Source organism: Rattus norvegicus, chromosome X (assembly GCF_036323735.1).
Source record: "Rattus norvegicus strain BN/NHsdMcwi chromosome X, GRCr8, whole genome shotgun sequence".
Lineage (NCBI taxonomy): Eukaryota > Metazoa > Chordata > Mammalia > Rodentia > Muridae > Rattus > Rattus norvegicus.
The window spans coordinates 101746795-101868690 of NC_086039.1; the positions used below are offsets into that span (position 1 = coordinate 101746795).

At 41.1% G+C, this 121896-nt stretch overlaps 3 protein-coding genes across 7 annotated transcripts in view; 2 read left to right on the top strand and 1 right to left on the bottom strand.

Annotated features, from left to right (window-relative positions):
- The window catches only part of Trmt2b (tRNA methyltransferase 2 homolog B), a 60450-nt gene extending 30139 nt beyond the window's left edge, over nt 1–30311 (bottom strand). Inside the window, 7 exon segments of the mRNA XM_017602352.3 lie at nt 15845–15915; nt 16899–16998; nt 17850–17984; nt 20489–20543; nt 21540–21559; nt 21562–21779; nt 30177–30311. Of these exon segments, the coding sequence (XP_017457841.1) occupies nt 15845–15915; nt 16899–16998; nt 17850–17984; nt 20489–20543; nt 21540–21559; nt 21562–21759 (579 nt within the window). The 5' untranslated portion in view covers nt 21760–21779; nt 30177–30311.
- A 19517-nt stretch (nt 30312–49828) lies between these two features.
- Nucleotides 49829–60677, top strand: Tmem35a (transmembrane protein 35A). Its single transcript, NM_001001799.1, has 2 exons — nt 49829–50227; nt 59132–60677. The coding sequence occupies exons 1-2, from the start codon at nt 50108–50110 to the stop codon at nt 59513–59515; spliced, it is 504 nt and encodes a 167-aa protein (NP_001001799.1). The 5' UTR covers nt 49829–50107; the 3' UTR covers nt 59516–60677.
- Nucleotides 60678–62397: 1720 nt separating this feature from the next.
- Nucleotides 62398–114141, top strand: Cenpi (centromere protein I). 5 transcript variants are annotated; one of them, XM_006257215.5, is made up of 22 exons: nt 62416–62594; nt 63020–63145; nt 64657–64888; nt 66356–66493; nt 71738–71856; nt 72129–72236; nt 80099–80147; nt 80437–80483; nt 90201–90290; nt 90626–90754; nt 91128–91286; nt 91508–91628; nt 92677–92768; nt 93737–93854; nt 94426–94490; nt 97325–97419; nt 99607–99742; nt 101483–101607; nt 103815–103863; nt 103993–104211; nt 112693–112734; nt 113371–114141. In XM_006257215.5, exons 3-22 carry the CDS (start codon nt 64672–64674, stop codon nt 113488–113490), a joined length of 2238 nt encoding a protein of 745 aa, XP_006257277.1. In that variant the 5' UTR covers nt 62416–62594; nt 63020–63145; nt 64657–64671; the 3' UTR covers nt 113491–114141.
- Nucleotides 114142–121896: the final 7755 nt, after the last annotated feature.

A 121896-nucleotide genomic window follows, 5' to 3' on the forward strand; every position in this document is an offset into this window, starting at 1 on the left:
GTGTTATGCCCCCCCAAAACACACACACACACACACACACACACAGAGAGAGAGAGAGAGAGAGAGAGAGAGAGAGAGAGAGAGTTAAGAGAAAATAGTTCCAGGACAATGGTTATGCTGAAGGTCTAATGAGACCAGGAAGGCAGATTTCAGAGAGAAGGTCTTTGGGGAAAACAAATGGAAACTGTTGAGCAGATGGAAAACACTAATGGATGCTTCACAATGCTTTTAAGGCATCTGGGAAAAATTAGCAAAATGTTCACAGAAAATTAAGCAAGCATGGAAAGGAGGAAATTGTCCATATGAATAAAAACAAAAACTTAGAATGTGTCTACACTACATAGTGCTGTGCAACTGAAGAAAGGAAGTGGAGAGGACTTGAAGTTTGAAGAGAGATGTAGGGAAGGGGTCTGGGAGGAATTAAGGAGAGTAAAGGGTAAAGATGATCAAAGACATTGTATAAATTAACTCTCGAGTATATATATATATATATATATATATATATATATATATATATATATATATATATATATATAATATTCTTAATGGAAATACAAGCCAGCTGTGACATAAGCTTGTAATCTCAGCACTTTGGACAGAGAAGCAAACTTTCAGGAGAGGTCAAAGTCCTCTTCAGGTACATAGTAAGTTCAAGGCTGGGCTACATGAGACATTCTCTCATATGTATGGTGCAAAACAGTGTTTGTGGTTAGCCAAATTAAAATACAAACTGAGAGATTTAAAATATATAATTCCACATAACCAAAAATGAAAAGAAAAGTTCCCATAAAAGGAGGGAAAAGTCTGGGAGAAGGGTCAAAAATAAATATTTGACATTTCTATTTGTTTGAGGCAGGGTCTCTTGGTACAGTCCTGACTATATCCTGGAATCTGCTATTTAGATCAGTCTAGCCCTCAAACTCACAGAGATGGCCCTGCCTTTCCCTCCTAGGATGCCCCCTTCCAGACCCAGGAAAATCTAACCTCTCTGAATGCAACTTTGTTTTTTAGATCTGTCTCTAGACTCATGTAGCTATCTCAAAAAATTATAAAATGAAATCAAACAAAGAAACAATTAAAATAATCTACCAAGATGAGGATATAGCTCATTGGAAATATGCTTCCTAGCATGTACAAGACCCTGGGTTCAATCCCTCAGATAAACCAAGTGTGGTACATGCCTGTAACTACAGTAGTAACTGTAAGTGGAAGTAGATACAAGAGGATAAGCAGTTCAAGGCCACCCTGGCGTAGAGGGACCCTAGCATTCGGGAGAGAGAGGCAGTCAGATCCCTGTGAGTTCTAGGACAGCCAGGGATACATGAAGAAATACTGACTCAAAAAGAAAAGTTCAAGGTAATCCTACTACCTCGTAAGCTTAAGGCCAGTGTGGGCTACATGGAGGAAACCCTATCTCACATAAGGGAGTAGATAAACCTATGAAATCTGAAAGCCAAATAGAAAAAAAGTGAGCGTGTGTCAAGCATCATTTGTAATTATCAACACAGAGATGAATTATTTCAAAGGCATAATTTTTTTTGACAAAAGTACCAGAAAGAAAACCTCAGCTTTTTTCAATAATCATTTCTTTGTAATCCAATTGATACTACTATGAAATTATTAAAATGCACAGCAGTATCAAACAGATGCATAATTATGTTACTCCTGTGCTCAGAAGGTAACGTTTTTACTAAGGAACAAATAATACAAATACAAGAAAATCAAAGAACTTGAATTAAAACTTCAATTCTAAAATTTTAATTTTCATGAATCATTATGACTGTATGAAATATTTTTCTTTAAAAAAATACATGGGAGGGGTCTGGAAAAATGGTTCCCTCAGTAAAGTGTTTACAAAAAAGCATCAGGAATAATTGCTTTTTGTTTTATTATTTTATGTGTATGGATGTTTTGTCTGCACAAAGCCTATGTACCATGCGTGTGTTAGTACCTATGGAGGCCAAAAGAGGGCACTGGAATCCCCAGAACTGGGAAACAAAGTTGTGAGTTACCATGTAAGTGAACAACTAAGGATAACACTGAAGGTTGATCTTTGACCTCCACACTCGTGCGCGCGCACACACACATGATCAGATATCCACACTTGTGTTCATGCATCTACACACACACACACACACACACACACACACACACACACACACACACACACACACGAAAACGTACTTGGGCTAGAAAGACAATTGAGTGGGTAAGGTGCTTGTCTTCAAAGAACTTAACTTCAAGCCCCAGAACACAAGTAAAAGAGCAGGCCATGATGCTTCATGCTCTTCATCCTGAACCGGAATACAGAGAAAGGGAGCCCATTTAGAAATCATTGGCCAGCCCATCTTCCTACTCTACAAGTACCGACCACTGTGGTGTGTGTGTGTGTGTGTGTGTGTGTGTGTGTGTGTGTGTGTGTGTGTGTATGTGTGTGTGTGTTTAAGGTGCTGTCCACATTTTTTAAACTTTGGCGCGCGCACACACACACACACACACACACACAATTCATGGTGCCCTATACCTGTATTTCTAGCACTTGGGAAGTAGAAGTGGAAGAATCAGGAATTTGGGATCACCCTTGGATACATAGCAAGTTTCAGGCCAGCCTGGGTTACACAACCCTGTCTTTAGAAAATAAAAAATAAAAATAAGTTTTCATTCCTTACCTGAGAAACTTCTTTGTACAGTAGCTGACAGTGACAAAAATTGTAAGAGCCAGAGTTAGAAAGGACCGCTGTGAACCATTGTCTCTTGGGTATGACAGACCAAGGCGCTTATGAACTCATAGAAGCAAGGTTATCTACACAGAACCTGCAAAAGATCAAACCACTCAAGAAACCAGCATTGAAGGGAAAAGGGCTGACAAGTGTAGCCCATAGCTGAGGATCTACTGACAACTGGTGGCTGCTGGGGAAGAAGACAGAGCTTTCAACAGGAAGGTGGCAACTGATAGGTTGCCTATGCTCCCGTGGTTGGCCCTTCCACCATGCACATACTGGCTGCATTAATTGGTACTCAATAGGCTATAAAAGCAAATAATTAATGGGGATGGGGAGATGGGTCAGAGGTTAGCAGCTCTACTTGCCATCTCCCACGGGATAACTCACAACCATCCGTAAGCCCCGTTCCAGGAAAGACGATGCCTTCTTCTGACTTCTGTAGATACCATGGTATGTATGTGTGTGTATATATACAAATGAAACACTCATGTGTATAAAATACAACAAATCTTATTTTTAAGCTAATTTAAAATAAGAAATTAAATGGGGACATAACAATACACACTGAGGAAATGTAGAGAGAGACTCATAAGGACACAATTTGATAAACCCGTATTCCACAAAATTGGAAAAGCTAAAAGAAAAGGATAATTTTTCCCATGCATACCATTTACCTAATTTAAATCAAGATCAGACAAGCAATTTAAACAGACCTATAAACCCTAGTGAAATAGAAGCAGTAACTAAAATTCCGCCAGCCAAAAACATCCCAAGACCAGAATATTTTAGTGCAGAATTCTAACAGACTTCCAAAGAAGAGTTAATCCCAACACTCCTCAAATTACTCCATAAAATAGAACCAGAAGGAACAGTACCTGGTTTGTTTTATGATGCCTCCTTCTGACCTATGTAAATACCATGGTATGTATGTATGTATGCATGTATGTATGTATGTATGTATGTATGTACCCAAACTGATACCCAAACCACATAAAGATCCAACAAAGAAAGAAAATTACAGACCAATTTCCCTTAAGAGAATAGATGCAAAAATACTCAATAAAATACATATAATCCAAATCCAAGAACACGTCAAAAAATCATCAACCATGATGAAGGGATGGTTCACCAGATAGATAGATAGATAGATAGATAGATAGATAGATAGATAGATAGATAGATAGATAGATATAGATAAATGTAAACCCCCCCTATGAACAAACTGAAAGATGAAAATAACATGATCACCTCATTAGATGGAGAAAAGGCTTCATGATAAAAGTCCTGGAGATATTAGGGATACAAGGAACGTACCTCAATATAATAAAAGGAATTTACAGTAAGCCAACATCAAATTAAATGGAGAGAAACTCAAAGCAATCCTACCAAAATCAGGAATAAGACAAGGCTTTCCACTCTCTATTTATTCAATATAGTGCTTGAAGTTCTTGCTAGAACAATAAGCCAACAAAAGGAGATCAAGGGGATACAAATTGAAAAGGAAGAAGTCAAGGTATTACTATTGACAGATGATATGTTAACATCCATGAGTGACCTTAAAAATTCCACCAAGAAGCTCCTAAAGCTGATAAACATTTTAGTAAAATAGCTGGATATAAAATTAACACACAAAATTCAGTAGCTTCCTATATGCAGATGACAAATGAACTGAGAGAGGAATTAGCGAAGACAACAGCCTTCACAACAGCCTCACATAATATAAAATACCTTGTGGGAACTCTGACCAAGGAAGTAAAAGCTTGTGTGATAAAACCTTTAAGACACTAAAGAAACTGAAGATATCAGAAGATGGAAAGATCTCTCACGCTCATGGATCAATAGAATTAATACAGTAAAAATGGCCATTCTACTGAAAGTAATCTACCGATTCAATAAAATACAATTCCCATCAAAATTCTGACACAATTCTTCACAGATCTTGAAAGAGGACAATTTTCAGCTTCCTACAGAAACACACACACACACACACACACACACACACACACACACACACACACACACACCAACAACAACAACAACAATGACAACAACAACAGCAGCAGCAAAAACAACAACAACCCAGGATAGCTAAAAGAATCACGAATAATAAAATAACTTCTATAGGTATCACTAACCCTGATTTCAAGCTTTACTACATAGCTACAGTCATATAAACTGCATGGTATTGGTCTAAACACAGGCACATTGCTCAGTGAAATAAATTGAAGACCCAGACATAAATCTATATACCTATAAGACACCTGATTTTTATAAAGAAGTCAGAAATATACACTGAATAAACAAAAGCATCTTCCACAAATGATGCTGGTCAAAAACTAGATAGCTATATGTAGAAGAATCCAAAGTGACCCATACTTATCACCCTGCACAAAACTCAACTTCAAAGGGATCAAATATTTCAACATAAAATCAGACACAGTGAGCCTTGTAGAAGAGCAAATGAAGAATAGCCTTGAATTCATTGGGAAAGATTTTGCATAGGCGCTAAGAGCAACAGCTAATAAATGGGACCACATGGAACTGGGACGCTTCTGCACAGCAAAGGACACCATTATTTGGATAAAGTTGCAGCCTAGGGGATAGGAAAAGTTTTTTTTTCTTTTTTTAACAACTGTATATCCCATAGAGGACTAATATTTAAAATCTATAACAAATTCAAAACTCGGTGTGTCAAGAAAACAAATGACTCAATTTGAAAATGGGATACAGATCTAAGCAGAGAATTGTCAAAAGAGGAAATTCAAATGTCTGAGAAACACTAAATATTTAACATCCTCAGTCACCAGGGAAATGCAGATCAAAACTACTTTGAGATTTCATTTTCCACCTGTCAGAATGGCTAAGATAATAAAACAAGTGACAGCTCGTGATGGCAAGATATGGAGTAAGGGGAACCCTCATCCATTGCTGGTGGCCATGCAAACCCTTACAGCTACTATGGAAATCAGTGTGGTGGTTCCCCAGGAAGTTGGAAATCAACCTATCTTAAGATTCAGCATATTACTCCTAGGCATAAACCCAAAGGATGCCTCAACTTACCACAGAGACACCTGCCTAACCATGGTATTGCCACTCTTCATAATAACCAGAAACTGGAAACAACCTGGATGTCTCTCAACAAAAGAATGGATAAAGCAATGGGCTACATTTATACAATGGAGTATTATTGAGCTGTTAAAAACGACTTCATGAAATTTACAGACAAATAAGTAGAACAAGAAAAATATCACTGAGTGACGTTACACAGACCTAGAAAGAAAAATGTGGTATATATTCACTTAGATGTGGAAATTAGCTGTTAAGTCAATGACAACCAAGCTTTATCTGTAGAACTGCAGAGGTGAGGTATAGAGTAAGGGTCAGGGAGGGGGACAGATAAGTCTCTCTAGAAAAGGGATATAAATAGAAAGTTATCTTATGGATGAACAGAGAGGAGCTGGAACAGGAAGATCAAGTGAGGATGGTGAGAAGAGAAAGGGATGAAGGGGAGTATGGGAAGAGACAGCTAAAATTAAGGACCATTTGAGGGGTAATATGAAAACCTAATACAGTAGATGCTTCCTAAAATATACACATACATGAAAGTGATCTAAGGGAAAATGCCAAGTAATGGGGAAGACAGAGTCCCAATGGGACAGCTCTTATCATGAAATAAAGTTCCCAGTACCTGGACTGGGGTCCATCTAATTGAGTTGTTGGCCAAAGGAGTCCCATGGGAACCCCCAAATAACCCAGGCTGTTGCCAAGACAATAAGTTATTCTTCACAAACTGATGGTAAGGCCCATTACTGAGAACAACACCTATACAAGTCAGTGAACAGAGAAGTCAAGTGTACATAGAGCCTGTACCCCTACATCCTAGCATCTTTAGTACATGTCTTAGTTAGGTCTGTGAAGAGACACCACAACCAAGGCAAGTCTTATAAGGACAATATTTAATTATGGCTGGCTTACGGGTTCAGAGGTTCAGTCCAGTATCATCAAGGCAGGAGCATGGTTGTGTCCAGACAGGCATAGTGCAGGAGGAGCTGAAAGTTCTACATCTTCATCTGAAGGCTGCTAGGAAAAGACTGGTTTCTAGGCAGCTAGGGTGAGGGTCTCACAGTGACACACCTACCCCAACAAGGCCACACTCACTCTCCTTGGGCCAAACATATACAACCATTACAGTTCAGGAAAGTATTCTGTGTGCTAGCAAAGGAGAAAGGTAAACACCAACCAGCTACAACCCTTTGGTCTGCAAAGGTGTCCATCCTGCAAGATATGCTAATGAAATGGTAGCATAAAATTTGTGGGAGTAGACCAAGCAGTGGTGGAGCACACCTTAAATCCCAGCCCTCAGGAGGCAGAGGCAGGTGGGTCTCTGAGTTCAAGCCAGCTTGGTCTACACAGATCAGTTAGGAATACACAGAGAAAGCCCTGTCTCAAAAACAAACAACAAAACAAAACAAAGCAAACCTTGTAGGTGTAACCAGCTAATATCCAACTTGACTTCAGGCTCACTCCATAAGATAGAACCCATACCTGACACTGCTTGGATGACCAAAAACTCAAGACTAGATAGCCCAGGGAACATTTAGCCAAACAAATACTGCTGGCTTGAAAAAAAAACAACTCAATGATAAAATGACTCCTAGTGTCATTCTGCTGTACTCATAGATCAGTGTCTTGTTCAGCCATCATGAGAGAAGCTTCTTCCCGCAGAAGATGGGGACAGATACAGAGACCCACAGCCACACATTATGCAGAGAGCCTTGAAACACTTAGCACTAAATGAGATGTCTCCATCAAATTCTTTCCCTCAGGTCTCGGGGAACCCCATGGAGAAGGCACAAAGAATATAAGAGTCGGAGAGAACAGAGGACACTAAGAAAGCAAGGCCTTCTTAGTCAACATGACTGAAGTCACATATGAACTCACAGAGACTGAGGCAGCATGCGCAGGGTCTGCCTCACCATCTGAGTCTGCACCAGATGGGGCCCTAAAGCTGAAAGAAAGGAGAAGTGAACACATATTCCCATCCCTAACTCAGAATCAATATTCAATCACACATTCAATCCAAGCAGTCAGGAGGCAGAGACAGGTGGATCTCTTTGAGTTAGAGGCCAGACTGATCTATAAAGTAAGTTCCAGGACAGCCAGGAAACACAGAAGCCCTGTCTCAAAAACCAAAACCAAAAATCCAAGTGATAGCCACTTGGCAATGGAAAGCTACTCTCCTCCAAGGGAGGAGAAACAAAGTACTCTTGATGGTAGGGGCTGTATGTCCAGCAGTAGAGCCAACAGAAAACAAACTTGGTGGCATCTTTGGACGTTCCCTCTCTCGTAATGTCCTCTTGGGGCTTTTCCTTTTCTTCTCTTTTAATTTTATCTTATTTATTTTTTATATTCTTTTTCTTGTCTATTTTTGCCTTACAGGTCCTCTGTGTATGTGCTATGCTTTCCAGTTTTGTAGGTCAAATTCAGTTTACAGGATTCCTGGGTGTGAGAACAAGAGGATCTCTGTGTTTGCTACTTGTGCCTTCTCCTGGGCAATTTTTCCATCTGTTTGTTTTGTCCAATTCAGTGTGTTACTTTTTGTTTTCTCTTGTTATAAAAAAACAAAAAAGAGTAAGAAATATTGCTTGACATGCAAGAAATGTGCATTCGTTCTTCATGCTTGCATAGTTTTGTGAATAAAATACTACAAGGGGTAGAGATGGTTCTGGAGTCTTTAATTTGGTATTTAAAGCTCAGTTCATGTTGTGCTTGGCAGTGACAACTCAGTTCCCTTGGACAAAAAAAAATGCATCAATTCGTCTTTCTGTTTATATGCATCTGAACCTTCACATTTGGGATATTATTAAACGTCCTTTTGTGACCATCTTCGACATGTTTGATGTTCTAACTCTGTGACTCTTCTGTGTACCCACATAGGATTGAAACTGCTTAATAGGATATGCAGTTGCTCTAAGTTAATACTAGTTAATGATCTTCAAGTCGCTTACAGTATTGAATATTTTACAGAAAAGAAAATAAATAATGAAGAACCCAGCCTCTCCAGTGAGTTGAAACAACAACAACAAGTGTTAAGAATCCATGATCTCTCGGGCTGGAGAGATGGTTCATCAGTTAAGAGTATATACTGCCTTTGCACAAGAACTGAGTTCAGTTCCCACCACCCACATCAGGTAGTTCACAACGACAGGTAATTCAGGTTCTAAGAGATTGGGCACCCTCTTCTAGACTCCGTGGGCACTGTACAAATACTGTGCATATAAATGAACAAAGGTATATACACATACACATTAATTTTTAAAAATAAATCTTTTAAAAAATATAGTAGCTCATAATAATATCAAAACAAACTGATCACCTTTCCATGAATGTGAAAGATTCAATCAGTTCCTTAGATTTTTCCTATATCAGTACCATCTATAACTATACAGTGGACAAGGAAAAGTCAGCTTTAGAAAAAAAATAGGACTAGAGATACAGTTTAGGGGTAAATGCGGTTGCCTACCATGGATGAGATTCAGTGCCATCAAAAAGAAACAGGAAAAGGAAGAGGTACAGGAGGCAGGAGTAGAGGAACAGGAGAAGAAAGAAGAGGAAGAAGGAGAAGGAGAAGGAAGAAGGAAGAGGGAGAGAAGAAGAGAAAGGAGAAGGAGGAAGGAGGAGGAAGAAAGATAGGAGGAACAGAAAAGGAAGAGGAAGAGGAGGAGAAGGAAGATAAGGAAGACGAGGAGAAGTCGGATAATTGTAACTAATACAGGAAGAGGACATGATATACGTGTGGTCATCTCCACATAGCAGGAGATGACAGACATAGGCAAAGATCAACTGCTAAAAACACTCAATGAATATTGATGGCAGCTGGGAGCAAGAGCATGAATGCTTGGGACTCTGAGAGAAGAGGATCCAGGGATATACGGTGTGACCATGGCTCAACACAAATTGAATGGGAAAGTTTTTAATGAGTTCATACAGCATATAGATCCACTGTTCGGTTTTATGATATTTTATGATATTATATGATAGCCTGTTTATATCACTGAAAAAAAAGCCTATATATATATGTGTATATATATATATATATATATATATATATATATATATATAAAATCAAAATCTGGGGCTGGCAAGAAGGTTCAGCAAGTAAAAACACTTGCCTAGTAATTTTGATGGCCGGAATTCTATCCCTGGAACAAGCTTAAAAAATAGATGTGGTGGTTCCAGTCTGAAATTCCAGCCCAAGTACTCCTATGGCAAGATGGAAGGGAAGACAGTCAGCCAGAAGTGTGTACAGGAGGCTGTGCAGTAACAGAAAAGACAAGAAAGAGCTCTTCCCTTAAAAACAGGGTGGAAAGAGACAACTCCCTCTTAAAAACGTATCCTCTGACCTCCACACACTCACTCTATGGCAGACATGCACCCCTTCACTCCCCAACACACACACACACACACACACACACACACACACACACACACACACACGCTACTATATAAATAAATAACATCTTTTAAATTTTAAAATCTTGGTCTGGAAGGAGCACTTGTATAAGCACAAAGACCTTAGTTTGGGTCCCAGCACCCACATTAAACAAACAAACAAACAACACTGGGCATGGTGGCATACATCCCTAATCCCAGCAACGGAGGATCACAGGGAAAACCACGAGGGTCTTTGGAGCTTGCTGGCATCCAGTCTTGCCAAAAGATTCAAAAGCACCAGATTCAAGTAAGGGCCCTGTCTCAAAAGAATATGGCAGACACCCAAGGCCCTTCCGTGGACTCTGCAAGCAGACACAAGTGCACAACCCCGCAAACCCTGTCTGCATACAAAATTAAAACATCAAGAATTTTTCAATCTGAAAAAGTCAATCTTAATGGCCCCCACCTCTAATCCCAGCTGTCAGAAGCAGAGGCAGGGAAATTACTGTAGGTCTGAGGACACCATGATCTACACATGAATTCCAGGTTGTCCTGGTCTTCAGAGAAACATCCTTACTAAAAAAGACAAAATGTGGTTGGGGATTTAGCTCAGTGGTAGAGCACTTGCCTAGCAAGCGCAAGGCCCTGGGTTCGGTCCCCAGCTCCGAAAAAAAGAAAAAGGAAAAAAAAAAAGACAAAATGTGTGGCAAAATGTCTCAGAGGTAAAATTGCTTGCCACTTAAACCTGAAAACCTGAGTTTAATCCCCAGAACCCACATGGTAAAAAGCGAAAACCAAATTCTCCACATTTCCCTCTGACCTCCACAGTCACACTATGGCACACATACCCCTGCACCCCCATACAAAAAAAACAAATGTTTAAAAACTGTTTTTAAAAGGTGTCTGCACTGAACATCCACAGATAGTTCTTTCTTTTGTCCCCAAGCAATACAGTGTAACAACTATTTACATAGCTGTTGGCTTACTATTTACATAACATTTACATTGTATTAAGAATTACAAGTAATCCAGAGATCATCTAGGAGTACAGAAAGATGAGTGTAAGTGATATAATGTCACCACACCATTTCCTATAGAAGGAACTTGGGCATCCATGGGTTTGGTTATCTATGGGGAGCCTGGACCCAAAGACCAAGGATACCAAAAACAAATCTTAAGATGCTGATTTGAGAAAATTATTAAATAAATAAATAAATAAATAAATAAATAAATAAATAAATATACTGGGAACTGGGGAGATGGCTCCCTTTCCTACAGGTCCTGAGTTCAATTCCCAGCAGCTGCATGGTGGCTCACAACCATCTGTAAAGAGATCTGATGCCCCCTTCTGGTGTGTCTGAAAACAGAGCACTCACATCCATAAAGAAACAAACACATCCTTTAAAAAATACCGGATAATGGGGCTGAGGATTTAGCTCAGTGGTAGAGCGCTTACCTAGGAAGCGCAAGGCCCTGGGTTCGGTCCCCAGCTCCGAAAAAAAAAAAAGAACCAAAAAAAAAATACCGGATAAATTAGGGTCAAAATCTAAACACCAGCTATTTCATATTATGGGTAGATGTCTATATTTAGATGTGATGGTGGTATAAGGTTATATTTTAAAATTAATTTTCTTTTTCTAGAATCCATATCAAAATGTGCTTCAAAATATCTAAAAGAAATAAATGGAAAGTATTTGAGGATACCAAACATGCTCTAAACTTACACACATTATGTGTGATTCGGTACTGGGTGCTATACGAAGTTAGGTAATGCATAGCTGCTATCTCCATAGGCTAGTGTAGGAAGCTCCCACAGACAATGAAATATGCTGTACCAGGTGCTGTACAAGAGATGCACAGTAGAGATACCCACATACAGACGACAGGGACTCTTAATCAGACTGAGGAGATAGGTATGGTTTTCTACAGATCTGGTGCTTGAATGGAGAATAAAGAGTCATGTCGGTGGTGGGGGTAGGTTGCAAACTGAAGACATTCTAGAAAGAGAGGGCAGGCAGGCAGAAATGAGATAACACAGTAGTGTCACGCCAGTTCAGTACAAATGGAAAGAAGAAAGCAGGGAGTCATAGGGCAGAAGATAAGGCTGGTCTCCTTCTTAGGAGGACCCTAAAATGAAATGTTAAAAATGTAACCTTGCAATCCAAAAGATACTGGGCAGGGCTGGCAAAATGCCTCTGTGGATAAAGGTGCTCGGCTGCTAACCCTAGCAACATGAGCTTGATCCCTGGGCCCCACGTGGTGGAAGGAGAGAATTACCTCTAGCAAGCTGTCCTCTGATTTCTCCATGTGTGCAGTGGCCTGTGTTCTCATGCACACACAAACACATACAAACACAAATACACGCATAATTTTTTCAAAGACTTCAAATTTACTGGGCAACTCCTGTGGAACATTCGGCAGGGGAATGGCACCGCCTTCAGTTTACAGACAGCGGGGGCTCCTGAGCGGAGAATGCTCAGAAAGAAAGGCTGGAAGCATGGAAGTCCAGGCAGACACATGTCGGTATTCCGGACTACAGAGAATGGTCATTTGAACTCAAGTGCTGACAGTGTAGAACTGAGTGGACTCAAGATAGTTCTAGAATAATAAAACTGACAAGGACTTGGAGATGGATTAGATGCCAAGGAGGAAGGGGGAATTTTGTGTGACAGGAGCTAAGATGACATAAGTCGACTATAATGCCAATAGCTAAGTATGGAGGAAACATTTGGGGAAATAAGAGGATAAGCTTAGTTCAGGGCTGTGGTTACTAGCATGGGGAGACTGTGTTCACCAGGGGACGTGTAGAAGCAATTTTGCTTATTACAAACGAATGGTGCCTAGTAGCCAGCCACCACAGCTGCTGCTAATCAGGATACAATGGACCCAGTAGCCCCTCACAAGAGAAAACAATACGACACAAAACAGCAACAGGGCAGAAGTCGAGAAGACCTGATGGGGACAACATTGATTTTAAGATCTCCAGAAGAGAGGGGTTGGGGATTTAGCTCAGCGGTAGAGTGCTTGCCTATCTCCGAGGGGAAAAAAAAAAAAAAGATCTCCAGAAGATAGCTTTCTCAGGATGCTCATTGGCCTCTGGAAACCTCCTCCTTAAGCTCTAGCACACAGTAGAATGGAAATACATGGTAAAAAGCTGTCAGCATACTAGCTATTCAGGGCACCAGCTAATCTTGGGTGCTGTCTCCCAAGAGTACGTTCAGAGATAAGAAGGCCTGGGACAGAGTCCTCAGGGACACCAACCTTGATAGTGGGAAAGGAGAATTAATTTAAAAAAAAAATCCCAGGTGAAAGACTGAAAAAGAGTCAACAAGATCAGAGGAAAGTTGGGGCTAGAGAGATGGCTCAAAGGTTGGAGAGCTCGCTGCTCCTCCAGAGGACCCAAGTTCAGCTTCAAGCACCCAGGTTAGGTAGCTGACAGCTAGCAGACTCTAGCTCCAGGAGCTCTGGCACTCTTAGCTTGGCAAGCACCTGAACACACATGGCGCTCGCGCGCGCGCGCGTGCACACACACACACACACACACACACACACACACATCTTTAGAAGAAAGATAGGAGGAAAGCTGTCAGACAATGGTACCACAAACCAAATGAAGAAAGAAAGAAAAAGAAGAGAGTTGCAGGGGGAGAAAACGAGATGAAGCTAGAGGCAGAAAGCTTCTACGGGCTTTGACAAAAGCAGATCACTGATGGCTTCAAAAAGATCAATTTTAGTCAAGTGTTTGGGACATATGGAAGACCCATTAGAATGTCTTAAGGATGGTAAATACTAGTCATAGTATTAATTTAAAAGAGCTATGAGAGGCTGGAGAGATGGCTCAGTGGTTAAGAGCACTGACTGCTCTTCCAGAGGTCCTGAGTTCAAATCCCAGCAACCACATGGTGGCTCACAACCATCTGTAATGGGATCTGATGCCCTCTTCTGGAATGGAGGTGTACATACAAATACAGCACTCATATACATTAAATAAATAAATCTTTAAAATAAAAAGATATAAGGTGGGTGTAGGCAAAGAAACAGGAGGAGGAGTACGTGATGAAGGACAGGGAACCTAAGAAACAGGAAGTGAGTCTAAAGAGAAGCTTACGGTCTGGTGGGAACAAGGAAGCAAGTACCTCTTTCACTTAGATGGAAGTAAAGAGTGGATGGATTTCAGTGACATTTGTAGATGGACAAACAGCCAAAGGAGCTTCCTTCTGAGAGCTGGAACTTCTTAAGTCAATGTTCTAAAACCAAAGGTCAAAGGTAATAAGTTGAAAAAAAAAGAAGGGTAAGAGTTTTAGCATAATTACTAACAGAGGTTAGAGACACGGCTCAGTGAAAGGGTACTTGCCACCAGGACTGACAACATGAGTGTGATGCCTGAGACTATTGTCCTCTGACCTCCCCAAGTACACCACAGCACACATAGTTATGTGGACACACACAGGCCATTCAGAGGGGGGCGGGGGGAGAGAGAGAGAGAGGGAGAGAGAGAGAGAGAGAGAGAGAGAGAGAGAGAGAGAGAGAGAGAGAGAGAGGCGCTGTAGAGGTGGCTCAGAGGTTAAGAGCACCGACTGCTCTTGCACAGGACCCAGGCTCAAGTCCCAGCAACCACATGCTGGCTCACAGTCACCTGTAACGCCTGTTCCGGGGGGATCTGACGCCCTCTTCTGACCTCCACAGGGAGCAGGCACATCCATGTAGAACAGAGACACATGCAGGCAAAACATTCATACAATAAAAATGAAGAGATTGTTTTAAAATAATAAGCAAATAGATAAATAAATGTGATAAAATTTAAAAAAAAACTCAGAAAAAAATAGGACAAGGTGGTGATGAAGAGCATGGGGATTCTAGAAAGTGAGCCTACAAAAACAGCTGTGGAAAGTTCTGGAACTTATCGCTGTGTTTCATTAGCATGCTTTACTAGCATGCTAAATAAAGCAGCACCCAGTGTCAGAAGCAAACATCATTAAAAGGGTAGGTGCTGGTAAGAATGAAGGGGAGGAAGAGGATCATTTGACATCTTGTTCAATCATCAGTAAGGCTTCCGCCTTCTGTTGTTCAGGGCTGAGCACAGGCATCATTTTTAATGACAAACTGAGTCACCCCTGCGGCCCCACTCCAGGTGCAGTGCCTGAAAGACGGCAGGCACTCAGTAGTGGCCCCATACACCAGACAAATTCTAAGTGTCTGAGGGGTCATCCCATGAGAAGCTTCTTTTTTGTGTGTGGGACCAGGAATCAAACCAAGGTCTTCATGCATGAAGCATTCTACTGCTGAGCTGTGTGCCGGCTCACTCTCATGATGCCTTACTGCCTTGCCTACAGCTCTCAGGGTACTTCTTTGTTCTGCTGAAAGCATTAACCTTTCAAATGTTTGGAACACCTGACGCATCACAGTGGTCTCAGCAGTACCTCTTATCCTAATTATTCCTTATTATCAACCTCCTTGGACCCCTTGACATTTGCAGCAACAATAGCACTTCTGCCTCCCACTCTACACCATCCCTGGAAGAAAACCAGAGCAATGTTCTAGCCACGTTAAAAGGTAGACTGTCAGTACACAGCCCCCCCTTTCCTCCAGCAATCACGGCAGGCACCCATATTAAAATGTCAGGGACACTGCAGTTAAGAGAGTACAATGCCCCAGGTCATCTTCAACCAGCCCTCGCTCAATTTTACCTAAGCCACTTGACTGTGTTTGTCTGGGATGTTTTTCAGATGATTACATGGTACACAGATGGCATTTCCATCTACGTGAACAAAAATGATTTTATTTATGATGTTCCTCCTAACCCGGCAGCTGAAATTTCCTCCTTTCGGAGGCAGATGTTAATACAAAGAAGCAAAAGCATATAGTTATTTTTTTTTTCAGAGAAAGCCTAATTGTTTGCTGGTTTAGGCATTCATCAGCTAATTCTTAATGGAGCTAGTCCTAAACACTTCCTCCTATGCCACAAGTGTGCCATGTGAAGATATGGCATGGATTTTAAGAGGGAAATAAAATGTAATGGGCTTTGTTTTTCTACTACCGAATAACAGAACCCTGAAATCATAAAGTCATTTAACTCAGCACATGAAGGGAAAAGCTAAATGCATTGCTTGTCTGAATGAACTGTAGTTCAAGGTGTATGGATATTAAACAGTGTAGGTAATATGAAATGATGGGGTTTCAAGTAGATTTACTGAAAATAGGCAGATAAAAAGCTCGGGGATGGAATCTGGGAATGGATGCAGGCAGTAAGTTTCAGAAAATGCCCCTGTGATTTCCCTCACGAGTACCCCCCACTTTCCCTTCCAGTTCTTCTAAGGCAGATTCAGCAACCACGGAGAGCTCCAGTTTTTAGGTCTATGACGATGGAAAATTGATAGTGACTCACTAACAATGAGGGCACTGCTCCCAATATGGACAGGAGCAAAAATAACGATTACGACGACAACGAGGAGACAGCAGCAGTGACAACAGGAGCATTTACTCGAGGCCTACGCTGGCTTAGCTGGTAAATTGCATTTAGAGGAAGAATAGGCCAGGGCAGTAATGTCTATCCTGGTTATAGTCAGTAGAAATTAACCCAGATCAACCTTGTGAGCCTGAGCTGTGCCAAAGCCGTCAGCCTTCTTTATGATCACAGTGTGGTCCACTCCTGTTGACACTGCTACGCTTGTTTCCTTTCCTTCTCCATCATTGTTTTGCTTTTTTTGTTTCTTTGTTTGTTTAGTTTTGCTTTGAACTGACCTCTCCAGGTTCCTAGGTAATAGCCCACGGTCTTTGGATTGCCATCTGGGCTCTGGTTCACAGAAAAGGTGGACTTGTTCTAGTAGCCAGTGGTGGTAGGCTAGAGGGGACAGAAGGAAAGAAGGCCAGGAGAACAGATGAAATGAAAGAGGACAACAAGAAAGGGGATGGATGGGGAGTGATGATGCTGACTTAGAAGATATGGTACATGTGAAAGCCAATGGCTGGAATGATCCACGTGGTCCACAGCAGTTAGGGTTGCCAAGCCTACGAGAACTCTGTCACATGATGTGCTGTCGTCCTTGACAGCGTATTTCTGATCTGCGCTGTTGCTTTGCTTTTGAATAGAATTTCCTTGCTATTTGAAAAAGCAAAAGAAATCTCCAGTCTCCCCATTAAAGCAGGAGCTAGTGAACCTGACCCGTCAAGAGCTGGAATCAATAAACTTGGCAGGACATATGGCACCTGTCATAACTACTTGAGAGTGACACTGGAGCCCCGAAAGCAGCCACAGACACAAACAGGTTGAGTTCAGCTGTAATACAAAACAGACAGATTTGGTCTTAAGGGCCACGGTCTGCCGACTTCTGCCGTGAATGAAATATTGCTATTTGGAAGTGCTGGTAGGAAGGGTTTTTAAAGCCTGGAATCTGCCTGAGGAGGTAAGAGTGGCCTGATGAAGTGGGCTCTGTATCAGACAGTGCAGCGTATATGTAAACATTGTTCCGACACTTTCTAGGTGTGTGCTCTAGGTAAATTGCTTCTTCTCTGTATTCTCTGAAAGCTCCGTTTACAAAAAAAAGAGGACCTATCCCTCCCTCGGGGCCATTGTAAATAGAAGAATGGGCAAGTGATGCGTGATAATCATCTGACCTGAGCAAGTGCCCAGAGAATATTGCTGATATCATTTCAGGGCCACAGAAGGTAAGAACGAGGGAGGCAGGGACTTACGGAGGGCATAATGGGATGGAGGAGACAGCAGAGCCCCTCAGACTGGGATACAGCCACTGTGGCACTGACTCCATGGAGTACTTGTAGGTAAGACTCCAGGCTTTGTAAAATTTTCTTCTGAGCTTCAAATTTCACCTGCAACAGAGAGAATACAAGCAACGAAGCAAATGTAGTTTCACTGCAAAGACTAGAAAAGATGACAAAAGAGGTCTCTCCGAGATTCATGGGTTATGCTCTTAGCAGATAACAGAAGCAAGAAATCCAGCACAGGCAAGGACTTAATAAGATGCTAAGGAAAGGTCAAGAGGGAGTTCTGCCTGAGCTCATCTTTTTATCTGACCTTTAAGATTAAACACTTAAAGTATATGTCATTGCTGCCCGGTAGAGTGTCCCATAATGGAGATGCTCTGTCTGTGCTACGTTCTTCACACAGAGTAGCCACTAGTCATGTGTAGCTAGAGCACTTGAAATGGCCCCAGTCAAAGGAAGAGCTCCTGGAGAAATAGAGCTAGGCATACAACATTCTACGATGAGTCAGTAATCCACCCAGGTAAACTGCTTTCAGAGAAGAAAGCAGAAGGAGAGGTAGGAATCTATTACAATGCTGTAATGGCCCCTCTTCAGAAAGTATTTGTACTCAATCTTGTGCACTCAGGTTTGCACCACAGTCTGAATTCCACTTTCCTTAGAGCCACTATATATTCTGCTTCTGCTAGTCCCATTCCCCATGCCCTTCCCTGCCTCTCGGCCCTTCTGTCCTTATTTCTACTTGTCACAGCCTTCACGTGACTTCTCTAGAATACCCACAGTATATGGATCGTCATCTGAGCCTTGGATCCTTTCCTGCCTTTTTCCCATCATTCTTTGTTTTGGGTTCTTTGGGATTTTAAATTTCTCTTGTTTTTATTTTTTCCTGTCTGGGTGTTTGCCTGCATATATGACTATGCACCAGGTGTGTTTCTGGTACCCATGGAGGTCAGAAGACGGTGTCACATCCCCTGGAACTGCGGTTACAGATGGTTGTGTGCTGCCATGGGGATGCTGGGGAATCAACTGAGGTTCTAAAAGAACGGTGAGTGCTCTTAAGCAGACTCATCTCTCCAGCCCCTTGCTCTTTGTTTCCTCCTGGCTGGCCTGGAACTCATTATGTAGACTGGGCTCACTTCCAACTCAAGAGCCAGCTATCTCTGCCTGCCAAGTGCTGGGATTAAAGGTGTCTACCACCATGGCAAGGTTTTTATTATCTTTCTTACAACTGATTGTGTGTGTGTGTGTGTGTGTGTGTGTGTGTGTGTGTGTGTACATGTAGGAACACTCTTGTACTTTCCAATATGTTAAATGGCTAAAAAAAAATAAAATTAGAGTATGGGGCTGGAGAGTTGGCTCATCAGTCACGAACACTTATTCTTGCAGAGTACCCAGGTTCAATTCCCAGCACCCTTATGATGGCTCACAACTGTCTGTAACATCAATCTCAGGGGATCTGATGCCTCCTGACCTCTGATAGAACTAAGCATGCATCTGGTACATACTGAGACATGTAAGCAAAAACAATCATACATACAAAAGAATACATAAAGCTAACAATTTTGTGAAAAGAAAGAAAGAAGGATAAATGACAACAAGGCTTGAACTCTACCCCCTTCCACAAAGACCTAAGATTTGTTTGTAGAAGTGGGTGCCAAAGGGGAATAGCATGAGAAACTAAAAGTATATCGGGTGTATATTCGATCTCCAGTACTGAATGGGTGTGGTCCATAATATCAGAGAACCGAGATTGCCAGAAGATAGCTGACATATATGCATGTGCTTTTTATGCATTCTTTTTTTTTTTTGGTTCTTTTTTTCGGAGTTGGGGACCCCGAACCCAGGGCCTTGCGCTTCCTAGGTAAGCGCTGTACCACTGAGCTAAATCCCCAACCCCCTTTTTATGCATTCTTATACAGTGCGCTTCAACTGGGTAGTTTCTTCCTTTCACCTAGCACTTCTCATGAAATAAATTGCTCCTGGTAAACATGAAATCTACATTATGCTCAAATTGTTTCCTAATACATCAATCCATTGAAACAAATTTGTTTTCAAAGCAAGCATTATGGCAAAATTGACTATACTTAAATTTAAACAGACACATGTGGCTGGTGGCTTCTATGTTGAGAAGTTCAACTGTTCGATCACTCATACACACAAGACAAGGACAGCAAAGAAAGGACATCAACACTTGGATCTACAAATCTAGAGTTCAGAAGCTATAAGGAGCCCTAAGTTCAAACATCAGAGTCATTACAAACCAAATGTAAAGACCTGTGGGGTAGGCTGGGAACATGGATTCCTCAACACAATGCCTGTCTGGCATGCACAAAACCCTGGGTTTAAGCCCAGAGACTGCATAAAGTAAGTGTGATAGTCCGCTCCTGTAATTCAGGAGGCAGGAAGACCAACAGGTTCAAGGTCATCCCTAGTTACTTAGTGAATTGGAACCAACCTAGGACTTTGCTTCAAAAACAAAATACAACAACAACAACAACAACAAAGAAAGAAACTATGGGACAAGTGGACTGAACTCTCTAATCAGGCTTCGCATGCCTCTAGTGCCGTTGTGCTGGAGTAGTTGGGGGAGAAGTTTCAAGCTAGACACCTACCTTGAGTTGTTCTTCATATCTCAGCCTCCAGAATGGAGTCACAGCATCAGCCAGCCTTGAATAAAATAATTCAGATACACTGTTAATTATCTAAATATGTACTGAGCACCTACTATGCATAAGGACCTCCTGTCACCAGTCTCTGAGGTTTTACTTAAATTCAGAAGCTACAACTGACTCTCATTCCCCTCAGGAGATGGGAGTCTGGGAGAAGAGCCCATTTTGGTGATGTCTGGTACTTAACAAAGCAGAACAGATGGGCAAATTCAATATAATGACATTTCAGATTTATCAGGTGGTAATTAGTCATATTAAAAAAAGCTTTACTCCTGAGTTCCTCTCAAAAGCTCACCTCCTTAATGCTTTTAAAATGTAATTTGACCTTAAAAATACCTTTGTCACATAAAATGAGGTATATTGTGTTTGGCTAGAAAGAGACTATTCATCTCCAATCCATGTAACTTTGTTTGCTTGTTTTGAAACAGGGTCTATGCAGCCCTGGCTGGTCTATAACTCTAATGTAGACCAGGCTGGCCTTGAACTCATTCATCTGCTTCTGCCTCCAAAGGGCTGATATTAAAGGCATTCACCACCATGCCTGAATAGTATTTTGATTTTGATTTTCCTAGTTTTTAAATTATTTTAATTTATTTTTACTTTACTTTGGTTTTAGACCCAGGGCCTCACGTAGCCCAAGCTAGCCTCAAACTTGCTGATGGTAACACCAGATAGTCCTGTCTCCATCTCCTGATTGTTGCAGTAGCAAATGTGCACCACCACACCCAGCTCCATAGACCTTCTTTAGAAGCAAGATGGCAGTTTAAGATCTCCTTTCTGACAAAGATGCACCCTAAGACAAAAATATTTCCTACAATCCTGAAGTAGTTCTATTACTATCCTGCACAAGTCATCAAGACTGCCCTGATCACATTGCTCCAAGCAACCTCAGGAATCTTCGCAGTTCTAAGTCAGTCAGATTAGCACAACAGAATGTCAGTGGACCCATAGATTCTGATCTGCAGCAAACAACAGACATCAGCTTAGGTCTTACCTCTCCTGCCAGGAGTCATCTGTGGTCTACAATGCCTTTGTTTCTTCTGATATTTTTGTCCGATTGGGTGTTTCTTAGCTATCACGCTAGTGAAACACCCCTTATGTGCTGTGCCCAAAAAGGACTGTAACAAATCTGGTGGTCTCGCAGTATCCCAGGGAAGCAGTCCTGGTTTGGAGAAGAAACTCACCCTGGAAAGGAATAATCTTGGGTTGTACATTAGGACTCTTTTCTTGATGCCTGCCAATCAAAGACACACATTGTAATTCACCCACTGAAAGGTGGCTGTAGGGGCAGAACTCCTAAAGCCTTTGGCCATTTATAAACCCTTATGGAACTGCAGCACCAAGCACAGTACTAGCAGCGAACATTCAGTAAAACATACCTATTGAATACAACTTAGGGCATGCAAGACAAAGCTTTAAGCCAAACTTGATGGTTTAGGCCTAAAACTTCCCAGCGATTCAGAAGCCTAAGGTAGAAAGATGAGGCCAAGGCCCATCCAGGCTACACAGGTGAGTTCAAGGTTAGCCTGGCTAATAACAGTAGTAGTAGTAGTAGTAGTAGTAGTAGTAGTAGTAGTAGTAGTAAATGAGCTAGGGAAGTAGCTCAGTTGGCAGGATGCTTGCTTAGTATGCACAAAGCCATGGGTTTAATTCCCAGCACTCAGGAAGTAAAAGCAAGAATATCAGAAGTTCGAGGTCATCATTGACTATCTATATATTGCTTTTTGAGACCAGCCTAGGCTATATGAGAACCTGTCTCCAAAAAAAGAGACAGAAAAGATTGAGTATAGTAGTGTACACCTTGCATAAGAGCACTTGGGAGACAGACAAGCAGATCTCTGTGTGTAGGCAGCCAACCTCAACTACATAGTAATTTTCAGGTCAACTGGAGCTATATAATGAGACTCTGTCTCAAAATAATAAGGTCAGGGATAGAATGCCTTCCTAGAAGGTGTGAGGCCATTGGTTTAATCTCTAATACCACAAACATAAATAAATAAATAACCAGCTCCCAAAATAAAGAGATGAAGAAAATAAGATTCTGTCCCCCAGGATACATTTCTTCAGTCAATCCCTTCTCTCCTACCCTCCTACCCAATGGCCAATCAATCGATGGATATTTAGTAAGTGCTTACTATGTACAAGGCAACAGGTCACAGCAGTGCAGAATGAATTATACCTTAACAGTCTAATTGAGAAGATCAAGCTCAAGAACGGCTTCGTAGAGCAGACAGCTCTAGTACGGAGAAGTAAAGATCTGTCTCCGCAGTCCTGTAAGCACCAGTTAGTGTACAAAACAAGAAGGTTGACTATAGAGAAGAACGAAAGGCCAGTGACTCCACCTAGAAGAGAAAAAGAAGAGGTGCTGCTGACTTAAAAGAGGACCAAGAATGCTTCACTCCTTCTTTAAAAGGGGAACAAGAATACCATTGGCAGGGAAGAGAGAGGTAAAGATTAAAACAGACACAGAAGGAACACCCATTCAGAGCCTGCCCCACATGTGGCCCATACATATACAGCCATCCAATTAGACAAGATGGATGAAGCAAAGATGTGCAGGCCGACAGGAGCTGGAGGTAGATCGCTCCTGAGAGACACAGCCAGAATACAGCAAATACAGAGGCGAATGCCAGCAGCAAACCACTGAACTGAGAATGGAACCCCCATTGAAGGAATCAGAGAAAGAACTGGAAGAGCTTGAAGGGGCTCGAGACCCCATATGAACAACAATGCCAAGCAACCAGAGCTTCCAGGGACTAAGCCACTACCTAAAGACTATACATGGACTGACCCTGGACTCTGACATCATAGGTAGCAATGAATAGCCTAGTAAGAGCACCAGTGGAAGGGGAAGCCCTGGGTCCTGCTAAGACTGAACCCCCAGTGAACGTGATTGTTGGGGGGAGGGCGTTAATGAGGGGAGGATGGGGAGGGGAACACACATATAGAAGGGGAGGGGGGAGGGGAATGTTTGCCCGGAAACCGGGAAAGGGAATAACACTCGAAATGTATACAAGAAATACTCAAGTTAATTAAAAAAAACAAAAAACAAAAAACAAAAAACAAAAATAAATAAATAAAAGAGGACCAAGCAGTAAGAGCAGGCATGATGGCATACCTGTAATCCCAGCGCTAAGGAGGCAGGGGCTTGGCCTAGATGGTGAGTGAGTTCTAGATAGCCAGGGCTACATAATCAGACCCTAACAAAGAAGGAAACGGAGAGGGTGGAGTGGGAGAGAGAGCAAGAAAGGAAGAGAGGGACAATGGAGGAAAGGTTGGTTTACAAAGGAAAAGAATAATCAGGAAGAAGAAGCCCAATACATGGAGCTAGAGAAGTCAAGAGAGATAGATATCTTTGATGCAGGCATTGACGCAGCCAGGACAACAATGTCTGACGCAAAAAAGGGAAAGAAGACAATAGGTGGAGCCAGACAGCAAGGATAAGTGAATGCTTTGGCCTTTCAGGAAGTAGTGCAGGCCCTAGAATCAGGAGAATGATAGAATGAGCTTGGGCTGTCTTCTGACTCTAACACTTACTAGCCAGATGGCTTCTAGCAGGTTAGTCATTCCTCTGACATTTCTTTCATCTGTTAAACAGAGAAAATCCTAATGATACCTACCTCATAAGAGCAGCTATAAGAGCTAAATAAAGATGATTAATAAAAATAAAATGTACTGCCAGGGGACAAGATCAATGATGCAGCTCTTGACTAGCAGCTACAAGGCCCGAAACCCAACCCCCACACTACATAAAAAAAAGTCCTCAACTGAAGATTAAAGACACATGACATCTGTAAGGCTGTAAGCGCAGTGCCCAGCACCTAGCAGAAGCGTTTCTGTGTTATCACTGTCACAATGCATTTAAGGCTATCATGGAACTGAATGGGGGAGGCCATACAGATGGAGCGCACAAGAAAGGAATTATATGAATAACTCCAAGGACAAGTCTGACACACTTGCTGCAAGAGTTAAGAAATGTGACTCTCCAAATACAGTGGCAGGCACTGTGTCTGTCAGTGCCTTTATCAGAGTGTTCTAATAGGGAACCCCTCCTCCTCCATTACAGGACGTCCCTTCTGCTTGTTTACCTTAGGGTATATGCTACTTAGGGTCGTTTGTTTGTTGTGTCAATTTGAAACAAACACTAGGTATTCTGGGAAGAGGACTCAATTGAGAAAAGGCCTCCATTCAGACTGATCTGTTGTAAAGCCCATTGTGCTTTTTCTTGATTGGTGCAGGAGAGTCCAGATAACTGTAAGCAGTGCCACCCAAGGGCTAGTGTTCCTGGGTAACATAAGAAAGCAGGCTGAACAGGCCATGAGGAGAAAGCCAGTGAGCAGCATCCCTCATCTGATAGAGAGCTAATATCCAAAATACGTAAAGAACTCAAGAAGTTAAGATCCAAAAAAACCCAAATAACCCAATTTAAAAATAGGGTACAGAGCTAAACAGAGAATTCACAACAGAGTAATCTCGAATATCTGAGAAGCACCTCAAGAAATGTTCAACAGCCTTAGTCATCAGGGAAATGCAAATCAAAACAACACTGAGATTCCACCTCACACCAGTCAGAATGGCTAAGATCAAAAACTCAGGTGACAGCAGATGCTGGCGAGGATGTGGAGAAAGAGGAATACTCCTCCATTGTTGGTGGAATTGCAAACAGGTATAAGCACTCTGGAAATCAGTCTGGACGTTCCTCAGAAAATTGGACATTGAACTACCTGAGGACCCAGCTATACCTCTCTTAGGCATATACCCAAAAGATGCTCCAAGATACAACAAAGACATGTGCTCCACTATGTTCATAGCAGCCTTATTTATAATAGCCAGAAGCTGGAAAGAACCCAGATGCCCTTCAACAGAGGAATGGATACAGAAAATGTGGTACATCTACACAATGGAGTACTACTCAGCTATTAAGAACAAGGATGCGCTCTCCTCCAGCCGAGCAAGATGTCCAAAGGAAAGAAGGTCAAGGGGAAGAAGGTGGCCCCGGACCCCGCCGTGGTCAAGAAACAGGAGGCCAAAAAGGTGGTCAATCCTTTGTTTGAGAAAAGCCCTAAGAACTTCGGCATTGGGCAGGACATCCAGCCCAAAAGAGATCTCACACTTCGTCAAATGGCCCCACTACATTGGGCTGCAGCGGCAAAGGGCCATCCTCTATAAGCGGCTCAAAGTACCTCCTGCCATCAACCAGTTCCCCCAGGCCCTTCGCAGGCAAACAGCGACTCAGCTGCTTAAGCTTGCCCACAAGTACAGGCCAGAGACAGAGCAGGAGAAGAAGCAGAGGCTGCTGGCCTGCACTGAGAAGAAAGCTGCTGGCAAAGGGGACTTCCCAACTGAGAGACCGCCTGTCCTCTGAGTCCTCCGAGCAGGGGTCAATACAGTCACCACCTTGGTGGGGAACAAGAAGGCTCAAGTGGTGGTGATTGCCCATAATGTAGACCCCACTGAGCTGGTGGTTTTCCTGCTTGCTCTTTGTCGAAAGATGGGGGTGCCCTACTGCATCACCAAGGGAAAGGCCAGGCTGGGGCGCCTGGTCCACAGGAAGACAAGCACCACTGTTGCCTTCACACAGGTTAACTCAGAAGACAAGGGGGCTCTGGCTAAGCTGGTGGGAGCTATTAGAACCAATTATAATGACAGATAAGACAAGATCCTCCGCCACTGGGGAGGCAACGTCCTAAGTCTGTGGCTCGCATTGCCAAGCTGGAAAAGGCAAAGGCTAATGAACTCGCCACTAAGCTGGATTAAATGTACACTTAAGTTTTCTGTACATAAATATAATTACAAAATTTAAAAAAAAGGAAAAAGGATATCCTGAGTTTTGCAGGCAAATGGATAGAACTAGAAAATATCATCCTGAGTGAGGTAACCCAGACCCAAAAGGACATGCATGTACTCACTGATAAGTGGGTATTAGCCAAAAAGTACAGAATATCTAGGATACAATCCATATACAAAGCAGTGTAACAAGCAGATAGGCCCAAGTGAGGATGCCTTGATCCCACTTAGAATCAGGAAGGTAATAATCACAGAAGCAGAGGGAGGGAAGGCTCTGGGTGGGATAGGGAGGGGAAAGGGGGATCAGGTACGGGGAAGGAACAGGAGAGAAGCCCAGAGGGACAAGAGAATGAATGGAAATATGCAGCCTCGGAAGTGGGAAGTAAGGAGGCCCTCTAGATAATGCCAGAGACCTGAAATGTAAGAACCTCTCAGGACTCATTGAGGGTGAACTTGGCCAAAATGCCCAACACTGGGGAGAGGGAACTCAAATAGTCTACCTCCTATAGATAGACAGGGTTACTAATTCACAGTCAAATTTTCTGACCAGAATTGCTCCTGTCTAAAAGAACTGCAGGGACAAAAATGGAGAAGAGTCTGAGGGAAAGGAGGTCCCATGACCTGGGCAACCGGGGATACAGCTCATAGGGAGCCTCCAAGGCCTGACACTGTTATTGATGCTATGGTGTGCTTACAGAGAGGAGCCTAGCATGGCTGTCCTGAGAGGCCCAACAAGCAGCTGACCAAGACAGAGGCAGATACTTACACCCAACCATTGAACAGAGGTAGGGGACCCCTATGGTTGAATTAGGGGAAGCACTGAAGAAGCTGAAGGGGAGGGCAACCCCATAGAAAGACTAGCAGTCTCAACTAACCCAGACCCCTGGGAGCTCCCAACCAGGCAGCATACATGGCCTGGTCCGAGGTCCCTTGCACATATGTAGCAGAGGTCTACCTGGTCTAGTCTCAGCAGGAGAAGATGTGCTTAATCCTCAAGAGACTTAAGGCCCCAGGGAATTGGGAGGCCTGGTGGAAGGAGTGCCCTCTCAGAAGCAAGGGAGAGGAAGAATGAAATAAGGAACTGTGGGAGGGGGGAACAGGAAAGGGAGGGCAACAGATGGAATGTAAATAAATAAAATAAAATTTAAAAGGCAAATTGTTAGCATTTTGGTGTGCTTACTTATAAAAATAACAGTATTCTTTGTTGTCTTATTTAAGATATTTCCATTCAATGAATTATAATTTGATTGAAATGGGAAAAGTTATTCATTTTAATGACCAGCCCTCATTTCACTCTTAATTTTGAGACAGGGTCTAACTATGGTGTCCAAGGTGGCCTTAGAACTCCTTGTGCAGTTCAGATAGGAGTGGAACTCATGATCCTCCTGCCTTAGCCTCTTGAGTAGCTAAGACTACAGGTCTTCACCACCAGGAATGGGTGAGAACTGTTCTTAAGTGTCACCAAACCTTTGAATGAACTCGGCTTGATAACCTACTGATCTGCTCTAAAAAATACCCCCAGCTACCAAACTCAAGTGTCAGGATGACATTATTTGGAGTTGGAAGGAAATTTTCAAATGTCTAAGAGGGCACGTTTAAGCTATTCTATAGTTCAAATGTTAATAATAGCATTCTCCATCTACTGACGCAATTAAGAGGCAATAAGTTGTCATATTTAAGAACATAGGCTTTGGGACTGGAGAGATAGCTCAGTGGTTAAAAGCACCCTCTGCGCTTCCAAAGGACCCATGTTTGATTCCCAGCGCCCACTTAGTATCTTACAAGCATCTGAAACTTCAGTTCCAGAGGATTCAATGTTCTCTTCTTACTTCCATGGGCATCTGGCATTGCTGTGGTACACAGATATAGATGCAGCCAAAATGGTTATACACATAAATTAAAACAAATCCAAATTTTACAAAAATAGCATAGGCTCCGAAGGTGGGATGGCATTAGCTAAAGGTAGAGAAAAAAAAATTCAAGAAAAAAAATAAGCAGCTACAAGAGAAAACTATAAAAACCTGCCTGAGGTCAGAACTTTCTGCACAGGACACTAGTTACTCAGGAAATATGAACAATGGTTGATGAACTGAGGCTCATGAAACTAAAAAGCTTACATACATACATACATACACACACACACACACACACACACACACACATATATCAAAAGCAAAATGGAGAGGCAGCCTACAGATAGTGAGATAAACTTTGTTAAACATACATTTGATAGGGGTTTGATACCTAGAATACAGAGAACTAAAATAAACAAATAAACAAACAAGGAAACCAATGTGGATTAAAACTACTTTGTTGCCAGGCCGTGGTGGCACACGCCTTTAATCCAAGTTCTCAAGAGGCAGAGGCATGTGCATCTCTGTGAGTTCAAGGCCAGCCTGGTCTATAAAGTTCCAGGACAGCCAGGGGTACTGAAAGAAACCCTGTCTCCAAAAAACAAAAAACCTCCCCTGGTCAGAATGGCTGTCTGTCATCAAGAAAACAAATGAGAGAGAGAGAGAGAGAGAGAGAGAGAGAGAGAGAGAGAGAGAGAGAGAGAGAGAGAGAGAGAGAGAGAGAGAGAGAAAGAGAGAACATGCTCTAGTCCTGCCTCAGGATTAATCAGTGACTAGAAAGTCCAAGAGTGTACAGCAACCACCTACAGTTAACGTTTACTGAGCTTCAGTGGATAATCTGCCTCCAGTGCTCAGAGGTTCAAGTCAGAGACAATCTGAAAGCTCTAAGCTTCAGAGAGCTAAACATTCCAAAATATTCAGCAACCTCTAGGTAGGTGCCTAATTACCTGCCTTTCCACTGGCTGGATCCCAGCCAGGATTACTGACTAAAGCTGAGAGGAAACTGAATTTGCTAACGTGTCCCACTGCAAACCCCATGCAGTGATGTCTGTTCTTCCCCCAGAGAGGCCTGCAATCCCGTCTTTGAACATGTTTGTTGCCCAAGCATCTATAAGGTGGGTGTTGTGATGGTTGTTTCCATTGTCAAGGTCATAGCTGGAGGCGGGGTGAGTAGGTAGGGATAGATAGCTGAAGAGGAATAGTCTAGATCAGTGATTCTCAACCTTCTATTGCTGTCACCCGTTAGCACAATTCCCCATGTTCTGGTGATTCCCAACCATAAAATTATTTTTGTTGCTATTTCATAACTGTAATGTTGCTACTGTTAGAAATCTGAACGTAAATATCTGATATTCAGGATGATCTTAGGCAACCCTTGTGAAAGGGTCGTTTGACTCCCAAAGGGGTTGCTACACTTACACGTTGAGGATCACTGGTTTAGATCAAGTTTGCCTGTATAGAACGTGGGAGGCGTTTGTCTTGGTTAAATTAATTGTGGTGGAAAGGCCTGGCCTGTGGGTACTATCTCTGAGTTTCAGTCTTGAACTGCAGAGCACTGCAGGAACTGCCTGGGAGGAAATCTTACGTTCATTCTCCCTGTACTGTTGGCTGTAGGTGTGGCTAGCTGCTTCAAATTCCTGGCTAGACTTTTTCGTGACTAATTGCTGGGAGCTGCAATTTGAAACCTAATAAACCCTTTCTCCCTTAAAGCTGCTTTTGCTAGGGAATTGTACCACAGCAATAGGAACGGTCACTAAGTTAGTTAGCAAACGGATGCTAGGACAAGCCACCAAAACGCCACAAACCATAGGCAGGTGGCAGGGCTGACCTAGGGCAGACAGCAGGAGGGGGATTGCGATGGCTGGCTACAACCTTCAAAGCCACCAAGGGTGACATCCCCCCTCCGCCCCCGTGTGCCTGGCTCCTCCCAGTCCCAAACACTTGGGCGCAGGGAACAGTACTCCCTACTCAGGGTTTTCCAGTCTACTTACCCAGGACTCCTTCCTTTGGAGCCACTAAGGCCTTGGACCGTGCAATGGTAAACTAAAAAACCAGCGGACGGTGCTAAGGGGTCGCAGGGGCCAGTCACTTCCTGGTGCGCGGCGCTCCAGCCCGCCTGCTCTGGCTCCGCCCTGTGCTGCGGGGCTCCTCCTCCCTCAGACATGCAGCAGAATCTGGCAGACTCTAACCCGAGACTTTCCCAGGAAGTACTCCTGTCTCAGCCGCCTGCTGAACTTTTATTTCCAAGTTCCTTTTTAAGATCCTGTCAACCAGCGCTCTTTTCTCCTCATCAAATAGGGATCTGCATAAGCCAAGGAAGAAAATCCTGAAGAAATTTATATCCCAGCATGCAACCCAAAAATGTGTTTCTGTTCTTAAGTTTTAACTTACACCTATTTATGTAGCTCACAATGTGCTATCACCTGAGTGTGGAGGTCAGCGGACAACTTGCTAAAATCATTTCTCTACCGTGTATGTCTCTGGGATCGAACTCAGTTCATTGAGTTTGACCGCAAGCCCTTTTACCAGCTCATCCTTTTCACTTGCTCTGCACAAAAGGCACTTGCTGCCAAACCTGACAAACTGAATTCCATCCCCCTGACCCACATGGTGGAAGAGTGGACTGCGTGCAAGCTGTCCTCTGATCTCCCAACACATCCACACATGTGAAACCCCTGCTCCCCATTCACAATGATCAATTAATTAATTAACTAACTAAAATGTGATTAAAAATTTTTCTTGGGTCATGAGTTCAATTCCCAGCAACCACATGGTGGCTCACAACCATCTGTAAAGAGATCTGATGCCCTCTTCTGGTGTATCTGAAGACAGCTACAGTGTACTTATATATAATAAATGAGTAAATAAAAAAAATTTAAAAAAATTTTTTTCTTGAAGCAGGGTCTCAGTATGCAGCCCTGGCTGACCTGTAACTCACTATGTAAGCTTCCAAGTGCTGGGACCACATGCCCCGCATAAAGCATTTTCAGAAAACTCTCTAGCATCCACGGGAGATTTGGACAAAGGGAGAAAAGTGGTATGAAGGTCTGTCTAATGGTAAAAGCCCTATTGTAAGCCAGAGACGTTTTCCGACATTCCTTTCCCCTCTATTTTCTGTAGCAATGGGAAAATGTTTTGTCTTGTTTGGGTTCGGGTGGTTTTGTTTGCTTGCTCTTTGTTGCTGGGGTTTTTTGTTTAGTTTTGTTTGGGTTTCGTGCAGCATAAGCTGGACTTGAACTCTTGGAGGGGGGTGTTTTTCCCTTTTCGTTTATTTTTTGACAAATGGAAATGTTTATTTTGTATTCTTCTCTCATATCGTACATCTGAACCACAATTTCTGTTTCCTCTCCCTCCAATGTGAGATAGCACATTGAATAAAGGCACTGGCCTCTGAGCCTGCTGAACTGGAATTCAATCCCTAAAGCCCACATGGGGAAGGAGAGAACTAACTGCCAAAAGCCGTCTTCTGACTTATATACAAGCCCAGGGGCATGAATGCCCACCCCATACACATGCAGAGTAAATAAGTATAAAAAATAAATTGTAAATAATGCTTTACATAGCAAACATTCAATAAAGATTATCTATAAAAATAAAAATAAAAGGACTGCATTGATACTGCAAAGCTATGTGCACTTCAGCTGCTCCATACACAATCTGCATCATAGTTGTGTCTGCCTCGTGTGATTATGAGGGAGATTACATAAGTTAATACTGGGAAAGTGAAAGTGCTTCAAACACAACAAGCACACACTAAATGCCAGCCATTATCATTGAAAAAAGTTTCGAAAGCTGGAGAGGTGTCTGAGTGACTAAGAGCACTGCCTGCTCTTCCAGAGGACCTGCGTTCTGTTCCCAGCAACACAGTGGATCACAACTGTCCGGTTCCAGATCCAATGACCTTTTCTGAACTTTGAGGGCTCTGAGCACACCTATTATGCACATATATACATATAGGAAAAACCACTTATACACATAAATAAGTAAATATTTTTTTTGGTTCTTTTTTTTTTTTCAGAGCTGGGGACCGAACCCAGGGCCTTGCGCTTCCTAGGCAAGCGCTCTACCACTGAGCTAAATCCCCAACCCCATAAGTAAATATTTTTAAAAAATACAAACAGAAGCTGGAGAGATGGCTCAGTGGTTAAAAAGACTTGTTACTCTTGCAGACAACCTGGGTTCCATTCCCGACATCTACATAGTGGCTCACAACTTTCCGTAACTCACATAGAGTACATTTATACAATACCAAATAAGTCTACCGCCTCCCAAAATAAAACAATAGCCAGGTATGGTAGCCTACTCCTTTAGTCCCAGCACCCAGGAGGCAGAAGCAGGCAGATCTCTGTGAGTGTGAGGCCAGCATGGTCTACATAGTCAGTTCCAAGACAGCCAGAGCTACACAGTGAGACCTTGTTTCAAAACAAAAGAAGACAAAACACAAACAAAAGATTAGGGACTAAGGATTTAACTCAGAGGAAGATTGTTTTGATTTGATACTCAGCATAATATTAGTAATAATGTACAGATAGTGTACATTATCAGTACATATAGTGCCCATACGTATACAATAATGTACGAGTACACACAAACACATTTATAGCTACTTTATTGAAAGACATCTTTGACTTCTTATTAAGCCTCAAACAGTAAATCTGACTGAAATTGTGACCACCCTAACAGCTCTAAAGACTCTCAATTTCCAAGCTCAAACCACTGCTGCCGTGGTTCTTGAGCCGTCCTTCCACTCACTCATCCCTCTCCATTCTGGTGTTCTCTGGAGTGCTATGCACAGAGCTAGGTGCCCAGAAGAGCTCAATAAATATTTGATGAGCCAAAGCTCACCACCTTGCCTACTGCAAGAGAAAGGGCATTTCTTTCTGTATCCCCACCTACTCTGCACATCCAGGCAAACTCATTTAAAGCACTTCTGTTCTTCAGGGAGACAGAACCCTGAAGGGTAAAGAGAGAAAGGAGATTAAGGAAGCCCAAATGAAATTATTTAGCCATTAACCCCTTTGTATTTATTTAATCCAATAAAACATGCTCTTCTAGAAAAAGAGAAACCATTACATTTGTAGGAGAAAAAGAAATATCTCATATTACAGTAAAGGTTAGACTCTTCAAGCAGAAAATCTGTAAGTGGACCTGTCATAGGTGATAAGCAGGTTGGTTGAATTAGATAAACACTGGAACCAGATAACCTTTTTTTTTTTTTTTTTTTTTTTTTTTTTTTGCTTAACCTTGTTATCAGCAAACAAAATCACGACGAAGTGAAATGTCTAGAAATCTGTCAAGCCTTCTCAATTTGGTGCAAGGAAAGATGTGTGAGAGGCTACAGAATTCCTTCTTAGAATGACCACGTATTGGGGGGCTGGAGAGACAGCTCAGTGGTTAAGAGCGCTTACTGCTCTTGGAGAAGATTCCAGTTCAGATTCCAGCACTCACACCTGGCAGGCTCACAACTGCCTGCAACTCCAGTTCCAGAGGTTCTGATGTCCTGTGGCCTCCATGGGCACCTGTGTGCCCATGGTACACATAAATTCACATGGACACATATGTATACACATACATTTAATATATTTTCATTTAAGAATATGTATTAAAACAATTAGACACAACTGGCTTAGTTCTATTCAACCGCGCTTCCTCATGCCTAGAGTTATGATAGAGGCCTTGGGGGGCAAGATATACATACCATGTCCCTGAAGATTGATTCTGAGAGGAAGACAAGCTTCACTGAGTTAAAATCCATAGCAGTCAGAGCATCGCATCGCTATTCTAGGAAGACAACTATCATTTTAGAAGTCAGGAAAGGAAATGGATGTGAGAACTGGAATGACTGCCCAGGCTCTGTATCCTTTGGGGGTGTTCAAGGCTTCAGCAGGACAACTCATTACTATGCAGGCCTGGATAGATGGGAAAGCGCTGAGACAGCCATGGCCTTCTGGCTCATCAGATTGATCCCAGAAGATAACTGAGGGTCTAAGAATGCTGCCTTGGGGAGTTTGAGATGATCCTGTAACAACAGGAAGCTAACTTAGAGAGTTCTCCTGAAATGAGTCCACAAGAGAACTCCAGTGGCCTTCCACAGGATGGATTGTAGCATGTAGAAGCTGAGGGAAATTGCCACAGCCATTAAGCAGACTATATTACACACTGTATAGTTGCTAGAAATACTATCAGGGCCATTATGCACCACAATTAGCTGGAGTGGTTGAAACAAATGTGGATTTCTGATCCCTATCCATATTTACCAAAGTGAAACCTCAAGAAGGGGAGGAATCAGGGACTCCTGGGTTTCTAACAAGTACCTCACATGATGCACATATTAAAATAAGATCTCAGTAGTCAAGGGAGAGGGATGAGTGGACAAAGGGTTTGCCGTGCAAGTATGAATACTGAAATTTGAATACCAGATCTCATGTAAAAAGAAATTATTCAGGTGAGTGTGATAGCAGCACTTGGGAGACAGAGACAGGAGATCCCCAAAGCAAACTGGGTGGTTATACTAGCAGAAAGGATAAGAAATCCTTCTACAGGAAGAGCAACCTAGCCTCCACACACATGCATACATACATAGGTGAGCACACATACATACAAAAATGGATACACACTTTTGCTCACACAACATAATCTACACAATTAAGGGGAAAATTTTTAAAAAGGAGCCCCAGTATATACCAGATAAAATTTCATATGAATGTGTTGAACTCAAAAAAAAAAATTAAACCAGTCAAGCATAATAGCTTGCAATTCCAATACTTGGAGGCTGAGACAAGAAAGTTCAAGGGCATTCTTGGCTACGTAGAGAGTTGCAGACCACCCTAGACTACATGAGACCATTTATGATTTTATATACTCTTTCCCAGGTACTGGGAAGTTGGCCCAGTGGGTACACGCACTAACCATCAAGGATTACAACCTGAGTTCGAGCCATAGGAGCCACCTAGTGAAGAAAGAGATCTATCTCACTTCTACAAGTTGTCTTCTGACTCGCACACGTGTGCTGTTGAACACACAAAGAAAGACGCAACATAAGTAAATGTAATCAAAACAAAGAAATCAAGGAGCTGGGGATGGGGCCCAGTGATCTAAGAGCAACGACTGATCTGAGAACCTGGATTCAATCCTTAGCACCAGCATGCTCCAGTTCGAGGGGATCTAATGCCCTCCTATGACCTCAGTGTGCACTTGGTACACACTCGTACATGCAAGCATGGTACACACTCGTACATGCAGGCAAAACATTCACACACATAAAAGACGATAAAGAGTATGCACTGGAAGGAGCTAAAGAGATGACTCCATGGTTAAGAGCACTTGCTGAAACTGAACCTGAATTTAGTTCTCAGCACTCTTACTAGGACATCCACAACCATCTGTATTCCAGCTACTGGGATGTGATGTCCTCTTCTGGCTTCAGTTGACATCCACACTCACCTGGCATTCACACTGATCATACTAATACATATAAATTCAAAAACTAGAATAAATGTCTTAAAATATACTAGAACAAAGACACAAGAAATGTTCACAGTGGCACCTCTGGATAGTGGACTTGGGGTTGTGGTTGTCTGAATAGGAATGCCCCCCCCAGGCTTAGTCATCAGGGAGTGGAACTATCTGAGAATGATTAGGATGTATGGCTTTGTTGGATAAATTGTATCACTGGAGATGTGGGCTTTGAGGTTTGAAAAGCCCATGCCAGGCCCAGTGTCTGCCTGTTTCTAAACTCTCTCTGTTTCCCTCCCCCTCCCCCTTTCTCTTTTGATCAGGGTGTAACTCTCAGCTACTGATCCAGTACCTACCCGAATACCACCATGTTCCCCACTAAGATGATAATTGGCTAAACTTCTGAAACTGTGTCTTAAGTTAGGGACTTATTGCTGTGAACAGACACCATGACCAATTTAAGTTTTATAAAGGACAACATTTAACTGAGGCTGGTTTCCAGGTTCAGAGGTTCAGTCCATTATCATCAAGGTGGAAACATGGCAGCATGACAGCATCCAGACAGGCATGGTGCAGGAGGAGCTGAGTTCTACATCTTCACCCAAAGGAAGCCAGAAACAGACTGAGCATCCCCAGGCAGCTAGGAGGAGGGTCTCCAAACCGACCCCACAGTGACACACTTCCTCCAACAAGGCCACACCTTCTAACAGTGCCACTCCTTGGGCCAAGCATCTGCAAACCATCACAAACTGTAAGTAAGCCTCCAATTAAATGTGTTCTCTTATATAGTTACCTTGGTCATGGTGTCTCTTCACAGCAACAGAAGAGTGACTAAGATGGGGGTTAAATGGGGGTTAGGTTAGTTACTTTTCTAGTGCTATGATGAAACATCATGACTAAGGGGACCTAAAGAAGAAAGCTTTCATTTGACCTTATCGTTCCAAAGGGTTAGAGGATCCATAATGGCAGGAACAGCATAGCAGCAGGTGACAGATATGGCAATCGGTGACAGACATGGCAATCAGTGGTAGGTACGGCAGCTGGAACTGGGAGTTCACATCTCAAAGCACAAGCTGGAAGCAGAGAAAGAAAACTGGAAATAACACGTAGCTTTTGAAACATCAAATTTTGCCCCAGTGACACACTTCTACCACAAAGGTGATACTTCCTAAACCAAACAGTGCGCCAACTGGGACCAAGGATTCAAATGCTTGAGACTATAGATGATATCTCACTTAAATTGCCTATAAATTGTCTCCTATTAATTGCCTTGGTCATTGTATTTTATCTTAGCCATAGAAAAGGAACTAACATGGGTCTCATGTATTTGTTTACTGCATTTCCATTTCTGCACATCCCACTTTTTCTACAGTGGACATGGATTACATGGACAATGAAGAAAAATATAGTTGTCAAATCTTGGTGAAGCTCCTTGAGAACAAAATGTTATCAGTAAATGTAGAAAAGAGTAGACTCTGGAGAACCAACTTGTTAAGCAAATTTATAAGAGGCTGGCTTGCGAGCCAGATCTCAGTGAGGAATACCACTCCTAGTAACAGAAATACTCTTATTAATTAGCGCCATCCCTATTGCTATTAATGCACCAGGGAGACTAAACCAGGAATCAGAAAGTTAACCATCACTTGAACAGATAGAGCACAATATTTTTTTAATTATTTATTTTTATTTATTCACTTTACATCCTGATCATTGCCCCACCTCCCAGCCACCCACTCCCCTTCTCTGAAAAAGTAGAGCCCTTGCCCCAGGTATCCCTTCACCCTGGCACTTCAAGTCTGTGCCAGACAAGGCAGCCCAGCTAGAAGAATGTATCCTTTGGACAGGCCACAGCTTTTAGAATAGCTCCCGCTCCAAGCTCCATTTGTTTGGGACCCACCTGAAAACCAAGCTGCACATAGGAGCAGAGAGGCTTAGGTCCAGCCAGTATATGTTCTTTGGTTGGTGGTTTGGTCTCTGAGAGCCCCCAATGGTCCAGGTTAGTTGACTGTTTTCCTGTGGAGTCCCTGTCCTCTTTGGGGTCCCTCAATCCTTCACCCAGCTCTTCTATAAGAGACCCCAGGGAGCTCTTGCACAAGGTTATTTGCAATGAGTTGAGCAGCCTGGTATTCCTGTGACTTTAAAAGTTCCTCAGAAACACTGACTGTCCAGTGTTCTCTTTTTTTTCTGCCACCTCTAACTAGTTACTAGAATCGCCTGTCATTACAATATTACCTACCTCCTAGCCTCATTATGCATCACTGTTTCCAAGGTAACAGCTCATCTTACATGAATTACATTGTAGGCTGGTAGCTCCCAGGTGAGATATTGGGAAGCATCTTAATCTCATCTTCAGTCTATCTACAAATTATATTTACCAGCAGTCGCTCCTGGAAAGAGTCACAGATGGCTGGTTTCATCCACTTATAAGCTACCTTAAAAATTTTTTTTCAGTGGAGTCTATCATTTCCTGATTTCTTTGTCTAATCTTTTATTTTTCTAAAGTGTATTTCCTGGGTTTAGAGATACACGTTAAAGTGGGGTCCCTTTGGCTCTCTGAATAAATATCAAGAGGTTTTAGTGCGAGCACTTGGCAGGATGGTACTACCCCTTAACAAAATAAAGAATTTGGAAAGGGAATCTTTAAGAGAGAAAAAGGAGAGTGGGGATATGGAGAGAGGGGCTAGTGGACATGTATACAAGTCAGTACAAAAGCTCTTACATTTTGTGTGGGAGGAATTACCCTGGAAACTGTCACCCAACTAACTAGCTCCTTTATACTTTTAGTTTCTAAGGCAACACAGATATTTACTATATTACATTTACATGGCTGGTGCTAATGCTCATTTTCTCACCTCCTAGGGTCTCCATGCTTTGCTTTTTTTATCGTGCTAAAATTTGCAATTCAATGTACCCAGCATTCCAGCACTGACAGCTCATCCCTCACAGCTAGATGGAGAGAAATGACCTAGGGATATCAATCCCACGCTCTGCTCCACACCGGCACACTATCAGTACAAGAATCTCAGTCTTAGGCCTGGGACTTAGCAACAAAGGCACAAATCCCCCACCTGCCCCCGAGGCTGTAATTTTTGTCCTCTCCAAATCACTGTCCTCAGCAAACCCGTAATAAAGACACAAGCTTCTCTTCTCTTTCCTGATGATGTGTTCCTCGATTTCTTTCAAGTGTCATCATTGTTAGGTTGCTAGGGATGTCAGGACTAGCTTGCTTTAGTCCCTCCGTGCTTGTATGTCCCCCAATTGTGTGAAGATTCTGGTAAGCTGGAAAAAATGGTCTCACTCTTCCAGCTGAGTTATTAAAGTGTGCCATGTAGCTTCTAAACTTTGGGAGGACACTGGGAAAAATTGCTAGGGTTTCAGGTAGCCCAGACTGACTTTAAATTCCTCATGTAGTTGAGGATGACCATGACCTCTCAAGCTCTCTTCTTCCATTTTCCAAGTATTGCGGTTAAAGGTGTACATGGCCACACCTAGCTGCTTCTTAGTTTTACTTACTTATTTTTGAGATGAGGTCTTACCATTGCTGATGCGGTTGGCCTGGTACTCACAATGTACACCAGGCCAGACTTAAACTCACAGATATCTGCCTGTCTCTGCCTTCTAAGTGTGGATGCTCTGTCCCATCACGCCCAGTTTTTAAGCATGTTTCTTGGTTTCCTAGATTTCTAATTTGGACATTTTGTACCCTATAAGAACCCAATCCTGTTGGACATGAAAATGATCATCCCAGACAGCCCTTGTAATGGGATAGCCAGCATTTATTACTGAACACTTACTTTGTGCCACACAGTATCCTAAGTGCCCAGTGAGAAGCTGCCCAATTTACAGGGCAGAACATTGATAGCTGCACTTTATGTACAAAGTAACTGAGATATACAGAGCAATAAATAACAAATCCAAGTTCACACGTAAGTGACAGGAGTAGACCTTAGAGTCAGCTGTCAGATACCCATTTTCCCACTTCGATTCTTGAAATTTTAACCAGTGATCCTCAAACTCTGGTTTCCATCAGCATTCCCTGAAAGGTTTTGTAAAATTCATCCACTACTGCCTGTCTATGATCCCAGCACTTATGAAGTAGGACAATCACCAAAAATTTTCAATTGAAGGTCATGGTAGGCCATATATATCCAGTACTAGATAGATACAGACATCAGAAAAGTGCTTATCTTGCAAGCGTGAAGTCCTGTGTTTGACATCCAGAACTCATTTTTTTTTAAAGCCAGGCATAATGATGGCCTCGGTAGTACACATCTTCAGTCCTAGCATTCAAGAGGCAGAGGCAGAGGCAGAGGCAGAGGCAGAGGCAGAGGCAGAGGCAGAGGCAGAGGCAGAGGCAGAGGCAGAGGCAGAGGCAGAGGCAGAGGCAGAGGCAGAGGCAGAGGCAGAGGCAGAGGCAGAGGCAGAGGCAGAGGCAGAGGCAGAGGCAGAGGCAGAGGCAGAGGCAGAGGCAGAGCAGATAGATCTCTGTGAGTTTAAGGCTAACCTGGTCTACAGAGCAAGTCCCACATAGTGGAACACATAGGGAGACCTTGTCTCCAAAAAAAAAAATAGGAATGGTTATGCCCACCTGCAATCCTGTACTGGGTATGTAGATCCCTGGTACTGTCATGCTTGCCTAGACCATGTGTCAAGTTCCAGGCCAATGACAGACCCTGTATAATATAATATAATATAATATAATATAATATAATATAATATAATATATATCATATATAAATTAATAAAACAGTAATATGTGGATGGTACCTGAGAAACAACAGTTGAGATTGACTTCAACTTCTGACTCTCACATACATGTGCACATGCAGTGCATGCATGAACACACACACACAACAATAACAACAACAACAACAAACAAACAAACAAACAAACAAACCCTGCTACTTAAGTGGTGAGGTCCCATCTCCAAACTAAGTCAGCCTAAGAATTTGCATTTCAAGCAAGTTTCCAAGTGATGTGGAAGTAGCTGGACATGAGGATCACATTTGGAAGGCCTCTGTTTTGTAGGCCATGGTTGCCCATGAAGGGCAAGTGAACCTATCATTATATGGCATATGATGCTGAGACACTCATGTGACTTTTCTTTGTGCTCTATGCCCAGTGCTCAGGGGTCACGGAGAACTAATCTATCTTTCTCTCTCTCTCTCTCTCTCTCTCTCTCTCTCTCTCTCTCTCTCTCTCTCTCTCTCTCTCTTCCAAACAACTAGAAATTGGCTAGCTATCCCACCCTCAGAGGAAACACAGTGCATAGCCTGTGCCACAGAATACAACATTTGAGAAAAGAGCTGGCCATATGCTGGGGTAGGCTCAGCTCAGTTTCTGACCTACTCCTTACTGCTACTAAATGCTGCTATCTAGACAGTATAATCTTTATCCTCTTTTTGAAGACACTGAAAGAGTTAACACTGAAGAGCAGTATTTGCCAAGCATAGCTACCTGTCAGCTTAGGATTTAATACAGCTGACACATCAGTCTGATTCTGTGGAGGGTCTCGATTAGCACTACCTTGGGAAGCTGAGGAAAGAGCCATTACTGTGCAAGCTCTCCTTGGAGCTGTTGTTCACACCTACCTTGTAAAGAATATACATCGCCTACAGCAGACAGGCAGAAGAAGCATGAGTTAAATATTTCACTGAGACACAGCTGAGTTTTCAGGCAACAAAGCAAGCCACAGTTGGCTGCACATTAAGACACTTGGTAAGTTCTTGAAAACTACCAATATTCAATTACAACCATATCTCTCTGTGGATGTGGGGTGTGTGTGTGTGTGTGTGTGTGCGCGTGTGTGTGTGTGTGTGTGTCTGTGTGTGTGTGTGCGTGTGTGTGTGCGCGCATGCACGCTTCACTCACACACACACACACACACACACACACACACACACACACAAAATGCTAATGCTAATCAACATAGTTAAGAGCTAACAGTGGGCAAGGAAATAGATTCTACAGCTAGGTGTGGCAATGGATACCTGTAATTCCAGTGTTTGAGAGGAGGCAGGAGATCACAAATTTAAGGGCTGTCTCAAAATAAAACCCAAAATACCAGTAGTACAAGATAAGGTTGGGGTTGGGGATTTAGCTCAGTGGTAGAGCGCTTGCCTAGGAAGCGCAAGGCCCTGGGTTCGGTCCCCAGCTCCGGAAAAAAGAACCAAAAAAAAAAAAAAAAAGATAAGGTTGGAGCTCTATTACTTAGGATAATATGACCTGGGATAAATGACTTAAAACTCTTTGAGTCCCAAATTTTCCCATTTTAAAAAGTTAGTATAGGGGTGGAGAGATGGTTCCCAAGTTAAACTTGCAGATGGTGACATATGGTCTGTATCCATACATATGGGCAAAACACAGCAAAAAGAGTCAGCACAATGATAGAGCTCAAGGGACTTCTTTCAGAGCCTATTTTGGCAGTGCTGGAAATGAAAGTCAGGGCCTTCAGCACAAGTACCCTACCACTGAGCTGCCCACCCTGGCCTCTTATGTTTAATGCACTGTAGTTACACAGTACTTAGCACAGAAGGATCTCCCTGGAGATAGTGATAAAATTAAAGCATGCCCCTTCAGATAAAAGAGCAAACCATGAATGCGTGTTGTCATGTGAGATATGGAATTGTACCTGCTCTGCTGTGGATCTTATGGTCTTTCTATTAAGATTTGTTGTGTGGGAAAATGCACAGAGAGATGGAAGAGAAAGCATGGAGACTGTGTCACATAGCATCCACTTGGGGGTGGGAGAGCTGGTGCAGACACAACCTTAAATATCTGCTCTCACTATCAGTACCATTCACACTTCGAGATAATCCTTCCCGGCTCCTCTCCCTTGAAACAAAAGGCAAATACACATCTAGATGGCAGGAAGGTCTGTCTTTCCGTGAGTTATGCTGCTGCTGTCAGAAGTTGGTTGAAAATGCAGGAAGACCGACCAGACAGCATGCAGGGGTTGGACCTAGGTCCCTCACACATTTGCAGAAGATGTGCAGCTTGGTCTTCTTGTGGGTCTCCTAACAATTGGAATAAGGACTATATTTGACTCTGTTGTCTGCCATCAGATCCCCTTCTTCTTGGACTGCCTGGTTGGGCCTCAGTGGGAGAGGATGTGCTTAGTCCTGCTGGGACTAGAAGCCCCAGTGTGGGCTGACACCCAAATGGGGGGTTTCCCTTCTCAGAGGAGGAGAGGAGAGGGGGTCATGGGGGAAGGAATTTGTAAGGGCTGGACTGGGGGCAGAGGAGGGAGGGGCTGTGAATGGGAAGTACTGTGAGGAAAAAAGTAAATTATGGAAAGAAAAAAGTACAGGAAGAATGTGGGTAGCAGAAGTGCCTATGAAAAGAAAAGACAAATTAGCTTGTCATCTCTTTCCTTTCCTGATACCAGTAGAGTTCACAGCAATGATTACTTCCAAAGCGTAATAACCATTGTTTCCTTGTTTGTCTTGGTGCTCCGTTTCATGGTTCCTTTGACAAGTGGCAAGTAGAATTCCATTGGTTGCTGCAGGGCAGGCAAATGTTAAAAAGTGTGTTTTTAACAGAGTAAGATATAAGAAAAGAAATGAGGTGTAGGTATTAGAAGGGAGACAAAAATCATTGTTTGCAGTTGATTTGGTTGTCTACCCAGACAATACCTAGGGGGAGTCAATTGAAGTATGAATAGATTAAAGGAGAGTGTTCAGAAGAGACAACAGGTTTCCTGTAAGTCAGCCACAGACAGCGGATAAAGTGGGTGGATGTATTCATGATGATGACTCAAGGATAAAATCCCTAATAATAAGATTTCTAGTCTCGGCTAGATGTGTTGTAAACTTTTAGGTACAGCTAGTGGGGAGGATGATTTGAGCTCCAAAGTTTCTCGCTATTCTGGGTAATAATGGGCTCTGTTAAGACTTTTCACCTCCGTGATAAAATGTGTGGCAACAAACAACTTATATAGGAGGAGGAACTTTTTTTGGCTCAGTTTCTGCCCATGTCCAGCCGGTTCCACTGTTGTGAGTTTGATGAGAGATTATGGTGAGAGCATACAATGAAACCCAAAGCTCCCCGACCCCTGATGTGGAAAGGAAGCTCAGACAAACTGAAAGGAACATCTAGACTCCACAAGGCCATTTCTTCTGTGACCTGATTTCTCTAATTGGGCCCTACTTCTCAAAGCTTCCATCACCTCCCAAAATAAGGCCGCCACCACCAGTTGCAAAACAAGCTAACACATGAGCTTGTGAGGAACTTTTCATATTTTATAAACAAACTAACAGCACTATATGAAGAAAACAAGGGAGCTGGGCATATAGCTCAGTTGGTAGGTAGAATACTGACCTAGCTTGGACAAAGTCTTCCATTGACCAATGGTGCTACATAAATCGGGCATGGTAGCACACACCTATAATCCCAGCACTCAGGAGGTAGAGGTGGGAACATTAGAACTGCAAGTTTGAGGTCAACCTGTGCTTTCCAGGAGACCCAGGAAGGAAGGAAGGAAGGAAGGAAGGAAGTAAGGGAGGGAGGGAGGAAGGAAGGAAGGAAAGAAGAAGAGAAAGGCAGCATGTTATATGTATTACTTAAAATGATTTATAGATTCTTCACATAAATCCTAAAATTCATATGGAACGAATATGTTGGGGCAATTTCTCATTTGAGGTTCCCTTTTCCCAGGTAACTCTAGCTTGTGTCAAATTGAAAACAAAACAAAAAAAACCAGCACAGAATAGACAGAATAGTTATTGTTTTGCATACTAATTGTTATGGAGACATACCTCAGATTTCACTTGCTCGGAAGTGGAGTGATGGCTTCCTACTCAGGATTAGAGGAGGGTCCTGCTACTAGCCCAGTGGACTCTATTTTCTTAGGGACTACATCTTTCTTTGATTCCCATCTTTTTAAGTTATTTTGAGTCTTTTTCTGATACATCTAACTAGGATCCCACTGATGCCCAAACTTCTATCTAAGCAAGAGAGAACATTGTACTGCATGACTGATCTTGAGTGAGTTACCCAAGATAATTATTAATCAGACAGTGGGCAGGCCATGATAGTATGGACTATTCCAAATGTGAGGGTTTGAACAAGAATGGTCTCACTAGACTCAGTAGGTGGAACTGTTTGGGAAAGCTTAGAAGGTATGGCTTTGTTAGATGAGGTGTGCCAAAAGACTCGCATGGCTCCCTCTTCCTTCTGCTTGCCCAATATACGAGCTCGCCATTGCTCTTGCTGCGATCTATGCCTTTGCTTGTTCATCGAGTACTCTAACCCCCTGAAATTGAAAGTCTAATTAAACACCTTCTCTTTTATAAGTTGCCTTATTAATAGTGTTTTATCACAGCAATAGAAAAGTTACAGCCACCTGGCAACCCCCAATTCTTGCCTCTGCTGCTCTTTCTGATATAACATTAACACTGTTGTTATAGGCACTTTGAAGATGTAATCCTAGCATTGGTGGCAAACATTTTACAAGTTCAATGCTGCCCTGGGCTACATAGCAAGAGTTTGCCTCAAAAGCAAGACAAAACAACAAAAACATCCACCACAAAAACCCCAGGGAAGACAGATTTTAGATAATCAGGCTCCTGTTATTACCAGTGCAATGATACTGTTGATAGAGTTCTTGCCTACCTTTGTGCCTTAGTGTGCAATCCTTTGATTGGCTCTGTGAGGAAGTAACTGACCAGATCCTATTGAGATTCCTTGAAGGTAGAATTTTTGCCTTAACTCAGGAATATAGCAACAATGCTAACAAGTTCATAAAATGTGGGTATAAAATGTACTAAAGTGGTCAAATTCTGAAAAACGAATAATTTATATATGTCTTTTTCATGACGAGGCAGTTAAGGAAAAGGTCAATTTGAATACTGACCAATAAAAACACCAACAATAATATCTCTTCATAGTGGAATCATGAGTTATTTTCCCTTATATCCTTTTTCATTTTAAATATTTTTGAGTATGTTATTATTCCCGTTATTATTTCACTTGACATGAAAATACACTATATATAATCAGTCACATAAGTAAGAAACATATTTTTCCAAGAGTACTCATTTTACTGCCATATTCAATGTAGCATGATGTTTGAAAAATAAATTACAAAGATTAACATTTCATACTTTGATACATTCTTTTCCAGTCATTTATTGTGTGTATGAAAATAAACAAATTCTACTGTCTGCTGTGTAATAACAAGCTCATTGTTAGCAGGATCTGTATCTCACTTTCTGTGTACGCCTACAGTGCCTAAGTCACAAGGCTTGAAGCAGTGGGGATGGGTTCGTGACTCTTCTCTCCCAGATTTATCCAGGGGATGGAACAACAATAACAACAAAAGGACTCATTCTGGTACCCTATGCTTATGATGTGGATTTAGGTTGAGGAGGGGTCTTTTGTGACCCACCACCCCTAACCCTAGGTGCCAAACTTAGCATGAGTACCAGCATCTTCAGTCGAGATCCTTTCATAGACTCAGCATTCAAATCAGTGGTAACAATGAGTACCTTAATCGTTTTTCTAAGCTCAGACCCGCCTGGAAAATGGGGATAAACATCTCCAGAATGTTAGTGGCAGGGTGGGAACCTGCCCTAGAGGGACAGCCTGGAAAACCCAATGCCCTTGGAGTTGCAACTCTACTGGAGTAACCTCTGGTATTTAGGGTGCCATGATGAGGTTGGCTTGTGGCAGTATCAGGACCTAGCACACCAGCATGCTGGCTTCAGGAAGATGTGGGGGTATAGAGAGCACTTGTTACTGCCACACTACACATCTAAAGATGATGGGAGATGGGAGGCTTCTAGGCCATGGCTGTCTAATCCAAGAAAACTGAATTGAAGAACGTTTTCAGCTTCTTTTGCCTAGTAATAAAAAGATAAGAGCTGGTTTATAAAGGAGGGAGTCCTTGGGCAGCATGCTTTGGATTTATTTTATACGGGTGTTTCTTGTCTTTTAGTCACCAAGGAAAGTCACCAAGAGCCTCATCATAAAGGGCAGAGGGACCAATTTTCCTTGATGGAATTGATTATGGCAACATATTTGGAATATAAATCATGCTGATCAGGATGGGGGCATCTATTTCAGAGGGCTCAGTGTACCTGTTGCGATGGTTAAACTTCATTATTAACTTGATGGAATTTAGAATCACCATAGAAACACGCCTCTAGGTGTATCTATGGGGCTGTTTCTAATGTTCTTCTTTTCATTTTCTGCTGCATGCATGCGTGTGTGTGTGTGTGTGTGTGTGTGTGTGTGTGTGTGTGTGTGTGTATGCGTGAGCGTGTTATATGTACCTTTGTGAGTATACTTGGAGGCTAGAGGATGATGTCAGAATATATTTCTCAGCTGCCTTTTCACCTTATATTTGGAAATAGTCTTTACTGCACCTGGAACTACCATTTTATCTAGGCGGACAAACAGCAATCGCTTCAGAATTTACCTGTCTCCAATTATCCTGGCTTTTCTTATCCCATCATCCTCCTGTGCTCTCCACAGCATGATGGGGTTACAAGTGTGTGCTGTCATGCTTGGCTTTTGTTTCTTTTTGCTGGTTTGTTCGTTTTTGTTTTGTTTTGTTTTTCTTGTTTTATTAAATCCACTGTCGCTGTCTTCAGACACACCAGAAGAGGGCATCAGATCTCATTATAGATGGTTATGAGCCACCATATGGTTGCTGGGATTTGAACTCGGGACCTCTGGAAGAGCAGTCGGTGCTCTTAACCACTGAGCCATCTCTCCAGCCCATGCTCGGCTTTTGTCTATGTGCCCAGGAACTGAACTCAAGTCTTCTTGCATGTACAGCAAGTGCTTTACCCACTGAGTTATCTATCTCCACAGCCCCGAGAAAGGTTTAACTGAGGACAGAAGACACAACTGAAGTATGTGAAACTATTCCATGCACCAGGAAGCAGAGATGGATGAAGAGGATGCTTCCTGACTTTAAACATAATGTGACTTCACAGTCCTGCCCAGGACCTTAAGTTGTTTTTCTCCAGGATTTTATCACAGTAATGAATAAGGGAATCATAACACCTGCGGATGGAAAGGAGGAATGTCTGGGCAATAGGGAAGATGCTTTGAAGAGAATTTGTACTGATTCTGTAGTATTTACTCTTTCCTTTCTCCCTCCTTCCTTCTTTCCTTCCTCTCTTCTTTCTCCTCCTCTTCCTCTTCTTCTTTAAAATGCATTTTGTTTGTCTTTTTTTGAGGCAGAATCTTATACTATAGCTCAGGCAGGTCTGAAATGTACTATGTAGCTTAGGATGGCTTTGAACATAGAAATCCTCTGAAGTCAGCTTCCTGGTGATTGCTGGGGTTAGAGACAGGAACCATGAAACCCAGCTTGGATTGGCTAGGTAGGAGGAGTATTATAGCTTGGCGACTAGGATAGAAAGAGACCTTTAAGTCATAGTGAGAGTTGAGACTTGTGGAGGCTTATCTTGGATGTCAACTTGACACATCTGGAAAGAAGGAACCTTGGTTTAAGTATTGTCTCAGGCATATTGTCCTGTGGGGACATCTGTAAAGCCTTTTCTATATTGTACATTGATAGAGGAGGACCTGGCCCACTGCAGGCAGTGCCACCCATGAGCAGGTGATCCTGGGTTGTACAAGGAAGGTCGTCCAGTAAGCCAGGGGAGTCAGCTAGTAATAAGCTTTTCTCCACGGTCCCTGCTTCAGTTCCTAGCAGTAGGCTCCTGCCTTAGTTTCCACCCTGGCATCCCTCTATGACAGCCTATAAAGTACAAGCTGAAATAAATTCTGTCCTCCCCAAGTCACTTTTGAGCTCAATGCTTTGCATAGTAACAGAAAGCAAACTACAAGACTCAAGATTTCCAACTCCTTGCTTGAGCAGTGTATTGCTTATCTCTCTGGGGTGAGCTCCAGTCAGACCTGGATTGGTCACCACTCAGCTTGCCCAATGTCCCTCTGCTCTAACAAAGAGATACAGCACCCTCTGACCACTGATCATCCTTGTGCAGTCTATAAGGCTTCTCACGATCCTGGTGTGTCATCTCCCCATTCATTTTCAGTGTGAGTTCTACACTGGCTGTGTACTACCTGTATAAGACCTCTGAACACACTTTTGGGCAATAGAGCAGCAAATCTTATTAGAAGCCCTGGTGCTCATTTTACCCCTTCCTAGAATAAACAAAGGCTTCATGTGTTTAACAAAATTAGTGGAGCCTGGCCTCGAGACATAGCTGTCTAGTCATTTGAATCCTGGCATCAATGTTCCCATTCATAAATGGGGAGTCATACCTAGCTCACAGTATTGCTATACATGTTAAGTGAATTAATACAAGCGCAGTTTCTTGCCCCTATGAACCACTCAATAAACATTGGTTTTTGTAATAGAACATTGAAGGAAGAAAAAAAAAGGGGCTTATCCAGCTGGGCATCTGCCAGGAACGGCTTTATGGAGGAGATGATGGCAATGCAAAGTTTGAAAGTCAGTGATGAGTAAGGTGAAGGAGAAGGAGTGATTGAAAGCATGAGGAGTGGGGAGGCTCTAGTAGAATGGGGCAGTGAGTGGGTAGGAAATGGAAGGCACCTGGCAGTGGGACCTACTGAAAGATAAATCTTTGAGAAATCTCTTTTCAAAATGAAAAGAGGAGGGGAGGTTAAGATAGCAGGTACTCTACAAACTGAGCTAGGTCTCCAGCCCCATGCAAATTTTTTGAATACTAAATGCAAAACCTAAGGATTAAACACTGAGCAATGGGAACCATAAGGAGATGACAAAGCCTTCTTCGGTTACTGTCAATCCTGAGAATTTTATGGTTTTACAATTTTTCTTTTTTCGTGTGTGTGTGTGTGTGTGTGTGTGTGTGTGTGTGTGTGTGTGTGTGTTTTCAGAAGGGCTTTTGGAAAGTAGTCCAGGATAGCCTTGAATTAACTGTGTAGCCCAGGCTGGACCAGGATTCACATCCTCCTGCCCTAGTCATGAGAATACTGGGATTCCAGGCTTGAACCACCAGGTAGGACTTGCAGTTTTCTCCTTGCGTGTTGACACCAGTGACTTCGGGAACACAGGCTGTTTGATTGATGGAAATGATGAGGGTAGAAAGGGGGAGTGAATAACGGAAGGGTAGGTGTGAGGGGGATTAAAACTGCACCCGGGGAAATAATAGAAAGGACATCTTTCTTAACTCCTCATTCCTGGGGCCGAACTCCAGACATACATTGCCTTCTTTGCACTTAGGAATTGGGAGTTCCCGTCTCAGTTCAGGGCTTCTTTTAACTTCTGCACGATCCTTTACACAGGGAGGTGCACGCGTAGGGCATTAGGACCCAGCGATTGTTGTAGTGAGAGTGGTTGAATCTCGATCTCTCAATTTTTCTCTCCAGCTCCCTCCTCTCCCTTTGTCATTCTCTCTGCTGCCTCCGCGGCGTGCCTCTAGCTCTCCCTGTGCTAACTGCCCGCGCCTTGACAGCCGGGCTGCGCAAAGCAGAGGGATTAGTTGGGACCTGCCTTGGTGACCCCATGGCATCCCCACGAACCATAACTATTGTGGCCCTCTCTGTGGCCCTGGGACTCTTCTTTGTTTTCATGGGGACTATCAAGTTGACCCCCAGGCTCAGCAAGGATGCCTACAGTGAGATGGTGAGTGATATAAAGGAGCATTGAGGAGCGCTCCACTGTGGGATTGTGACAACCTCTCCTTTCTTTCTCCGCTCCGGTGCCTTTCCCTTAACCTCTCCCCCAACCCCGGACCCTCCTCCCTAACAACTTTGCAGCTCTGAAGGAACAGCTGGACCAAGAGCGATTTCTTTGTGGGTTATGCCGGGAGCAACTGTTTTGGTGCCACTGCATGCCAGCTGGGGGAGGGGCTGCCCAGGGAAGACCCCCAATTTCAAGTCAAACAGGAGGCTGAGACCTGCGTAGCACCTGTCATCCGCGAGCCTGTCCTTCTTCCCAGCACACACCCAAAGTCCCAGGCACAACCAGCCTGCAAGTCCAAGTCCTTCCCTCTAAGCTAAGAGTTTAGGGAGCCAGAGTTTATCTATTTTAGGGAGGAACAAAGGGGAAAGAGAGGAAGAGCTGGGGGTGGGGTGGGGAGACGGGCTCCTAAAGCTAGCAGTTTGTAGGGGCTGACTAGGTATTCTTCGTCATCCCATGTGCAGAGCTAACAATATTCCTTTAGGCACCGGGTACGATCTGGAGCTTGGAGACAAAGCAGTCTTGCCCCAAATAAAGGTCACTGAGCATCTTCTGCCTCTGCCCCATTCCCTGGAGAGAGCGAGAGAGCTGGATGTTTTATTTTATCTTGTGTGTGGGCTAATTTACAGAATCTATCAAGTCTGTTCGTACCGTCTGGAATCCTTACCATACCTCCCTCCGGTGGCTTCCCAGAGCCGGGCCCTCTGCAGGTTTCCTCTCTGCAGAGTTGGAATGCCCGAAGGTGACTGGCCAAAACAGCTCTGCAAACTGGGGGCTGGGCTACCTTACCCAGTTGGGTGCGATGAGGACTTATGTAGTGGAGTACTAGGAGATAGCTAGAGATGTTTCCAGCACTTTCGGTCTCTCACCTCCGCCCCTGTCACTTTGCCCATTCCCCCGCCTGGGCGGGCTATAGGGAACCTTTGCCAGGGTACCAGTAATGGGAGCAAGCACATAAAACTGGGCTCTCAAGGTCAAGATGGAAATGAGCTTAGGGGAGGAACAGAAGAGAGAAAAGAAGCAAGAGAATCTCTGTTCTTTAGGGCTGAGGCAGGAAGGAATAGCCTCAGACACTGAGAGGAATTCACCACGCTCCAAGAGCCCACTGCAGAGCCTTCCAGGGCCCCTCAACATGAGCTGCAAAAGGATGAAGTCTGGCAAATTGTAGATGTCCAGAAAATACTTGCACACAGCTCTGGCTTGAGCGTTCTGCTTCTTCCTTACCACGGGATTACTCTGGGGTGGGGGAGGGTGGCTTAGGTCTAGCCCCAGTGGCAAATCCATGCTTCTCCTTCTCATCTCCCCTCCTCCCAGTATGTTAGAGCAGATGGAATTGAAAGCAGGTCAAAATAAGTAGCCAAGGCTGCCTGCATTGGGGAAGGGGGTAGGGAGAGGGAGCAGAAGCCACCAAAGGGCTCCAAGAGGTTGAAGTACAGGGAAGGGGCGGTGAAGAAATGCTTTTATGCTTTTGTCTTGCCTGGACTAGTTTAAGTGTTTCATGTTAAATACACGAATGTGCTCTCGCTTTACTTTTCACATGTACGTTTATTTATACTTTTGGGCTTGTGCACCAGAGGTATTTTAAGCCTTCCCTTTCTTTAGGAACATAGCTTTCTCCACTATGCTTCCTGCACTCTGAACCTTGCCCAGCTGCTTTAAAGGACCCCCAAGCTGCACCCTAAGTACAGTATTAGGCTCTGCAGGCAATTCCACTAAAATGGAGTCACCACCGGGAAGCTTCCTACCAGCCTGGCAGGAGCTCATGAGGAGGACTGGGCACAAATGGGTTTAAAGTGAGCTTCTTCCTAGGGAGTGGAGCTGTCTATTGCAGCCGAATGAAAGCAAGAGAAAACAAGCCTGAAGATCTCCTGGCATAAACAGAGAAAAGATTTAAATTGGTATACTCTAACAGAGCAGTAGGGAGTGTGTGTGTGTGTGTGTGTGTGTGTGTGTGTGTGTGTGTGTGTGTGTGTGAGCTGGCTTCTGTGTTTCTGTACTATGAGGTTTTTGGAAGGGTGGAAATACTATGTAACTGGAAGGTAGATATCACAGTGATTTAAACCTTATAGAGGATTTCCAGACTGCTCTTTTCCAGGGTCTCCTCCTACACTGAGTGCCAGGCTGTGGCTGGTGACAGCTTTCTGACATAAGGCCCACTGCATAGTGTCCAGGCTTGTCCCAGCTTTCATCTGGAGCCCACATGAAAGGGATGCAGTTTTCAGTTCGTGAACAAAATGTGCTTAATATATATTGTGCACACCACTCAGCATGCTAAGGCTGGAGTCTTAGAAGTTTCCAGTTTGCTTGAGGTACATAGCCTGAGGCACAAATGTATGCTTTTGGAGACTATATATAGTCTCCAAAATAGTATCTATTAGCCAAAAGGAATATATATATATATATGTATATATATATATATATATATATATATATATATATATATATTTGTGGGATGGATAGGTGAATGAATGAGTCAAATGAGTCATTTGTAGCATTGCCTCATCGCTATCCTTTGGTCTTCTCTGGTTTATTCTTGATTAAGCAGTTCATGAGCCCTCTCTTCTTTCTGAGAGGGGGTCAATAGTCATTCAGAACAACAAATTTAGGACAGATGGGATGATTATCTACACTTTTCTATTTCCCATTTTGGAGCCATTTCTCTGTATTAGTGGAGTTAGTCACATATTGGTTGCAGTGGTATTTCTCATAAGACATCAAGGTGGTGGGGGGTGGGGGTGGTGTAGTTCTAAGATTATTTATTTAGAATATATCTGTGAGGTAGATTCATCTTATTAGACCTTTCTATTTTACTAATGGGTAATTGGAGCACAGCAGGTTTAAGGATTTATCCAAAATCATAGGAAAAGCTCTTGTTAGACAAGAGATTGGAAACCATGTGCATAAAACGTCACTGAATTGTTTTGGTTGGTAGAACATAGGACTGACTCTGTAAAATATGTGACACATTCCTCTTCCCTTTTCTTTTGCCTGAGCTAATTCCTCAATCTATATTTTGGGACTTTATTTTTAAGCCAATTTTTAAAATTTATATTTTTGCATTTCTTTTTTTTTGTCTACTTTTTAATCTCTATTTTAAAGCCATTATGTGCTAGGCCTGTGGTACACACCTTAAATCCCAGCTTTTAAGAAGCAACTGAATCACTGTGAAGCCAGGCTGGGCTACAATAGTAGGTTCCAAGACAGCTAGGGCTAGCCCATCTCAATAAATAAATAAGTAAATAAATAGAGGATAGATGGATAGTAGATAGATAGATAGATAGATAGATAGATAGATAGATAGATAGATAAAGGTATTATGTTATCCTAGATAATTTTCTCTATGAAGAATAACTGGAGAAAGTGCTAAAAACCAAACAAAATAATATGAATTTTTCTCCTGGCTCCACTGGAGAATACAGGAAGTATTAGTAGGAGGAGTTTGGATTCATACAAGCCACAGTTAGAATTCTGGCACTCTTGGCATCTCAGTTTCCTTATTTGTAACATGGAAATAAGAATTCCTACCTCAAAGGGCTATAAACACTAGCCGAGCCAGCATTTTTATAATGTCTGGTACAGTGTTTGCTACAGTAGGTGTTTAAGGAAAGTGTTGGGTGAGGTGATGGTGATAATTGATTCTATTTTATGCAGTGGTTTTCAAGCTAATTTGAATAGTCACTTAAGGGGCTAGAATCAAGTGTGCAGAAGAACGAAATGTACTTTCATGTGCCCTTGTGAACAGACCTTTATGCAATCAGATAATATTGAAGAATCTACTTGCTGCTGTGTGATGCACACTGACTCTTCTACAGATTTAACATGTGTATCTCTGAATAATCCATTTGGTATGTGTTGTCTCATACCTCCCCCAGATTAAGGAAGTCTTATTATACAGTCTTCTATATCCCAAGTGACTCCTGCGTGATTGGAGACTCCCTCGACTGAATGCCTCATTAGTTCCCTTGAATTGGGAGACAATATTTACAGATGCTGCTAAGCAGTTTCCTGTGCAGTGACTGGGGGTAAATGGATGGATAACTTGAGTGCAATTTGTATTCGGCTTTCTGTAGTGGTGGTTCTATCCAGAAGACCACATATATATTAGTAAGAAAACAACAAAATCCAGTCACAAAGAAGCCAAAGGATTTGGACCCTGGGGACCATGGGACAGACAAGTCTCTGTTTCTTTCCATCCCCTCATAAAAAAGAATTGTTGATTCTATTATTTTGGTTGTCTGTAGTTAGTTAAATGCTCCCCTGTTTGTGCAGCCCTAGTGAGACATTCCCAACATGTTTGTGCAGTTTATTTAATGTCCATGGGCGATCTTTTATGCTTCCAATCAGTGCCATTAATTGCTTTCCAACTAGGTAATAGGGTAGTAATTCACTGATGCTTAGCCTTCCTGGAGGTGGTGTAGTATATCTATTCCCTTAGAGGGAAAAAAGACCCTGAGATGTGATGTGACTTGCTTAGTTCACCCAGCCACGCAAGCTGAACCATACACATCACATCAAAGCTGCAACTGGGATCTTGTAGACTCTTAGTTGGCCAACATCTGACTTTGTTTCAGTGTAGTTTTGACTTAGCAGTAGAGGACAGGCTCATTTGTTCTAAGGAGCAACTGTAGACGGGATCCCCTTTGCTTAATAGGATCAGGTTTGTGAAGAGTCCTCTTTAGAGAGATATTAATGACAATGGCAAGTGGTATCACTGAAAAGGTACTTATCATTCATGGGAACAGTTAGCAATTAAACGTGATGAGTTTTTTGTTGCCTTCAGATAATGCTCTATGATTCACGGGTAGCTTTTTTTTTCCTACAAAAATTCATGAAAATCATACGTGAGTCAGCAAATTTTGCAGCTTGTGTAGGTTTTATGTGGTCTAAGATAGTAACTAGGCTGAGACTTTTAGGCAAAATATATTTTTATCAGTGTACTCTTCCACGTTCATACAATTCTCCCTGTAAATTGTATTGGAGTATAACACACACACACACACACACACACACACACACACACACACACACCCCACTGTGTAACCGTACAGTCCTAGAAAAGTTCAGAATATTCCCATGTAAGTATGTATCCATCAGCACTCTGGTGCTTTTCAGTTACTACCCTCCCAGGGGTATTTTATTGTCCTGATTTCTAACAATATAAGACAGTTGTATCTGTTTTCTTGATTTTAAATGTGGCTATTATACATTCTATTAGCCTATTTTTTCTTTCAACTAGTTGGCGTAAGTGAACTAAAGAGGATCAAACTACTTACCCTGTATTCCTGTTTTGTCTCATTAGCTGACTTAGGTCGGCTATAATTGTGATTGTTATTTGACATTCTTTAGCTAGCTGTTCAAGTTTAATGTCACTAATATGAGATCATGGCCCTGGCGTGTTATGAAGAATAAGTGAACAGAGAGCAAAAGGGGGTGAGTAAAGAAAATCACGATGTGCTTTTTGAAAAAACTCTTTTCTCAATCATACATTTTCATACCAAAAGGATGGACCTGCTCGATTCATCCACATTATTACAATAGGTATGGTGACTTTCGAAAGTAATGATTTCTCAGTGTGTGTGTGTGTGTGTGTGTGTGTGTGTGTGTGTGTGTGTGTGTTTTACTTTCAGTTGAAGCTATGGTACTGTGAATCTTTTATTAAATTTCCAGAATACTCATTTAACATAAAAGGGGAAACTGAGGCAATACCCTACCTGTCATTTTCTCCAAGCAACAAAACAAATAGAGGCCCAAGGACACTGATGCCTGATAGTATTTGAAGAGATTTGAAGCATTCGGCTGAACACTTTTGGTTCCCATTTCTTTGCCCCTTCAAGGAAACTATGGATTCAGAGTCTGTTTCATTTGAGGGAAAAATAAAACCAAACATAAAAAGTGAATTGTGACAGATGTGAGGAAAGTGAGTCAGTCAGCTCTCTTTACATGTGCCTTCAGAACCATTAATGCCTTTAGAGATCAGTTACTACAGAATCAAGATACATGACTGTTCATTTGTTACAAATGAGGTAGCCTGCACCACATATGAAGAAAGGAGCTGGCAGTGGTAGGAGTCTTTTGATATCCGTCTTCTTCTCCACAACAGAAAGGATGCAAGGTTCTCTATAATACCCATATTTATCCCATCTCTAATAAATCATAAAGTTGTCAGTTGGAGTCATGGGTAATCAATAGCTCTGATGTGTGTCTGCTCAGCTTAGAACTAAAGCTTCTGTGAAATGCCCTGCCCACACTCAGTTTTCTCTTGAAAAAAAAAAAAAAAACAAGGAAAGAAAGAGGCAATAGGGTTCACTAGTGGAGCATTTACCAAGCTGCATGTATCAGGCCCCAGGTTGGATTATCAATGCTGAAAATCAGGTTCGTTCTGGGTATGGTTACAGGGAGAGGAGGATGGCTGCTGACAGATTTCACGAAATCGTAGATAAGAATCTATTCTTTTGGTTTTGGTTTGTTTTGTCTTATTGAGACCAGGTTGGCCTTGAGTTTATAGAGATCTACCTGCCTCTGCCTCCCAAATGCTGGGATTAAAGATGTGTACCACCTCTGCCCAGCTAACAATCTATTCTTGAATATTAAGTGATTGATGCTGGAGAGAGTGGAGAAGCTAGGCAGTGCTATTCTGGAAGTCACAGGACCTGAAGAGACTGTAGAATCTCTAAGAAAAGTACTTTGTTCCCTTTGTGCATCCTTCAGAAGCTCCAACTTTAGGATTTAGGAATTTCTTCTTTGAAAAACTTTGTACTGTTAATTAGAAATGAAAGTGAACATGGTGGGCTTTGTGACTCACTCCAGTTATCCAGTACTAACGAGGTCCAAGTGCACGGCTCAGGAGTTCAAAGGCATCCTCAGCTACTTATTGTGACCAGCTGGTTACAGGGGATGAGAGAGAGAGAGAGAGAGAGAGAGAGAGAGAGAGAGAGAGAGAGAGAGAGAGAGAGAGAGAGAGAGAGACCCCTTGGAAGCTAGAGATCTTAGATCCACGATCCACTGCAGCTGTAGTCACAGGTAGTGGTGAGCCACCCTACATGGGTGCTGGGAATTGAACTTGGGGTCCTCTTAACTACTGAGCCTTCACTCTGCTCCCTACTAGTTTCTTCTTACAGTCAGAGTTTTATTGAGTCATAAACGAGAATAAATGTGTCATTTTCTGGAAAATGGATGCAACTGGAGATCATATTAAGTTAAATAAATCAGATACATAAAGAAAAATTCACTTGTTTTCTCTTATTTGAGAGTTCTAGAATCATCCTCCTCCTCCTCTTCCTCCTCCTCCTCCTCTTCTTCCTCTTCTTCTTCCTCCTCCTCCTCCTCCTCCTCCTCTTCCTCCTCCTAAGGTCTCACAATCCCAGTCTGGCTCAAACTCACTCTGTGGTTGAGGATGACCACGATCTTCAGGTCCCCCTGCCTCATCCTTCCAAGCTAGGATTACAGGTATGTCTTAACATGCCCAAGTCATTCTCCTGCATACTAGGATAGCACTCGACCAACTGAGCTATACTTCTAGCCCTAGAATTGTTTTTAAATTTATTTGTTTGGAATGTGTGTGTGTGTGTTTTATTGCTAGTCTAAGCATCTCACCCGATATCCTTGTTAGCAAGTATACCTGTTCAATACATCCCCATGGTTTCCAATAAGACATTCCTTAAAATCAAATTATGTTGCTCCCACTGGATATAGGCCCAAGTCCAAAGCTCAATAGCACAATAACATTTTCCACGATGCGGTTGTATGTTTTGCTTCTCTTTTATGTCTAGTCTTTCCTCCCCATGGTAACGTGAGGTAATATTTCAATACATTTCTCTGCTTTATGCTTCAGGGTCTTTCCTCTCTTCCAGTGCCTTCTGTCTGCCAAGCCCTTATTGTTCTTATAAACACCAGATTTCTTTTAAGATTGCACTCTCACTGTCAGCATCTGAGGAGATCTGAGGATATGCCCCAGCTATAACCTCTATATTATTTCATGCAACACTCAACATTTTATCACATTCACACATTTCAGTATCTACCTTTCTCTTTTAAACTTCAAGCTTCAAGAAGGTAAGGCCTTGTGACAGATTCACATGTGCATTTGGAATAGTACAATGTCTATCATACGGGAAGAATAAATACTGAATCAGTGAAGGGAGCTAGGGTTCGTTTGTTCTTCAAGACTGGGCCTCATGTATAGCAGGCTGGCCGCTAACTTTCTATGTAGCTGAAGATGATCTTCAACTTTTGATTCTCTTGCCTTTACTATGGGAGTGCTGGGCTTACAGGCAAGTGCCCACATGCCTGACTTATGCAGCCTGACGATTGAACCCAAGGCGCCATGCATACTAGGCAAGTACTGTCAACTGTAGCCCCGTTTAAAAAAAAAATAATCAGAATGTTTGGTAGATTCAACAAATATATACTCCAACTCTGCTTTAAAAAACCTACCATACATTCCAATAAAGGATGTTCAAAGTAATGAGGTTTCCCTGTTCTTTGTCTTACACCGGGGTTTGGACAAAGCAGCAACTAGAACGTGTGGATATGGATTACATGGGTTCAGTGAAGTTCTTTTAATTTCTTAGTGATTTACAAGCAGCAACTTTTAAAGGTACTATGAAACCAGATTTGCCATAAACAAAATGTTACAGACTAGCAGTTTGTGAACAACACACATTTGCTTTTTCACAACTCAGGAGGCTAAATTCAATGTCAAGGTGCTAGCAGGTTTGGGTCAGCTGAGGGCCTTTGTGGTTTGTGGTTCCTTTTAAAGGTAGGAAAAGACCCTTGCAGGTGTGTTCTTTATTCTAATGTTAAAATTGTGGTTAATGCATTGATATCCTTATGATATCCCCATTCTAGAAACGTGCTTACAAGAGCTATGTTCGAGCCCTTCCTCTGCTGAAGAAAATGGGCATTAATTCCATTCTCCTTCGGAAAAGCATTGGTGCGCTTGAAGTAGCCTGTGGCATTGTCATGACCCTGGTACCCGGTCGTCCCAAAGATGTGGCCAACTTCTTCCTGCTCTTGCTGGTGTTGGCTGTGCTTTTCTTCCACCAGCTGGTTGGCGATCCTCTCAAACGTTATGCCCATGCTCTGGTGTTTGGAATCCTGCTCACCTGCCGCCTGCTGATTGCCCGCAAGCCTGAAGACCGGTCTTCTGAGAAGAAGGCTTTGCCTGAGAGTGCAGAAGAGCAACCGTCCTTATATGAGAAGGCCCCACAGGGCAAAGTGAAGGTGTCATAAAAATTGGAAGAGCAAAGAATGGACCTTCTAGGCAGTTGCTTCTTTGACACCCAAGATGACATTAGTGTGTATGTGTGTGTGTGTTTTCCTTTGATTTATTTATCTTGGGAGTAAAGAGAAAAATACAATCTGTAAGTTACTTGGCTTGTGTACATCTATACCCTAAAATGACCTCCCCACATTGACATCCGTGTGCCACCTTTAATCACTCTGGAGCAACATTCATCTTGCTGCATGTATATGTGTATGAATATAATTGAGGTGTATTTGTGAGATGGACTCCAGCAAGCATGTGACTGAGATTATGTGTGGGGGAACGTATATAACTGCCATGTGTGTGGGTATACACACACATATAGAGGAGGTTCAGATCTTGAACTAATCCTGCACAAGTATCCTTCCCTCTATAAATTAATTCCAGCAAAGACAGAATAAAAGAACCATCCCGTAAAGAGAGTTGTTTCTGGTGGAAAACAAATAACCTAGTTTGATTCTTCAAGCAATGCAGTAGGAGGGGTCTCCTTGCCTTTGTCCGAGCCCAAGCAACTGAGCTCTTTAGTGGTTTCACATTCGATTCGTGACCTTTTACTAGACACCTTCAACTTTTGTTGTAAGCACAAAGCTGCCCCACTTTACCATTATCAGCAGCCAACCAGGATCTGAAGCTTCCCCATCGTTTCCATTGAGGGACCAGAGATTGGTCCTGGTACAAGTTTCAATCTCCAGCCCTAGTGGTTTTCTGAAAGCTGTAATTGGATGGAGAAGCTATAGCCACTGTTTATCTGTAGGAAGAGTTCTCTACTGCTATTGATTCCCCACTGAACTTTGCTAAAGTTAACAAAGACCAAAACACCCCCTAGAAATGTCTATTTTACACCTCTTCAGCATTCCAGAGGGTGGAGTTTAGCTGGGGGAGGACATTTGACATGGGTTAGTCAGATTGACCAGTATGGAAATTTGCTTTTGTAGTTAGTTACACACTGCTGTTTCTCTTGGTTAAATGTGCTTTGATGGTTTTAATATTGTGCCAGGGATGGGAAACGGGGTGGGGTTGTGTGTGGGGAGAGTACTTCCTGTATTTTCTTCAGTGCCATTGTTCTTGGTAATTGATACTTGTCTTCTTTCGCTCATTCTTTCCAAATAAAGAGTTTTGAAATTTGGAGGACATGGTATGGATATGGACTACAAATATGGAAAGAAAATTCCCAAAATTAAGGGACTCAGATTCTTCTGTCTGTGTGAATTTCTGGAGGATTTTGTGCTGTTGTTATTTAAGACAGGATCTCATTCTGTAGCCTAAACCAGCCTCAACGTGGAGATTTTCTTGCCCCTTCTCTCTCACTATGTAGCCCTGGCTGGCCTGCAACACAGAACAATCCACCTGCCTCTGCCTTCTGAGTGCTGGGTTAAGGTATGTGCCACCATATCTCACTCCTGGCTTACAAACAAACGTCTAGATGAAGAAGAAGAGAAGGGTATATTAGTTTCAATATACAAATGAGGTTGCTAACTTGCTCTTCCTTATAAGTTTCTTTATGCTTTTTTTTTTTATATTACCATGTAAGAGGGAAAGCCTTAGAGTCAGGAACCTAATATCATCTCCAGGTTTAGGAAGGTCTTTATTGAGTGAATCAAAGGAAAAGATGAAAAATTATTTCAGGAAAAAAAACCCCAAGGGTTCATTAAATAAATATGAAACAGTGTTTCTCACCACAGTGTGTCCACAAAGTGATAAGTTGTACTGGCACAAATTTGTCATGTTAAGTAAGCTATTTCATCACTTAGGGTACCATTTCATCTGTGAGAAGGAGGGTGAAGCTTTCAATCCTGTTCAGTTTACACTTCTTTGAGTCTATTAAATCATTAAAAGCATGAAAAATGGCTCAATAAAAATTTCAATTTTACTAAAGAGCAGCTATCAGGAAAAAATGGACAGTCTCAATTTTCATGCATGAGTAAATGAGTTTGTCAAACTACTCTGAAAGCCATGTTAGATGTGGTAGTCATTTCTGCTGTAGTCTATCTCAGATACTTCAAACTTAATCCTCGATTATGCTTATCTGACATGACAATTTTTTCTTTACAATTTTGCATAACATTCATAATAATATTATGCCCTCAAGTCGCTGGGAAGCATTAAATTCATCTTATTCCTAGGCTTTTTCTTCTTTTAAAGACAAGAGTCACACTGTAGCCCGGGGAGTCCTTGAACCTTGGTGATCCCTCTCCATCTCTCCTGTCCTGGAATTATAGGCTCCCACTCTGGGCTTTACTTCTAGTTTAAATATTAAATTCGGAGCTAAAGTTAGACCCTGGCCTAACTTCTTGTTTCTGGTTTAGCTAGTTTAAGGCCAGTTAGTTCTTCAAAGTTAGGAATATTTTTTTTACATGTTGATAGCCTTCCAAGTATATTAACCTCTGACCTAGAATAAGTTTTTTAGTAAGTTTAAGTTACTTGTACCCCATTGTTTGTCAAAATCAGGCAGACCTTGTGGTTTCCTCTGCTCCGCTGTCCCAACTTTACAGTTAAGAAACACCGCATAGAGGAAAATCCACCTTTATTGTCGAATTTTTAGTTTCGCATTTTTTCCTCAGATTCAAAGCCCCAACATTTGAGGGTTCGTGCGGACAAAATGAATGCACTTGACTGCATTAAACTCAAAGTCTAGCCACTTAGCACTGTTTCACTCAGACTGACTAATGCAAGCCTTTTCAAGACACACAGAACACCACGCACCAAGGGGCTCCAGGAGCAACAGCCGGCAGGGGCGCGCCGCAGGCCTACGTGGGTGGGGCCAGCCGCACTGCGTCATCGATCCGCGTCACTTTCTGCTCGCTCGCGCGCCACCTCCCGCCCTAGAGCCGTACTCGAGCCAATTAGTTTTTGGCTGAACTAACTCCTCCGCAGCCGCGGTCTCTTAGGAGGCGCATGCGCGGGGCGGGTCCCGCGCCTTTGAATCTCAGAGGCGGCTTTTGGGCTTCGGAGGCTGTGTAGTAGCAGAGGTTCTCTAGGTAAATTGCCCAGCGGCTGGTGTTGAGGTGGAGACTCAGAGATCTTCTGGAATCCTGTTACTCAGGGGTAAGACTAATCTTGGAAAGGATGTTAGGGATCGGGTTTTCTTCTGTGGCCCCAGGAATCGGCCTAGTCGGGAGTGGTTTGCCGATTTCCCTGTTGGGTGGGGAGGGGAAGGGAATTGTGAATTGACCCCCAAGAGGTGCTGGAACAGTTCGTCCAGTGGGGTCATAAACCGTTCCTGGCCCCTCTTCTATAGGATGTCATGGGACCCCTTCTCCCTCAGATTTGAATTTACTTGCTCTCTTGCTCTGGTCTCATCTGTTCTAGGGTGAAGAGATTAACGTCATTCCATCTGACCCCGTAGATTTTTTTCCCACTTGAAGCTAAAACCTGAGAAGTCAGTTTTGGTTGCTGATTGGTCCTTCTTGGCTTCCATCATTCATATGTCTAATTGTTTTTTGTTGTTGTTTGTTTCCCCAATTTAACAGTCTGCCCAAGTACATATGCTGCTGAATGGAGCTTCCAGTCTGCCTCTAAATGAGTATCTTTTTTTACACTTTTACACAGCATAGGCCTACTGTAGGCCAGTTATCTGTTTTCTTTGCCAACACCTGGTAAGTTTTCTTGACACTTCTGGACACTAGCCTACTCAACAGAAACATATGGTCTTAAGTCTTCTATCTCCTGCGGTTTCCTATAACACTGAAAGGTTAGAGTCCCTACTGTTTGCTTATAAGACCCAATATGATCCCCCTGTTTACCTCTCTGACTTCATTTCTAGCTTTCCCCTTCTGTCACTCCACTCTATTCACACTGGTGTTGACATGTTTTGTTTAACACACAAAGTACTTTCTTGCTTGAAAGATCTTACGTTTTCCTTTCCCTTGTCATAAAATACTCTTCCACCCCATCTTTCACCCTCCTCCAGTGGCACTCAGATTTCACCTTAAAGGTCACTTAAGAGAGGTGTCTTAATTACTTTCCTATTGGCAACTTACAAAAGAAAGCATTTAGCTTGAGGAGGTTTACTATTCCAGAGAGTAGTAGAGTCCGAGACTATCATGAAGGCAGGCAGACAGGCATGGCACTTGGCACAGTAACTGAGAGCTTATCTGTGATTCACATGCACAAGGCAGAGAGCTGAATGAGTCCAATAAGGCCACACCTCTTAATTCTTCCCAAACAGTTCCACTATCTGTGGACTAAGTATTCAAATATATGGGCCTATGGGGGGCTTTCTCACTCCACAAGAGGCTATCACTGAATGCCTACTTCAAATTAGATTCCTATTCTACCCTGTTTCTGTCATTTCACTGCACTAGTCCCATGTTGATTCATTGGCTTATAACCCTTGTGCCCCAGTATAGGGTTCATGAATTCAGGTACTGTGATGTTTTATTTTATTTTTGCATCCCTAGTAAATAGACTTGTGTTTGGCATAATGATGACGCACGGTAATTATTTATTAGATATATGAATAGTTAATTCATACATTAACCCATTAATAAATGGATAACATCACTACCCTGAGCGCTAGTTAGCTTTCTATACTGTGGGGTGGTTTTAACATAGTACTGACACAAAAGGAATATAAAGAATAAAGGTAAAATCAAGGAGGGATAGAGAAAAAAGGGAGGAGTAGGTGTGGAAGAAGATTGGAATTATGAAATGGAATGGTTTTATACTTATAGGATGTAGCCATTTTTTAAAATATTTTATTTATTTATTATATATTATGATTACATTGTCGCTATCTTCAGACACACAAGAAGAGGGCATCAGATCTCATTTCAGATGGTTGTGAGCCACCATGTGGTTGCTGGGATTTGAACTCAGGACCTCCGGAAGAGCAGTCGGTGCTCTTAACCACTGAGCCATCTCTCCAGCCCGGATGTAGCCATTTTTAAAAGGGAACATATGTTGTCAGAGTTTAGCTGATATTATTTACATTGGCAACTTATTAATCTGTTTCTGTTTGGGTCAAGGGCTTTAAAAAAAAAAACTAGCCTGCAGGTTATGTCTCCTGAGTTCTTTGTCATTGAATACCTGTTGCATATCGGAATTCCAGCAAATATGGTCATATCTCTAGCTGATTAATACTAACATGGTACTTGTTTCTGTCTAGAACATTAATACAGGGATGGCAACTCCAAGGCTTACTAGAAACTCCCAACAACAAAACAGAATTTCTCAAGGCAGTAATAGTCGTCAGACCACTCTCTTAGACTGGAAGGTGAAAGACAAAGCAGGCAACTCCAAGAGTGTCTTGGAAGAAAGTAGTTCCCTGGAAGATTCTAACCACGCTGACGATCAAACTGAAGACGCTCTGCAGACAGCAGTAGAATACTTCCAGAAAGGTAAAGGCAGGCTGTTTGCCTTGTGAATGTGCAGGGCTTTTGTTTTGTATTGTTTTTATTTACTTGTTTTTTATTGAGACTGAGTCTTTGTACCTCAGGCTGGCTTTGAATTCCCTTTGTAGCCGAGGGTTGCCTGCAGCTCCCATTCTGCCTGCTTCTAAGGTTCCAAGTGTGCATTACCGTGTCTGGTTTATGTGGAGCTGTGGATAGAGCCCAGAGCTCTAGCAGCTCAGCCCCAGCCCCAGCCCCCAGTCCTATTTCTCTCTAAGAATATTGCAGTTATAATTGCTGGATGTAGTGGCAGGCACACTCAGAGTCCCAAGCACTGGAGGTAAGGATTACATAAGAGGAACATAAATTCAAGGCTACATGAGGCTATATAGTGGGAACCTGTCTAAAAATAATTGTCTTTTTCATTAAGATTTTTTTTTTTGGAGACAGTGTCTCACTGTATAGCCCTCGCTGGGCTGGAAGCTAGCTGGCCTCGGATCACACAGATCCACTTGCCTCTTTCTCCTAAATGCTATGATTCAAGGCACCATCAAGTCTACCCTTAAGATGCTTTTAAAGGAAACATGCTTTCATTTATTCAAATTTTTATCTAATAGTCATTTATAGAAAATTTACTATATAATAGTATATTATATAATATAGAGAAAGCAAGACATCCTCCCATCAGAGTTTGCAGACACTGCGATCGCCTGAGAATCTTCAAAACATACGAATGTTTGGTATCTACTCTTAGCCATCTGACTCTTAGTATGGGATGTAACCTGGCACTGTGAATTTTAAAAGGTTTTGAGTAGGCTGGGGAGATGGCCCAGTTGATGAGTGTGCATGTAAAACTCTTGGCATGGTGTATGTGCTTATACTGGAAGTACTAGGGCAGCAGAGAAGCTTACTGGCCAGAAGTCTAGCTGAATTGGGGAGCTCCCAGCTCAGTGAGAAGCCTTATCTCAAAAAAAGATGGAGAGTTAGCAGCATCACCATTCTCTCTCTCTCTCTCTCTCTCTCTCTCTCTCTCTCTCTCTCACACACACACACACACACACACACACACACACACACACACACACACGGCTACACATGCACAGGAATGGGCACATGCACACCTATATACACAAATAAAGATTATTTCTAGGTAATTCATTGCACTGCAGAATTTGGGAATTGTCCTAATTTCTAATTTGAAAATAGTTTTAATTTAAGTTGAATTATATATAATATTTATTATTAAATAATAAATATAACAATGTAATAAAGTTATGTATATATATGTATATATATATATGAGATGTCAGTGCATGATGAAAATATTGAGTAATAAAGGCTCTCAAGGTTTTTTTTGTGTTTAAGGAAGACATTCATAGCATAAATCTGTTCCTTTAACAAGGTTGTACTTGTTGAGGATGGAGCACTGAAAGAATTTTCAAGGTCTCATTGTTTAATATTTTTTTCTTTTTCTAGGCCCTAAGAAAGCTTCACTGAGTAAAGATTCGGTCTTGGAAAAACACTTGAAAACTGTGGAAAATGTGGCTTGGAACAATGGCTTAGCCCCAGAAGCAATTGATATTTTATTGAATGTGGCACTCAGTGGCAAGTTCGGTATGTTCCATTTGTCCTCAGTTTCCTGTTAGTTTCACCTTTCCTCATGGTTTGTGGGCTTTTGTTGTTTGTTTGTTTGTTTTTTCCTTTCGAAAGGAAATGTACTGTGTCTCTTGGGTTTTGTTGAAGCTAGGGTTTTTTTTTTCTAGAATATATTCTGATCATGGCTTCTCCTTTATCATATCCTCCCAGATCAGCTCCACCTCCTGACCCATCCCACTCCATGTTTGCTTTCTCTCTCTTTAGAAAAAATAAAACAGGCAAACAAACAAAGGAGAATAGAAGAAACCCAACAGGCCAACAAAACTCACGAGCAGTGTGTACACACAAAGAGACACAGTGAGATAACTGAAGTAGTCTTAGAGTTTGCTACGTAAACTAGTCTGGTCTTGGATTGGCATTGACCCTTCTGCCTCTGCCTGCCAAGTACTGGGAATACAGATGTGAACCACCACAGCTAGGCTTTTTTTTTAAAGATTTGTTTATTCTGTTTTATGTATATGAGAGGTTTTGCTTGTATGTCTGTATGTAAGCCTTGTGTGTGTGTCTGGTGTCTTCGGAGGTCAGAAGAATGTTGTGGAGTCCTCTGGTGCTGGTGGTAGTGAGCCACCATGTGGGTCTTAGGAACCAAATCCAGTTCTCTGCTGGAGCATCAAGTTTTCCTAACTTCTAAGCTCCGAAGCCATTAAGATTTTTTGAATTAAGTTGTGTTGAAATCAGTCGTCCTAGTCTGTCCGTAAGATCAATCTGGTAAGATGACAAGGTGGGCTTTTCTATGTTTAGCTTCCTGAGCCAAGGGTATTTGTGTGCTTATTGCTGGAAGTGACCAGTTACCACATCTTTATAAAGAAAATGCACGTGGGACTCTGTCACCAGATGCAGGGAACCATTTTCAGCATTTTTCAGACCCATAGATTGAATACTGTTCCCAAAGATGGTCTTTAAAAGATCACTTAGTCTATTTCATTGCTTTGGGTTTATTTATCTGACAATTTTCTATTTATACTGTCTTCAGTTCAGTGTCCCTGACCCTGGCAGTCAGAATGCTTTTCTCTCCTGTTTCTTGTCTTAAGTTCATTGGTTAGGGTGAGAGGTAGGAGAGAGACTAAGAAATACCGCCTGATCAGTGTCTTTTTACTTTTAGTTTTCTCTCACCTGAATTCACGCATTCAGCATAGCTCTTCATTTTACTGTGCATGGGCCAACACGTGGTTCATCAGGCCTCCATGCAAGCCTAAGGACTTGAGCTCAGTCCCGGGACCCACATAGTGGACCAAGAGGACCAATCCCCACTCCCACTAGTAGTCCTCTGACCTTCACATGTATGACATAGTAAAGGGACACAAATGTAAATACACAAAACACACACACACACACACACACACACACACACACACACACACACACACACACACACAGATAAATGTAGAAGGTAAAACAAAGATGTGAAGACAGGTCCAGACTGGTTAAAGAGACTTAATGTCAAAGCTAGAATCAGGAAAATCCGCACCTCCTATCATTCTAGTGTCTATGCTTACATTGTCACCATTTTTTTTTTTTTACTAACCTATGATTTAACACAAACTGTTTTCTTGTTTTGCATATTGATGTATAACCTTCCATTCTGTTTATAGAAGTGGGTGTAAGTGCGGTTATATGTGCTTTCACATTAAAGGTAACATACTGGCTGATTTCAAGTATCTTACTTCTGTCCTTTACCTGATTAGATCTATGTGTTCCTAGTTAAGCTAGACTTAATAATGGATTTCTGTTCTTGAAGGTGGTGGTTTCAGATATTTGGTTCTCATACGTTTTCAGGAATTTGTGTCTCATTAGTTTCCATTGAAATCAATTTTACATTTTTGTCTTCCTTTAAAAATACGTAGACTGGACAGCTTTTTCAAATTTTTCCTTTTTGATACATAAATATCTGATATTCAACCATAAATTGATGGTAGGAAGCTTTTCCTGATGTATGCCAGATAGGGAGTGTTGTAAAATGTTTCAGGCTCTGGAAATTTGTTTATAATATTTGAAAGGGTAATCTCTGAGCTAAGTCATTGTGGTGGTGCACATAGGTAAATTGTAATACTAGAGAAACTGAGGCCGAGGATTGCTTTGTCTTTATTTGCTGGGCCATATAATGGGACTATCTTTAAAAAACTGTAAAGGAAAGAAAATAATCTCTTGCTTTTGTTACATTTATTTATTTTTATTTTTCTGACCTAAAACTTGATCTGTAGACAGGACTGCCCTTGAACTCCGAGACATCTGCATGGGTCTGCCTCCTGAGTGCTAAGAAAAAGGTGTACACCACCATACCTGCCTGTTACTTTTTTATTTTTATGTTAATTTGAAATTTGCTGAGATCAACCGTTACCATGAGAATTCCTCTTTTCTCTATTAGGTATTTCTGTATTGTTCTCCATATTAGATCATCACATTTATCTCTGGAACGTTGAAATGAATATTTTAGGACTAGGTATGCTAGAAATGGCACCAGGCATGCATAGAGACTTTAGATCTACGGTTCTCAGTCTTCCTAATACTGTGAGTCTTTATTATTTGTATTCATGTTGTGGTGTTCCCCCAACCCTAAAATTATTTTCATTGCTACCTCATAACTATAATTGTGGCACTGGTGTGAATCGTAATGTAAATATCTGTTATGTAATCCCCAAAGGCTTTGCAGCCGGCAGTTTGAGACCCACTGCTTTAGTGGTTAACTAATTTTAGAAGTTACTGAGGAAAACAGAGTAAGTGTAGGGTCTCTACTTTGAGCTTGTTACCTGGCAAGTGGGGAAGCTGTTTGAAAGTTTACCATGGTCCGTGGATAGCAATGGGAGATAATAGAGCCTAGAATTGTCAAGAAAATCATTTTTATTAAGATTTTATATTCTTAGTTTTGTCGTTGTTTGTTTTGCTTTTTTTCTAACACTGCCATCATTGCATTGCTTCTCTACAGAATGACGGTGTGGACATTGTTGGTAAATACTTGGAACCATAATGATTAGAGCTTGATTAAAAACCACATAGAAAGGAAGCACTGTGCAGGATAGAGAACAAGATGGAGTGATTAGACTAGTACAGAATGCTGCACCTCAGCATTCTGCAACTTTCCCAGCTTTTAGGGAAAGTTGGGTTTGCCAACATATTTTTTTCATTTTTCTTCTAAAAGATTTAATTTTAATTGTCTTTGTGTCTGTGAAGGGGTATAAGCATATGGATGCTGGTACCCAGAGAGCTAAGAGGCATGGTATCCATTAAACCTACAGTTGAAGGTGATTCTGAGCTACTCATATGGGCCCTGGGCACTGAACTCTGATCCTTCACAAGAATAGTATACACTCATAACTGCTGAGCCATCTCTCCAGCCCTCCCCCTGCCTTTTTTAAAATTCAAGACAGGGTTTCTCAGGGCCTGGAGAGATGGCTCGGCAGTTAAGATTCAAATCTTAGCACCCACATGGCAGCTCACAACTATCTGTAATTCCCACACCTGACACCCTCACAGAGAAAGGTTTGTCTGTAGCCCTGACTGTCCTGGAACTAACTCTATAGACCAAGTTGGTCTGAAACTTAAAAGATCCAGCTGCCTCTGCTTTTCAAGTTCCAGGAATAGTGGTATGAGTTACTGTACCCAGCCCTTTAAAATAATTCTTTAATGCAACAACTCAGGAAGATACCTGTTAGTAGGTAATAATAATAATAAGACCATTAATAATAGTCTATTGTGCCGTTACAAAATTAAAGTTAAAAACACTTTGAAATTTTCTTGTGATTAAAAGGCTTTTTAGTGTTGAGATTAATGATATAATACTAAAATGTATAGTGCTTTAAGAATCGAATGTATTGGAATGAGAATATGGCACAGTGATAAGAGTACTTGCCTAATATGCTTGAACCTAAATTTAAGCCTTAGGGCTGAAAAACATACACATTGTATCGTTTGCAAATTTACTGAGTCCTGCAATCATCAAAATGATTGAATTGCTAAATATTTTAATAAAGGAAACACTTTTCTCATTTCCCCTTTTTGAAACACGGTAATGCTATGTAGCTCAGGCTGACCTCAAACTTAAGATCCTCTTGCTTCAGCCTCTTGAGTGCTAGGATTACAGGCCTGTACCTCCATAGTCAGCTCTTAACATCTCCCCACCTTTTCCATACAGGATTTCCTTGTGTAAGAGCCCTGTCTGTCCTGGAATTCATTCTGTAGGCCAGATTGACCTTGAATTCAGAAATCCACCTACCTTTGCCTCCCAAGTACTGGGATTAAAGGCATGAGCCACCAGGTCTGGTCCCTAAACCTACTTTTTAAAAAAAATAGATGTATTTGGGTCACATAATTTATTTAAGAGCTAGGAGATATCTCAGTTGGCAAAGTGCTTGCCATATAAGAATGAGAACCCATGTTTAGATTCCCAGCACTCACCTAAAAGTCAAGGGCAAGGGGCTAGATAGATGGCTCAGTGGTTAAGAGCACTAGCTGCATTTCTAAATGACATGGGTTTATTGCCTAGCACTTATATGGTGCCTCACACTTTTCTGTAACTGTAGTCCCAGGGATCCAACACACTCCGTTAAATGCATGTGTGACGCATGTACATGTATGCAAACAAGAACTCATATAAATGTAAAGTGAAAAAAAGAAAACTGGGCAGAAGCATGTTTCATGTACCTGTAATCCCAGTGCTACGGAGATGGAGACCAGAGGATCCATGTGGCTTGCAAAGCAGCCGATCGAGCTGCGTCTGTGAGCTCCAGCTCGACTGACAAACCATGTCTCAAAAAGTAAGGTGGATGGGGCTAGAAAGATGGCTCAGTGCTTAAGACTATTGGCTGCTCTTCCAGAGGACCCAGCTTTGATTCCCAGCACCCAGTGAAAGCTTACAGCTGCCTCTAACTCCAGTTCTAGGGGATCCAGTCCCCTCTTCTGACCTCAGTGGGTCCTGCATGCACATGGTACACAAACATACATGCAGGCAAAATACCCATACATATAAAATAATACAAAAGATTTTTGAGAAGCAAGATGGAGAATTAAGGAAGCTACCTAACACTGAGCTTTGTCCTCCACAATTGCATGCATACATGCACACACAGGGACATGTACACACCCAAGATAATTTGCTTTTTAGTTTGTTTTAGAAGTTTTAGAGAGTTATGTCCTATAGTGGATACTAGTAAAGGAACAATTGAGACCCTGAAATCCAATTTAATTTAGAGTTGGTCTGTCTTCCAGGGAATGCTCTAAGCACACGGATTTTAAAGTGCATGATTCCAGAAACTCACATATCAGAAGATTCTGTGGTTAAGGCAGTATCCTGGCTCTGTGTTGGGAAGTGTTCTGGTAATACCAAGGTAATCTTTTTGAATACTTTGATGATAAGTCCTTCAGAACCCACTTAAGGGCTATCAGAGAAGAGCCACTTACACAGTAATGGCAGTGGCCTTTTGTATAGAACCTGTGGTTTCAGGAATTGATAAAAGGACCCTCTTCAAAAATTTTTACAACAAATATAAAAATCTTTTATCCTACTTAGTCCTTTCAAAATATCAGTGTAGGGGGGATTAACATTCTGTGACACTTAGTTACATTTCTCTAAGGACAGTGTTTTTTCTCTATCAAACAGGTACTTTTTTATCGTTGGTTGGTTGCGATGTTTGATTTTATTGATCATAAGAAGCAAATTAATTCGCTGTATGGCTTCTTTTTTGTTTCATTGCAAGATGATACTCTGGTAAGTAAATATCGACCAGCATTGAGCTTCAGTCAAATACCTGTCGACAGGCCACCTAATGTGTGTTCTATACTTAAAGATATTTTAAGAATACAGAAGATATTACACAGCAGACCTCATTGCTGCACTGTCTCACAGATTAATGAATCTGTGGTATTTGCTATATATCTTTTAACAAAATAATGTTAGAGTTTTGTAGATGTAGCCCAGTGATTGTAATTTTCCCTTTTAAACCACACCTTTGGGTGACTTGGTTTGAATTTTCTCAACACAGCAAAAACTACATCAAAACCAATAAGAAGGAAAATAATATATTTCACAAGTTGCAAATGGACCAATTTTTATTATATAGCATAGTTATCCCTATTAATGTATTAACAATGCTAAGAAATGAACCGACTAGCCACCTAGAAGATTTTCAAGGACAGTCACTAGTTTACAGACCATGTGAGGCACATACATAGTCAAATTCCTCTTGGCTTTGGGAATGGAATTCATGCCTTTGTTTTATTTATGAAAATTCATGTTGCCATCCTATTTCTTTCCTTGTATTGATAGGCATAAATTTATTTTTTATTAAAGATTTACTTATATGCATGAGTGTTTTGCTTACATTCATGCTTGTGTACTGCCTGCGGGCTTAGTGCCCATGGGGGTTCAGAAAAATGTGTGGATTCCCTGGAACTAGAATGATAAACAGTTGTAAGTTGACATATGTGTGCTGGAAATTGATCCCATGTCCTCTGCAAGAGCAGTAAGTGCTCTTAACCACTGAGCCATCTTTCTGGTCCCTAGATTAAAAAGATTTAGCTTTTGTAGTTCAGTAGTATAAAAATGTAGCAAAGGAATTAAATTACATGAAGGAAACAACTCAAGAGTTGAATTATGAATTTAGACAGATGGCTCAGTGACTAAGAGCAGTGGCTGCTCTTTCAGAGGGCCTGGGTTTCAATTCCTAGCACTTACAGGGTGGATCAAAACTATCTTTAGTTTTATCTTCTGTAAATTCAGTTTTAGGGGATCAGGTGCCCTCTTCTGGCCTCTGCAGGCACAGCATACATGTAGCACATAGATACACAATGCAAACAAAGCACCCTACACATTTTTTTAAAAGTTGAATTATAACAGATGGCAAAATAAAAACATGAAGATAGTAATTGCTATACTAGATTAGAAAATGAAACCATACAAATCAGTGATTAGTAAAGGCATAAAAGATAAGCATTGTGCTAGGCCTTGGGAGGATGAATCGAATTTGGGATTTCTAAAAGATAGTTTTACTATGAAACTCTGGCTAGTTTGGAACTTCTATGTAGATTAGACTGCCCTTGAGTTTAGAGATTTGCCTGCTTCTGTCTACTGAGTACTGGAGTGCCACCATGTTCTGTGATTTAGGGCTTTGACAGAAGTAAATAGTGTTAGTTCTGAGGGCAAGATTTCAGGCAAAGCTGTGAGATGTAGAGGTTGTATTTAGGAGAATACAAATAGACAGCCTGACTTAGCTGAAGTTGGTATTGGGTGATAGTGGTTGGTAAGACTGAGAAACATGACCTTTTAAATAAGGGGAGATAGTATCTTTAAAGTCAGTGTCTAGCCAAGAGCTTAGCTAATGAAGAATTACACTGCACTGTTGACCGGTGCATTCTGTACATACGTCTTAACGCCTGGGGTGAGAGGGGCCTTAAGAAGGACAGGTCATTGTAGGAAAGCAATTCTGTACATGAGTTAAGCATACTTGTTGCATTGTCTCTGCAGATTCTATTTTTGTTTACAGTATTAAAATGTATGTTAGCAAATGGGTGGATTTTCAAATAAAATGCAGCTTCCACAAAAAAAAAAAAAGACTGAGAAACATGGGTTGGGAATAAACTGTGGAGGGTTTCTTTTTATTAGAAGTTGAACTTTGTTTTATTTTGAGACAGGGCCTCACTGCATACAGAATATAACTAAGATGGACAGCAAAACAATGTTTCAAACATACTCAAAACTTACAAGATAATGTATATAACTTTGATTTTTGTGTAGTCATAGATAAGATCAGCATAGCCAATTTTAGAACATGATCAATACTTAATTTTCTATAAAAATTAAAGAACCATATACAATGTGGTCTTTTATACCTGACTTGTTTTTTGTTAATTTTGTTAAGATTTATATTATAATTTTTACTTAAGTGTATGTATCAATGTGGGAGCCCTCAAAGGCCAGAACAGGATGGATGCTGATGTCCTGGAGCTGGAATTGTAGGAGTGTGAGCTGCCTGATGTGGGTGCTGAGACTAGAACTCCCTCCAGAAGAGCAGGGAGTGCACTTGACCACAGAGCCCTTTCGTCAGCCTTCTTTTTAAGTGAAGCGCCTTTTTTTTACCACTTTAAAGAATACATGTTTGTTTAGTGTGTGCACACATACATATGCGGAGGTCAGAGGACAGCTTGAGGGAGTTGGGCTACTATTTACACCATGTGGCTTCTGGGACTTGTACTCCTCTTGTCAGGCTTGGCAGCAGACACCATTTTTACCCATGGAGCCATTTTGCCAGCCCTTACATTTTATCTATTTTGTGTGGACATGTGGGTGTGCATTCTACAACATAGATGATGAAGTTGGAGGACAGCTTGCTGGACTTAGTTGCATCTGTGGGTCCAGTGTCTTGAACTCAGCTTATCAGATTTGCCAATAGGTAACTTGAGCTGCTGAGCTGTCTTGCTTGACCATGACTGGCTTTTTAAAATGAGAACTATATTTCTAAGGTTTTCAAAGGATTTATTTGTTTTTTCTGTGTGAATGTTTTGTCTGTCCATATGTACATGCTTCATGTGTATGCCTGATGCCCTTGGAGGTCAGGAAAGGACCTTAGTTCCCATGGTCCTGGAGTTACAGTTTTGATTCGCCATGTTGGTGGTAGGAATCGAACCCAGATCCTCTGTAAGAGTAGTAAGTGTTCTTAACCACTGAGCCCACTCATCAGCCCCTCTAATTTTTTCTAAGTGACTTCGTTTGTGCAAATATCAACAAATGGAAAACAACTCTTTTTTTTAATATGAAAAAAATACATTGTGTTCATAACTAATGTATGTGAGTGGGTACGTATCTGCCATGGTGGATTCTGTGTGAGTGTGGGAAGACTGTGAATATAGGTATGTATCTGCCATGGTAGACATGTGAATATCAGAGAAAAACTTTCAGGATTTGGTTCTTTCCTTCCAATACGGGTTCCAGGGATCAGCCTGGGGTCATCAGACTTATGCTGCAAGCGCTTTTTACCTGCTTAGCCATCTCAATGGTGCTATTTTCGCGTTTGTATGTTTGAGACGGAGTGTCTTGTATAGTTCAGGATAACCTTGGATTCACTATCTTTCTGCCTTCCCGAAGTGTGGGGGCTGTAGGTGTGAGTCAGTCACCATGGCTAGCAGCAGGGTTTAGCTTTTAAAAGTCATATTTCTTAAAAGTCATGTTCATAGACTTTGATCAGATTCTGACTGTGCAGTGACTCAGATGTGGCAGTTAAATATTTGCCATCAAGGCAACTACAACGTATGAGATGCATATGGATTTTTTCTTTCTAGATGTGATTAAAGGAGAATGTCAGATTCCCCATAATACCAGCTGGAGCCTCAGGCCAGCAATTGGATGGCATTCATTTTGTATTCAACATGATGAATAGTGTTGTTAATGGCTCATATCCTAGGGGTGTGAGGTAATGAATTTGTACCGAAATCTAAATTCTTTCTTCTTAAAATTATGTTTAGAGTCTTATCTGAATCCATTTCTAAGTGCAGAAAAAACACTTTAGAATATTCTATCCTTCAAAGTATAGGGTAATGACTACTAGTATGCAAATTCATTTAGAGACTAGCATTGTGTTGTTTTTGAAAACTAGTGTATTTATTATTTGTCTGTATGTGTGTACATGTGCGTGCATGTGGGTATGACTTGAATGTGTAAGTGTGGCTGTGCACTCATCACTGCAAGCATATAAAAACCAAAGGAACTTCTGGAAGTTGGTTCATTCCTTCCAGTGTTCAGTTCAGGGATCAGGTTTGCACAGGCTGAGCTTTTATCTGCCAGGCCTTCTTTTCTGTTTCCACTAAATAGTTGACTTTTTTTCTTTTTTGAGATAAGCTCTGGCTATCCTGGAACTCGATACATAGACCAGGGTGGTCTTGAACTCACAGAGATCTGCCTGTTTCTGCTTCCCAAGTCTTGGGATTAAAGTGAGCCACTGACCAGCTATAATACACTTTTTGGCTTTTGTTCATTGACAGGAAGTATTTACAAAATTTCCTTAAAGGTTCAGGAGTAAATGTTTTTATATGTGATGACCATACTATTTTAGTTACAACAGGTATAATTTCAAACTAGCTATTGGCAATACAGGAATGAATGGGAGTGACATCTGTCCCCCTGCCAGCCTGCCCATCCATGTATCCATCTACCTATCCATCATCTATCCATGCACCCATCTACCTATCCATCATCTATCCATGCACCCATCTACCTATCCATCATCTATCCATGCACCCATCTACCTATCCATCATCTATCCATGCATCCATCTATCCATCCATCTGTCTGTGACAGGGTCTCAAGCATCTCGGACTGGCTTTCTAACTCACTATATAGCTGAGGACTATCCTAAACTTCTGATCTTATTTCTACCACCAGAGTGCCAGGATTATAGATCTGGACCAGCAGACCTGTATGTAAACCCAGGGCTTTATGCATGCTAGGTAAAACTTCTATCAAGTGAAGTACGCCTTCAGCAGACGGACACTTAAAATGAAGAAGAGTGGTCATCATCCAGTAACTTAATAAAATAATGTAGTGAGTGTGTCCTATTTGCCAGACTATAGACAAGTTGTTGCTTAAATTATGATATAATTGGCTGGAGTTAGAACTCAAGAGACAGCATCTACTTAACATGTGCCGAGCCCTGCACACAAAAGAATTCTATCCCATGGAAAATGAGGCACCACTCAAAATGATCTTTTAAATAGTATATATCAAAATGCTTTAAAGTGGGAAACCAGGATAAAGGTTTCAGAATGTACTCCTGTGTATTTCTGTGCACCTGAGTGTGTACATCTGTACCTTGTGTAGACAGGAAGCCAAGGAAGTAGAATGGGCATTAGGTCCCCTGAAACTAGAGTTACAGATGATTTTGAATCACTTTGTTGTGTGCTGGAAATCAATTCGGGGTCCTCTGGAAGAACAAGTGTTTAGACCGGTGAGCTATCACTCTAGGCCCAAGGATAAAAGTTTGAATTTTGTATCTTAGTGTCTTAGTTAGGTTTTCCATTGCTGTGAAGGGACACCATGACCAAGGCAACTCTTTTTTTGTAATAGCGTTTTATATATTTAAACAACAATTTATAATTTATAATTCCTTAGTATTTTTCTACACTATTATTTAAATTTCTCTATCTTGGAAGGAACATTAAAATATTTTAATGTACTTTTAAAAAAAGATTTATTTATTTATTATATATAGGTACACTGTAGCTGTCTTCAGAAGCATGAGAAGTGGGCATCAGATCTCATTACAGATGGTTATGAGCTACAGTGTGGTTGCTGGGAATTGAACTCAGGACCTCTGGAAGAGCTGTCAGTGCTCTTAACCATTGAGCCATCTCTCCAGCCCTTTAATGTGCTTTTATATGTAATTTTGTTTTCAATTACCAGAGTACTCTTTGTTTCTTATATATAGCTTTTATTTTATTTTATTATTGTTTTACTTACTCACTTTACATCCCACTCTTTGCCCCCCTCCCTGTCTTCCCCTTCCACAATCCTTCTTCCTTCTCCCTCCCCTTCTCTTCTGAGGGGGTGATGCCCCCTGGGTAGTCCCCAGCCCTGCCCTGGCACTTCAAGTCTCTGCAAAGCTAAGCACATCCTCTCCTACTGAGTCTAGACAAGGCAGCCTAGCTAGAAGAACATATCCCAGGCTTAGGAAACAACTTTTGAGATAGCCCCTGCTCCAGTTGTTTCTGTGACCCACATGAAGGGCAAGTTACACATCTTGTACCTATATGCAGGGAAGCCTAGGTTCAGCCCATGTATGTTCTTTGATTGGCAGTTCAGTCTCTGAGAGCCCCAAGAGCCCAGGTTAGTTGACTCTGTTGGTCTTCATGTGGAGTTCCTATCCCCTTTGGGGCCAGCAATCCTTCCTTCTATTCTTCCATAAGAGTCCCTAACTTCCATCCACTCTTTGTCTCTGGGCATTTGCATCTGTTTCAGTCAGCTGCTGGGTAGACCCTCTCAGAAGACAGCATACTAGACTCCTGTCTGCAAGTATAGCAGAAATTCATTAATAGTGTCAGGTATTGGTGCTTCCAAGGCCACTCTTATAAAGGATAGCATTTAATTAGGGCTGTTTTGCAGTTTCAGAAGTTTAGTCCCATATCATCATGGTAGGAAACAGCAGCATCCAGGCAGGCATGGTCCTAGAGGAGCTGAGAGTTCTACATCTTGTAGTACTGAAGGCAAACAGTAGACTGGAAAAGTCCACCCCTACAGTGACATCCTTCTTCCAACATGGCCACACCTACTCCAACAAGAACGCACCTCATAGTATCACTTCCTGTGGGCCAAGCATTGAAACATGAATCTATGGTGGTCATTCCTATTCAAACCATTATACTTATTAAGCAATAACTAGTATTGAAAGGAATGTGTAATTTTTAAAGATCTTTTGAAGTTTTCATTGTATGTGTTCATTGCTCCTGATGCTGTATTACATAAGGACATTGTCATACAAGTCTATTATGTATTGAGAATATTCCCTCACACTTTCCTACCTTACCCTTTCTTACCCTCCTACTCATTAATCAATTCCCTTTGTTCCCCTAGACAGTTTGACAGTTTGGCTTCTATTTTCAAGTTATATATATATATATATATATATATATATATATATGATTTTTATATATCTATGTAAAATAATCTGAGGCACATATAAGAGAAAAAACAATAGTTGTCTTTCTGAAAGTGGCTTAATTCTCTCAATATAATTCTCTTCTATTTTCTGGCAAATGACATAAAACATTCCATTCTTTATAAACATCACATTTTTTTCTAAGCAATTTTTCTTAAAATTTTGTTCAAAATTGTCCACATTGCCTTTTGATTTTAGAGCAGAAATGTTAGGCTGGAGGAGGGTTGCCTCAGCGTTTAAGAGCATTCCTTGCTCAGGGCCTGGGGTCTGTTCCCAGCACCCACATGATGACTCACAGCTACCTGTAACTCCATTTCCAGAGGACCAACGCCCTCTTCTGGCCTCCATTGGCACCAGGTGGACATGTGGTATACATACATATATGTAGGCAAAATTAAGCAAAAGGCAAAACAAGAATTCTCACTTATCTTGTCACCATTGAAGCAATTTTCTAAAAAATCACTATCACATACAGGTTTGAGCACAGCTAGTCAGAAAATCTGAGACTGAAAGCATTCAACAATTCAAATCTGATCTCTAAGTGTGCACATGTCAAGGATGCGTGCATTCATGCACAGATGCCAGCATATAACTCACCAAGAGGAAAAGTGGAAAATGTCTTGCTTCACGCCACAAGCCATAGTCAAGCAGACACATTAAAATCAACGTGGGAATTTACCTTAAACTTTCTGTAAACAGTAGATATAACTCACCAGGGAATTTTGTGTTTAGACTTCGGTGCTTTTTCATTAAGTGCCTGGAAAATCTCAGTTCATGTAATCACTTGTATCCAGCATTTTAGATGAGGAAATTATTGTTCAGTGAAGCCCTGAAATTCTTTTACTTAGCAGATGATTGACATTTGAGGAGGCTATGGTGTTATTTTACTCAAAATCACATTGTCAATTTTCATTTTTTTATTTAACAGTGCCCTTATGTTTGCCATTTGTTATATTTACTGACCAAAAAGGAAAATGGTAAGTGTTTTCACCCCAGTTACATTACTCCCACTCTATAGGCCCAGCATTTGTTTCATCCTTTATGAACGTCAATAACTGTTAGCACTAGTTGCATGACAGCACTCATTTTCTGAAAATTGCCTTTTTAGTACTTCTATCTAAGAGTATCTGCATAGTGGCTTAACTGAAGAGGTATTTATATTTTGAAAGTGTTGTGAGAAATTGTATGACTCACATGGTGATTAAGTATAACTGACTTCTTTTGCCGAAGCAGATGCTGAGAACCACTTTTCTCTCTGTTTTCTAGTCAAACCATTTCGTGCGAGAAAATTGCTTGATCTCCAGGCCAAAATGGTGAGTGCAGAAAAGACCCTGGAGAATCCATTTGCACTTTGAGCTAGGAATTGAGCTAGGCTTTGAAGACACAAAGCCAAGTGAGTCATTAGCTTGAAGGAACTCACTTCCTGGAGAACTCAGTCAACAAATTGAAAAATCAAACTCAAAGCTGAGAGTAAAGATCGGTGGTTAGAGTCCTTGCCTACCATGCATGAAGCCTTGGTTCAACCTCCAGTACAGTATGTTAATTTTTACCAAAGTGATGAGTTCAGTTAGTCATACAGTAAATCCTAAAGGTGTCTGCAGTATGTGTTCTTTAAAAGTATACATGCATATTATTATGTCTGTGTGTATATATGGGTGTGTGTTTGGTTTTATTTTTTATTACTTTTATTTCTTTACAATCCAGTCGTTCCCCCTTCCTGGTCCACCCTCTCATAGTTCCTCACCCCATTCCAACCCCCCTCCCCTGCATTAAAAAGGATGTTCCCCATCCTATTCCCTTCCAGGCCTCCCCACTCCCGGGGGCTTCAAGGTACATCTTCTCCCACTGAGGCCAGACCAGGCAGTCCCCTGTTGTATATGTGTAAGGCCCTGGACCAGCTCCTGTATGCTGCCTGGTTGGTGACTCAATGTCTGAGAGATCTCAGGGGTCTGGGTTTGTTGAAACTGCTGGTTTTCCTGTGGGGTCGTCTTCCTCCTCAGCTTCTTCCAGCTTTTCCCTAATTCAACCATAGGGGTCCTCAACTTCAGTCCATTGATTGGGTGTAAATATCTGCTTCTGTCTCAGTCAGCTGCTTGTTGGGCCTCTCAGAGGACAGCCATGCCAGGCTCCTGTCTATAAGCACACCATAGCATCAATAATAGTGTCAGGCCTTGGACCCTCCCCTTGAGATGGATCCCAGTTTGGGCCTGTTGCTGGACCTCCTTTCCCTCAGTCTCTTCTCCCTTTTTGCCCCTGCAGTTCTTTTAGATGGGAACAGTTCTGGGTCAGAGTTTTTGACTGTGGGATGGCAACCCCATCCCTCCATTTGATGCCCTGTCTTTCTACTGGAGATGAACTCTATGATTTCCCTCTCCCCACTGTAGGGCATTTCGTCTAAGGTCCCTCCGTTTGAGTCCTAAGAGTCTCTCACCTCTAAGGTCTCTGGAACATTCTAGAGTGAAGGTCTCTGGAACACTCTAGAGTGCCCCCCCACTTCCATCCTGTCCCTTCCCCATACCTGATCTTGTTCGCCTTTCTCCTCCTCCTCCTCCTCCTCCTCCTCTCTTCCACCCAGGTCCCTCCCTCCCCCTGCCTCCCATGATTGTTTTCTTCTTCCTTACAAGTGGGATTGAGGCATCCTCACTTGGGCCCTTCTGCTTGTTAACCTTCTTAAATTCCATGGATTATATTCTGGGTAGTCTGTAATTTTTTGAGCTAATATGGACTTATTAGTGAGTACATACCATGCATGTCCTTTTGTGAGTTACATAACTCAGTATGCTATTTTCTCGTTCCATCCATTTGACTGCAAAACTCAGGATGTCATTGTTCTTAATAGTTGAGTAGTACTCCATTGTGTAAATGAACCACATTTTCTGTATCCATTCCTCCATTGTGGGTCATCTGGGTTTTTTCCAGGTTCTGGCTATCACAGATAAGGCCACTAGGAACATATTGGAGCACATCCCTGTTGTATGTTGGGGCATCTTTTGGGTATATGCCCAAGAGTAATATAGCTGTGTCTTTAGGTAGACCTACTTCCAATTTTCTGAGGAACCTCGAGACTGATTTCCAGAGTGGTTTACCAGTTTGCAATCCCACCAGTAACGGAAATGTGTTCCTATTTCTCCACATCCTCACTAGCAATGTGCTGTAACCTGAGATTTTGATCTTAGCCATTCTGATTGGTGTGAGGTGGTTGTGGTGGTAATTTCCTAAACAGAACTCCAAAGGCTCAGATTCTAAGGTCAAGAATTGATAAATGGGACCTCATGAAAGTGGAAAGCTTCTGTAAGACGAGATATCTTGCTTTTTCTAGGGTATAGCTTGCCTCCTTATGTTGGAATTTACCATTTATTATCCTTTGTAGCGCTGGATTTGTAGAAAGATATTGTGTAAATTTGGTTTTGTCATGGAATATCTTGGTTTCTCCATCTATGTTATTCAAGAGTTTTGCAGGATACAGTAACCTGGGCTGGCATTTGTGCTCTCTTAGGGTCTGTATGACATCTGTCCAGGATCTTCTGGCTTTCATAGTCTCTGGCGAAAAGTCTGGTGTGATTCTGATAGGTCTGCCTTTATGTCACTTGACCTTTTTCCCTTACTGCTTTTAATATTCTTTCTTTATTTTGTGCATTTGATGTTTTGACTATTCTATGACGGGAGGATTTTCTTTTCTGGTCCAATCTATTTGGAGTTCTGCAGGATTCTTGTATGTTTATGGGCATCTCTTTCTTTAGGTTGGGGGGGTTTCTTCTATGATTTTGTTGAAGATATTTCCTGGTCCTTTGAGCTGGGAATCTTCACTCTCTTCTATTTCTATTATCCTTAGGTTTGATCTTCTCATTGAGTCCTGGATTTCCTGGATGTTTTGGTTTAGGAGGCTTTTTATGTTTTGTATTTTCTTTGACTGTTGTGTCAATATCTTCTAAGGTATCTTCTACACCTGAGATTCTCTCTTCTATCTATTATATTCCGTTGGTGATGCTTGCATCTGTAATTCCTGATCTCTTTCTTGGCTTTTCCATTTCCAGGATTGCTTCTATTTGTGTTTTTTTTTTATTATTTCTCCTTCCACTTGTATGTCTTGGGCTGCTTTGTTCAGTTCCTTCACCTGTTTGGTTTTGTTTTCCTATATTTCTTTAAGGGATTTATTTGTTTCCTCTTTAAGGGCTTCTAACTGTTTACCTGTGTTTTCCTGTATTTCTTTTTTTTTTTTCCTTTTTCTTTTTTTTTGGAGCTGGGAACCAAACCCAGGGCCTTGCGCTTCCTAGGCAAGCGTTCTACCACTGAGCTAAATCCCCAACCCCTCCTGTATTTCTTTCAGTGAGTTATTTATGTCCTCCTTAAAGGACTCTATTATCTTCATGAGATAGGATTTTAGGTCAGCTTCCTCATTTTCAGGTGAGATGGTGTATTCAGGGCTTGCTGTGGTGGGAGAACTGGGTTCTGATGATGTCCATGTACATTGACTCCTGTTGTTTAAAGTCTTGTGCTTCCCTCTCACCATCTGGTTATCTCTGGTGTTAACTGTCCTGGGTGTCTCTGTCTTGAGCCTGCCTCCTGCGGCCCTGGCTGCAGCAGATGTCCTGGGAGGCCTTCAGACTGGGGAGTCTTCAGATGGGCAGACAAGCTGATGATCAGCCTTGGTGGAAGCCGCAGGCTGGAAGGGCTGTATGTTTGTCTGTGTATGTGTGTTATAGATGGTGGTATATGTACAGTACAGAAGATAACAATGTGTCATTTTCAAATGCTGTCTGCGGTTTTTTGTTGTTGTTATTGTTGTCGTTTTGTTTGAGACAGGCTCTCATTGTCCTAAAATTTACCACATAGGCTATGCTGGTTTGCCAGAGATGGCAGGAATCTACCTGTCTCTGCCTCTCCCACATGGTGATTTCCAGCATATGCACCCCCCCCATCCACGGCTTTGTAATGTAGCTTCTGAGATTGAACTCAGATCATACATGCTTATAAGGCTGTCCCTATACCGAATTTCATCTAATTCCCTAAATACATTTTCTGACAGAACATTGCATTTCATGCCTGTTTTCCCAACACATAGGAAGCAGAGGGCAGAAGGATTACTTGGAGTACATAATGAGCTTCTGTGTAAACTAAAACAAGCCCAGTTCAAATACTTTAATGAGTTTACAGGTATCAGAAGATGTTTTCAGCATTGACTGCACTGGACCATTTTTGTTTTATAAACAGTTTAGTTTTAGTTATAAATACTCAACAAATATATGAAAAAATGTCCACTATCATTAGCCACAGGGAAATTCATATCACTACTAAAAGGTACTGTATCATCAAAGTTGGAATGGCTATTATCAACCCTTCCCACCCTCAAATCAATTGCTAGTGTGAATAAAGGGACTGGTTTTGCTCATGTCTGAAAGTCTTTAAAAATCACATTTATTTGTTTTTTTATTTATTTGTATAGGCTGGGTGTGGATGTATACATGTGGGTACTACATGCCATAGCTCACATGTGGACGTCAGAGGAGAGTTAGGGAGAGCCATTTCTCTCAGTTCTCTCCTTCCACCATGTGGGTCTGAAGTGCAAACTCAGGTTTTCAGGCTTTGCAGGAAATACTTTATCTGTTCTCTTGCCAGCCTGTTTAAAACTTTTACATTTACCTTTTAAAGTGACAGTACACAATAAGGAGTTTGGGGATGGTATTTTACTATATCACTGTGCCATTGCTCTCTTCTTTTATTTTCTCCATCACTGGTGATTTCATGTCGCATATATACGTATATACATATATGTCCACGTATTGAGACTTCTACCCAAATTCTACATATTAGAGAAGCATGGGATATTTTGTTTGTCCTCTTCCTCAAATCAACTCTCCTTTCCCCTCATTTCACACCTTTGTCTCCTTCATAGGCTTAATTTTAATTTTGTGTCATACATAATATGACATTTAATGTGTACATATATATGTACACATACACAGGCATGCATTCAATCACATCTATATCTTTTTGAGACTCAGTTTTCCCATGTAGCCCTAGATCTGTTGAAATGTGCTCTGTAGACCTAGCTTGGCATAACTTATGCCAGTTTTCCTGCCTCTGCCTCCCCAGTGCTGGGATTACAGGCATATGCCTATTGTGGCTGGCCAATATATTTATATTTAATTCTAGATTCCTCATAGAAGCAAAACCATGACATTTCTCTTAGTCTGGCTTATTTCATTCATCATGATCTTTAGTTTATCCATTTTCAAATGATAAAATTTTTCTTCTTTATGGGTGAGTAAAGCTCCATTGTGCCAGTTTGTTACATTTTCTGTATCAATTGACTTTGATTGACATCTTAGTTCCGTATTTTAAAAAATGTATAATTCATTTATTTTATGTATGTGTTTTCCTGTGCACAAGTGTGCATGCCTGAGCGCATGCGCGGGCGTGCGCGCCCGTGTGTGCGCCCGTGTGTGTGTGCGTGTGTGTGCGTGTGTATGTGTGCGCGCGTGTGTGTGTGTGTGTGTGCGTGCGTGTGTATGTGTGCGTGTGTGTATGTGTGTGTGTGTGTGTGTGTATACACCACATGCATGCAGTGCCCACAGAGGCCAGAAGAGGGCAGCAGATCCCTAGAATTGAGTTAACAAACAGCTTTTAACTTCCATGTGGGTACTGGGAACTGAAACCCAGCCCGCTGAAACAGCAGCTAGTGCTCTTAGCTCCCAAGTGTCTCTCTAGCCCCGTGGTTGCATATTTTTGCTATTGTGAATAGTGCAGCAATAAACATGTACCCATAAGTGTGTCTCTGAAACCTGATTTAACTTCCTTCACAGTCAGTTCTATTTTTAGTTGAAAAAAAAAAAGGAACTCACTTACTATTGCTGGGAAATTATATTAGTACAGTCGTTATGGAGAGCACATGTCATCCTCCCCAACTCCCAAATACCACTAAAGATGGAGCTGCCGTGCGATGTAGTTAGTGTTCTGGGTTCACACAGAAGCAGACAAAGTGAGCATAGCACAGTGGTACTTGTATTCCTCCACTTATCGGGACACTTAGAGTGTGCATTAGGTAAGAAAGAATCAGCTGAGCTGCTTGTCTGGAAATGACTGAGTGAAAGGGACATTTTAAATATGTAAAATACAATATGTTCAGCCATGAAAAAAAATGAAGTCTTCTTGCAGCAATTGGATGGAACTAGAAGACACTAAGGATGGATAAAAGGAGCCAGACACAAGGACTAGTATCACATGGAGTTGTTCAAAAGTGTCACTGTTGACATGGAGTATTAATATCAATTGAAGGAATATGTTAGGGGAAGACAGGGAGGTAGGACTATTGCAGTAGTCAACAATGCAGTGAACAATGCAAGCTGTATTAAACTGTTGCACTGAACAACAGCATTGAATCCAATTAATGTGTGTGTGTGTGTGTCTGTGTGTGTAAAATGTTAATAAAAATAAAAGGTTAAAAATAAAAATTTAGGTCTGGAGAGATGGCTCAGCTGTTAAGGACACTGACTGCTCTTCCAGAGGTCCTGAGTTCAATTCCCAGCAACCACATGGTGACTCATAACCATCTGTAATGAGATCTGATGCCCTCTTCTGGTGTGTCTAAAGACAGCTACAGTGTACTTATATATAATAAATGAATAAATCTTTAAAAAAATTATTAAGTTTTGGGGAGGGGGTGTGGCTTAGTTGGTAGAGTGCTTACTTAGCAGGCACAAAGCTCAGTTCAAGTCCTAGAACCATTAAAATTGGACATTATGGCCTATACCTGTAATCCTAGCATTTGGGAAGTGGAGATAGGCAAATCAGTTTAAGGTCATTTTCAGCTACATAGCAAGTTTCGAGGCCAGCCTGGGCTACATGAGTGTCCGTGAGTGGAATACAATCATGTTCCCTGTAATGTTTTATTTAACAATTGACCACATATGCAGTGGTGCGTACAGAGCCTAATTATTTAACAATAGGCCATACCCATATGAGGTTAAGTAGATTCTATGATTATTCCTAGTTTGCCTTCTATTGCTGTGATAAAACACCAGGACCAAAAACAACCTTCTGAGGAAAGAGTTTATTAGCTTATAGTTTATATAGTCTATGTTGTGGGGAAATTAGGGCAGGAACTGAAGCAGAGACCAAGGAGGAATATGGCATACTGGCTTGTTCCCATGGCCTGCTTTCTTATACAACCATGGGATGCCTCTGCCCATAGTGTGGTGGGCTTTCGAACATCAATCATTCTTCAAGAAAATGCCCTACACACTTGCCTACAGGCAATCTGACAGACATTTTCTTTAAAAACTTATTTAAATAATTTATGTGTATAGGTGTTCTGCCAGTATGTATATCTGTGCACAATGCTCATAGAGTGCCCGTGGAGACCTGAAAAGGTGTCAGCGTCCCCCAACTGGAGTTACAGATGGTTGTGCGCTGTCGTGGAGGTGCTGGAAATTAAACTTGGGTCCTCTGGAAGAACAATCTGCCATTTAGCCCTGGAGGCGTTTGCCGCAATTGAGGTTTTCTCTTCACAGACAACTCTAAATTATTAAATTGATGGTATTAAATTGTCTAAAGAACTAACCAGGAGAAGATGTTCATGCAATAATGAACTCACTAACAATGCATTTCTCGTAATACATCCCCATGGTTGTTATGACTGTTGTGCTTCTAAGTGGCATTTGCTGCCTTATTTTGTATAGTATTCAATTCAGCAAAATTTTAATGTCATAAAAAGATTTGGTTACTTATTTCGATTTGGAATGATACTCTTTTTTTTTCAGTAACCAAGTGTATTAAATGTAGACATCCAGCATCAATGACTGTTTTCATTGTGAAGTCAGTCAATCCCTCTCTCTGTCTCTCTGTCTGTCTCTGTCTCTGTCTCTCTCTCTCCGCTTATGTGTGCGTGCACTGGTGCGCGCATGTCGTATTATAGACGTTGTCTCTTTCTGTCTCTCTGTCTCTCTGTCTCTCTGTCTCTCTCTCTCTCTCTGCTTATGTGTGTGTGCACTGGTGTGCGCATGTTGTATTATAGATGTGTGGGTGTGCATGTGCCGTGGAGTGCTTATGGAGGTCATAGGACAAGTTGCCATAGTTGGTTTTCTCCTTTTACCATTCAGGTCCCAGGAGTGAGCTCATGGCATCAGGTCTGGGTACAGGTGCCTATACCTACTGAGCCATCTTATCAGTTCCTATCCACCTTTCCTGAGCAGGGCCTCTTCATAGTCTGAAGCTTGTCAAGTAGTCTAGGCTGGCTGGCAAGTGAACGGCTGGGGCAAGCCAACCCTAGGATCTACCTGACTGCCTCTGCAGCACTGGGGTTCCAAATGCATACCATTACACATGACAAGTTTAAAAACTTGGGTTCTTGGGAAGGAACTCAGACCTTCATGTTTGCCAGACATGTACTTTGTTGACAGCCATTTGATCGGGTGCTAAGTTAGTATTTTTGAAGATTTATTTTGGTCTTATCAAGCTCTTTGACTGTTGTCCAGTAGGGAGGTAGGGAGGGCTGTTGTAAAGATGGGGCAATCAGCAGCAGCCAGTACATGAAAAGTGGGTTGCTGTGCGCATTACGGCGTCAACAGCCTTCCTAATGCGTTTGCTGGGATACGATGATCAAGTATTCTTGTTAAATTAACATCTCTTTGGTTCTGTTTTTCTTGACTTTTACTCTAGATCCTACTGCCTTGATGTCTAATTCAAAGATGACCATATTCCTTCCTTCCTTTCTTTCTTTCTTTCTATCTATCTATCTATCTATCTATCTATCTATCTATCTATCTATGGTTTGAGACAGTATCCTGCTGTATAGCACACGTTGTCCTAGAACTAGCCATGCCAACCATGCTAGCCTCAAATTCACAGAGGTCTTTCTGCCTCTGCTCCCCCTTGTTGAGTGCTGGGATTAAAGGTATATGCCACCACACCCTTGCTACTATTTTTAAAAACTTTGTTTTATACGTATGGGTATTTTGTCTGTGGCTATGTATGTGTGCAGTACCTAAGTAGGCCAGAAGTAGGTGACAGAACTCATGGAAGTAGCATTATGGACCCGGTGAGCTGCTGTGTGGGTGCTGGGACTGGAACCTGGGTCCTTGCAAGAGTATTGGGTGCTTTTGTTTAGCTATCTCTCAGCTCCAAAGATTAATAAACATGGAAGCTCAAGTAAGTTGCCATTCTGAGTAAGCCATGCCTGTGCTAGCAAGGATGAGTTGTAAGACTAAAATACAGGGAGAAACATTGAGAAAATCCATGGAAGAAGTGATAAGGAAATACTTAACCAACGAGGAGATCATCCAGTGGGGAAATTGGATTTTAAGATTGTTGATATAAATTATCTGGTTACTCATTTCCTCCCTCCTTCCTTCCCTCTCTGCCTGCCTACCTGCCTGCCTGTCTGCCTTCTGTTCACTCTTTCTTACACAGTGTCTTAGTGAGGGTTTATGCAGTTACGAAAAGCACACTTGGGAGGAAAGGGTTTATTTTATTTTTTTTACAATATAGACAGGGACGTCTGGAGCTGATACAGAAGCCATAGAGGATCCTTGCCTGCTGGCTTGCTCCTTATGGCTTGGATAGCCTATTTTCTCTTGTACCACGGTACCACCTACCCAAGGGTGGCTCCACTCACAATGGGCTAAGCCCTGAACATCAACCATCAATCATGAAAATGTCCTCCACATTCACCTACAGAACAATCCTATCGGGGCATCTCTCAATAAAGATTATTTCTTCCAAATGGCTCTCCATTGTGTCATGCTGATATGAGAACTACCCAACACAGACAGTTTGCTTTCTCTATTTAGCCCTGCCTGGCCTGGCACACTGTCTATGTAGACCAGGCTGGTTCTGAGCTCACAGAGTTTCCACTTGTTTCTACTTCTGCACCTGATTGTTGGGAGCTGTTTGCCACCATGCCTGGATGGCTACATTGTGAAATTAGAGTCTAAAGATTTAGACTTGGGTTATTATTACCTTTTGTTAATATTAGTTTGCATTTGGCCACTGAGTTGAACAATGAAAACTGACAAATTCTCACTTTATTTCAGGGAATGCAGCCTCATCTCCAGGCTTTGCTGTCACTGTATAAGTTCTTCGCTCCTACCCTGATTTCTGTATCTTTGCCTGTAAGGAAGAAGGTAAGGGATTACCAAGGGAGAAGTCCTACAGAGATGGAATCCATTTTGTTTATTTGGTTTTGTTTGGGAAAGGGTTGTGCTGTGGTGGCTCAGGCTGGCCTGTAACTCATCTTCCTCCCTTGGCTTCCCAAGTGCTGAGACTGCAAGTTTGCACCACAGCCTTGGCAAAATACATTGTTCTTCATGAAGTTAATTTAAAGATTTGAACTAAAGTATTAAATGGATTTATAAGAATGTAAATATTTCATGATTAATATGCATTCAGTTAATAATTTTGGACTCAATTGCTCTGATTCCTGAGTACCTAATCCTCTTTGCTTTACCTAAATTTATAGATCTTTTTTAATAATTCAAAAAATCTATGGACTCCAGCTCTCCTTGCTGTGAAGCTAAGGAATCAAGGAATTTTTCCAGAACCTCTAAAGCTTCAATTAGGTCCCACTTCCGGCCGTTCTCTAAAAAGAGTAAGTAATGTAAGGTACCAAAGGACTTGTGGCTTTGAAATAGTAACTATTCAGATGGTGGTGAGAGACATTTACTTAGATTTTGACAATCTAGTATTCTATGAAAGCCACATCCAGTCTCCCATTAAGTGAAACATCTTAACAATTGACTTTACAGATTTATTTACTTTTTATCTATTATTTTTGAGATTGTATATTTCTAAAATGTAGTCTGGATGGCCTGAAACTTGCTATGTTGACTAGGCTTGGCTTCTGCCTTCTGAATGTTGGGATTAAAAGAGTGTGCCACCGTATCTGACTTGCTGCTTTTACCTTTTTTAGATTGTCATTTTAGTACATTGATAAATTATTGTATAATTTTTTTCTCCTTTAGAAATGGAATTATCACTCAGTTATACCAGCAGTAAATTCTGCTAAGAAAGAATGCAGAGAAAAGATGAGCCTTTTTGATTATCTCAGCAATGATAGATCACTTCCAGTAGAACAACTGCAAAGTTTCCCTCAGCTTTTAGAGAACATTCATTGCTTAGAGGTATGTGACTGGAGCAGGTGCTAATTCAGGTTTTCTGTTTGATCTGCAGAGCCTCTTTTTTTTAGGTACTTGGGATCAAACTCAGCCTTATACATACCAAGGAACTGAGCCTTATCTCAGGCCTACCCTTCATTCTTGTTGTATATTTCCTATATACTGTTTTACTTCTTGCTGTGCTGTTCATTTCCTACAGTAACTGGTGACTTCTTCCATCTTCACAGCTGCCTTCTCAGATGAGCTCAGTGCTAAACAGCTCTCTGCTACTTCACTATGTCAACTGTGTCAAAGATGAGTCAATCTTACTCAGGCTTTCTTATTGGCTGAGTCAAACATTACAAGAAGGTAAGAATTGATGCTCTAAAGCATTAGGTAAATTAGAGTCGAAGATGATAGTAAACACATTCCTTATACTAAATTACAAATTATATATATATATATATATATATATATATATATATATATATATATATATATATATGTTGTAGTCACTTCTCTAGTAATCCTATATCCTGAACATGAATACTTGTGGTGTTATCATTTTAAGACAATAAAAATGGAGTGATGTTAAGCAAACACTGCTACATGAGCATCAGAATTTGTCAGATGACTGACCTTTATCTCAGGGATCTTCTTTGTATTCCTAGGAACAGGCAAGAATGATTAGGTTAATGTTAAGCCATCTGAGAGAAAATCAATTTACAAGACAGAATATCATCTTTTTATTTTATAGTAGACTTGATTCTTTTTGGTGACCAACATGGTCATGTGGACCAAATCAAGTCCTGCCTCTAATAGCCCATTGGTTATTAGCAGTTTTTTTTAATTAGAGAGCTCAAGGAAGTGACTGTGAAGAGGCTTTCATGTGCACCCTAGTAAAGCCTGATCACTTTATTGCCATTTTTCTCTTGGAATTTTGCTGATTATCATTAAGTATTTATTTCTTGGATAAGCAAGTTTTGACTATTCACATCTTTGCAATCAGTTTTAGTCTCCATAGGGGATTGTTCCTTTGATCTAGAGTCTTATCTTTATAGGATATTTGATATGATGAATTTGATTTTTAATTTGTAAGTTCTCACTACTTGTAGCTTATATTCAACTCACCCTATTTATTTTCAAGCATCTATTAATAGTCACTTGAATTCCTCTGACATGAAGGTAATATTATTCATTGTAAGTGAACTGTAAGCTTTCACCTATGTTACCATATTTGCTGGCTATCACTTCCAGATCCCTGTTCAAATCTACAATGTCACTTAGCCAGGATATTCGAATCCTACAACTTTTTCAATTTGTCATTTCTTTGTCACTTCAGAGTAGTCATACCTGTATTCCATATCATTTTTATTATTGTCTGACCAGATGCTTATATTCATAATTTCTTCTCTAGAGTGTGTGTGGTATAATATGAATGATTATCAACAAGAAAAGGAGTTTATAAACTTTCTGGACATGGTCATCAGGGTGCAGTGCTTCTTACAAGTAAGGTTTTATCTGGTTTCTAGTGACCCCATCATTCTTAAGATTCATTTGGATGCTCATTGCAGTATTTTCTTGTGTAACTGACATTCTTCGCTTTTAGAGGTAGAGTCTTATGTATCACACATACATACACCTGATAGTTTGCAATATTGGGGATCAAAACAAGGGCCTGGTGCATACTAAGCAAGCAGTCTACCAACGGAACTGTACTCTAAGCCGTGGTACCTGCTGTCATCAATTTTTATTTTTATTTTCTAATTTTCCTTATTCTTGGCATATTTTAAAAATATTATTTTCTCCAAATGAAATTTAGAGAGCCAAGTTGGACTGGTGTTTATTTTTATACTATTATATTTGAAGAAGGAATATGTTTAAAATTTTAAATACAATGGAAATTTCTATAAGTTTAAGAAAACAAATGGTTGTGATGCATTCAATTAATTGAATTATCCAGGAATATAAGTCTTAGAGGGTTACTACCATATAAGGTTGGGGCAAGTGCTGTCAATCTGACCAAGGGCCTTGTGTGTACTAGGTGAGCCCTTATTCTACCACTGCTCCATATCCTCAGCCTGTGAATTGTGTTTTAATTAATTAATCCTTTGACAGGGCCTCGTTAGCCCAGGCTGGCCCGAGAATGACTCTGAACACCTGATCAGATCATCCTGTCTCCACACTTTGAAATCTGGGATTGCAGGAGTGCATGACCACATCCAGTTTAGGTGGTTCTGCATATTAGGCAAGCACCCTGACTGAGCTCCGGTTTCAGCCCATGACTTATATTTTTAAAAGCTACAAACATTTCAGAGTGTGTCATATGTCCTTGCAGGTGTATTTTTTATCCTGTCATGTATTGACATTGCTTAGATGCCCTCACACATCTGAAACAACTATAGCACAAAATAAAATGGTTGTTAGACTAGCCTTCGTGATTCTATACAAGGTTTTATGATCACCATGTATTTCAGGAGGGATTTTACTCCTGTGAGGCATTCCTGTATAAAAGCCTGCCTCTCTGGGATGGCTTCTCTTGTCGGTCACAGTTCCTTAAGCTTCTGGCCTGGATTCCATTCAGTAGCTTCTCTGGTATGTACCATGAAAACTTATCGGTTACTTTTTTTTAAGATTTATTTATTTTATATATATGAGTACACTGTATTCAGACACACCAGAAGAGGGCATCAAATGTCATTACAAATGGTTGTGAGCCACTATGAGTTTGCTGAGAATTGAACTCAAAACCTCTGGAAGAGCAGTCAGTGCTCTCAAGCCCTCAGCCATCTCTCCAGCCCCAGTAACTTTTATTCGGCTGTGATTTAATACCATGCCTGAGACAATTTAGAGTTTGTTTTACAACTTGGTTTACAATTCCATCGTGTTAGAATCCACAGCAGTAGAGCATAGAGGTAGGCCGGGAATATAAGGAAGGGATCGCTTCTTAAAGCATAAGGATGAGGCAGAGAGTGGCTTAGAAGTGGCCTAGGCTTTGAAGCCTTGAAGCCCACTTGAATATCGACACCATTTAGGGACCAAGCATTTGAACTCAACTTATGGGAGACATTTTTACTGAAACCACCAGAACTTGAACTTATTTGATTCAGTGTAATATAAGAAGATTAAAGATTTTTGAATACTCCTTTTATCTTCTATTTTCTAGAGATAAAGCCACTTCTTCTTGATCATCTAGCACCTCTCTTCTTTACATCATCCATTTATTTCAAGGTAAAAACATATCTGAGTCATACTCAGGAAAAAACATACTTCTGTTAACTGATGTTCTATAATTCCAAAGTGGAATTCTGGCAGTGATTTTCTATTTTCCTCTCTTTTGTAATTTTGTGACATTTCTCTCTCTCTCTCTCTCTCTCTCTCTCTCTCTCTCTCTCTCTCTCTGTGTGTGTGTGTGTGTGTGTGTGTGTGTGTGTGTGTGTGCGCGCGCGCGTGTGTTTGTGCACGTACACCACAATGTGTTTGTCATGGCTTGGAATTTTACCTGCCCTCCTTTCCTTCCCTCCAGTTTTTCTTCCCTTTCTTCTTTCTCCTCTTCCTCCCTTTCAGTCCAAGGGTTTGCTAGGTATTGTAGCTTAGACTTGCCTGGGATTTGGTCCATGGACAGGCTGGGATAGCAGCAGTCCTTCTGGTCCTTGCTCTCCCAGCGCTGATAGCACGATAGCACGGGTGGGTATGTCTCACTGCACCTAGCCACTGCATTTACTTTGTAACTATTCCATATTATGGAAATTAAAGTGTATGGAACTTTCTGATTTGAAAGCTTGGTCACACACTTTTCCTGAACTTTTTATAGTAGTAAGCAGCGAAAAACATGTCAAATGCATATTAACAATGAGCAAACCCACTGAGAAATACTCAACTGTATATGAAGTTTTTTATTTATGCCTTTGTGCCTGGATTAAATGCATTGTTCTTAACTCCCCATCACTAACAGTGCATCAGTATCACACTAAAGAAGTAACAGCCCTTCCTCCTGGAGTCATTTAACTGTGAGCAAGGATCTGATACTTTTCTGAAAATTTGAACAGAGTTTTACAAGGGATTAAGCCACTGGTTCCAACTGACCCTAATTGACCCAGACAATAAAACAGAACTATAAATACTATTGTTTATATCAACTGATATCCATAAGTGTTGTGCTCAACATTTACAGTGAATATTCATTTTAAAAGGTTGCTTTCAACCTCTATAGTTGCTGCTTTAAACAAATTATGCCCATGCGTTGTTCTGGGTCAGGGACTTGGAAATTACATAATTTAAGATTACAGCTATGCACTAGCGTACGATTTAAAAGATGATTCTGTGGGAAATTCAGGGCCAGCAGGGTCGATTGGAGCATTGTTTTCATAAAGGCAGGTTAAACAAACAAATCAGGTACACAGTAGCTAGCAATCTCAAACGACCTCAAGGTACAGAATTAACTCTGGCTATAAAATCCAGCCAAAGCTCCAGTCTCTTAGAATATAATGAATGATATTTTTATCGCAATGCATTGCTAGAATTTTGAACATAATACTTACGTTAGTATATTTCATAAATATACTAATTATTAATATCATACTATATATCATAATATACTAATTTCTCTTTTGAAAGTTTTTTGGGAGTTAAGGATGTGAGGTTGAAACAGGGTCTACCTATGTAGCCCAGGTCTCCCTGGAACTCAGGATAACCTTTAACCTGCATCTGTCTTCTTAACTTAGTTTTCCAGGCACTAGGATTAGGGATGTGAGCCACGATGCTCTAAATATTTTTAACAATTGTAGGGTGCAATAGTGACCAAAGCCAACCAAATTCCTTGAGTCACTTTCTTATCGAATACCTATTTTCCTTTGAAAGCACTGATGGTAAACTATTTCTTTAGTTTGCCTCTCACATTACTCACTGTTGACTGCATTTACAGGAAAAATAAGTTGTTCTGGTTAGTATTTCTCATAATTCATTGCATGTCACTTTATTGCCTATCACATTAACTATTAACTTGAATTTACAAATTATATTACTTGTAACTTACTACTATATGAATACTGTTATTCAAATGAAAATACCAGTTATCCCAGCTACTAAACTTTCAGAGACTATTTCGAAAAATAAAATCTCTTACAATTCTCTCCTAATCTTCTAGTTGAGTTCTTTTCAAAAATGTCCACTCATGCCAGCAGTTTAAAGAGCCCCTTAGCTGCGGATGTTCTGGTGAGCTATAGGCAGGTGTTATTTGTGTAGGTCAGGGGCTGATAGCAGTTATTCATGATTCAACCTGCTGTGCATGGACCCATTTATTTGTCCGTCTATCTCTTCATGTCTAAGAGTAGAGGAAGGGGGTGGGAGGAGAGACGGAAGGAGGAAAGGAAACAGAAAATGAATCAAGGATAGAGAGCAGTTTTTAATTTTGAGACCCAAACTGAGACTTACTGAAGATAGTTAAGGAATTGTGAATGAGGCCTTGGGAACACAGGGTAAAAAGTCTGAGAACTCAGACATTAGAAACGTTTTCCAGAATTATAGAAGATTATAACCAGCAGAAAGGAAATAGCTTGTACTTAAGAGACCACAAAGAAAAAGCCTGGAAAACTCTTACTGGTAGCAACTTGAGATGATCTTGGAGAGGACACTAGGGATGATTTTGTTTCTGAGATAGAGTCTTTTGCGGCCCAGGCTGGCATCAAACTTACTATGTACTACTCTGTTTCAACCTCTTATCTCCCTACCTCTGCCTCCTGAGTGCTGCCAATATAGATTATGCCACTGTGCATGGCCAGGACTGCTGGTTTCTTTGATGAAATAAAGGATGTTATAAAGGAGTATGATTTAGAGAAGACTCTGTTCCTAGGCTAAGCTTGAAGTCTTGTTTTAGTATGTTCTAGAAAAAAATTGATAACATAAGCATGTGCTTGCATTCAGCTCCGTTTTGGAGACTGAGCATGTCGGAGTAGCAACTGAGTTGTAAGTAGGCCACCGCCATCTTCACATTCTATTTCTAGTCTGTTCGGTCTAGCTACTATTTGCTTTGGATGATTTTGTTTTGTTTTGTTTTCCCTCTTCAGTGCAGTCTTCTTCAATGTCTGAAAGACTTACTGCAGAATTGGCTGTTGTGGCTCTCTACAGAAGCACAGGTGCAGCCCATGACAGACAGTCCTCTGTGAGTTAATCCTATGGCCGTCCACAGAAATGTTCTACATAAAAATGTTTGCATATGGAATCTAATATTATGGCGTGAGACTTAATTATTTTATGAAAATACGTAGAACATTCCTGGAAATGTTTTATAGTTAATCTTTATATTTCATTCCCATAATCCTGAAAGAAAAATCAAGTCTCTAAGTTACTATTTAGATAAACCAGAAAGCAACCCTTTTGAGTTACGTGGCACTAGGTAATATAGCAAAAAGGGAATATTGAACTTATAGTGCAGCTTGTCGATATGCTAGCAATCCAGAAGACTCCACCCCTGGGTAGCTAAGAGTACTTTATAGCTTCTAGGATGAACTCCGTTTCCTTAAGGTAGACAGACCATACTTCAGTGAATAACCCTCAGAAATGTGTGGATAGCAAAAACGTGGAGTTGATGGCTTATTAAATTGTAAAAAAGAACATAAAGGTGAAGGGGCATAGGGACGTAGGAAGAGTTAAAGGGAAGAGTTGGGGTGAATATGATCAAAATACATTTATGAGATTTCCATGGAATACAAAAATGCTTTAAATTATAAATAGACAATAAAAATAATTCCAAAGATAGAAACACACACACAGTACAATATTACCAGCCTCTGGTAAATTACTTTTTTGTTGCACCAAAGGAAGGACCTGGCAAAGTCCAGGAAGGAAAGAGGGTTTATTTTGGCTCACAGTTGAGAATATGTAGTCCATTGTGGTGGCGAAGGGGTGGTTGTGGGACCATGAGGCAGCTGTCCATATTCTTTTGACATTTAGTAAACAGAGCAACTCATGCTTGTGTTCAGGACCCCAACCCATGAAACAGCAGTACCACCTGTATTTAGGGTGAGTCCTCCTACACCTCAGTTACCCTCGTCTCACTAATCTCTCACAGACATGACTAGAGGTTGGTTTCCATGCTGATTCTAGATCGTATCAAGTTAAGAATCAAGATTAAACACCATACTTACACATCCATCATCCAGTTTTAATAGTTATTGACTCAATGGCTTTTCTTTTTAAGAACTGTTTTTATTAGTTTTTAATAAGTGTATATGTATGATGTGTATAGTTAAATGTAGGTGCCCTTGGAGGCCAAAGGTGTTGGATTCCCCTGAAGCGAAAGTTTACTGATGATTGTGAGCCACCCACTGGATTCGAACTTGGAATACCTTGAAGAGCAGTACATTCTTTTTTTTTTTTTTCTTTTTTTCGGAGCTGGGGACCGAACCCAGGGCCTTGCGCTTCCTAGGCAAGCGCTCTACCACTGAGCTAAATCCCCAACCCCAGAGCAGTACATTCTTTCTACTGCTAAACCATCTCTCTATCCCCAAACTGTTCTTCACATTTTACTTTTCTCCTTGTATTATTCCTAAGAATAATTCCTGGGAACTCTAGATACCATCTCAGCTATTAAAATGGTACCATTATAATAACCAAACAGTTTCTAAAATTTTGTAACGCTTACTATTAGTCTGGCAGTGTGTTTATATATGTTACATGTACATGTACACACGATGCCATGGTATGTGGGAAGGTCAGAGGACAATACTGTGTGATTGACTCTCTCCTTCCACTGTCTATGGCTTCTGGGGGTTGATTTCATGTTGTCAGGGTTACATGACAAATGCTTTGTCCTCCTAGCCATCTCTCCAGTCCAACATATATCATTTTCATTTTATTTCATTTTTCGAGGTAGTCATGTACCTCTAGTGGCCCTCAAATTTTCAGCATTTGAACTCTTGACCTTCCTTAAGTGCCTTCCAAGTGCTAAAATTGAGTTGCTCTTAATGGTTCCTTAGAAGACAAAAGTGCTGTGCCTCGGTGGTGCCTGCCTTTAATCCCAGCTCTTGGGAGGAAGAAGCAGGCAGATCTGCTGAGTTCTGCATCATAGTAGTGAGTTCCAGGACAGCTAGAGCTGTGTAGTGAGGCCATATCTCAAAAAAAAAAGAGGAGGAGGAAGAAGAAGAGGAGGAGGACAACAACCACTGCCATCAAGAGTAATACTGTGGTTAATCGCTGTGCTTTTATCTTTTAAAACAGCAAATTGTACATTGGAGAATTTACAGTTTTTGAATTCCCTATCCATCCATTGCTTTACATTGCTTATCTGTAACTTGGAACTGAGCGCTTTTACTGGTGTTTATCTAAGTATTATGATTTCTTATTGCAGGGAGACAACTTTGGGTGGATCCATGGATTCTGTGTCTCAGTTGATTGAGTACATAGGCTGGCTGTCCATGGTGGCAATACGCCTGGAGAGCAGCAGTACATTACTATTGCACTTTATTTTGGACTTCTATGAGAAGGTAGTACACAAATCATATATTTATGACAGCTAGTCACCTTATTAGCCTGTGATTTAGATTTAAGGTATGTTACAATCTTCCTAAATAGTTAAAATAGCCATATTTTAAAATTAATGGTTGAGTTTTACCTGAGTAACTGACTTTAGTAGAGCAAGTGTTGTTTCATCTGAACAACTGACTTTGATAGAACAGGTATAGAGGAAAATGACTTGGTTTTAGTTCAGATGCCACTTTAACATATATTGACCTGATAAACAAGGTCCTGGGTAAAAGGCTGTGTCTGGCATCATGTTTTTGTCCATCTATGTTTATTCTTGTCCCCAGGCATAAAAAAAGAAAATGTTATCTTCTTCAGATTTGTACTCCTGACTTTGAACTTTGATTTTTTTGACTCCTGACTTTGATTTCTTCTGGTACCTAGTAATTTCATAAATTTAGTTCTTTTATTGTTTTATAGGATTTAACAGGGACAAAACAATCACCACCACAAAGCCCCATTGTAGTCTCCCTTTCCCCAGTTTTCTATTTTCATACACTAATAACCTAATTGGTTTTTCTTTCCTTTGGACGTAGGTCTCATGTAGCCTACGGTGGCCACAAATTTGATGTGTAGCCAAGTGTCTTAGGGTTTCTATTGCTATAACAAAGCACCACAACTGAAAGCAACTTGAGGAGCAAGGATTTATTTCAGTTTACATGCCCTAGTTACAGTCTATCATGAAGGGAATGTAGGGCAGGAAACTCAAGGTAGGAAGGGAAGCAAAGGCCATTGGAGGATCAGTGCTTACTGACTTGCTCCTTGGGACTGGCTCAGCCTGCTTTTTTATAGCATCCAAAACTACTGTGTCACCACCTACAGGGAGCTGAGCCCTCCCACGTTGATCAAGAACATGCTCCACAGGGTGGCCAGTTTGGTGCGGCTCTTTTCTCATGTGAGGTTCCCTATCCCCAAATGACTCCAGTGTATATCCTGTTGATGTAAAACTAGCCAGCACACAGGATCATCTGAGCCTCTCACCTGGTGTACCAGGATTAAAGGCTTGCATCACCACTCCTAGTTTATATGGCACTGCGGATTGAAACCAGGGCCTTCTTTGTGCTAGGCAAACATTCTGCCTACTTTAAATAATGCTTCTTTATTCTAACATGTTTTTCCTGTGCTAAGATGGATTTTAAAGATTTATTTTAATTTTATTTATATGGGTGCTTTGCCTGTACTAACATCTGCACATTATGTGAATACTTGCTGTCACAGAGGTAAAAAAAGAGGGCATCAGATCCCCTGGAACTGGAATTAGAGATGGTTGTAAGCCACCGTGTAGGTGCTGGGTCCTCTGGAAGACCAGACAATGCTCTTAACCGCGGAGCCATCGCCCCAGTCCCATAATAAAAATAGTATTTTTTGAGGCAGGATCTCACTGAATAGCCTTGGCTGAACTTAAACTCATAGAGAACTACCTGCCTCTACTTCCTAAGTGCCGGGATTAAAGGCATGCATCACTTGGCCCACCTAAGTGAAATATTTTAATAATGGTCTTAGAAATAATTTTGAGTTAAGGTTGGTGTTCGATGAGTTGTATTTTAAAAAGACTAATAGAAACCCTTTTTATTTAGGAATTATAGAGGTCCAAATGTACTACTGCTGCCATATTGTTTATCTTATATCTATGAGTCTTTGAGTAAGCTTCATTGATTAATGGACACTAATATGTATATTAATATTAATATTCTTTCCCAAAGGTGTGTGACATATATATAAATTATGACCTTCCATTGGTGGTGTTGTTTCCTCCTGTGGTCTTTCATTCTGCATTCCTAAGCTTGGATGCCACTATCTTGAACCAACTCTGTTACATAATGTACAGGTACAAGCCCCCATCTCTCTTTAAATGATTTTAGGAATTTCTCCTCCATAATTCTCTGTTTATCATGTAACTATAATAAAATTCCTATCAATTTTCTGCCAGGGTCTTTGGAAATAGGTAGCATGGCTTTTGGGGTGTCTGACTTTATGACTATGATAGCTATGTTGTTATTTTTATTATGTAAAATGTTATTGAGCTATACTCACTGTACGAAGTGCTGGTTTTTCTGAAGACATGTTCGTTATAGAGCACCGTGCTCCTTGTTTGGATTTGCTCCTCCGCGCCTTTTCTGTTCTACCCCTTCTTGCTAGTCTACTTCTATTCTCCACTATCGCTTCTGTTTATCATATGTATACATAAATGATATTTTCTGTCTATATAAAATATTACATCCACAAATGAGAGAAAACATAGTATTTCTCTTTCTGACTCTGCCATATGTAACTTTATAAGTGATTTCAAGATGTGTTATGGAGGTATCTTAAGACACCAAAACTGTAGCTGTGCTATTTTTCAATCCCCCATAGAGCACATGGGGTTAAAAGTCTGTGTTAAGGATTGGTTTGTTATGTAATGGCACTGTTGCACTCAGCTTTGTTAATTAAAATTTTCATGTTAAAGAAAAATTAATCATTTGTTGATAACTGTTGAAGTATATGTACTTTTTCTGGTAAAAAGAACATTTTTCTGGAAAGCAAGAGGGCCTGCCTATGTGACCCTCTAAGCTTTACTTCTGGCCTTTTGCTCTTTGTATAGCTCTGTCAATGTTAAAATATGTAGAAATGATTTAGACAGCTGTTCTCAGATAAGAAAAAGATTATGTTTCTGATTTTATTGTCTGTTTTGCTATACCTATAAACTAACTTTTTGACATTTATTTGTTTTGTGTGCATGTTTGCATGTGTTCGTGCCTATGTGTGTTCGTGGCTCTGAGTGTGTGTGTGTGTGTGTGTGTGTGTGTGTGTGTGTGTGTGTGTGTGTGTGTGTAACAATTTGTGTGGAGGTCAAAGGACAACTTTCAAGAGTCTGTTTTCTTCTTCCACCCTGTGATGTCCCCTGCCCAAGGTCAGGTCATCGGGCTCAATGTTAAGAGTCTCTGCCTGCTCAGTCATCTCATTGAGCTGCTTTATGAAAAATAGACCTTATTTTACATAAAGAAAATGGGTTCTGTATCAGTGATTAACTGCTTTCTTTAATAATGGACCAATAAAAGAATGTTTTCTATTCAGTTTTATTTACTGTAAGGGCACATCTGAAATGTCTGATTCAGTTTTTAAAATTTATCATTATTGTGTCTGTATGTATATGGGTGTGCATGTACCATAATTATATGGAGAGTTGAGACCAGTTTTGTGCAGTCAGTTCTTTCCTTGTACGTGGGTTCTGCATATCAAATTCAGGTGGTAAGAGCTCACGGCAAGCACTTTACTTGCTAATCTTGTCATCCTCCAACTGAAGTTTGAGCCTCTTTTTATTTATCTTTTTTTTTTTTTTTGCAGTACTCGAGGTTGAACTTGACCTCACGCATGCTACACAAATGGTCTAATGCGTAATTCCACTTGAAAACCCTAACTTTAAAAATTCTTCATAGAAAACGTACAACCAAAGTGTAAAATCTTTAACTAGACAATTAAATATTTGTGTCTGTTCACATTTGCATTTGTTTACAATATACTTGTGTGTGTGTGTGCACGATTGTGTATGTATACTTGCATGTATAGTCACGTGGAGGTCAGAGGTGACTGTCGAGTGTCTTCCACTATTGCTTTGCACTTTATCATCTCTAACTGAACCAGGAGCTCACTGATTCCCTGGACCAGCTAGACAGTGAGCCCCAGAGATCTACAGTGCTAGGTTAAAGATATGTCAACCAAACCTGGTTTTTTTGTTTTTTTTTTTTTTATTTATTTATTTTTTTTTTTTTTTGGTTTTTTTTTTTTTTTTTGGTTCTTTTTTTCGGAGCTGGGGACCGAACCCAGGGCCTTGCGCTTCCTAGGCAAGCACTCTACCACTGAGCTAAATCCCCAACCCCCCCAAACCTGGTTTTTATGAGGGGGTTAGAGAGGTAAATTCAGGTACTTGTGCTTCTGTGACAGGTATTTTACCAATGGAACTAAAATACACATTTTAAAGAATTTATTTTACATTCAGAAATATTATATCCAATGGCATTTTAAATGTGTTATTGTGTTTGTTTTTATTATTAGGTATCGCGATAATTTGACAGCTGCTAAGAAAAAGGACCTTGTACAGAAGGTATAAAGGATAAAACTGTGTTAAATGACCGTTTTTGTAAATAATCAGGTATAGATATGTGGGACTTGTTAGGAATAAAGTGAACAAAAATAATAGATGTTAATGACTGTTTTCTCTCTTTCCCATTAGGCAAAGTCAGAGTTCAGTATTAGCAGCAAGATCTGTAAAGAATTTAATTACTATTTGACAGCTCTGGTTCATTGCCTATGGTCATCCAGACCATTTGAAACAGGAGTGTACATTGATCCCCAAATCATAGAAAATACTGGAGAAACACAGTATAAACACAACTTAAATTTTGTGCACCATCCTTGTCTATTGAACTATGCAGCTTCCTTTTTGCTACAGGTAAGCGGATTTACAGGGTCTTTGGATTTCATGTGGTAACACTGACTATGAAAAGAGGAAATGTTATATCTGAGTTGCAAGGCATGTTCAGATTTTTTTAGTGCTAACAAAATTTTGGTAGGATGCTAGGCTTTAAGGAACTTCAATATCTATTCTCTAAGATTAGAGCTTGACCTTGCTACTGAGACAGACTTGTTAACAAAGGATTATAGCGTGATGTGGTGAAGTTAGGGAAGGGCCAATATAAGAAAGTTCCATGAATAGTTCAGGTAAGGATGGGCTTCATAGAATGAAAGCTCCTGTGTATCCCTCCTAAGGTTGAAAGTGTGAGATAGGCAGTGTTTTTCTATTCTTCCTTGAAGCTATTGATTCAGTGTAGTGGAGGTTAGTGGATATGGCAGGGATGTATGTCTTCTTAGGTAATGGGCAAGATTACCATTTTCAACCTTATTAGTGACTTGGGGATTATTCATAAGCTGTATATGTTAAATGTATCCATGATACAATGTTATGATTACAAATATGCTAGAAGAATTTGGATTCACAAGTTTCTTAACCAGATAGAACATTGAGAACCCTAACAATGAAAACAGCATAGAGTTAGGGCAGTGGTCTTTGACTAGATGTCTCAAACATACATGAGATGGGCAAGATGCATTTGGATCTTGTTCTCAGAGTTCAGTGTACAGTTGGGGAGGCTGTCAATAAACAACTTAAGCAGAAATGAAGATGTTCATGGCTGAGGCAGGACGATCAAGGGTTCCAAGATGGTTTGACTCAAAACCAAAACCCCAAACAAAAGCAAACAACAAAATAGGCTTGGTAGTGCACATGGGAGGCTGAGGCTAGGGGTAAGAAGAGTTGTAAATTTGAGACTATCCTGAGACATACAGTGAGATGTTATCTCAGAAATGAAGGAAAAAGGGAGGGATGGAGGGATAGAGGAAGGAAAGAAGGAAAAATAAATGCAAAGAAGTACAAAAAGACAATGTGAAGATTCCATTTTTCCACATATTTCTCATTGTTATATATATTTTTAATTTTGGCTATACTAAGGGTATGAGAGAATACTGAATTATGATATTGATTTGCATTGCTGGATATTTTCCATTTTTCATACCCATTGGCCACTTCTATATTTTCTTTGTAAAAACTATTCAGACCTTTTATTCCTCTTCTCTCTCTCTCTCTCTCTCTCTCTCTCTCTCTCTGTGTGTGTGTGTGTGTGTGTGTGTGTGTGATGATCAATTAATTCCATCCATTTTTATTACAAGTGATATAATTTCATTTCTTTATGGATGAATAAAACTCTAGTGCATATATAGGTCACTTTAACTGCTTCCTTCCCTAGAATAATTCCTGAGCCACTGTATTAGGCATGATGTAAGTTAGAAGCCTCTAGTCTTTGGTATACCCCAGCAGCATGGAATCTGTGCCTAATGAACATGCCGGGACAAAGATGAACGTGCTGGTATTCTTGGGTGAAAGAGAGCCTTGAACCCTTAGCTGTGTTCTCCAGGATGGAGCAGGTCATAGTTCCAGTCTCAGACATTTGTTCATCTTAATTGAAGTTTAATAGAAATTATTTAGTTAATTTCTTGTTAGTTTTTACCTTCTTTGTTTGTTTGTTTTGAGCAGACATATCAGAATAAATGTTGAGATGTCTTAAACAAACCAGAACATTGGATATCCCTACGTGGGTCAAATTCTGTGCCTTTGCTTAATAACTTTGATCTTAGACACGCTTTTTAAAAAGGTTCTGGCCTTGTTGAGATTTTGTTTTGTGTTTGAGACAGGGTTGGTTTTCTTGAATAGCCTGGTCTCGTCTTAAACTCTTAACCCTCCTCCATTAGTGTCTTGAGTTTTGGAGTTAAGGAGACGTGCTGCCATACCCTGCTCCCCTTGTCTGCTCAGTAGGAATGATAATATACACTTAATTGTATTGTAAACAGTATATTTCATCATGTGTGGGAATCTCAGTATGCTTGACTTAGAGTGATTGCCTGGATAGTGGTAGTACATATTGATTAATTTGCATCATAATTCAAAAATATTTTGGGAATTTTTCATGGTTGTCATTGCTCAGTACTTGAAGCAATAAGTAGCTCAAGGCCAAGGAAAAGTCCCTCCTCAACATGGTTTACAATGTCTGGGGCAGTTTTGTTTCTCCCTAACTGGAGAGTGGGCATGCTGACATCTAGTGGCTAGAACCAGAGATGCTGTTAAGCATCTTGCTATACAGGATATCCTCTCAAGACAATTTTCTGGTCCCTATTTTAAAATGTTTTAATAATATTTGATCTATCTTCAACATGACTTTTGTTTACCATTAGTGTATGAAAGGCTGCTTTATTCTTTTTTGTGTTTGCCATTATATGAATTTAATTCCTCATTATTAATGATTTGATTATAATTTTATTAAGATATACTCTTGTACACAACCCTTTACATGTATACAAGTATTCTGTTGGAGAAAACCACTACAAGAGAAGTTGCTCTCAATGGTACATCTTCTAAAAGATTTTTGGGTTTTGTTATCTTGCTTTTAAGAAGAAGTTATATTGTCTTATATTTCTACTAGCAGTGAATTTTTTTTAAGAAGAAGTTATATTGTCTTATATTTCTACTAGCAGTGAATTGATGGTCATCTCTCCACACTCTCAGTCAATTGCACCTTCTGTAAGTCTTATTTGGAAAAGGATGTACTGAATCAGATAAAAGATTTTCTCCTTGAGAGACAGAGCAGGAATGAGAGACACTAAGACCGTTCAGTCTCAGAGTAGTGAATATATGAACTTGAACACAAGTAAACAAATTTAAAGGATTAGTAATTCATATTGCTAATGATAAATGCGAAAGGTTCATTCCAGAAGGTAAAAATTTAGCAGCATAGAGAGTATATTTGGCGCATATATATGAAACCGCCATTTTTGATACTGTTTCTATATAGTTCGGACAACATGGTTTTAAAAGTAATACAGTAAGCTGGGCACACTGGTTCACACTTATAACCCTGGTACTTAGAGGCTGAGATAAGACAACTGTGGATTCAAGGGCACTATATTGTGAGGTTAAGAACAATCTGGGCTATAAAGTAAGACCCTGTCTCACAAACAAAACAAAACAAAACAAAACAAAACAAAACAAAACAAAAGTTAAAGGGAATTACATTCATATCTCACCACTCACACTGTTTAAAGAAAGGTTCTCACTTTGTAGCCCAGGCTGGCATGGGACTTGAGGTAAACCTCTTACCTCAGCTTCTCAAGCTCTAGGATTATAGGCTTGAACCACCATATATGACACTAGTCTGTCTTTTTGAAGGTTGTCTTGAGTCCCAGTCACCAACTAAGTGACAACTATCTAAATACTGTATAGTTTAGGTATTGCTTATAACCTGATACAGTGGTGTATGATTTAATTCTGCAATTTTACCTTATTGATGTATTTAGTTGTAAACATTTCAAATCAATGAGATTCCCAGTATTAATAAATCTAGCCCTTGGAAGTATTTTTTATTTTAGAAATTTACATTTATTCCTGTGGGGGGGGGGGTGAAATGGAGCTCACATATGCTAGGACACTCATGTGCGGTCAGAGAGCAAATTGTAGTAGTCAATTCTCTCCCCTGATCCTGTGTGTTCTAGGAATTGAATGGAGGTTATCAGACTTAGCTGGAAGCACTTTTACTCATTAAGCCATTTTGCTGACCGTGGATATATATTTAATATGTATAGCGCCCATATAAAAGAATTCTATTTTTGTTGTTTTGGAGACAGGATTTTTTAAAAGTTTGAAAAGACATAGGTGACTATCTGTCTTAGAGGTCAGTTCAAGAATGCAATAGGAGACAGTGGGGAGATTTTCCAGCAGAGTCCTAGTCCAGTAAGTCAGCATCCACTAGTGATGTGTGCTTTCTTTGTAAAGGATAGTTTTTATAAGAGGAGGGCCAAGTGGCAGTAGGAACAGTTGCAGGAGTCTACATGACATCCTGAGGATGATTTTGTACAGGTGGCCCCAAGGGAGACTAATAGAAATGGACTGCTTTGGTGTGACGTGTGTTTAGTGCAGGCAGGAGTGCTGATGACGGTGTGGTTGAAGGTAGGAATGAGAAAAGGACTCTTGTTAGGGTTGTTGTGATTCCAGTTTTTCGTAAGGGGAATTCTAATGAAAGAACTGGAGGTGTTGCCTTGTTTATGAAGGAGGGCAAGAGAAACCTCTGTTTTGACCTATTTAAGTTTGTTTGACACTCAGGACCAAAATGTTAAGACAGTTTGACATAGTGGCTTGGAGCAGAAGAAAACCTGGAAGTTAGAAAAATAAATCAAATATGGAGTTAGTCAGCACACTCTGGATTTCGTCGTTTCCTAAAGCACATTTGGTCAGTCCCATGTATATCCCAAATCAGGATATGGCTGGTGAGCATTTGCAGCCGGGTAGGAACCACGGAGTTTTTGTTCTTTGTTGTTTGAGAGTACAGAGACAGGTTACCTTCAGACTTGATGAATTACAGTAGCTTGGGAAAAAATTTTCCCAAGATAGTTTTAATCCTCCAGAAAGAAAATGGAGAAGTTGAGAAGCAGACAGAAACGTACACATTCCAAACTCTCCTGAAGCAAGAGGCAGAAATCTGTTTGATCCTTGATATTGGTAGACTCTAGGAAACCTCCACAGGTGGCAAGGTCCATAGATGCTGACGTCTCATCAAGTGATCTGCATAGAACCTATGCACCTCCTCTTGTATACAAATGCTGCTTGACTTGGGGTGAGATTTTTGTCCCTCTGGGTTCGTGATAAAGTTCAAATATCTTAAGTTGAACCATCATTAAGTTGGAAACTGTCTTTAAGTCATCTCTGAAATGCTTATGCAGTACAGTATTTATGGTAATTACTTAACTAACCATTCCTTAATTACTTACTAAGTATCCAGTAGAGAGTAAATTCTGTGTAAAGAGTTGTTCTAACAGATTGTTTAGGGAATAACGGTAAGAAAAATCGTCTGTAAGTGTTCAGAACAGACAGTACCATTGTACCTTATAACAGTACACAGATGCTAGGTGAACAGTGCTGAAACCAAGAGTACCTTGGGGAGCTACAGCAGGGCATGCCAGCACATCCTTCTGTTTATATGGACTCAGCATACTGTTCAACACATAGCGGCTTCAAGTTTTGACTGGAGAGTCTATTATATTTTCGCCCAGTAGTTTTGATTCTAGGTAGATTACCCATAGATATGGAATATGTAACTATGAAGGGTCAGCAGTCATTATGTTTACATGTGTGGGATGATGTCACCAGTGGCCTTTAGATCTTCCAAGAACTGTTTCATTACTAGCACTGTCTCACACACATACATACACAATGCTTTTGTCAATTTGCAAATACTTACTAACATGTTTCTAAAAATGTTAAGGATAGGCCTACACCTGAAACAACTCATTCAGGATTACAAAATAGCAATGCTAAGCAGGAAAAACCATCATGGAGGTGAAGATTGGTCTTTGGCAGAGTACCTACCCAGTATGTACAGGGCCCTGGATTGGATCTTCAGTACTTCAAAACAAAACAAAGGCTGTATAGCAAACTTACTGCATTGTAAGTGTTTGATAGGCAGGATTTTCTGTTAGTGATATTAAAAAGCATCATGTCCAAGAATAGAGTGCTGGTTAAAGTCTAGTGAAGGTTTCCTCTCATAGACTCTACTGTAATAGTGCTTACCTCATTAGATTCTTTATTCCTTTTTAGTGCTTAGGTTTTTACCTTTTTAGCTTAGCTTTCAAACTGTTAGATTTCATCATTGCATCTTCCTATATTTTATGATGATCTTTCTCCTGTACTTTTCCAATTCCCCTGCTCCTTCATGTCCCCTCCAGCCTCCCCAATATCCCCATCCACTTCATGTCGCAGGTATTCCCGTATCTTTTCCTTCCCTTCCTCCTTCCTTAACACCCCATTTCCTCATGCCCCCTTTCCAGTTTTAAACTCCTCTATACACATACATGCACTGCAGAAATTACATTTTGGGTTTTGGGGTTAGAGAGATGGCCCAGTCAGTAAAGTGATTGCAGGGCAACAGAATAACCTGAGTTCGATCCTAAGAACCCACATTTTAAAAAAGCCAGGCGTGTACTTGTAACCCCAGTGCTGGAGAGGCACAGGTCACTAAAGAGATGTTGTCTCTTGGATCTTGAGGATCCGGGTTCCCTTCTGATCTTTACATATGTGTACATGAACATATGCACACAAATATACAGAGAATCTAGGATCCACATAGGAGAGAAGAAACATAGCATTTGTCTTTCTCACTCTGGATTATTTTGCTTAAGATGCTAATTTAGATTCCCACCCATTTTCCTGCACATGTCATGATTTCAGTTTTATTTATGGCTAAATGAATTCAGCTGTGTGAATGTACCATCTTTTCTTTATGCATTAATCTATGGATAGATATAAAGGATGTCTCTTTTCTAACTTTTATGAATAGCGCAGTAGCAGACACATGTATGTGCAAGTGTCGCATACTGATGTCCACAGCTGCTACAGCCGTTTATTCTCCAACAAGCAGTCAATAAGGGAACCTCTTTAGCATTCGCTGTTGTCTATTTTTTGTTTGATTGTGATTTGTTTTTAGTGTGTGTGTTGTGTGTGTGTGTGTGTGTGCCACAGGCATGTTTGGTGCCCCAGGGCTTATAAGGGTCAGATTCCCTGCATCCAGAATTACAAAGGATTGTAAAGCACTAGGTGGGTGTGAACTGTAAGGCGGGCAGAGCAGCAGCCAGGGCTAGTAAGTGTTGAGTCATCTCGAGCCCCGTGTTTTCCTAAAGGCTTTGGTGAAATGGAAGGTCAAGGCAGCGTTACTCTTTGTTTTCCTGATGGCTGAGGATGCCAAACACTTCGTAAAACATTTGTTAGCCATTTGTATCTCTTCTTTTGAGAATTTTTAGTTTATTACTTTATAGATTGGATAGTTTGTTTTCGTGATGTTTAATTTCTATGGTCCTTTAGACACTAGCTTGCTGTCTGCAGTTTAGCTGGCAGAGATTTTTTCTCATTCTGTGGATTATCTGCTGTGCTCTTCATTCCTGTGGGAATGCCCTTTAAGTCTATAGAAGCCCATTTGTCAATTCTTGGGCTTGTCTCCTGTACAGTCAGAAACTTTTCCAGAAAGTTTTTGTCTATGCTTACATTCTAAAGGGTTTTCTCTCCAACAGTTGTAGAATTTCAGGTCTTATGTTAAGGTCTTTGGGTTCATTTTGAATTTATTTTGAAGGAAGGTGAAAGATACGAATCTAATTTCATTCTTTTGCATTTATGAATGCAGTTTCAAGGCAGGTGTGATAAACACCAAAATTCAAATAATCCCTTCCAGCATATTGAAATAAGACTAGAAATCAACAGTAAGAGGAACTACAGATACCCAGAGACTAAAGAATACACTTTTAAATGGATGGATTTTAGCAATTGACCGAGGAATTTTAAAATTCCTAGACAAATGAAATCATAGCAGAACCTCCCAGAACCTCTGGGATGCAGCTAGGCATTTTGAGAGGGAAAGCTTACAGCTATGGCTGCTTACTTTAAATAAAACATAGTAAGATCTGGAGGGTGACTCGACGGTGAGGAGCACTTACTGACTTTGCAGAGGACCCAGCTTCTGCTCCCAGCAGCAGTGTGGTAGGATACCCCCATCTGTAACTCTAACTCCAAGGGATCTAGCACCTTCTTCTAACCTCTGTGAGGACTAGACACATGTGCTGCATATATATATATATATATATATATATATATATATATATATATATATTCAGGCAAAAGACTCATTTATATTTAAAAATTCTTCAACAACATTTTAAAAACAGTGACCTCAAACTAGTGATGCACAAGCTTCTAGAAACATAGTAAATGGCAAGACATAATAAAGATTAGGACAGAAACAGAAACTAAAAGAGCAGTATATAAAATCATTGCAACATAATGCTGGTTCTTTGAATTGATAAACAAAATTGACAAAGGTCTAGCCAAACTAACTAAAAAGAAATAAATGAATAAACTTAGAGAAGAAGAGCCAGGCTTTATTCCAGTGGACTGTTGTAACATCCTGGAAGGATGGAGATGACCGAGCAATGCGGAAAATGTACTTTTTGTCTTTTAAGGTGAAATTCAAATACCACATTTCTTAGGAAAAAGTCTCCCTTAGCACCCATCACTACCTTAATGCTTATGTACAAAATAAAAAGAGGACATCATAGATTAGCTAAATTTAGGAGCTCAGTTATCCACCATGCCTTTATTGTTCCTCGTGTTTTTAGGGAAAAGGAAATGCAGGGGTCATAGTGAGTGTTTATTCGGGAGTCCCAGGCAGATGGTAGGACTAGAACGTGGCCAGATGAATCAGAGTGGGAAGGACCATGATTATTATCTGATGACTTTTGCTAACCTACTGTGTTCATCTCTGTGACTCCTCGTTTCCTTCTTTTAAAGGAGAGCCCAGAAGAAATGCCAGTCCACCTGAGCTCTATCCGGGTAAATAAACTTACTTTCCTCACACAGGAACTTTATATAACTTAAACAAGAGATTTTCTATGCCTTTTCTTTTTTCCTTCTTTTACTCCTACTGCCTCCAAAAAGTGAAAATGAAATGTTTGCCTTCATAATGCAATCAAATAATCCAGATTTATAGGCATAGTCCTTCATTATGTCTAGAATATAACTCTTCCTAGTTTGACTCTTGCTATTCTGATCATTCTTTGTCTCATGTAATAGTACAGTATGTATCTAAAATGAACCTGATGTAACTACACTGTGCACAGAGCTTTCATTATCCTAGAAAATCCTCCTGTGTACACAGCACACACACTGGCTGACATTATATCTTTTGTGTCCGTTATTTTAGATGGTGAATTTCTAGAGTATGAGAATAGAATAGTGGTGCTTTTCCATTTCATAGTACTTTGTTCTGATGAACGTTTCATCCGTATAATTAAATCAATATTTAGCGATTTGATTAATTTAGTGACTTAGTTCTAATCATGAACCTCTTTTAAGCTGTTTTCAATATGCATCCAACATGTCGTAAACTTTTCTGGGGGAAGAAAAGGAGGTAGGGAACGAACGAGTATCCATGTTCAATAAGTAATTTTCCCTTTTCTGTACCTGCAGGGAAAGAAATGGAACTGGTATTTGGACCATTTATATTCAGAGGGTTTTCAAGGCTTAAACCTTTTCATAAAAAGTAGTATCGATCATTCTTCTGTATCCAAAACAGAGAAAAACACATAAACATTGACATAAACAAATGCCATACTGGACTAAATGTCTCACTGCTGGAGAGACTAAGTACCTCGCATGACTTTCCATATCCGTTTCATAAGCCGACTGCCATCTTTAAGAAGTACTAAGCCTGGCCTTCCTTCCGTCCATGGCTCAAGAGAGCCTTGGTGTCCACTAACTTCATTTTAGTCTTCAGATATTAAGGTTACTAATGAAAAATAACCTCTTCATCATCCAGTTCTGCTTTCACTGAATTATACATGAAGAGACACATATGTCTGCTTTCTAGTAGGAAATTTGCTTTGCATTTTCGTCGGCTTTGTTAGTGGAAGAGAACAAGTAATATAAATTAAGCTACTCCTCAGACACACTTATGCAGAATACTCTGCAATCTCTGAAATCCTAGGAATAGTTTACATTTCTAAGATACTAATAGTAGAATGCAACATGTGTGACTCTTAACATCCCAAGAAGCTGATGGCTATCTGCCTGCATTGGCAGTAATTGTAAGGGAAGGGAGGAGGGGGAAATGAAGAAATTTCATTTTATTGGTTTGATTTTATGACAGCACTATATTTGAATGTATATGTATATGTATGTATTTATGTATTTAATTCAGATTTTAAATTGCCAGGCTTAAATAAACTAACTTCAGTTTTACCTTCCGGAGTATTTCTGAATATTTTTTTAAAAATCCATAACAGGGAGATATTTTTGCTGAAAATTCATTGTAAATTTTTATTTTATCACTACTGAACAACTTTATTTAACACATGTACATTGAGAGTAACACCTGATTTTTTTTAATGGAGACTCTGAAAGCCAGGAGGGACTGAAAGGATATTCTATAAGCTTCCAGAGAACACAGATGCCAGCATAAACTGCTATTCCCAGCAAAACTATGATCCCAATCTCCAGGAAAAGAAAAACATTTCACAATAAAGCACAGTTAAGCAATTCCTGTTCACCACTCCAGCTCTACAGATGGTACCAGAAGAAAACCTTCACTTCACCCTGAAGGGAGGTATACACGGGAGAGGACACGAGGAATAAATAATCCTAGAGCACTTAGTTACAATGGCTGCAGGTGCGGCTCCCATACTACAGCAACAAAATAAAGGGGATTAATAAGCATTGCTCATTAATAATTCAATATTAATGGCCTCAGTTCTCCAATAACATGACATAGAAACTAGATTAGAAATCAGGAATTATGTTTCTGCTGAATTCAAGAAGCATACCTTACCACTGAGGACAGACATCCCCTTAGCAGAAAAGAATGGGGGAAAGGGTATTTCAAGCAAATGAATCCAAGAAGCAAGCAGGTATAGCTGTTTTAATGTCTGACCAAATAGACTTCAAGCCAAAGTAATCAGAAGAGGTACAGAAGCATACTAGCTACCCATTAAAGGAAAAATCCATCAAGAGGATATTGCAATCACACTTAATGCACTGGATTCTCTAGAGAAACAGACATGAGAGAATGACTCTATTTGGAGTTTATTAGAGGAGTTTACAGGTCATGGATCCATCCAGGAGTTCAGTCCACAAGGCTGGATGTATCAATGCATCTTTAGTATACACCAGAATCGTGAAGAACTAGGCGCTAATACTGGTGCAAGAATGGGCTTGCCAGTGAGTGAGGACAAGCATGCAAAGAGCAAAACATTTTCTTCCTTGTCCTTTATTTAGATTGGCTTCCATGAGAAGGTGTGACACATATTTAAGGTGAGTCTTCCTACCTCAGATGATCTGACTAGCTAAAAATCCCTCCCAAGTATGTCTAACTCCCGGGTTTTTAGTTCATTCCAGAGGTAGTCAAGCAGGCAACTAAGAGTAGCCACTACATACATGAAGTTCAGTTTCAAGCACACACAATCATCTGCAACTCCAATGTCGTCTTCTGTCCTCCTTGGTCACTGAATGTGTATATGGTGCACAGATATACATTCAGGCAAGCATTCACCCACATAAAAATAGATATTTTAAAGAGGACAGAAAAGGAAAGAAGAAAATATTTTAAATTATAACAGTGCCCTTGGTACAAGTCTATATCTAAGAAGCTCAAGAAAATATTAGCAAATCAAATTTAGTAATATACTGTATAAAAAAGAATGAATTATATTCTGTGACAAACTGATTCACTCCAGGGATGCCAGGTTAATTTAACATTACAAAATCAGTTAATATGTCAAGTCACAATGTTCTTTTCAAAAGTAAAGACAATCTAATGTGGAGATATTTCATATTCATCTAGAAGACAATATAGTTAAGGCATCATTCATTACAGTTTAATCTTTGTTTTAAAAAAAATCCCAACTGGCACATATAGAAACCAACAAATTGGTTTTAAAATTCAAATAAGAGGTCAAATAAAGGGAAGAAGGGTTGAGGGAGGGGAACAAAAGGTCACGTGTAAAGTGAGTGTAGAAAGAAGTTCGAGCAGGTTGGGGGATTTAAAAGGGAAGAAGATGGAAAGAAGTAAAGATTTGTTTTAAAAATGCTGTCTCTGTGCTGGGTTTTACAGCCGGAATGGTACTTTAGTTATGGAGTCAGCTGGGCTAAGGTCTGGGAGCCTGTTATGGTCACAGTGTGCTTATGAGGGATGGAGAGATGGCTCAGCAGTTAAGAGCACTTGTTCTTGCAGAGCACCTGGGTTTGGTTCCCAGCACCCATTTCAAATGTCTCACAACTGCCTGTACCTCATATCTGACACCCTCTTCTGACCTCTACAGGCATTCAAATGTACATGTGCATACGTACGTACATAAGCATAGACAAAAAAGGAATAAATACAGATCAATGAAGTAGAACTGAGAATTCAGAAATAAATATATACCTTTAGGATAGTGCAACTTGAAACATGGTTGCCAAGAATTCTCAATAGGGTTAAGTCATAGTCTTTTCAATAAATGATGCTGGAATAATTGTATATCCCAAGTCGACAGAGGAATGAATACAGAAAATGTGGTACATCTACACAATGGAGTACTACTCAGCTATCAAAAACAATGACTTCATGAAATTCGTAGGCAAATAGATTGTGCTAGAAAATAGCATCCTGAGTCCAGTGTGGGGGGATGTCAAGGAAAGGGAGGCGGGAAGGGGTGGGTGGTTGGGGTGGAGAAAACACCCTCATAGAAGAAGGGGAAGGAGGTATGGGATAGGGGGTGATTCCTAGACAAAACAGGAGTAAATCTTTACGATCTCACATTAGATGATGATTTTTTAGCTTCAGAACCAAGTACACAGAATAAATGAAAAAAATGAATGTCAAAATTAAGAATTTCCTAGAAGACACCCAGAACCCCCAATCTCTCTGCCGTGTCAGGCAGGCAAATGGGCATCATTGTGCTGAGCAACTGTGTGGTGGAGAAATGAGAGAAGCTGAATGATTTGTGCAATATGAAGAGACAGAACTGGAGACAAGAGGATAGTGACGTCAGCCTGATGTGCTACCCAAGGCCATGGTGAAGTCCCGGCTGATAACACTAGGGGTCCTCTCTGGGTCCATGGCCCTGTGCAGCAGAGATCTGGGGCCTATGTTACCACCAAAGGCTTATGCGGATGTCCCTGGTCTGGACTGCCAACTGGGGCCATGTTAATGTCTGAGGACTGGGCAGAGTTGGCTCTTCCCCTCACCTGGGTAAAGTGGAAGAGCTAGACCTGGTGGCGCAGGAGTGATCGTGGGCTGACAGCTCAGCTACCACCCGGGCCTGGACCCAGGGCTTTGAGTTGGCCCACTCCAACATCTACCCCATCCATGAACTACTGCAGCTTGTAAAGGGTCGTCAGTCTGATAGAAGCAAAGCTGCAAGATCTCCACAACACGGGGTAACGACAGGAAACCATAGTATGTAAACAAAGCATCCTGGATGTCCTGTTTATTTTTGTGGGAGAGGTTGTAAAGTTGGAGGGCAGATAGGGAGGGGCAGGAAGATGGGTGTAGTGGTGCACGCCTTTAATCCCAGCACTCAGGAGACTGGCGGGCAGGTCTCTGAGTTTGAGGCTAGCCTGGTCGGTTTATAGAGGGGGTTCCAGGACAGCCAGGGATACACGGAGAAACCCTGACTGAAAAAACAACTGAGCACAAAATAGTGCATGAGCTGGAGGGGGTCAGGCATTTCATGCCCAATTCATACCACTGCCTGACCCTTTACCCAAGCTACAAGCCAAGGACCATTAAGCCTTGTCATCTCAATTTATTTCCAACCGTGAGGAACTTAGTTTGAATTTGTGAGACACAAGAAATTAAAGTCGTACTTAAGTTCTCCATTTGAGATCTTTCCTAAGGTATTTTGTCACAGTAATGACAACGCTGCCCTAGGCAGTAGCTGGGCCCAAGACCCTTGGTTGCTACAGAACTCTTGCTCCTGTAAGTCACTTTATATTAGAACAGCCTTATTGGGTATTAACGACGGTGTCATTTTTTTTAGAGAGGATCTCCTTCCTGTATCCCAGGGTGGTCTTGAACTATATGGCAGAGGACGGCACTATACTTGTGGTCCTCCTGCCCCCATCTACAGAGCGCTACGATTCCGGATGTGCACCACCATGCGCAGTTTTTGTGGTTTCTGTGTAGAAAGCCTGGCTGTTTGCCAAGTCAGTTCCAGCTCCGACTCCTTGCCTAGAAAGGGAGGCATTATCCTTGCCGTCCATGAACATGAAGTTGGTTTGAGTTTTTGGCAGATAAACAGTTTTCAAACTCCTCTGGCTGCCTTTCCCTCCTCCCCCACTCCAACTTTCTGGGGAAACGTTAGTGGAATCCATTTTGTCCCCAAACTTCTCCTTAGACTGACAGCGAGCAGAACTTCCCTTGTACTTTAGCGTTTTAACGATGTGTGACTGATTTTCATAGTTGGACTGTTTTACTGTTCTCCCAGCTCTTCTGCCAAGTCTTCCACAAAGACTCCAGGGTTTTATGGATTTGGCCTTGTGGAGTATTTCTGAGCACAGTGAGTGGAATTAATTTGGTCTCTGGGGGGTTTTGGAGCCCTCTCTCTTCATACCTCCTTAGCTCCTACATAGTAGATAAAAATTTAAGAGTTAGTGGGCAGGAGGTGCGACCTGATTGTGGTCTCCATTTGTGTATATTTAACGACAAATGGTGTCAAGCATTTCCTCATGTCCTTCTAGCTATTTGTGATGCAAAATAGGGGAAAAGAGCTGTGAGAGTGAGAGTCAGCCTAGGCTAGGACGCTTGGTGGAAAGGAATGCCCCAGGGACGTGAGTTTTACCAGGGTTAACGAAAGTCATGACTTTTTGCATTTAAGCTTATGATTCCTGAAATTCACAACTAAAGCGTTTGTGCAAATAAATTGGAGTAATTCTATTTTATAAGTATATGGTGATAAACTGAGGAACTTTACTTTTAGTACTCCTTGCACTTAATTTCAGATATTTTATTTTCATTGAGTATAAATGCCAATCCGAAGTGGTCAGTATGTATTACTATGTACCATTATTTTACAGGACAATGATTACAGGATTAAATGTTTACTGACTCACTTCCATTCTTTGAAAGTTAATCTTAAGTTAATAAAGACTAGAAGTCTATATTTAATTGATTTTTCAATTGCTTTTAAAATTGCTTTCATGTCCTAATATAAAAATAATAACTTTATTGACAGTAGGATCGTGTATGAATTTCACTTGCCTTTTTTATTGAGAAAAAGATTTTTTTCATAATTATATTCTGATTATGGTTTCTCTCCCCCAACTCCTCCCACATCCTCCACTTCCCTTTCCACTCAAATCAAATTTGATAAAATCAAATTAGAGAAAATATAAACAAACCAAATTAGAACCAACCAACCAATCCAAAGGAAAAAAGCCAAAGAAAAGGCTGAACAAACACAGATGCAGAGACACACGCTTTCCCACACAGACAAATCCCATAAGAACATAAAACTGGAAACCATAGTGTGTATAAACAAAGGACCTGTAAGGGAAAAATGAAAAACCTTGACAAAGCATCATGAGACAAATTCCTCCAAAAATGCCACTCACAAAGTCCATTTGTTTTGCGTTAGTCATCTACTGTGGGCACAGAGCCGGGCCTTAAGACTGGAGTGGTTTGTATCCCCAGTGAGACGCCTTTGGAGAGATCTACTCATTCATGTTCGAACAGTTATCCATTGGCGATAGCTTCTGGGACCCCATCTGGGTTAGCCCTGTGCTCGCTGCCTCAGTCTCACCTGCACTGATCCTGCTGATTCTGAGGGCCTTGTTTCATGGGTGTCCTCTCTTCCCTCTGACTCTTACAATCTTTGCACCTCTTCTGCAGGGTTTCCTGAACCATGGGGGCGGGGGGGGGTACTTGATGGAGCCATTCCATTTAGGGACGAGTGTTCCAATGTCTCTCTTGGTCAAGTCTGCCCATGGGTTTCTTATTTTTGTTCCCATCTGCTCAGGAGGAAGCTTCTCGGATGATGGCTGGTCTAGGAGCATTGCGGAATGTTACTAGCAGTCACTGCTATGTTCCTTAGCAGACCAGTAGTATTTGGTTTTACCCTAGCTCCCTGGCCTTTCTACACTCAGGTTCTTGACCACCTGAGCAGATATTGGTCGAGAGCTTTTGAAGTCCAATTGGACAGCTGCTGGTTATCACTAAGGTCTGCGTTATGGTTATTATGCTATTAGTTGATGTGGTCCATAGGCCTCATAGCGGGGTAGGACTGTTGATGTGCTTCCCTCCTTTGGAAGCTTACATAGCGCCTTCTGGTACCTTAAGAGTTGGTTCTCAGGAAGAGGACTTCAAGTTAGTTTCAAGGACACTTTTTATTTGTTCTTTTTGTCCCATGTATAGATCATGTGTTCTTGTTTATCTCCTCGACACTTTTTTTTTGTTAAAAAGTGCACTTCGTTCCAGTTTTTGTTTTTGAGATAAGATCTTACTTTGCAGCCCAGGCTGCCTTGGAAGTCATGACCCTGCTGAGGCTGTGATGTAGGCATGCCACACCCAGCATTTTGGTTTGTCTTGATTTTCAGTGCCAGGGGTGGAACCCAGGGCCTTTCGCATGCTAGGCAAGGGCTTTATTGCTCCGCTACAGCAGTGGATAGACATTCGAATAGTCTGTTTCGGCAGTTCTAGAAATAATATCCTTCCCCACTGTGGATGCTGTTTCTGCTTCTTTGGACTGTAGTTTCTTATTTAGTTTCTTTCCTCAACTAGTCTTTAACATTTGTATTTTGTTCTTGTCGTTGTCGTCGTCGTCGTCGTCGTCGTTGTTGTTGTTGTGTGGCCACTGGTGGTCTAGTTGGTTAGTTTGGGTGTCAGCTCAGGATTAATCAATGTTTCTTAAATGCCTGGAACCAATAAATCTACTCTGGGTGGAGAAGCATTGAGGTGCATTTTTGGCACCTGCCACTGACAATGCTGCCTTACTTCTTGTGAAGAATCTCAAGATTACACAGGTAAGAGTAGAGGGGCTTTCTCAGGCATTTCTTAGGTAGACCCAAAGTCATCTGCCTGTATAGGTCCTTCAGGATTCCCTGGAAAATGTAAGACGTTTTTGTCTTTGTTGTTTTTGAGACAGGATGTCACTGTGTAGCTTTGAATGGCCTGGAACCTCAGACCATACAGACTTGAAACACCAGAGATCTACTTGCCTCTCCTAAGTGCTGGCTTTAAAGGTGTGCACCACCATGTCCAGTTTCAGGACATTTTAAAAATGAACATATATCACTTCAAATTTCCTTCTCTCCCCACCGCCCCCCCCCCCTAAAATCTGTCGTGTATCTTAAGGTTTCTTTTGCCTCAGCTAAAAATACTGAAACAGTTGTTTGAATTTGGTTTTGACAAATGCTCCCCCTAGAGGATGCATTTTATATTGCATTAGGCCTGATGCACTCCGGTACATCCAGCCTTTTAAGTAGTGTCTGCCAGGGAACCATCTTACGCAACAGTAGCAGTTGTCTGGGGTTGAGGTTTGGAAGAGCACCACCTCCATTCTTCCTCCTCATGTGTCTACCACGCTGAGGCTCCCCTTCATAAATGTGCTCTGCAGAGCTGGAGAGCAGAAAATAGAAGTAGAATCGGCTAAAATGACACTATAGTTTCATTATTTTGTTTTGATGTTCTCATGTATATATAAAATGTGTTGTAATTATGTATCTAGATATGACCTGGACCTTCTGACCATGCTACCGCTATCTCCCAAATTTTGAGATCACAGTCATGTAATAAAGTGGCTTCTGTGGGATTTCAGATGGAACCCAGGACTTCATGCATTTTAGACAAGCAGCCATTAACCGAGATTCATCCAAAGGCCCCCTTTTCTCCTTTTTTATTCTACAATTCATTTGTTGAAGAAACTGGTTGTTTCTCCTCTCGAGTTACCCAGAGTCTAATTTTTCTGATTCAGTTTCCATGGCATTATTTAACATATTCTGCCGCCCCCTTTCTGTCTTAAT

Coding starts and splice junctions, on each gene's coding strand:
- Cenpi (XM_006257217.5), top strand. CDS start 64,672: ATGGCAACTCCAAGGCTTACTAGAAACTCCCAACAACAAAACAGAATT. Junction 97,420..99,606: donor CCCATGACAGACAGTCCTCT/GTGAGTTAATCC, acceptor TTCTTATTGCAG/GGAGACAACTTTGGGTGGAT. Junction 104,212..112,692: donor CAGCTTCCTTTTTGCTACAG/GTAAGCGGATTT, acceptor CTTCTTTTAAAG/GAGAGCCCAGAAGAAATGCC.
- Tmem35a (NM_001001799.1), top strand. CDS start 50,108: ATGGCATCCCCACGAACCATAACTATTGTGGCCCTCTCTGTGGCCCTG. Junction 50,228..59,131: donor AGGATGCCTACAGTGAGATG/GTGAGTGATATA, acceptor TCCCCATTCTAG/AAACGTGCTTACAAGAGCTA.